The sequence below is a fragment of the Paroedura picta genome, chromosome 1 (assembly GCF_049243985.1).
Source record: "Paroedura picta isolate Pp20150507F chromosome 1, Ppicta_v3.0, whole genome shotgun sequence".
Classification (NCBI taxonomy): domain Eukaryota; kingdom Metazoa; phylum Chordata; class Lepidosauria; order Squamata; family Gekkonidae; genus Paroedura; species Paroedura picta.
The window spans coordinates 142,274,400-142,398,858 of NC_135369.1; the positions used below are offsets into that span (position 1 = coordinate 142,274,400).

Consider the following 124,459-nt stretch of genomic DNA (forward strand, 5'->3'; position numbering starts at 1 on the left):
CTGCAGAACATTAATTCCACATGTGTTCAAAATACTATTTTTCCCACTAGGATCAGAACTTTTAAATGCATTCCTCTAATAGATAAATGACTATACTCTTGCATGGTTCTTTGTGACTGATTCTGTTCTCACATCTGGTAAGTCACAAGGGTCTCTTCTAAACACACTTGAAATACAGAAGTATGAAACCACTTGTGTAAGATATTAAAGCCAGGTTATTTTTTCCAAAATATTATTTCCTCAAAACCTAAGTAACCCACTATACACTCTGACATCTTTCAATACCACAGTGATCTGTCTGGGATATTCATTTATTCTGTCAATAAGGCACCCGTTTCTAAGGTTATATTCATCTATATTTGTTATTGCGAATATCCTGAAAGTTTGGTAGTAATACTAATACTATGCCTGTTTTGTGGAATAGTAACATTTGCTTTCCTCCCTTCAGTGCTGTTTGCTTTCCAGTCACTGTTTCCTTGTGTTTTCTGAGAGTGGTTTTGTGATTATTTTTCCCTTGCTGCTCTTCTGAGACAAAGATAACTCAAAAACATACAAATTCAAGTTCACTTGAATCCCCCCCTCCCACTGCCTCTTTGCTGCTCCTTGAAGGTCACTCCCGACCCACATCGAGATCATTCCATCCACTTTGTACCTTCTACCACCTATCGTATTGCTCAGTTTGCTTTCCAGTCGCTGACTCCCTGGGTTTTCTGAGAGTGGTTTTGTGCTGATTTTTCCATTGTTGCCCTTCTGAGCCAAAGGTAATTCAAAAGCATAGAAGTTCACTTGGGTTCTCCCCTCCTACTGCCCCTTTGCGGCCCCTTGAAGGTCACTCCCTCCCTACATTGAGATCGTTCCATTCACTTTGTAGCTTCCACCATCCATTGGTGTGCAAGCTCTGCTCCCCAACCTTTTTATCACCGGGGACCGGTCAATGCTTGACAATTTTACTGAGGCCCGGGAGGGGGGGAAGTCTTCTGCCGAGGGACGCCGCCGCATGAGCCCCTGCTCCACTTACTTCTCTGACTTCCCACCACCTGATGGGGGGCACTGCCAGCAGCAGCTGTGCAGTGCCACACCGAGGGGGAGCCCCAGCCATGGCAGCTGCTGGAGAGCACCAAAGGTGAGCCGGTGGCAGAGTGGTAGGGCAGCCTCTGAGGCTGCAGCCAGAGAGGTGAATGAGGAGGAGCAGCGGCCCGGTACCGACTGATCCATGGTCCGGTACTGGTCTCCGGACCGGGGGTTGGGGACCACTGCACTAGAGCTCAGCAATAAGAAAAGGAAGTTTCACAGCTGTTGTAAATCAGTTTCAAAAATAGTCTGGTCAACTTCAGGACTTAAAAAAAACTCTGTTTGCATCACTTTTTGATCCCTTTCATTCTAGGAACTGAACCATGAGGATTGACACTATTGTACTGCTATAAAACCTTTTAGGTTTAAAAACCTTTGGGTACCCCATACACATACGTACACATCACAAGTAATGTTCCCACCCCAATTTTTAAAAAATGCCTGGGGAGGGGGGGTATAGCCACAGAATAAATACATTGGAGAAAAAATAATGGTGCATACAGCAGGCTCAGAAATCTGAAGTCAAGTTTAAAGGCTTGACTACTTGGATTCTTTGCCGTAAGCTATGTATGCATAACAGGTCAAAGTCAGAGTTCCTTTTACCGTGCTCAGACTGCCCTGTGCCTCTAGTGGCTGCAGCCAGAACTGCAACAAAAGGAATGCTATTGGAAAGGCAAATTAAAGTGGAGAAACGGTAGGAGGAGGAGTTAGGTCTTCCCCAACTGCTACTTTCCATCTATTAATATACAATGGATCTGATTTGGGATGCATCGACAGAATCCAGTCTGGTTTCAGACCTTTGACATCCCATTGATTTCAAAAAAATTCACAACACAAAATACCTACTCACTTGTAATAACTTCGATAGAAATACAGTTTTCCACGCAAGGCTGGGAGGGTGGATTTGACTTCTTTTGAATTATATGATTTGTTATGGAAGCTTCTGAGATGTGCTGCCTCTGGGCTAAGTTGTAATACAGATTGTGTAGATTAGTTTTCAGGATGATGGGGTAGCCTTTTAACCTTTAACTCTTGGGGTTCATATAATATTTATGTAGTCTAATATGTGGTATGGCACAGCTTCTGAAGGGGTTACTTGTCAAAGAAAGGTCTGGGAAGGCTACAAGAAGAACTCATTTTGGTTACAAACATTTACCTCCATGAGTGGTTCTGTGTGTCCTGTCACACTCTAAAAGCACAATGCCAGGAAAAATAATAACTGAAACCAGGAAAAATATTTGTGGTCAGTAATTTGGTAGGCCACACACACTGAAAGCTGTCCTTTTTGAAATCCACACTGATGGAGCTCTTGACCATTATCCCACAAAGCACAGCTAGTTGTCCTGCCTTGACTTTGCTTCTAGCCTAGTTCTCAAAACCATTTAAGTTGCTACAAGAGTTCTTGCTGAATATTGCCACTGTTTCATCGGAGTGAGGGTTAAAACCATTTATATTGTTTATATTTTTAGGTTACTAAGTATCTGTTTTTTAATGGAGCATTCTTTTGGCATTGTCAAACAAGAAATGCACAAGGTTGAACACTGATGTTTTATTTCAAGCATATTGTTTGCAATAGTTTGGAATTCTGGAATACTAAAGACATGCTGGGCAAAGACATTAGACAACTGAGTTTGCCATCTTTTAAAAATTAAGTACAATATTAGTTCTTCGGTGACTCTCCATAAGAAACAACCATTTCCCAACGGTTTTCAGATATGTCCAGTACACTTCTTTAGGATCTCTGTTATCAGCTATTCTGTTTATTTCACTGCAGAGCCATGTACTTGGAAGAACCCCAGGATCATGCATGTCTTGGCAGAGAAATAGCCACACAGTCTTACATGACATTTGTACTCCTTTTAAGACACAGATCTTAAGATGCGTGTCTGTCAACAGTAAAAAGTTCCAGGGAAAAAAGAAAAACACTGGCACTCCAGCATGCCTGCCTGAAACACCATTGAAGCAGTGTGTATTGTGATATTGTGTGGCTGCTGCGGGTGAACCACAGCCTAAGCACGTATTTGTTAGCCAAGGAAGTCTTGGGGTGTTATTTTAAAAGGCTTGTTTACATTTTAGAATGATCAATGAAAATGACAGCTGTCGAGAATCAAATAGTGTTCTGGTTTTATGCTTAATTCCATGAGCAGATGTAAAATCTAGTGATCACCAAGGTTCAAGAATCATTTTTGGAATTTCTCCAGCTGTTCAGCATTACAAAGTGTTTCCACACTTGATTTATTGAAATGCGGGGGGGGGATCCTTATTTGTCATGGTAGATGACACCCTGCTCTGTATCTCTTTATCCAAATATGATGGTACAGATCTTGAATCACTGTCTTACTACAGTGGCTAAATAGGTACAGAAATTGAAACGGAATCTATTCAAGCCATTCTGCAGATCAACAGCAGATTGGGCCTTACGCTCTGCGGGGGCTAACCTACTGGTCATTCCCAGTCCCAAGGAAGCTCGCGTGGCCTCGACCAGGGCCAGGGCCTTTTCGGTCCTGGCCCCGACCTGCTGTAATGAGCTCCCGGAAGAGCTGCGGGCCCTGCAGGAACTGTCATCATTCCGCAGGGCCTGCAAGATGGAGCTCTTCCGCCAGGCTTTCAGTTGAGGCTGGGCAGCAAGAAGATCTAGCTCCCCTCACAAATGTGACAGTTGCGTCTGTCATCTGTCCCCTCCCTTTCCCTTCTTAGTGGGTGGTGGAATTGGGTTAGTTATATTGAATTTTGCCGCTATTCTTGTTTTAACTTTTGTAATTAATTGTATTGTTTTATTGTGCTTCTTTTATTGTTTTAGGGGATTGGCTTTATATGACCTGCCTCGAGCCTCCGGGGGGAGGCGGGATATAAATTAAATAATAAACATAAACATAAACATAAACATAAACATAAACATAAACATAAACATAAACATAAACATAAACATAAACATAAACATAAACATAAACATCATAATAATAATAATAATAATAATAATAATAATAATAATAATAATAATAATAATAATAATAATAGGTAGATGAAACAGTTTTGAAACCCTGTGGGGTTTTCAAGGCAAGAGACATTCAGAGGTGGTTTTCCATTGCCTGCCTCCATATGACAACCCTGGTTTTCCTTGGCGGTCTCCCTTCCAAACATTAATTTGGTCCAACCGTGCTTAGCTACCGAGATCTGATGAAATTTGGCTAACCTGGGCTAGCCAGGTTAGGGCTATACTGTGTTTATTAGAGGCTAGAAAATGTAGTGAAAGGCTTACCTTTTGCTGATGCCATTTTTTTGCTGTTTTACATGATCCAGCATCCCAGCAGCAAACCGGCAGCTACATCCTCCATTTTAAAGCGCTAGTTTGGGAATCACATAAAGTGGATTCCCCCAGCTATGTAGCATGAGCAAACACATGCTAAAGAAATGTGTGGAACCTAAGTAGCACTATCTCCACCTCCAGAGCCCCCTCCCTGCACCCACTTCCCTCTCCCTTCTCCCAGGGACAGTTTTTTTTTTAAGCAAACTGCCTGGAGCAATGAATACATGTTAAATCATCCAGGCACAAAATATGTCTCTCTAACCCCCCCCAAAAAAAAATCAGGAACAAGGTTACTTTTTTTAAGCTTCAAGGCCCCGAGCCCTCGGGGAGGGTGGTATATAAATCTAAACAAATACATAAATAAATAATTCCAAAAAGGATAGCAGTAAAATGAACACTATGCATCTATGACTAGATGCATAGGCATAGCAACAGAGAAGAAAAGTGATTGGCTGCCTGGCTTGATTGACAGGCGGAGGACAGTCACATATATTGAACATTCCTCTCCTCCGCCAATTCAAGCAGGCATGCGAAGCATGAGAAGGTGGCAGAGGAGAGTGAGAGAGCCAGGAGGCGAGGAGTGGCCAGAAGTATGATTTTTTATAGTGTTATACGATTGCACTGGTGTAACGCTATTTTTTTTTATGTGCGGAATGGCTTTAGATGTATCTGTGTATAGACCATTTTCAGTTTACACTGTTTTAATCTGCTTTCCGTGTCAATGAAAAAGGTAGGCTATAAATACAGTAAATAAATATGTTATGCAATCAAGCATGATCTACACAACAAGTATAAGAAGATAGAACAGTTTGTACCTCTTGAGATGACAGGTAAATGTTCTTCTGTATTGAAATAGATAAGTGGGAAAGTAAAATAGATAAACTGGAATCTAAGAAACTAGCATAAAAATGAGCCAATTAGGCTAGAGCCTTTCCCCCTATTTATTTTTTACATTTATATGTTGCTATTCCCAGCACAGCTCACTCATATCAAGTTTTTTTTCTAACACCAAAGAACATTTTTAAAATGGCACTATGATGAGTTATTATATTACTTCAGGATGTTGCCACCATTTTCCTGCAACTGTAGTCTAGGCATGAATCAGTTCTTCTAATCAATGCAAGCAAAAATATGATTATTTTATTTATTTATTATTCAATTTATAGCCCACCTTATTCCACAGCTCATGGTGGGTTACAGAAAAGTCGTACCCCCAATATCAAACTCCTCCCCTAAAACCAGCATTCCCATAAAAGGTCAAGATAGAGAAGTTCCCTCCTCCCCCACACAGCCAACCAACATTGTTACATTTCTATACGGGATAAAATAAAAGTTGTTTGTAAGATTCAGAAACAGTCCAATTAATGAATGTCAAAGTTTATTATTACAGTCGTTCACACCAAGTTATATCAACAAAATCATAAGAGGCCAAAACAATATGGTCATTAAGTCAATTCAATTAAAACAAATCCTAAAATAGAACTTAAAACATAAAATTATCTTCTAAATGTTGTATTTCTATGGCAGGGGCAAAAAACTTGGCAAGTGGAATTGTTACCTGTTAAATTTACTTTATTTATGCTTTGGAGTATTTAGTCATTCCCTTATGTATGACTATATGCTTCAGTCTCTCCCTCTGAAGTTTATCCTGAAAAGTGTAGCATAGAAATATTGAAAAACAGCAGAGTCCACAAATCTCAACAATATTTGGAATCCAGTTCTATTAGAATACACATGTGTTTGATCTCTACTTCCACAGCTTCCCCACACCTCGTTGTTTAAATTTTAACTCCAGTCTGCAGAACACTTGCACTGGCATAAGATCAATGTAATTGATCTGTTCCTTATTTACAATTTGGTTTTGTGTTGTTATAGTACTGTTTCTTGAGAATATGTCTGGATTGGACTGTAAATTTTTGAATACTTGAAACCACACATGCTTACTGATTATTTTATTTAAATTGCTTCTCTCTCATCCTTTTCAGAAACCAGAGCTAAAGTGGCTTATAATGAAAAACAATGGAAAGGAACCATACTATAGGCTAAAAAGCTGAAACGAAAACAATAATCAATGAAAGTCTAGCTCCTCCCACTCTCCAGCCTGATCCTTTACGAAGTCTTCATAAAAGTAGTAAACAAATTGAGCCAATTTTCAGTCACATCCCTAAGAATGCTTTTACTATACTACCAGTCTTGATCAAGTAACCATCCTGAATGGTGCCTGGGGCAGCCATGAAGAATGTCCGTGCTCTGAGTGTGGCACATGTCACAATCCTACCAGAGAGAACAAGCCTGACCTGATGAAAGGCATTCTTCAGTGCTTCCAGTTTAATACACATGCACACTATATCAAGGAATCTGTACCTTAGTTGGCCATGAAAAGTACTGAAGGGACCTAAACATTAATCATGAATCTAATTAATATCACTGATAATTTTCCAAATTATTAATAACATGAAATTAATAATCAAACAATGGTTACATTCTAAAATATATGCCGTGGCACCAAAATACTATCATGCTATATATTTTGGAATGTAACTTTACCTTCCAATATGTTAAATTGTAGCAGATGGCAAATGTTGGTATTCACAATATAAGATATTAATATACAGTGAAATGTTCTTACAGTTTTGAAAGATTTCAAGCCTAATTCTCAACATAGCTCCATCTACGACTACTTCAATCCAGAGACTGGAGTCACAAATGGATTTTCTACAGGTCTACAAAATGCCCCATGCTAACACACACACACCATAATAGAAACAACACCAGTACCTTTAAAAAACATATGCCCTTTGAAATCTCAGTGGCTATTGTGGGTGGGAACAGCACCTACCTTACAGACTTGTCAATAAAAGGCAAGGCAATGCTTTCCAGGTCTATTTTGACCTCACAGCCCACCCCCGCTCCTCAGCCTTGGAGGAAGCATTCATTGGGGCTAAGCCCAGCAGCAACCACCAGACAACCTGCTACCATGACATTCTGCGTAACTCACCCAGGTGGGGTGGGGGTTAAGATTTGATACCACGCAGCTTTCCTGGACCCAGCAGCAGTCTCTACTCAACCTATGTGACTTGGCTAGGCCCTGCAGTGGCATCATACAACACAAGCTTTCTCAACCAGGTTTTCATGAACCCCTGTGGTTTCTTGATGTTCCTGGAAAGGTTTCCAGAATGGGTGGGAGTTACTTAATTTTAATATATTGTTTTAATTTGTTAAGCATTTATTAGGTAGTATGACCATTTATGATTATGTCAACCTCTCTCCCATGGCCAATGATGGGCCTGGATAGGCCTGGAAGGGTGGGAAGGGAAGGGCTCCCAGGTGGGTGTGTACACAGACATGCCTCCTAACCATATTCTGCACAATTACACCTCTTCTGGGGTTTCTTGAAGAACTGAAGAATGTTTCAGGGGTTTCTCAATGGTAATAAAGTTGGAAAAGGCTGAACTAACTTGTATGACTTGCTAGCATACAACTTTTGCACCTTGGCCAGAGTTCTCCCAGGGATAGGCTGCAATGGGGAAGAAAGGAGGGAGAGCTGAGAACCTGCGTGATGTAGTGATTCAAATGTAGGATTCAGGAGACCAAAATTCAAATTTCCCAGTATTCTGTGCAAGCTTGCTGTCTAAATTTGGACTAGTTACTCTCTCAGACTAATTTACCTCAAATGGCTGTTGTGAGAATAAAATTCAGCTGAAAATTATGTAAATTGCTGTAGATAAGTTAAGAATTGAATTAAATAAAACTGAAGAATGCAGGTTAAAGAAAGGTTGGTGAGTAGGAAAGAAAGAAGGAAGCAGGGGAAGGATATATGGGGACTGCCCATTGGCGAGACAGAAGAATTAATATGGAGAATGGGATCTGGGGAATATAATATGACCTCCCGACTTACAAGTCCTTGCACTTTCCTACATGTGTGTGTATTCACATACACAGGCCATGAACATTTCTTATTGCACATTTTTGCCTTTATGACAGCAACATACATGGCATACTATTAAACAGGATAATACCAACATTTTTCAGTGTTAATATCACCTTTACTTTCCAGCCGGAATGTTAAACAGGATGTCACTTGATGTTTCAATCACTTGTTGCCATCTAGTGGAAAGGAAAAAATACTTAAGAAAATGCATGTTAAAATTGTATGGCTATATAGGTTTCAATCCCCCTTCAAGGATCACTGCCTTGCCGTGGCAAGGGGGCTTGCATAGTTCAGTGGTGAGCTATGCCGTGCAGGGCGACCCAAGATGGACAGGTCATAGCTGAGAGCTCTGACAAAAGGCGATCCACTGGAGAAGGAAATGGCAAACCACTCCAGTATCTTTGCCATGAAAGCTCTATGGACAGTTCCAAAAGGCAAAACGATATGACACTGGAAGATGAGCCCCTCAGGTTGGAAGGTGTCCAATATGCTACTGAGGATGAGCAGACGGCTAGTACAAGTAGCGCCAGAATGAATGAAGTGACTGGGCCAAAGCCGAAAGGACGCTCAGTTGTGGAAGTAACTGGTGGCGAAAAGACAGTCCGATGCTGTAAAGATTTTTATTCCATAGGAACCTGGAATGTCAGATCCATGAATCAAGGCAAGCTGGACGTGGTTAAACAAGAAATTACAAGACTGAACATCGACATTTTAGGAATCAGTGAACTAAAATGGACAGGAATGGGTGAATTTAATTCAGATGACCATCAGGTATACTACTGTGGACAAGAATCTCGCAGAAGAAATGGAGTGCCTTCATAATCAATAAGAGAGTAGGAAAAGCAGTCTTGGGATACAATCCCCAAAATGACAGCATGATCTCAGTTCGAATCCAAGGCAAACCATTCAACATCACGGTAATCCAGGTCTATGACCCGACCACTGCTGCTGAAGAGGATGAAGTTGGTCAGTTCTATGAAGCCTACAACACCTTCTAGAAGCAACGCCAAAAAATGATGTGCTTATCATCATGGGGGATTGGAATGCTAAAGTAGGAAGCCAAAAGATAACCGGGATAACAGGCAAGTTTGGCCTTGGAGTACAAAATGAAGCAGGCCACAGGCTGGTAGAATTTTGTCAAGAGAATACAATGGTCATAGCAAACACTCTTTTCCAACAACCCAAGAGACAACTCTACACATGGACATCACCAGATGGTCAACACAGAAATCAGATTGACTATGTGCTCTGCAGCCAAAGATGGAGAAGTTCTATACAGTCAATAAAAACAAGACCAGGAGCTGATTGTGGTTCAGATCATCAGCTTCTTGTTGCAAAACTTAGGCTTAAATTGAAGAAAGTAGGGAAAAGGACTAGGCCACTCAGGTATGAACTAAATCATATCCCCGACGAATATACAGTAGAGGTGACAAATAGATTTAAGGAATTAGATCTGAGAGACAGAGTGCCTGAAGAACTATGGATGGAGGTTCGCAACATTGTACAAGAGGTAGCAACTAAAACCATCCCAAAGAAAAAGAAATGCAAGAAATCAAAATGCTGTCTGGGGAAGCTTTACAAATAGCTAAGGAGAGAAAGGAAGTGAAAGGCAAGGGAGAAAGAGAAAGATACACCCAATTGAATGCAGAATTCCAGAGAAAAGCTAGAAGAAATAAGAATGCCTTCTTAAATGAACAGTGCAAACAAATAGAAGAAAACAATAGAATGGGGAGGACCAGAGATCTTTTCAAGAAAATTGGAGATATGAAGAGAACATTTCATGCAAAGATGGGTATGATAAGGGGCCAAAATGGTAGGGACCTCACAGAAGCAGAAGAGATTAAACAAAGGTGGCAAAATTATACAGAAGAACTATACAAGAGCGAGCTTAACATCCCTGATGACCACAATGGGGTAGTTACTGACCTGGAGCCAGACATCCTGGAATGTGAAGTCAAATGGGCCTTAGGAAGTCTGAGCAACAATAAAGCTAGTGGTGGTGACAGCATTCCAGTTGAACTATTCAAAATCTTAAACGACGATGCAGTAAAAGTGCTACACTCAATATGCCAGCAAATTTGGAAAACTCAACAAGGGCCACAGGATTGGAAAAGGTCAGTTTACATTCCAATCCCAAAGAAGGGCTATGCCAAAGAATGTTCAAACTACCGCACCATTGCACTCATTTCTCATGCTAGCAAAGTTATGCTCAAAATCCTACAAGCTAGGCTCCAGCAATATGTGGACCGAGAACTTCCAGAAGTACAGGCAGGATTCCAAAGAGGCAGAGGAACTAGAGATCAAATTGCCAACATACGCTGGATCATGAAGAAAGCTAGGGAGTTCCAGAAGAACATCTACTTCTGCTTCATTGACTATGCTAAAGCCTTTGATTGTGTGGAGCACAACAAATTGTGGCAAGTTCTTAAAAAGATGGGATTACCAGAGCATCTTATTTGTCTCTTGAGAAATTTATATGCAGGTCAAGAGGCAACAGTGAGAACTGAACATGGAATCACTGACTGGTTCAAAATTGAGAAAGGAGTTCGGCAAAGCTGTATACTGTCGCCTTGCCTATTTAACTTGTATGCGGAGCACATCATGAGAAAGGCGGGATTAGAGGAGTCACAAATTGGGATCAAGATTGCAGGGAGAAATATCAACAACCTCAGATCTGCAGATGATACCACTCTAATGGCAGAAAGTGAAGAGGAACTAAAGAGCCTGTTGATGCGGGTGAAGGAGGAGGAGTGCAAAAGTTGGCTTGAAACTCAACATCAAAAAAACAAAGATCATGGCATCTGGCCCTCTCAATTCCTGGCAAATAGATGGGGAAGAAATGGAGATAGTGACAGATTTTATTTTCCTGGGCTCCAAGATCACTGCAGATGGGGACTGCAGCAAAGAAATTAAAAGATGCTTGCTCCTGGGGAGGAAAGCTATGGCAAATCTAGACAGCATCCTAAAAAGCAGAGACATCACCCTGCCAACAAAAGTGCATTTAGTCAAGGCTATGGTATTCCCAGTTGCAATGTATGGCTGCGAAAGTTGGACCATAAGGAAGGCTGAGTGTCAAAGAATTGAGGCTTTTGAACTCTGGTGCTGGAGAAGACTCTTGCGAGTCCCTTGGACTGCAAGGTGAACAAACCGGTCAGTCCTAGAGGAGATCAGCCCTGACTGCTCTTTAGAAGGCCAGATCCTGAAGATGAAACTCAAATACTTTGGCCACCTCATGAGAAGGAAGGACTCCTTGGAGAAGAGCCTAATGCTGGGAGCGATCGAGGGCAAAAGAAGGGGATGACAGAGAATGAGGTGGCTGGATGGAGTCACTGAAGCAGTAGGTGCGGACTCTGGGGAATGGTAGAGGACAGGAAGGCCTGGAGGATCATTGTCCATGGGGTCGCGATGGGTTGGACACGACTTCGCACCTAACAACAACAACAATAGGTTTCAAATCGGGTGTAATATTTGTTCTGCTACAATCCGTATGTCATATACAGAATTACTTACAGGACCATAGCCTTTCCTGGTAAAAGTTTTCTTTCATGTCACAGAAATACAATTGAGGATTTATTAAACTGTATTGTAATTTATTTCCAATTAAGTTGCTGTGCTTATTGTTGTTTTCCTCTGCTTTCCACATTCGTCTCCATAGCAAGTCTACTGCGCACTGTCCATTTGCCGTGTACCCATTCTAGTACAGATGTGTGTTTCTTAAGAGCTCTTAGCATATTTCCAACTCCTGCAATCTAGCTTTTAATGCCGATTTCAGCCCCTTCCGAATGTCCATAACACAAGGCATGTGTGCAAGTCTTTGTCTCTTGTGTCTCTTGCATTCCCAGGGAATTGCTGATCACAACTGTGGGATGGTAGGTAAACTTTCTCCAGGCTAAGCTGGACTCTATAGATCACTTGAGCATGAAATTGTGGTCACTGTGGGTAGACAAGTAGTTGTGAGTTCCTGCATTGTGGAGGAGGTTGGACTAGATTACCTTGGAGGTACCTTCCAACTTCAAGATTCTATGAGTTCTGCAGGATACATGGGTAGCTTTGGATGCTTTGTGGGCCAGTTGATTGCTCTGGCAGTCTTTTGATTTTGTACAGCAGTGATTCGTTCACAAATGTTCAGTTCAGCTTTAGTACCTAATAGAATCATAGAGTCCAACCCCCTGCTCAACGCAGGATCAGCCCAAAGCATCCTAAAGCAGTGCAGGACAGGGCAGCTCTGTGTAATCTACTTTGTATACAGTCTAAAAGTATGCTAGGGAAAAAAACTGAACATTGCCCCCAAAGAGATGCTAACTATACAGTCACAAAATTAAAATGGAAATTCATGCACGGAACATGTTTTGTAGACCTTTAAGATTTGTGTACATATTATTCCTCCATCTCATCCTAGTAATGGCCTCTTGGAGCTTTCTTGGAAAGTTTTACATTAATTTTAATGAGTTGGATCCAAATTGGCAATTTCTACTGATTCCCTGCTGCAGACTCCCCTTATGTCATTTCTGAGTCCCCATATTTCATTTATTTTTATTTATAATCATATTTATATACCACCACTCCCAGGGTTAATGGCTCATGGAGGTTTACATACAAGATAAAAAACCTACATATAAAGCCCAATAAAACATTCTAATAATAAAATTCTAATCTAATATCAACAAGATCAGCCAAATTTCCAAGATGGCGGTGCAATACTACCTAGAGATATCCACTGAGCCTAGATCGCATAAGCAAACTGCATAACAACGCTGCTGACATCAATCTTGTTGTAGAGGGATATCAAACATTGTCAAGAACAGGAGGGGAACTGCAATTAGAGGGGAGGAGTAGCCTGATCTTATCACCCCGGTTCTTTCCAACTGGCCTCAACCAAACACCTGGCAGAAGAGCTCTGTTCTGCAGGCCTGCAGAACCCAGAGAGTTCTGACAGGGCCCATTCCGGGAGCTCATTCCACCAGGTAGGGGCCAGGACCAAAAAGGCCCTGGCCCTGGTCAGGTGTACTTCCCAGGTGCCCAGGACCGTCAGCAAATTCATACCCACCTAGTGGAGTGCCTGGTGGGGGGCATAAGGAGACAAGCAGTCCCACAAGTAGGTAGGACCTAAGCCATGTATAGCCTTAAAGGTCAAAACCAATACCTTGAACTTGATCCAAAAGCAGACGGGCAACCAATGCAGCTGTCTCAGCGATGGCTGGACATGGGTCCTCCAAGATGATCCAGTGAGGACCCGTGCAGCCCCCAGGAGCAACATTTTGTGGAGGGGGAATGGGAAAATTCCTTTGGTAGAAAACCTAGTCTGATCCAGCTCAAAAGCTAGGCTTGCTCAGCACACACCTTTTCTTTGCACATCTGAAGTGAATGTGTGTATTTTATGCGTAGGAAATCTCTGTGTACATTAATCAGAATGGACTTTCCATAACGGATCAGGAATAATTCTAGCCATCTTTATATGTGTGTGGTCATGTTTGTGATCATGTTTTGCTTGAATCAGGCTGTTCTCACACTTCGAATTTTGTCACATTTTGACTTCAACAAGATCTTCCATAGCAAGGAAAAGAAGTCAAGAACTGGTGCACACCCTGGTGAGCATGATCTTTTATCTACTTGGCACATTTCATGAATGTCACATCTATGCACTTCAGCAGCAGATTTTATCTAGGTGTTCCTGGAAAAGAGGAAGAAGGCCTGCTTCATCCTCTGACTGGGGAAGGATGCCCGCTTAATTAATGTGGATCCTACTTTGCTATTTACAGTACTGATACTGATGTCTCATCTTTTAAATTAAAATAGCATAATAAAATACATAAAACCAATTTTAAAAAGCTAAAAATAACCTATAAAATTAAATATAGTACACTTATTCATTCATTTGATTTCTATACTGCCCCTCTAAGTCTCCCATCTCAGGGCAGTAAATAACAAGCATTCATTGTATACCATAAAACAGCTGGACAGTAAAATCTATAGACTTTAAAATCACAATTAAAAATATTAATAATTATCAGAATTATTAGCATCAACAGTTTGTTCCAGGGGTGAAATTTGATTGAAGAAGGCGTCAGAAGGCAGGAGGAGTAAGACATACGGGACAGGAGGAAGGCCTGGTAGTGATTTCCTGGCTGGCCTTAACTATAAGCCCAGCAGAAGAGCTCCATCTTGCAGGCACTGCAGAGCTTAGTAAGGTGGTGAGGCCAGGCGTATTTCTTTAGGGCCAGGGATCCGTAGCTTGTTGGTGTTACTGGATTCTTGGGGGCTTCTATTCAGATGGAAAGTCCTGCAGATACGCAGGGCCAAGATCATATTAAGTCTTAAAGGTTAAAACCAAAAGCAACAAGACTCATAGTCCTAAACCTGTAGCTAGTGGACTGTATTCGAAGAACCACAAGTAGAAAGGACTGTTTCACCTTCCATGTCCAGCTGCAGCTCCCTGAAAATCCATTCCTTGGGGTCAGGCACTAGGAGCACCATGGAGGCCACAGCTTGAAGGGGAAAGATGCAGATGCAGAAGTATGCCCACCCCAAGAGAAAGTACATCCTGCTCATGCAGGGGGGCGGGGGAGAGATATATGGAAACAATTTAAAAAGCACCACCCCGCCCAAGTAACCAATCAAGTAGTATGTATTTTAAATTATAAACTGTTCAACATAATTTTCATACACCATCAAGAAATGACAATCAAAAGCTTTAATGTTTGTAAGAATGCTTTTATATTTGTATGAATGGCCAACATTTTTCATCCACATTATTTTAAAATTACATGTGCAAACATCACATACATTCAATAACAATTCAGTGCCCTCAAGTTGCAACTGATTCATGGCAATCCCAATCATTGAGTGTTCAAGGCAAGAGACTTGGCCATTGTCCTCTTAAGAATAGCAACCCTGGTCTTCCTGGGTGGTCTGCCATCCGAGTACTGACCATTGCTGACCTGCTTAGCTTCCAAACTCTGCTGAGCTCAGGCTAGTCTGGACTATTCAGGGCACTCCATATATTCAACATAGCCTTTAAAAGGGGCCCACTTTATCACTGATCAGTTCTAGCCTCTGTCTAGGACAAAGTGTACATTAGCATAAATCTTGAGTTAACAAAGTATCTTGGTAAAAACAAGCAAGCAGATGAATTTTAAATGTGGTATGGTGTTCACTAGGACAAAACTACTTGAAAGCTTTTCCATAGGCTTTTTTGAGTGAGGTCTGGTGTTAGAAGATAATGCACAGGTCGGCAGGAGCTCCTTTGGTCAAGGATAGATAACGAAGTTTGAAGTATGTCAGTCTGGATTCTATGCATATGTTTTGTACAGTACTTTTCACTAAAAACAAACATTTTCCATTGATCTACAAATATAGTATTCCTGCATTTATATATTTACTTTTGAACTTGGAGTGCTATGGGTCTGAAACCCATATCTGCAGACAACACATTTAACTCTGCGTGTGCACCATATATACAGAGATCCTCAACCAGGGGTAGTCAAACTGCGGCCCTTCAGATGTCCATGGACTGCAATTCCCATGAGCCCCTGCCAGCATTTGCTGGCAGGGGCTCATGGGAATTGTAGTCCATGGCCATCTGGAGGGCCGCAGTTTGACTACCCCTGCTCTAAACCCTTTTGTGCATGTTGGCTTTACTGGATTGTTCCTCTCCTACAGGAACAACCTGATACAATCAGAACATCTTGTTATTTTTAACAGCAATCACAATTACATATTAAATCAATAAAAAGATCTAGGTTGGCTATAAGAGAAAGTCTGTTTATGGAAACGAGCCCCAACTTTAACAAAACGGGGTAGTTTTGTTTTGTTTTTACTATAAAAACCAGCACGGTGATTGCAGAGAAGCTGCTAAAGAAAGCTGTTGTATTACAGAGACCTAATTCTCTCTGAAAATATATTATCAAGCCAGAGCAACACTTGCTGAAAATTATCTAAAGGACTACCAAACACATATATGTAACAAGATAGATTTACCTATATGAAACAGAATTGACACCATTCATAGTTAATAAGACAAACAAAGTTAAAGCACTTGAAGATCCCATGATTTAAATTTGTGCTTAACTCTCTCATGAAAGCATTTATGAGTCCTCACTATATGGAAAATGGCCCTATATTTCTTTCCTTGCCACTCAAGGGTCCATTAGGAAGATCCAACCCATTAAATCTCACTTCATTTGAGATTGTAATTGAACAAAAATTTAAAACTCACCTATTAAACCAGTGATGGGTAAACTTGAACAACCAAGAGAGGCTGGCATTAAATAAATTATCTAGCAACCCTAATATTATTATTATTTTAAAAAGCAGATAACAGTAGCTGTATTGTTATTCAAAATAGGTCAGATTATGAATTGGAAGTCATGAGGCAACTTAATAACCCAGTGTATTATAGCTCATGTCAAATAAATCCAGCTCTATCAATTCAATGTATGATTACAACTATATTAGAGAAAGGTTTTATTATGGGAGATATAAAGTATATCAAGGAGATTTCCTTGATAATACTAACCCCAGAATCCCAGTATCTTACACTTTACCAAAAATATATTTAAAAGCTATATATTTGTCAGGGGGATCTATAATTCTTACCACTTTGTGGGAAAAGCACTCCTAGACGGAGCCTATTTGGCCTGTCCAACCTCTGCTTCCTGTCCACGGGCCAATCAGGATGCACACAGCACAGCTGTGCACGTCCTGATTGGCCCAGCCCCGCCTGCCCACAACAAACCCAGCCAGGAGAACTGTAGTGAACTTGCCACCATTGTGCTCTTGACCATTGCTGGAAAGGAGGTGGCCATGCCCTGGAATGGAGGGGGAGGGATTCTGCACCTCCCCCCGCCACCCCAAGAAGTCTCGCCGAGCCCTCTGTGGGCATCTGGGTCTTTTTGGCGCCCTGCCACTGCCAGCAATAACCCGCCTTCCCCCAAACCCCGCCCCAAAACAATCCCTGAAGGCTCTGCAGGTCTCGCCCAAATGCCCTGGCAGTTCTTCGCCATCCTCCCAAAGCCTTCTCTGCCTAGCGGTGGCCCCAGAGTCCATACCATGCTCCCCCCCAAATCGAGGACACTTTTCAGTCCTGCCCTGGGCACGGTGGCCTCTCACCCACTCCTGAGAAGGCTCACCGAGGCCTGTGGGGCCATCAGCGACCCTTCTCATGGTGGTGCAACGAGCCTCAGAGTCCTGGCACCACCCCACAGCTCTACCAGGCTTTTTCGGCCCAGCCATCTCAACGCCTGTGGGGGCTGCTGCAGAGTCCCCAGTGGTGCTCTGCTGCCCTGCAGGAGCCTTTTTGCCATGCCGTGGGGAATGAGCCTCCCCCTGCGGTGGCCCGAGAATGCTCCTGGAGGACAGGGTGGCACCCCAGAGGAGTCTATGTTGGCCCCCACGCCCATTCCCATGCTCGGCCCAATAATGCCTTGCCAGAGCCATGGGGCACCGCCAGGACCTCTAAAGCTTTACCACGCTGCCCGGACCAGGAGGCACTGACTGCCCGCCAGCACTCCCCAGCCCTCCATCCAACAGGCTTTTCACCCCACCAGGGAAGCCCACAGTATCACATCATGCAACGGGCACTGGCCCCTTCTCCACCCCAGACAGGCCTCACCAGTTGCTGCCCGGCAGCCCGCCCAAGGAGGAGCTGGCCGCCACATCCTTCCCCCCTACCCTGCAAAATGCCTCCTCAGCCCTGTCTTGGGGCAGAGAGGTGGCTAGTACCCATTGCATTCTCTGATACAACGGGCTTCCCTACTAGAACATAATATAATAATAATATATTATAGCCTGTGACCTATCACTGAACTTGTCAAATGAGCTCACCAGCTCCATAGGAATTTCTGAAAACTTCTCTAAATATGTATCCCCTTGAAATCTATCACATACATTGTTTTATTTTCATTACTATAACATCTCTTTCCCCAAAATAATAAAATGTCCCAATGTCAAAAGCAGATTAGTCACCACTCAGGTTAACTGCTCTAGAACCCTTTTCAAACAAAATAAAACCAATTAAAATAGAGATCAGTATCAGGTACAAATACTGTACATATTAATAACCTGTATATATTACAGCACAAAGAACTGATACTGAAGAAAAATGGACAAAATTTTCTCATAAAAATTATAAAAAAGTAGGGAGAGAGTCTAATGTTCTCTGTTATCTATATATTCTCAGAATATATGATACTTGGCTTGACATTTTGTAGTATTTGATGGCCATATATGCATGTTTTTTGCCAGGTGATATCACATAGTGTTTGGCAGATTTCGTGGCCAACATGCTATGATGCTGATGATATTTTACAATTATTAGATTATGCATTAGAAGCCCACCACAATTAAAGCAAAAGAAATGCCAATAAGCTTAAAGGATTTACATTTTTAGGTAAGGTTGCACATTGAAAATGCACATTTAAATTTCAGGGTCAATATAATATTTGAAAATGAGCAATCTTTGATTATTTGGAGAAATTCAATTCTGCTTTAGTACTATCAGCAAGGATAAAGTTGTTAGAAAAACACCACCTCCTCTACCACTGATGGGAGTAGAAAGAGGATTCTGTCTATGCCTAAAGAAAAAAGGAACTTGTTTGAATGCCATCTTAGCCTGTTTCCCAGCAACTATGGAATGAGACCCTTTTTTGTTGTGCTTTCATTTCAAGGGTGCTCTATGGCTTGGGAAGGCACTCTTTTCTATATAACCAAAGCAATATATCTACCAAAAAACCCCAAAAGACAAAACTCCTGCACAATTCTAGATCAGAATCCCTTAAAACGCCTCGAGATCCAAGTTCATATTCAGTCATTTCAAAAGCAGTGCGTGAACCAGCTTTGCAATTGGTCAGCTAATGTTTTTTCCTTGCAGATCTGTGTAGACAAGTTGACATCACATGGTTGACATATTACCCAGTGAAAAGTGAACACTGAAATACAAGAAGCCTTGAACTCGCTTTCAGACAGTTCCATCATTTTAAAAAATAACCCAAACCATACATTTGTCTCCTCAGCTGAGACACAATTGTTTTCACCACATGCCTATACAATTGCAAACAATGAATAATGGTCCTCCATCAATCCCACTTTGTTTTGCTAATTAACACTATTCCTGTTTTGCACATTGTAAAAGCACGTACCAGTGCAATTAATTTGCCAAGACTGGTTTCTAGAACACAACTAAGGAGGCGTTATAGTCATGCTGAGTGCTAATCGGAATAAACAAAACTGATTTTTTTAACCTGGGACTATCTTGTGCTATTGAAGTCCGAAAAACTTTAATTTCCATTGTAATGGGCAAATGAATTAGAAACCAAACTGGATGAATGGCTTATGGGCTTTTTATAAATATATTTTCTTCAAATTTAAAAAGCTTCCAGAAAATATATACATCTGAGTCATTGGGGGGGGGGGGGGGGAGAACAAATCTGACCATGAATAGATATAAAAAGAATAAACTGATAGGGTTGGGCACTTTGGCGTCCGAAGCAGCCATTCACGCCCAAAGAAGCTAGCGCCACAGTGCGGGGGGAGGGGAGGCATGGGCGTCGGCGCACCGGTGGGCGCACACATGCAGGTGCAGTGTGTGTGTGCTGGCCAATGCACCTGCCCCTTAGCTGAAGCACCCAACCCTATTTGGGAATGTTCTCATTTTAACACAGCAGCCACCACTTGGCTTGATCTAGCTGTCACTATTGGGAGATCAGATTCTGGCCTGAGTGTGTATAGGAGAGAACCACGTGGCTGGATATTTTTTTTACTGTGGATTTTCTTTTTGGGGAGACCATCTAGAGAGGAACATGCCCTTTCCTGTTAGATATATATGCTGCTTTTGTTCAAGATGCAAATTCCTACAGGGGGTTCTAGACCTACAGGTTTTACTAATTTTTTATCTAATTCAGAACTCTCACTTCATTGTTACCAGTGGCTGACTGCTTTAAACTGAATCTCTGCCTCCACTGAGTGGACTTGAGAAGCCTCCTTTGTCCAGAAGGGCTAACAAGAACAGTTTTTGAGAGAGACAGAGAGAGAGTGCCCTGCTACTCTCAGAAGTGTATTATGGGATGCATGACTTCTTAGACCAGCCACATGTACAAAAGACTTATGTGTACTACAAACAGTTCATAGGAGAAGGCAACTGAAGAGCCAGCCGAATTCAATCTGCAAAAATCACAGCCATTTTCACAGAGGGCACAAGATGATACATGCTTCATCACTTCAGAGTTATAGCTTCTCATTGCTCTTCTCCCTGTTATGAAAGAACAGTCAACAATGTTGCTAGATTATGACAATCCTATCAAAGGAAATGTAACTGTTGTATTTTCAAAGGCGCATATATTAATTCACCAGTGAAGCAGATAACTCAAACAGCTGATACAGTTGTTCACACCAAGGACACTCCTGCTCTACTGTCAAACTTACTCTACAGTGATCTGTATGCCCAGATAAATGATATATAACATGCCATACAGTAATGACAGGTAGTAGTTACTGTGAGGTTTTCAGTTATCTGTTAGGATAGTTATATGATCCACGAGTGTTTGGAATATTTTATTTATACTATATACATATTTGGATGTCTACAAATATTGTATAAGATAATAAAGTATAAAAAGGGCCAAAAATTCAATTATGGTTAGGCATAAATTATATGTTCTTTTGCAGTAGGCTTCATACGGTTTTTGCTCCAGCACTGATCCAAGCATTTAGAACACAGCAATAGGAAAACGATTATTTTAGGCCAACTGCAATATGAGATATTGGCTGTGGTTTCAGAAAACCAGAATAAATTTCATATATGCCCTTCAGCAAATTTCTGAGTATTTCAGGGGAAATAACTTTTTAAAAATTCAACCAAGTCTTATTTTACAGCTGGAAAAATTCTAGGAAAAATAATCCACCAGCATTTCCTTCTTTCTAAAAGTAAATCTTCTTCACCAATAATGTCTTGGTTTTAGAGTCCTGGAAAAATTCAGTCAACTAAGTTCTATTACAAATGATGACTTTCAACTGCTGGTTTTAATTCAAACAAACCATTGTATAAAAGATGCTTTAAGATGAGAGCAGTCCTTTAAGAAACGTTTTAATAAATTCTTGACGAAAGTTCTAGTATAAAAACAATTAAGCAAAGCCAACCAAGCTGTATTCATGTCTTCACCACGAAAAAAAAGGGATGGTTCAAAATTATTGCAACAGAAAACAGAACCTATCCCGGGCTATTTTAAACAATTTCACAATGAATACAAATAAACAATTCTTATCTCTTCTTTTTTATATATGTATATGTATATAAGCACAACCAGAACGGCCTCCAGATTTAACCGTTTTCAATTGAGTTTTCCTCAGTGGTTGTTTTTCAAGTTTTCCTTTTAAATTATATATATGTGGCCTTTGGCTCCTAGGTTTGGGGAGGTCCAGTCAAAAGACTCTTCCCACTGGGTTGTAAACTGCCTCATGTCTTCTGCAAGTCTATTCTATAAATTGTATTTTGCAGTCATAAAAACTAGAAATGCCAAGAAATGCATTCATATAATATAACACATATACTCTGAACAGTGCCTTGGAATGGATAAAAAAAATCTGCTCAATTGGGCCATGTATTGAGGTTGAGAGGTTCTATGAATGGCCTTCATGTTTACAGAAAAACCTGAAAAGGGGGGGGGGGATGAAGGGACTGAACCCAAATTTACAGGGCAAATGATAAAATCTCACTAAGTGATGTCATGTGATCAAAGCCACCATTCTGAAGCTTGTTTAACAACTTCATGAACAGTCAATATCAGGAGCAGTGGGGGAAAGGAGGAGGTACAGGGGAAATGAGGTAAGCAAATATGTGAAGCAGCAAGGAAGGGAGAAGACAGTGACTGAGTAAACTAAACAGATAAAATGGGGAAGGAAGGAGATGCAGGCACGAGTAAGTGAACAAGGCAACAGTGACAGGGAAGGCAGAGGGAAGAGGCAGGGGAAAGGCATCAGTGGGATTAAGAAAAAGGAACAGGAGGAAGTGGAAAGCAGCAGTGGGTGGCTTTTCATGGCAAAATGGGTTCCTACTCGAACTAATTATCCTGCTAAAAGAAGGCAGGATTCATAAAGGCCCAGATTATACTAATTTTTCATTAAACTCTATGTGTCACCCACAAAGCATGACTGTCTTGCCAAGCTGGACATCTGCATATTAATGAAACATTTACATAGAACCTGCAAATGAACATTATGGGCATATCCACAAACTGCACAACCATGATCTTCTATACAATCTAGGAAGTAACCATTTATCTTGGAAGGCTGCATGTTGGTTTTATGAACTTGAGACCTATGAATACACCCATTCATGTGCACCTGGTCTCCGAGAGTTAGAACAGATGTGCCAGACGGTAAGGCAGATAAGCACAATTCCACTCTTCCACCACATATAACATTTACCCAATGAGAAGTTCATCAAAAGAAGATTCTAGATTATCATTATTTCACCTGTCAACATTCAATACTAGCCACAACACAATGCAATCTTATTGGATACAAGGTTGCTCCATATGTATCTGCCAATATTTTCCATTTCTTGTACCCCTGTATCTACACCAAAAAAGGGCTTCATATTCCACACCTAGGCAATGCACAAACTGCTCTCATGTTGGGAACTTGTGTATCTGCTGTGATTGGGAATTAGAAGGCAGATGAGAATGTGACACAATTGTCTCCCAGCTTCCTACAATGCTGTGACTCAACATGTTCTCGGAAGGTAACATGGGAAAGCTAAACTCATGACTTCACTCCAGGAAAACACAAAAGGTGCACACAGCTACTTCCAGAACTTCAACCTGCCTAAGTCTTCCTCAAGTCTCTCACCCTCTCCAGTTTTATAGCTTAGAAGACTCTTACCCATAATGACACAAATAAGCATTCCCCTGTCAAATGATTCCAAGTTATTCTGCGGGCCATTCCGCACTCAAGTTATAATGTAAAATCCTAACCTTATGCAGACGCTATTTTTTAAACCTTTCACACAACGTCATCTGCACCCTGCATCCCAGCAGCAAACCGGCAGCTACATCCTCCATATTAAAGCAAAGTGGGGGAATCCCAAAAAGTGGATTCAGCCAACCATCTAGCACTAGCGGGAGGAGAGGAAGCAGCAAGCCACAAGCCAAGGACATGTGCAAAGCAGCACAATCTCCATTTCCAATGCCCGATCTCGAGCCTGTCTCCCTCTCCCTTCTTCCCAAACAGGGACTTTCTGCTGCCTTCATTACACCACAGCAGTTGTTCCCTTCCCCAGTTAGGAAACACAGAAAACACACCCAGAACTGCAAATTTAAGCTTTTTTCCAGGCTGGTTGGAGAGGCAGCCTTTGTGGGTTCGCCTTGGGGATATTTCTACATAGGCAGGAAGCTGTGCCTGAAAGCCCAGGGTGGCTGCCCAATAAAACCCCTCTTCCTCCAAGGAGCACCCTTGAAGTCCCCCCTGGCATGTGCGTTTGACAGCTACAGAGAGGCAATGCATCCTCCCAGAGCCATGCCCCCTTGCCCCGTCTCTCGCCTCCCTCTCTGCCACACAGGCAAACACAAAATGACAGCTCCTGAGCAGCAGAAAGACTAAAGCCCCTCACCTCACTCCCTGCCTTAATGGCCTGCCTTTGATTCTCTCCGTTAAGCCGCCCTTCCTTGTGCAATCCCCCCCCACACACACACACACACCAAGAACAAAAGAAAAAAGCCCCTTCAGGACAAAGGACACAGGAAACGCATCCCAAGGAAAATCGCTTTCCCTTTAAAACTGGGAAAAAGTTGATTGACTGGCTGCCATGATTGACAGCTAGGGGGAGACTCGCTGGCATTGCAAGTCCCTCTTTGCAGCCATTTTATTCAGCTGTGCGGAGTGCCAGGAAGCGTGAGAAAGTGGGAGGAGAGCGAGAAATGGCAAGGGGTGCATTTTTAATAGTGTTAAGCAATTTCAGTTGCTTAACGCTAAATTTTTAGAAGTGCAGAATGGCCCTGACTATTCCTGTTTTTTGTCTTTTCCTCATCACTTATATTTTAATATAGATTATTGTGTGCACTCCTATTTAAAAACTAGAGTGTACAGAGGTTTCTGTACACACACAACTTGATTTATACCTCACCCTTCTCCCCAATGTATATGCAAAGAACCTTACATTCTTTTCCATTTTATCCCCACAATAACACAGAGTATGTGACAGGCACAAGTTCACCCAAATGCCTCCATGGCTGTGTGCCCTTTTTCCTTCTGTATTTCTTCTACACAGCTCTGAACATCACAATACTATCACACTAGTAGTCATATACAAAACAATTGTGCACTTGGTAACTGCACAGGTTCACCATTATAGATTCAGGTGGGTAGCCATGTTGGTTTGAAGCAGGAGAACAAAGTTTGAGTCCAATGGCACCTTTAAGTCCAATAAAATTTTATTCAAGGCATGAACTTTTGTGTGCATGCCCACTTCCTCAGATACAATGAAATGGGAATTACAGGTCCACACATACAGGCAGAAAGTGGGCCATGAATTAGTACAAAACATATTAAATAAAATGTTGTTGGTCTTAAAGCTGCCCCTGAACTCAAACTAGGTTTACCTTTAATTCTTTATTTGGAATAAAAGGTAAAGGCATCCCCTGTGCAAGCACTGGGTCATGTCTGACCCTTGGGGTGACGCCCTCCAGCGTTTTCATGGCAGACTCAATACGGGGTGGTTTGCCAGTGCCTTCCCCAGTCATTACTGTTTACCCCCCCCCCCCCCAGCAATCTGGGTACTCATTTTACCGACCTCGGAAGGATGGAAGGCTCAGTCAACCTTGAGCCGGCTACTGGGATCGAACTCCCAGCCTCATGGGCAGAGCTTTCAGACTGCATGTCTGCTGCCTTACCACTCTGTGCCACAAGAGGCTGTATTTGGAATAGAAGGGGTCAAATCCTTCAACTGGTATAGATCAAAAATATTCTACTGCTTTATGCCAGTTAAGACAGAGAAAAATATTGCAGCTGCTACTGTTAATGGAATTAACATTATTTATGTTTCTGTTAGTGCTAATACATCACACACAATTTTCCATTTTATGTCATTCCTTAAATTAGGGAGTTCATTCCTCACTCTACTGGACACAACTATACACTACAGCATGGTCAAAAATTATTGGTACTTACTGGGTTCATAGTAATCTACTACATTTACAGAAGCATCTTGAGTATTTGCAACTTTGAAGTATCTCACAGTTGGAACATCCACACAAAACACTGTTTTATTCAACTGGAAAATAAAAAGAGAATAGATTCAAAGAACAATATATGTTTCTGAAAAGAAAGGTTTAATAAGATGAGTTGTTGATGCCTAAGCTTCTCGCTGCTAAAGAATATGATGCTTGCATTTCATTGAATGATTGAACATTTTTGTATTAACCAACATCACAACCTGTGTGAGCAGTTACAACTGCAGGGATGGGCAGGTGGCATTATCAGAATATGCCCGACACAGGCTCACACACATATGCACACACAAATAAAAGGTTTCTAGGGCAAACTCCTACTTTCCTTTAGCATAGAGCACACACTGAGAACACACTGTCAATTCTCTTCTGGTATGCTAAACTCAGTTCTTCTGCCTCCCAGCAGTTTTAAATTGTTGATTGTAAATTGGTAGTGTTAATATATTTTATTGAGTTCCACTGTTGTTGGCATTGTAAGTTGCCTTGAGTTTCCGTAAGGTAGAAGGGCAGCTAATAAGCAATTGAAATAAATAAATTAATTAAAAAGCATATTCAGCAAGCTGGCTCCACATAACCTGTATTCAAAACATGTTGCATTTACCCCTTAAAGAATCTCTATTTTGCCTACAGGAAAAGGACAACTGATTATGAGAAAACTTTTGTTTCACCAGTTCAAAAAAAGATTATCAGGACTCTTTTTTTAATGTGATGCTTATATTAATAATTTTAATCTAACAGAATTATGACAAAGGATATTTTTCTTGTATGTTGACTTACATGGACCAAATACAAATGAACTTTGCCTTCTTCTTTCTCCACTTTCCTAACTATATAATCTGGAGGCACAAAGCCAGGTGACAGAGAGAAACCACTCAACAATCCAACTTCCATAAGAACCATTCCAGTCTTTGAAGATGTATCAGTTCCCAAATACCTAAGAAGGGGGAAAGAAGGGACATTTCATGTGGAAATAAAACAATCAAACATTCTAGTATTAAAATCCTTACATAATAATAATCAAACAGAACCCTGACTGGGCTCCTCTTTTTGGCATGAATGAAACATAAAGACGAGCATGAATGCCCACATGCAAAGATAACTACAATATAGTGGTGTTCCTGTATGAGCATGCAACATACACATTCTTCCCTCCTTTGAGTGGGAAGCCTCATGCAAACTGTATGAACACAGATCCACAGGATCAATGTGCTGTGTATAAGCATAGTTGGGGGGGGGGGGTTGCTCATTTCTCCACTACAGAGAATGGAGGACACAGGATCCAGAAAGTGGATTGGATTCCATGGTCAGAAAGATTTCCATTTACAGAGTATGATTTTCTTTCCTCCATCCACCTGCTGCAGTTCAAAATGGCCTTCAAAATGTTACTCTTGGTAAAAGGTAGGATTGCCAACTTCCAGGTGCGGCCTGGAGATAACTCAGTATTATAACTCATCGCCAGACTACATAGATCAACTCCGCTGAATCAAATGGCTTGTTTGGATGGCGGACTTATGGCATTATATCCTGCTGAACAACTTCTCTCAATCCCTTCCCAAACCCCAACCTTATTTGTTTGTTTGTTTGTTTACCACCCTCCCTGTAGGCTCCATCCCCCAAATCTCCAGGAATTCCCCAATGTGGAGGTGGCAATCCTAGGGGACAGGCAAGTGGATCAGTGAGGTTTGCAGCAGGAGGGGGAAGCAAGTAAAAAATCACCCTTCACACATGCACACACAGACATATCCTTATACAGTCTTTGTCAACTTTTTTACTTTTGAGAAATCCCTGAAACATTCTTAAGGCTCTGAGAAACCTCAGAATATGCAGAATGTGCAGAATATGGTTGGGAAGCATAGCTGTGTACATTCCCTCCTGGGGCTCTACTCCTTCCTACCCCCTCCAGGGCCATCATTGGCCACTGGGGGGAGCAGGTTAACATGACCATATATGGTCATAAAGGTAAAGGTATCCCCTGTGCAAGCACCGAGTCATGTCTGACCCTTGGGGTGACGCCCTCTACGTTTTCATGGCAGACTCAGTGAAGGGTGGTTTGCCAGTGCCTTCCGCAGTCATTACCGTTTACCCACCAGCAATCTGGGTACTCATTTTACTGACCTCGGAAGGATAGAAGGCTGAGTCAACCTTGAGCCGGCTGCTGGGATTGAACTCCCAGCTTCATGGGCAGAGCTTTCAGACTGCATGCCTGCTGCATTACCACTCTGCGCCACAAGAGGCTCTATATGGTCATATCACCTGACAAATGGTTAACAAATTTTAAAAATATATTAAAATTAATTAACTCCCAGCCATTTGGAAAACCCTTCTTGGGGCATCAAGAAACCTCAGGGTTTCACAAAACCCTGTTTGAGACAGCCACATCTACAGCAATCTAGTCCAAACCTTTTTTTAAACCAGTTCCCAGTGACTTGGGAAGAAGAAAGACAAAACTGTGACCAAGGACCCAAAGATATATGATGATGTTCTTGTGGATGCAAGAGGGACACCATTGCCACATTAAAGAGGGGCAGGTTGAAGGCCTCTTATTCTTCCTGTATTAAGTGCCAAAAAGGCTGTTCACCCCACCCACCTCGGTGGCTGTTTCAGCACTTGAAAAGGTATGAGAGGTGGAAAGAAGAGCTCTGCACCACAAGCCTGATTAGGACTGGCCTTCATAGCATTTTAAATATCAGATCCTCCTTCACACATCCCAAGGCTAGAAATGCACTCCAGCTAGCTTAACCTGTAATCTTGCGCTTACCTATGGAGAAACACAACACTGCAGCCACTTGCAGTATACAAATATTTGGCAAATATTTGTGTACAACATTTATTTCCCTGCCTTTGGAAAATATTAGACATATTAATCAACTAATTAATTTGACCCAAGTTTTTCTGCTGTCACAACTTGCAAGCAAGTATTTCTTCTACTGTCTGCTTCTTCCTCTTGCAGGGAAGAAGCCAAGCCTTGGGGCAGAATAAGAAAGGGGAGGTGTGAATGCCCACTAGGGGAGGTATGGTGACAGCAAAAGACATTGTGGCAGGGCAAGAACTTCCTGTACTGAAGTTCCCCCCCCCCCCCCAAAAAAAATGAGCATTGATGATTGAGCAAAACTAGTTACTAGCTACACCAACGAAATTAACAATAGTTAAGACACTCTAGACCAAATCCAATTGTTACTTTATATATACTGACTACTAATTTTTGGTGAGATTGACCCACATGGTTATAAAAATCCAGAGGAAGGAACCACATCATTCAAAGGTACCCAGTAAACAACTCCTATAAAACCATATACCACTATAAATAAGTTATAAAACTTTTCTAGCAAGTGGTACCTATAGAGTTCAATGCTTGAAGGGGCCCTTCAGACAACATAGTTCCATTTTGTTTGCCAACTGAGTGATGGCAACATTCAATACTTATTGGAGCAATGGGAGCTTTCGGAATATGTCATGCTCCTTATATATAAATGGAGGCCTCATCAAAAAAATTTGTTGTGAATTTCTATTTCTTATGGCTGATTTTTTGTCTATAGTTCTTAAATCAAAAATTACTGGCATATTATGAGTATTTTATATCTGTTTGCTTTGTTCTTAACCTGTTTTGTATGCCAATAAAGGCATTGTGTGTGTGTATTTGATCTGCTGTTTTGTATTCTTTCAATTGATGGAACTGAAAATCAAGCAGAAGTAAATCCACTGGAAACTTAATTTGCTGACTGTTCTGATAAGTGACCCCTGTGATAATTTGCATAATTGGATTACATTAATTTAATAGAGCCTCTGGGATTTTCCCCCTCTCTCAGCCTCCAATGACTGCTCATGAAAGAATCTTCCCTAATGCACAATGGTAATCTCCAAACACTTTAGATACCTGAAAAACACATAATCATGTCAACACAAATTAGACTGTGCAAATATATCTGTGCATTTTCATATGAGGTGACGAAGTGCTTTTTGATGAGGGGAGGTCTTCAAATAGGTGGCAGAAGTATACTGTTTGGCAAGGACAGAAAGCTACCCCTGTGCCTCCAATCTCTGAATGCCTGACAGTGGTTAGAAGTAACTGAATAAAACGATTGCTTTTTCGTATGAGGACAGTTTGCAAGCGAGGAAGACTCACTTTTCAAAGCAAGGCTCACAAACTTGGCAACATGGCTGATTAAATACAGATATAGCTTTGAAAGGCGTTCAGTACAACTGCTGACTGCGGTTGGCTCATAAGATTAGACACAAATAAAACCATCTGTAGGATGAAATGCCAGGCCAAAGTAGCTGCTATTGAAAACAAATAACTGAGCTGGAACAGCATGTAATTATGTCTGCATCATAACTGTAGAAGGGAGAAGAACGGACTGCCACCGAAGTACAATTATTTTCTACAAAAAAATTGGCATTTCGATCCCATTGCCTCCAAGCCAGGCCCTCCAGCCTGTCTATTCTGTGCTTATTTTTCTTGCTGGTTCCTGACCTCTCCCTTTTGGACCTCATACCTCACCTCTGCACTTATCTGCCTGGTAAGTTCTGACACCAATCTTGATCTCAGCCACCCTCCACGGACTTCTCCTTTGGGCCCAACTCAGAGATTGTTTTGGCAATCTGGTCCCTTGGCTACCTATCTTTGGCTTCATTTCAGACTGCTATCCTACATGGCATGAACATCAGTGCCTGATACACTGCTCCTTTAAGGAACAAGAGATTAAACCTCAGGCATCTCTGACTAAGCAGAGGACTGGATGGTGGCATGGGAGGCAAGGGAGGTCAGTCTATAGCGAAGGAAAGGGAGACCAAAGCTCTGTATTCCTGTACACATGCAAACTGCACCTCTCATGAGTTGGATTAAACCCTTAACTCATGCATTATAGTATTTATTTAGATTCAGTTGGGTAGCTGTCCTGGCCTGAAGCAACAGAACAAAGTTTTAGTCCATTGCCACCTTTAAGATGAACAAAGTTTAATTCTGGGTATAAGCTTTCATGTGTGTCTAAATGTCATCACGTACACATCATGGTTGAGGCCAGAGCAAAGAAGATCCGGGACCCCACTGAAGTCATCACACTCCTCCTAGGAAGATCTCCCCAGAGGCTTAGTATAAGAAAGTCTGTTGAGCTGGAGGGGGGGTAGAGGGAGTTTTTCATCATCAGGAGGTTATTGTAACTGGGGAATTTTAATGATTGTCTTAGGGGAGTTTTATTGTTGAGAGCTGTTAACTACCACGAGCCTCTTTGGGAGGCGCAGTATAGAAATCTAAATATCTGTCCCTCTTCATAATTTGTTAAGGGTAAAGTGGGCGGAGAAAGGGGCAGTCCGGGTGAGAGGCAAATCGGAAGGCGCAAAGCGCCTTCCAATTGGCCCCTCACCTGGACTGACAAGAATTCCAGCACCTTCTGACTGGCCCATTACTTGACTGGCTGGAGTTCAGTGGGGAGCAGCCCAGGTGGCGGAGGCTTTCCTGCGGGCCTGCTCCAAGACTTGCAGGGAAGCCGGGACTTGGCAGGGATGCCAGTGTCCGGGGGAGGCAGGGAGGGGGGCAGGTGGGGGAGGGTTCCCTGCAGGCCTCGGAGCAGGCCTGCTGCATAAGGGACACAGCAGGCCTGCTCCGAGGCCCACAAGGAAGCCGGGGACTCAGCGGGGAGGGGGGCAGATGGGGAAGGCTTCCCTGCCGGCCTCGGAGCAAGCCCGCCACGTCGGGGATGCAGTGGGCCTGCTCCAAGGCCCGCAGGGAAGCTGGGGACTCGGCGGGGAGAGGGGCAAGCAGGCAGGGGGGTCCCCGTACGGGGTTTTTATTTAATTCACCCTTACTAAAGCTAAATGAAGAAGGACATAAATGGACCTATGGTATAGCTGGGAAACTGAGCTTTAGTAGGGGACATTTCCCCAGAGATTCTTGGGCTACAATTCTATGGACACTTTTCCTATGGAATAACATAAGACTAATTTCTCAGTAGTCGCTCAAATCCAAGTCCAACATTTTAACTACGTGCACTGATTTTTAACTGTGTGCATTCATCATGTATTTTTAACTTGCTGTGAGATGCTTATGATGTTTTATACTCTTGGAGCTATGATTGTTTTGTTAGCTGGCGTCAGTTTGAGAAGATAAGGCAGAGTATAAATATTCTAAAGAAAATAAATATCAGATCATAGTGGTTTTGAAGGGATATAAAACCACACAGCTAGCTGCACCTTAGTTGCAATATTTATTGTATGTGACTGAGTATGAAGTCAAACAGCCTGGCCAGGGTGGGGGTTACAAGTTACTGTAGGGTTCAAAGAAAATCCAGGAAAGCCAAGTATGTGCAGAATCCTATACAAGCAAAGCAAGATACAATATTGTAAACTAAAAAAGGTTGAACAGCATGGCAGAAACTTACAAGTTTATCTTAAATGTACTGATGTACCCTTGAATTCAGTGTGATAATAGCCCTGGTCGGATAAACTTTAATTCCATTATTAGAAAGTAAAGGTAAATTAGCAGAGTACTGCATTTAATTAGTAATATTTTGTTTCTAAATGTATCTAGTACATACTTGATCAAATTATCACTTCTGGTGTATCACTGTATATGCAGTATCTGATCCCTTTCAAATTAATTCAAGGAAAAGTTCTACATAAAGATGCAAAAATGCTTGCCAGTTTCATATGTTATAAACATTCTATTTTTTAAAAGATGACTGGTGATTTCATATACATTTCTCACCTAGTACAGACATTCAAGGTTACATGGTTTATATCATTTTTGTCATCCTTCACAACGACATCCAAGTCAAAGGCTTCTAGACTCTGAATCGATCTGCTCCTCTTCTCATTACGTACATTGTATACAATATTGAGCTACAAGAAAACAAACATCAAAAATTGGCAATATGAGTGTAGCATGTATAATGTACTAATATAAGATCTTACAGAGAGATAATGACAAAATTCTAACAAAAGGCAAGGACAGACATAAGGTAATCTAGATGGTAGATTCTGGTTTTTTTCCTAGTATGATATCTGATTACTACAACATTCAATGCTACAACATACCCAGGACTCAATAGGGACAAAGGTTTTTTATCTCACTCTTCATGCTAACCTTGTTCAACTTGTGTATCAATATTCCTCACAACTTATTTTATTTGTGATATGGTGATAATGTGACTGTAAAGTAATGGTAATGTTATGGTATGTTGAGTTTACTCCCTGGCCTTGGGATAAGATAGTTACCGGCAATTACCTTGTAAGAATGTTTCACACTGGTATGGGAACAGATGGGGCAAGCAACAAATAGTGATGTGACAGCCTTTGATCGCTTTCACAGACAGTTTTATTTCTCCCATGTTTGTGTGAACAACAACTGAATTAGAAGGGGACTGATTGGCTGTTTTGGCAAACAATTATCATTGGCTGTATTTGGATGTGTGACACAATTTACTAATGTAACAGAATTAATTTTTGCTGTATATTCCCACGGTCATGTAAGGAGTTCTCAGTCTGACGAAGAGTGCTTGCACTCGAAAGCTCACGACCTAAATAAATCTTTGTTGGTCTTAAAGGTGCTACTGGACTCTGATTCTACTATTCGTTACAGAATATTTTGTAATCAAACAGTATGTTGTAAACACTGAGTCCCCAATGGAAAGCAGGGAATGAATGAATGATGCCAGAGAAATAGAATTAAACACACTATACTGTATCCCTTACCAAGTACACTGTCAGCAAGTTCATATGTGGTCTGGGTCCAGCATACTTACAGGACCATCTCTCCAAATACATCCCCAGAAGAGCCTTGCGCTTAGCCAATGCCAACAGGCTAGTGGCCCTTGGCCCCAAAGAAATCTGGCTGGTCTCGACCAGAGCCAAGGCCTCCCCTGCCTGGTGGAATGAGCTCCCAGAAAACATCAGGGCCCTATCATAACTCACTGAGCTATGCAGGACCTGCAAAACACAGTTCTTCCACCAGGCCTATGGTTGAGGCCAGTAAAGCAACTACCAACTGGCCTACCTCCTGTACCCCCACTCTGATTTTGGGTATTGGATCTCTGGGCAGGGTTTTTTAAATGTTGAAATTCAAATGAATAAATAATTTCACATTATTTTCAATAATGGCCACATCTGTAATTTCTGGGTATTCTAAGAAATGACAGCCCTGGACTCAGCTGGGGCTACTGTGGCAACCAGGGAGGCTTGGGTATGAGGGAAGGTAGGAGGCTTGTACCTGGCTCATGTAGCAGCTTATGAGACATAGCAAGCAAGTCCAGGCTCCAAGGCAGAAGCCAGTCAACAGCAGGCCAGTCAGATGAGGAGCATGGCTCTCCAGGCAAACTAGGCAGCCCAAGGCATCACTGGAGTCCACTCCCAGAAGATTTTAAAAGCCACTGCCAGAGACTAAGCTCCTCAGTCTGTACTGGCCTCTGTAATTTCTGTGAAATCAAAATAGTGTTTTGCCATTTCATGGAGGCTTGCATTTATTATACCATCATTCTGTTGACTTTTGAAAGTCAACATAATAAAATAAATCTTCTACACACAGGAAAATTATAGTATCAATTCATCTAATAATGGAGAAACCATTTTGCCCCCACAAAAAGGTAGAAGAGTTAGTCCTTATATGCCAATTCTTTTCATTTAACACATATGCATCCCACAGGCTAGCCCAGGAGCACAGCAATTTCTCTGCTGGTGTTTCATATTAGAACTTTTGGAGAAGTTCATTCTCTCATTACTTAATTTTTCCTGTGCTTCACTTTCCTTCACAACACATGTGCTAGTAATAAGAGAAAGACAGCAATCATAAGCATGTCTTCTTAGCAGTAAACCCAATTTTATTCAGTTGAGCTTACTCCCCGGAATGTGTTAAGATGAGACTGAAAAGACACAATGGAACAACTGAGTGAGCCACACAAACACACACACACAATTATCATTATAATTATAATTGTGGCTGCTTTATCTTGCTTAATCTTGGGGCTTGAGACATTGGTCCAGATGATCCTGTCTTAGAGACCCACTGAGGAAGAACTAGCATCATTTTAGGGAGGTCATGACTTCCCAGCAACAGAACTCAGAAGTGGAACCCTGATGAGGAAAGAAGACCACCCAGAAGGAAGTACAGACTGAACCAGCTGTTTAAGGTGTATTCCAGGACCTGTTTCAGAAAAACAGTTGGCTTACACTGAAGCATGTTTTGATCAAACAATCTAATAAGATAGTGCCACATTCTGCCAAGCAGAGGGCGGTGACAAGCTATTAAAACATGCCAGTCTGCCAGATCCTGGAGGCTCTTTTGCTACCAAAAACAAATTCGCTCTTATATAGCAAAACAATGTAACTGCCAACAAAACAAAGAAATGGCCAACAAGCAAACACTGCTTCCACAGAATTGCTTTCCTTCAACATTATCTCCTGAAGTTAAACGCTATAGATCTTAACAATCATAGATAGGATCTCACTGTTCAGTTTCTAAGACAGAAGGGAACTGATGTTTTCAGAAAAGAGTGTCGTGATTTCCACCAATTCCCTCTCATGCACACAGGCATAGTGCAGTATCCTTCTTTGATCCCTGTTGTGTTCCCAAGGGTTCACTGTTCCCCAGAACAAAACTGGAGAAGGCATTCAGTAGGCTGCAACAGGATCAAGAAGTAGGAAAGTCTTGCTCTGTATGGGCATCTCATTGGATCCAGCATCACACGTTAAAAGACTCCAAAGTCTAATCTAGAGGGGTCCATCTGATCTCCCACACCCTGACCTCAACCAAAGACCTGGTGGAAGAGCTCTGTCTTACAGGCCCTGCGGAACATAGAAAGTTCTTACAGTTCCCTCAGCTCTACAGGGAGCTCATTCCACCAGGTTGGGGTCAGGACAGAAAAAGCTCTGGCTCTGGCTGAGGCCAGGCTAACACCCCAGGGGGCTGGGAATGACAGGTAAGTTGGAACCTGCAGAATGTAACACACTGTGCGGGGCATAAGACAGCAGGCGGTCCATCAGATATGTGGGTCCCAGACCTCGTAAGGCCTTAAAGGTCAAAACTTTGAACTTGATCCACAGCTAGCAACAAGTGCAGCTGCCTCAGCACCGGCTGGATATGAGCCCAAAATGTTCCCGTGAGGACTCTAGCAGCTGCATTTTGCATCAGCTGCTATTTCCGGGTAAGGGACAAGAGTAGGCCAGTATAGAGAGAGTTACAGAAGTCTATTCTAGAGATGACTGAAACATGGGTCATTATGGTCATGTGCTCTGGGGACAGGTAGGGTGCTAGTAGCCTTGCCTGGCATAGCTGGTAAAATGCCCGGCAGGATACACTCATGATCTGTGCCTCTATAGAAAGGGAGGTATCAAGAGTCACCCCCAAATTCCTGGCAAGGGGCACAATGTTACATTGTGTCCCAACCAGGTTCGGTAAACGCACTTCCAAGCCTGATCCCTTTCCCCCAAGACATAGGACCTCCGTCTTGGAGGGGCTGAGTTTCAGACAATTCTGCTCAGGCCACCCAACTACGACTTCCAAACATCTGGCAAATGGTTCCAGTGGGGAGTCTGGACGGCCATCCTTCAGGAGATAAAGCTGGGTGTCATCTGCATATTGATGACAACCCAGCCCCAAATTCCGCACCAGCTAAGCTAGAGGGTGCATAAAGAGGAACTCCACAAGTGAGTCGAAAGGAGCAAGATAGCTACTCTCCTACTGCAACCCTCTGTACCCAGTTCTGCAGGAATGAGAGGGCTGTCTCCCATATTCCTGTCCCAATGAGGCACTGGGCCAAAAGCCTGTGGTCGACCATGTCAAACACAGCCAATAGATCTAACATCACAAGAATGACTGTACCGCCTCTATCAAGCTGGCATCAAAAATCATCCATCAGGGCGACCAGCACTGTCTCTACCCCATGGCCAGCATAGAAACCTGACTGGTATGGCTCAAGCACCAAAGTTTCCTCCAAGAATGCTAGGAGCTGGTCCACAGCGGCCCTTTGAACCAACTTACCTAGAAACGCAAGATATGAGACTGGGCAGTAGCTCGTGGTGTCCTATGGATCCAATGGTGGTTTCTTAAGTAGGGGGTGGACCACTGTCTCCTTCAACAATGAAGGGAACTCCCCAGTAGACAGGGAGAGATTGATAACATCCCTGATTGGGCCCACTATCTGCTCACTGCCCCCCTTGAACAGCCATGACGGACAGGGATCTAGGGGGCACATGGTCAACCTCACTGACCCTAGCAACTTGTCCACTTCAGTTAGTGAGAGCCATCTGAAGCCATCAAGCATTCCCTCCAAAGATGGCTGTACTAACCACGGTGGGAAAGTCCCAGCAGAGTGGCAAGACTTTATCAGCGAAAAATGTCGCTAATGCCTCACAGTTAAGATACAATTTACTAAACTTTTGGTACCCCTTCTCGAGGGCAGTAAGAGATCAAACTACCTTAAACAATTGTGCCAGCTCACGGACGCAATTTCTGTGGCAAAGATTTCACGCTTTGCCACTTTCACTGCCATCTCATATGCCTTCATAAGCATGTGATAAGATGTTCTTGCCACTTCATTGAGAGTTTTCTGCCACACTTGCTCTAGTCGTCTCACTTCCCTCTTCCTCTCCCAAAGCTCCCTGGTATACCACGGTATACCTGGTCTACCACGGGGCCTGTTTGAGGCAAAGGTGGAGAGGACATCTAGGGTCGATCTTATCTATGGCTGCCGAGAGGCAAGACTGCCAGTTCCCTACCAGCACTGTCAACGAGTCATCAGGAAGCATTGGGGACCGTAGAGCATTCCGGTTTCCAATAGGATTCATAAGTCTCCACGGGTGGGCTAAAATACACCCGTCACCCAAACAGGGGAGGAGTGGAACCTTGAGCCGGGCCCACAGGGCGTAGTGGTCTGACCATAGGACGACAGGCAGAAAAGGCATATATGATGTTCATCTGTCTGAGACATTTTCACCTTCCATTGGGTGCACTTCTTAAGGAAGGCTTTTTGAGCTAGAGTAGCAGCCTAAATCTTACCAAGTGAAGCTCAACAAAGTAAACATTCAAGTGACCAATTCCTTTAGCGACAAAGGAGATGCTGAGGGTTGAGGGTGCTGCAGGAGCATGTGCTCACTGGGGCAAGGCAAAGAACTCTGCTTCAGGTACACAGTGCCTTCTAGAGGTTTTTAGCTACAAGAAAACCTTACCAAGGGCTGTTCATATACAGTCCCAATGTGTGAACTTCACAGAAGCTCGATGACGAACTGAAATTACATTTGGGGGTTTATTTTATTAATCTCAGTACCGTTTAGAGTGTGTCTATGTTTCTGACGCCACCCAAATGTGTTTTTCTAGGATGGAGTGCAATAAGAGATCTTGCCTTTGGCCAGGAATTTGGGGGTGATTTTCGATGCCTGCCTAACAATGGAGGTGCAAGTCACCAGAGTAGCCCCACTGGCATTTTTCCATCGATGACAAACATGCGACAGTCACCTCCAGGTTAGACTTCTGTAACTCGCTCTATGTGGGCCTGCCCTTGAGCCTGACCCAGAAGCTGATACAGAATGCAGCTGCTAGTGTCCTCATAGGAACATCTTGGAGGGCCCATATCCAGCCAGTGCTGAGACAGCTGCATTGGTTGTGTTCCAGATCAAGTTCAAGGTTTTGGTACTGACCTTCAAAGCCTCCTGTGATCCAGGCCCTACATATCTGAAGAACCGCTTATCCCCTTATGCCCCCCACAAAGCACTCCACTCTGCAGGTACCAATAAGCTGGTGATCCCTGGACCTTGTTAAGTATGCCTGGCCTCGACAAGGGCCACGGCTTTTTTGGTCCTGGTCCCTACCCGGTGGAATGAGCTCTTGAACAAGCTGAGGGCCCCAAGAATCAGCTTGGTATAGTGGTTAGTGCACCAACTTCTAACCTGGTGAGCCGGGTTTGAGTCTCCGCTCCCCCACATGCAGCCAGCTGGATGACCCTGGGCTCGCCACAGCACCGATAAAGCTGTTCTGACTGAGCGGTAATATCAGAGCTCTCTCAGAGACAGGAAAGGGAAGGTGATTGTAAGCTGCTTTGAAACACCTTCTGGTAGAGAAAAATGGTATGTAAGAGTGGCATATAAAAGTGGCATATAAGAAGAAGAGTTGGTTCTTATATGCCGCTTTTTCTCTAACCGATAGAGGCTCAAAGCGCCTTACAGTCACTTTCCCTTTCCTCTCCCCAGAATAGACACCCTGTGAGGTAGGTGAGGCTGAGAGAGCCCTGATATCACTGCTCGGTCAGAACATTTTTTATCAAGGTCACCCATCTGGCTGCATGTGGAAGAGCGCAGAATCGAACCCAGCTCACCAGATTAGAAGTCCACACTCCTAACCACTATACCAAACTGGCTCTCTTTCTCCAGTTACTTTTACTTATACCAAACTGGCTCTCTTTCTCCAGTAACTTTTACTTATACCAAAATGGCTCTCTTTTCTCCAGTTACCATCTGTAAAGCTGCTACCTGGTCAACAATCTCCATGTTTGTCAAACACTATAAATTGGGTGCATATAGCCCAACTGATGCATTCTTTGGGCAAACGGTCTTACAACAGATCTTGGAGGTGGATGCAGACGCCCCACCTGGCATGTGATAATTCCTCATCCTCCTCCCCCTCCCCCCCCTCCTCCTCCTCCTCCTGGAGCTTCCAAGACATATCTGTTCCTTCAGGTATGTTGTTGGATCTAGGACTTGAAGATTCTCTCCCCCCCCCCATTTAGAGGATGCTCCATCATTCAGTTACAGCACAGGGTTTTTGAGATCCACCAAGGGAAGAATTTGTGTAGGCAATTTCATTGCTGTCTTGTATTGTTATTACTGCTCAGGATTTTAAACTGGAGTTTTATTTATTTTAGAGTACTGCATTTATTACAATGTAAGCCGCCAAGAGCCAGCTCAGCTGAGAGTGGTGGCCAATAAATCACAAAATGATCTGACCTCAAGCTCAGTCCTCAGCAGATCTACAGACCCAACAGATCTTATGGTACTTCAAGGTTTAGCGAACTCAGTACATAAATTCATTAATAAAACAGGAGAATAAGAGCATGGCATTCCTTCTGAGCGGAGAATACATCCAAAATTACCAGTCCAACTCAAAACAAGTGCCTCAAAATCCCAAAAGAATCAAGTAAAATATGCTTGTCCTTATTAGAGGCATGCTGTGATTATGGACATATCAAGTTGGAAACAAATCAGTAATTTGTCATCACACACATACTGTTGTTTTATTACTGACCAAGAAAAACAGAAGGGTAAGAATTTACCAGTAACACAAGGACATCTGAAGCAACAAACTGAATGACCCCTTACTGGAAGGCCTGATGTTTACTTTCCATTCCTTCTTAATCCTGGACAAAGAGTGCAAAACAAAAAATAAAGTTGCTGAGAAAGATGCCTTTCTCAGTCACATGACCTGGCCAAGGGTAGAAACAAACCAAAGTAGAATTTGCTATCATTAGCAGAGGTGGGATATCACCTGAGTTCTTAGGAGACATTTGTTTGGTAGTTTCAAAACAGGGATGGGTATGCAGTCAATACAGCACTATCCCTTCCCAGCTCATATTTAATGATTATATGTATCCATGCTGGTATCTGTGCCTGTCAACATCATGGGGATTGCCAGGATCAAAAATCAACTAAGGTCACATGGAGTCCAGTTCTTACACATTAGCTGTACACAGTCCACACATTTTTCTCACAACTGTGCTTATCATGCACAATGTACATCATTCAGGCTTTCAGATGAGGGGTTTCAGCTGTTTAGTTCTTTTTACGGTCTACTTGTACCCTGAGGATTATTTCATGAAATTTAACTTCAGACTGTTGGTTATTGTTTTATGCTATTTTTAATGCCTGACTGGATTTTATGTTGGTTCTACAACTCATTATTTATTTTAATGCTGTTGCTTTTCTTATTTTATTATTAGTTTTACATTGTGAGTCACCTCAAGTACGTCTCTGAAGAGGCACCAGTGGTGTGTGTGTCTGTGTGTTTAAATTCCTACTGCCTAATTTCAACTCTAGAGAGTCCATCAACAACATACAAAAAAAACTGACAACATCCAGTAAAGGGCTCCCTTGACCCAAACATATTATAATCATTATAATGGATATTACAGTATTTGCATTGTTATACACATTCTCTGTGTTCATTTTTTCTTTTTTCTTCTTAGATACTGTATATTTTCAATTGTGTTGTTACTTTTGAAAAATCAATAAAAATAATTTTTAAGACTCCTGACTGTTCAGAAACCCCTTTGTCTCCCATGCTTGTTCTTAAACTAGAAATGTAGCAACCAGATCTTTGGATGCTGGAATATGTTGAAGGGGTCATCTTAGCAGACATTTTCTCCTAATGTTTTCTTTGATAGTTAAAATAGTCTTTGAGGAAGAAAATGAAACTAGCAGCAAGGTAGCATCCATTGAAAAGACCAAATTGATTCACTCATGCAAATGAATGAATGTTTACAGTTTGATAAAGCCAATTGAGTATCATCTCAAATAACTGTTTCAGTTTACTTCAGCTAAAAATTTATATTCCCCATGTGCTGAAAAACCTAAGGTGTTTAACTTGACTAAATAAAATCCTAATTTCTAAACTGCAGGTCTTTGGAGAGTCAGTATATAAATTCCATAAACAATAATAATAAAAGAAACATGCCCTCCTTGATCAAAATAGCAAAATGTACCTGAATTCATTATTTTGTTGCACGTTTCTCATTCTGGCACAGAACAAATACGAGTATCAAAAGCAAAGGACAATAAGGGCTATTGCAGGTCATGAACACTGCTACCAAACTTTACCAATCTGTTTCACAATGAAGCAGTGACTTAAAGATGCTTCCCCTTCAGCCAGGAGCACAGTTCACTGTGCAAATTTATCAACAACACAAAAAACTATTCTGCCTTTCTATTTGTGTCATCCAATGAAAACAGATGATTCATGTAGGCTGAAGAGGTGCAGTCAAGAAACTCAAGAACTGCTAAGACAAGATTTGTAGAATAGATACAAGACAGGAGATGGTGTGTATGGTTACTCAAAGGTAACCAATATCCAGCACTTATCCACAAAGTTAATACATAGAGTCATAGAATAATAGAGTTGGAAGGGACCTCATGGGTCATCTAGTCCAACATCCTACCAACAAAATATTTTGGCCCACCAGGTGATGGTCAATCCCCTGGGGAAACAGAAAATTCACAGAGGTTATCTAGCCATTGTTAGGTTGCTAGAGAAGGCTGGTGGGCAGTTTGATGGTCACCAGTGGTGAGGCCTGCAAATATTTAATCCATGGCTGTGACTGAGTGTGGTATATCAGATGCTTTTTTCAGCGAGCCCCTGTTTGCCCTGGATATTAGTCATTTAATAATGCCCTATTTGTTCAACAGTGTTAGCTACTCACTATACAGAAAACAGTTGGATTATCTATAAAACTCTTACACGGGATAGAGATGCTGTATTTCTTGAATAGTGGGTTCAATAGGGCACAGAGATGCTGATGTCCAAAACATCAACTCTCTTATTGATCGCCAAATACTGAACAACCGAACAACTCACCGCCCAAATTTATATACAGTTGAGGGCAGTGGTCCCCAACCCCCAGTCCAGGGACCAGTACCGGTCCGTAGATCAGTCAGTAACGGGCCGCGGCTCCTCCTCATCCTCCTCCCTGGCTGCTGCCTCAGGGGCTGCCCTGCCACTCTGCCGCTGGCTCACCTTTAGTGTTCTCTAGCGGCCACCATGGCTGGGACTCCCCCTCGGTGTGGCACTGCACAGCTGCTGCTGGCAGCGCCCCCAGTGGGTGACGGGAATTCATGGGCGCCGGCGGGAAAGGAAGTGAAGCAGGGGCTTCGGAGGTGTCGACGTTCCTTGGCAAAAGACTCCCCCCCCGGGGCCTCAGTAAAATTGTCAAGCGTTGACCCGGTCCCCGATGATAAAAAGCTTGGGGACCACTGGTTGAGGGGTTCCCACCAAAGTCTATGATTGGCCTTTAGCGGAGCCCCGACTGGACAAAACGGACAACAAATAGCAGGCTGGATCCTATGTCTTAGCAAATGGAATTCATAAATCCCTGATGCCCAACCTGGATTCCCCACTCCTGGTCTCTGCAGACCCACATATGCAACAGTACTTTTACCCTCCAAAGTATGCCAATTTTCAGATCCGGAGCTAGCAAGAAAACTGTATGATGATGCTGATTCTCACCAGTCCTCCCCCACACACACACACATACACACACCTTCTTAAAAAGCTCTCTGTACAACATAATCATGCATGGGAATCATGCATGGGAATATCCCTTGCACTGAGGTTGAGATGGCTCTACTGGTACTTGGCCTGAATTTAGCATCCCTGCATCAGAAAGTGGAGTGTGACATTTGTCACAGCAATGTTGGGATGGATATACCACATTCTATGAACTACTGCTTTGCCAGATTGGCTGCCAGGGTTAGGAGTCTTTATCCCAAGGAAATCTCAGACAAACACTAATCACAATCACATGCTATTCCATTTAGCAGATATGAAGCAGATTCCATTATGGTCTGAAAGTGTGTGTGGGCGGGTTCAAAGTCTCTCTCTTTTTCATTCAGTGGGAATCTTGCCAAATAACAGAAAAGACAGGAGTTGGTTCTAGTAAACCAAACATGTACTGGATGAAATTCCTCCCAAAGCCTTTATTTTGCTTTGCCAAGCTACACAGGACAAAGTGCAGATTTCTGGAACTATACCAAGATAGCTCCGTGCTAGATATCTGGTTTTGCAGGGGTGGTGCAAGGGATGGATTTCCAGCCATAGGCCTAGAGCCATGCTTTGCCAGAGAAACCTTCTTCCTCCTGTCAGATTTTCTGAGACTCTGTTGCTGAGCTCTCCGAGGGCTCCCTCTCCTCATATACAGTAACAATGGGTTTGAGAGACAGGGCCCAACACCATCATTTGGCTCCAGACCCCACACACAGTTGTGCTAATGGCTCACAACAGTACAATAGCAAACCAGATTAACAGTACAATCCTTACTGAAGACTAAATGCCCAAATCCAGTGGGGCATACTTCTGAGTAACCATGCACAGGATCAGAGTGTTAGGGAAAATGTTCAGCATGCACTGCTAACTAAAGTTAATTTATCTTGGTAACGGATTGAAACTGCATAATGCCAAATGTATGCTTGACCAATCTATGGATTTCAAATCAGCTCTGCGTTCATAAATAGTTTCCAACAGTTTTACCGGTATTGGAAACAGTCACTGTTATATTCATAGTCTTCAGATATGATGGATGAATAAATAATTCCCTAATGTGACTCAGAATCCAAGCTTGGCCTTCACTACTGAATCTCACATTATTCTCTGGCACATTTGAACTTGGCTGTAATCAGAAACAGCATTTTTGAAAATGCACAAATCAAAGTGGTGATTTATGATACTCCTACATCACAATTAATTTTATATTAAAATATAAAGGTTAACATGCAGCTCCTATGAGTTCATTGACAGCTGTTTTGTTACTGTCACACAGTCTACTGTCTATGTGAAGTGTGCTGGACTGGGCATTTTGCCAAGTGGGGCAATATTCTCTGTATGAATGTAAAGATTTGTACAGCAGCCGTGGTGTTCCTAAGCTAAATCAGACCCCAGGGTCTCTTAACACCTGGGGTCTCTTAACTTTGATCCATGAACTACCCAACCTCCTCCGGCAGCATCCTCAAGTAGATGCCGACTTCAAATACAAATACACGCTAGTACCTTCAAGAGCAATCCTCATTCCCATACTAGGAATACAAATCCAACATCATTAAGTCACACCACATGTCAAAATTAGAATTGGTCTTTGGTCAGTGGCCCACAGTGTTGAATCCAACCCTAATAATGCAAAAGTTATCCACTTATAAGAATGGCTACATACCTGAAAAATTCCAAAGCCATGGCCCCTGGTTGAAACTGAAACCTCCACGGGCTGTGTAGCCACAATCTAAAAGAAATAGAAAATTTTAGCTTGGTTGGAAACGGTAGTGAAGAGGAGACACTAACTTGAACAAAGTGTTGCAAATTTACTATATCACCTCTTTGCTTTTGAGAACAAAACGGTTTTCCTTATCAAGCCTGTAAACAAATGGATTCTCTTCACCCACTGAGTGGACAGTTACATCCATTTCTAAGTCACTGCCAGCAGTGTGCACAGCCCAGGCACTCAAAGCCTGCAGAGCCACAATGGTGTCCTGTTCATGGAAACAAGAACAAATGGTATTTGATATGAGTGCTTGCATAGCAAGTTTGTCTCTTATAATATCTGACATCAAGAATCACAAATCTGAGAAATCTGTAGAAGAACATTTCAGCCTTCTAGGATATTCAATGAGGGACCTCAAAGTAACTGTTTTATTACAAAGAAAGTTCAAGAATAGTCTGAAAAGGGAAATTGCTGAATTGCAAGTTATTACAACACTCAAAACAATGGAATCCACAGAACTCAACAGGGACATTGGTTTCTTATCTCATTACATATGCTAACCTCATTTGGGACCTATATCTACATTACTTGCAATTATCTCTTCATTTTATTTCATTTATGATAACAGAATTGCATAGTGAATTGTAATGTAAGGTAATAAATTAGGATCTAATCCTCTGGTTTTAGGACAGGAGACATCAATATGGCCTGTCAATTGTGAAATGCCTCCATGCTTGGGTAGAGATGGATGGGGCTAATAACAGGTCTGTTCTAATTATTCTGCTCTACAACTGGGAATGCATCTGCCATTATTCACTAATCTTAACATTTTTATTCCCTCTACTATGTTTTTGAACTGGACCCAAAGAACCTTACAAAATCAGCTTGTTATTCTAGCAAGGCTCTTGAATCAGCTAAACATCTTCATTATACTGCACATTTCTTGGATATTTTAATGATGCTGTTTAATAATTTACTGCTAATTTATTCTCTCCTTAGATAGGGAGTCTAGTGATTTCCATTTCATTGTCTGAAAAGTTGTGCATGCACACAAAAGTTCACACCTTGAATGAAACTTTGTTGGTCTTAAAGGTGCCATTGGACTCAAACTTTGTTCTTAGAATATCTGCATACACAGGAGCCTCTGTCCCATCAGCACCCTGTCCTGATCCATGCTAAAGCCCACTAACCAGTCCCAGCCCCTCTCAGCAGCACTAACATTCCCTTATTCACCCCTTCTTGGCAGTGCTTACCATCTCCTGGCAGCAAAAGGGAGGAACAAGGAAAATACACCACAAGAGTAGGGAAGTGGTAATGGCAACAACAGCAGCAGCCAAAAGAGCTGAAATGGAGCTTTCCATCTGGCTATGGCAGCCAACATGGCTGAGAAGTTGCTACACTCAAATAGAGTCTTCTGTATACGCAGGGGACTGACTTTCCGCGGGCCAAGGAAGAGCTGTCTTGTCAGGCCTACGGTGGACATCGAGTTAATGTCAAGAAGATGCTGGCCTCCCTGCCTGAAAATTTGCCTGTAGGTAACATCTAAGCACTCCATATGCCCCCATAGGCAGAAATTTCTAAGAAGAGACTTTTTTTTTTTAATTTGGAATAGCTGGGTGTAAACTGCACGGAGCTTTTATTCCATCCCCAGATCGATTCAGTCCCTGCCCTCTACACAGAATGCAATTTCCGTTTGGATTTGGGGCAATTTAAATTTTCCTTCTGCAGCAAGAAGGATTGATCCGGAGTGACCCTACCTTTATTGTGCGATATCTCAGCGCGCTGTTAATCCTCAATATCCAGACTGGGAAAGAAAGCTCCGTGGTAGAGAACCTCTGATAGACTACACCTGGTCATGTGACATGCTTGCCTTAAAGGAGAAGCCCCTAATTTCTCTCAACTTCTGTTGGTCCTGGATTTTTCCTCCCTCCTCTGCCTTTTTTGATCCTCTCCCCCACCCTTCAAGAAAAGAAAGAAAGAGGCTTGGCTTCCTCCCCCCTTCTGAACTATCCTAACCACGTGCAGAAGACTTTCCTGTTTCAATGGGGAGGGTGGGGGGAGAGGAAGAATCGAGTTCAAAGCGATCTGAATTCAACAGGATTGACAATGGAATAAAGAAAGTAAGTGCAGACTCTGCCCTGGATGGATTTTAAATCCAGATTTTAAATTTTAAACCTATATTGTATTACTTTCTTTGTATCCAATTTTATTGTAAGTCACCCTGAGCCCTTCTGGGGGATGGTGGAGTAAGAATCAAATAATAAATAAATAAACACATTTTTAGATTTCTCCACAAATCCTGGAATTGGTAGCAGGAGCACCAGAGCGAAACCAAGCACTCTGTCATTCTAACTGGATTAAAATAGCAGCTGGTCTGGGCCAGACTAGCCTAAGCCTGAGCTCACTAGACCTTAGAAGCTAAGCAGGGTTGACCTTTGTTAGTATTCGGAGGGGAGACTAACAAGGAAGACCAAAGTTGCTATGCATAGCAACAGCAAGTTACCTCTGGTGATCTCTTACCTTGACAACCCTACAAGGGGTCACCATAAATCGGCTGAGATTTAACTAGCCTAATCTCGTCAGATCTTGAAAACCAAGCTGGATCAGCCCTGGACACACAACTACCAAGGAAGAGGCAGGCAATGGCAAGCCACCTCTGAACCTCTCTTGCTTTGGAGACCTTAAGGGATCACCATAATTAAGCTGTGACTATGGGAGTGGGGGAAGGTAGTAGTAGCATCACAAATACTTAAGAATCACCATCATAAAAAGTTAAAGGGTTGGCAATGATGGGTGAGAAGCAGCACACCACCTAAGAGAGGAGACTATTTATACATGAAGAAAAACAGTAATGGATCACAGAATGTGGAATAGACAGCAGCAATTTATTGTGTTTTTAATCTGTAGCAGATTAAAAAAACAACCACAAATCCAGACACAGTCTTAATAAAATGAATAATGGACCAAACAAGTAAGACTGAGCTTAGTCTCCAAAAATCAAGTTAAGATAGACAAAAAGAAGTACTTCTTTACTCAGAAAGCGATTCACTTGTGGAATCTGGTGAGAGCCACGGGATCTAGTGATAGCTACCAATTTAGCTGGATTTAAAGGAAGGTCCATCAATGTTCATTAGGTACTAAGACTAAATGGAAACTCCAAGTTCAGAAGTAGTAATCTGAATAATAACAGTGGGGGAGAGGCAAGAAACTTTGTTCTCTGTGCCCTGCTTTTGGGGGACTAATTGTGTGAAACATGGTGCTGGACTAGACAGAGAATGGGTCTGATACAGCATGCCTAAGTGAATGTTCTTATTTTAGCTCCCCTTCCACTGACCAGAAACCACAGGAAAAAATCAGCTTCACCTATTTTTTTTTTATGGTGCTGCCTTGAATGTATCAAAGCCAAAGAAAACTAACTGATGGGAGTTTCTTACACACATTAAGCCATTTCATGCCTATTCCACACACTTACTGAAACTTTATGATTTTAAAAGGCAGAGCCTTTTCAAGAAGAAATAAGATCCAGCATGTTATGACTAATAATATTCTTCTTCAGCATTATGACATTATCCAGCATAATCTTGTGAGATAAGACAGGCAACAGATTGTCACTATGGAGTAAGAAGGACTTGAACCCAGGTCTTTCCACTCTCTCTATACTGTCCTTCATACTGGCCCTGAAGGTTCTCCTGGGATGGCTCCTAGTGAATGTTTCATTTAAAGAAGCCCTGTGTTCCTCAATGAACAGTTTGGTAAATATTTTCTTAAGTTTGGAATGATTTGAGGAATGCTTTCCCATACAGAAAGTTACAATTAGAAGCAGTACTATGATCCTGCTACAAACATGATAGCATGTGCTGACTGATTGTTTTCAAAAATCAAAGATCTCTTCCTTGAAAATATGTGTATTGTACTTCATAAATTCCTGGAATTTCAGAAACCCTGATTGTTCATTTACCAAAATGCATACAAAAGTTTGTAAATTTCCAGTAAGACAATCTGCATGAATTACAGCATGACAGGAACAACGTACAAAATTAATACAGTTAAATGTATGAAGATCATTCTGTAACCTGTGTAGAAGTATAACCTCCAAGGCTGTTCCTTTGCTTGAGGAGCCACTTCATAATAGGCACCCCTTCTGATAATCGCTGTTGTTTGACATGAGACAATAGAGCATAGCCTGCAAGCTCGACATCTGTAGAATGTGGCTGCCAGGAATCAGCCAGTTTAGCAGTTGGGGATCCCCAGAATCTGAGTTCTCCTGAAAATAAGAAAGCACAACAAGTATACCTATGGCATCTGCATCCTATGCATACGAAACAACTTCAAAAACAACTTTCAACCATTTCTTTGCTCTAATTCTTATGTGCCCATTCCTATGACTACTCGTTAGTAAGCATCACTGGCCACCACCTAGACATTAACAACATCCAGGGACAACAAAATGGGATTTGTCACTGAGCGCACACTCAAGGAGTAGTCAGTGTCAATCCCTTATGTCTGATATAGCTGTTTGCCGTGGTCACACCATTTTCATGTCATGGTTGCCCATCACCACTTGCCTTACTGCCTGCAGCTGTAAAGCTTACTTTCATGTGCTTATGCAGAAAATAAATGGTAAACTGTAAGGAGCTGGAAGTTCATTTTTATGCAATTTGGATCCTATAATTAATTAACCTATGTATTATTATTATTATTATTATTATTATTATTATTATTATTATTATTATTATTATTATTATATTTACATTTATACCCCGCCTCCCCCCGAAGGCTCGAGGCGGCTTACATAACCCCGTCCCCTAAAACCATAAAATGACAATAAAAACCGATAATTTACAGTAATGGCAACAGCGATGGCGTAATCATTTGCTCTCCGCATCCTCAACTACAGAGGGGGGTGACGCTCTCTACCGCCAGTTTGTATGTTCGCTGACTGGCTAATGAAGAGGTATTGTATGTCAACAGCTTTTATGAAGTTAGCTATATGGGTGTTACAGATTTACTATTTAAAAATAAAAGAGTTTTTTAAATAATTAAATACCAAATATCTTTTAAATTTTTCATCCTGTTTCAAACACTTTTATAAATATTTCCCTATGTAAAAAAAAATCTTACCTTGCCGTTCTGATTTGCCATTCAGGATGCTCAGAACAGTCCTTGCTTGTGAGCTTTTAGCAAGTGATAAGGCATATGTCACAAGGGCCAGCGTATAATTATCTGATATCCCTTCATTCAATTTCATTTCTAGGAAGTTCAAAGCCTTTCTGATGGAGCTGTCATACTGGGTATATAAAAATGACCTTGTAAAAATACAATTCAACAGCCAACATTTAACCCAACAAACAGTAGTAACGACAGTGAATTAAGCTGTAAGTAAAAACATTACTTCATTAGAACAGAAAATCCACATAATGTATGGATTGCAGAATTTCCACAAGATGTCTGTCCTGCTGTTGGGAAGTGAGTTTTTCCCCTGCTTCACCATGGCATTGTGGCACATTCATGCACCATCTGGGATTTCCCCAGCTCTTCTCCAGTCACTCTCAAACGTGTTTTGCTGTGAAGTTCAGAGAAAGACTGCAGCAAGCATGGATGTTTGAAAAGTGGGTGTAAAAGTTTGGATTGTCCCAATCCCATGGCATCAGCTATTTCTCCTAACAATGCACTCATAGTCATACCTAGAGGCTTGGATCCAGGTTAACTGGTGGAGCCAAATGGGGTTACTGGTTGGGTTAGTGGGTGGTTGGGTTTTTACTGTTGTATTTTTATTCTGTTTTAACTATCTTGTTGTGAACTGCCGCAAGAGCAGTCAATTGATGAATCGGTCAATTGATGAATCCAGCAATTCAAGCTAGCTAAGTAAGGAACAGGGTTTAGCAGCATACAAACACTTTTCTGATCCCAGCTCTTAGAAAAAAATGGAAATTCAAAGGAAGAAGGACTAGAAGAGAATGGGGAGGGAGTAAAACAAGAAAAAACTGAAAATAAATTGTTCTTTGGACTATCAAAAAGCAAAGAGTTGTGTTTGCAGCTGGTAAGACAAGAGCACTGTGGCTCTTGTTTAAAGGGTTATGGATTGGACTTGATCCAAATATCATTTTCTGTCAGCAGACCCAGGAGACTTCTTGTTTGTTTGTTTTGTTTTTGTCAGTTTTCCCTCTTTCATTACAGACTACCATCATGCTGTCTGCAGAGGTCTTCTGTCTCAAAGGAACAGCACTTTGAAGGTTCGTGGGCTGTGAAGGGAGTGTGAGATCTGACAATTCTGTTCTGTTAAATCTGCTGTATTGTTGCACATTGTGTAGACAGAAACTGATGCTTGAATCCAACCCATTACCAAGCTTCTAGAACTGGAGTAGTTGAGATGGGATTCATTGTTATAATCCAAGGTAACTTCGGAAATGTTTAATAGATTTTACAACAAAGGACACAGACATAAAACTCTGCCAGGTTAAGCAAAAAACTAATTATTTTGTATGAAGGTTGTGTTAAAATTCTGTATGTACTGTGATGCACAGAAAGGTTGGCATGGTGCTGCAAATCAGCCCTCCTACCTAGCCGTTATTAATATAATAATGCTGATAGAAGAATTTTTCTGTTTGTATATGCAGGACCGACATTGAATTTTCAGCCTCTGCATGTACACATGCAATTAAAGAATCAAAGCCACCAAATAGCCCATTACTGCAAGACCTAGAAAGACCTAGCCTTTACCTAGACAGCTCAGATCTCAGAAACTAAGCAGGGTCAGCCTGAGCTAGTATTTAGATGGAAGACCTCCAAGAAACAACATAGTCTTGATGCAGAGGCAGGAAACAACAAAGCAGGTCTAAGGCCCATTCCGCACAAGGATCAATGTGGCAAATTGCTTGCAGAAACAAATAACGGAATTTAAAATGGTGGAATTTGGCGTAACGCATGCCTGCCTTTGTAGTGGAATCCAGTAGCGTTTCAATCGTTTCCCACAGGTTTCCAGTCTCGCCAAAAATCGCTAGAAAGGAAGCGATTTTTTCCGTGCTTTGTCCCGCCCCTGGCCGTCAATCAAACTAACAGCCAATGGGTGGTTGTTATCATGCTCCGGAAAAGCCCCTTTCCCTTTAAGAACAGGTTTTTTTTAAAAAGAAAAACACACGTTGCAACTAATATGCCTTGATTCCTTGCTTCCTCCTAACGTAGAGACCCATCTAGCTGGCAGCTGGCGTGTGAGCTGCCGGTTCATCGTTGCCACACTCCCCCGAGTAAAAAAAAAATCCCCCCCCCTGTGCACGGGCACGAATTTTGGCTGAAAATAAAGGGAACTTGCAAAGGGGGCTGTGTTGTGCTTGGTGACTTGAGGGGAGCTTTAAAGCAGCTCTGTGGAGGGACTGCAGCCGGAGAAGCCTCGCTGGGTGAATGAAGGCTCGCCGGCTCGTTGCTCTCCACTCGGTCCGAGAAAAGAAAATGGCGATCGCTTCAGAGGAAGTTCAGAAGAGAGAGCCAGGGGGAGGGACTTTGCTGAAACCGCAACAATGGGAACGCAAAGAACTTTTTTGCTAGTGTTGCAGATTGTTTGCAAGAGTGTAGCGCTTTTTGGAGGGTGAATCCACCTTTTCTGGATTCCCCTTTAAGCGCTACAATGAATCGCTTTTTGCAGATCGGTTTCAGGAGTGTGGCAGATTGTGTGGGACATCGTGCATAACTGCAAATTAGTAGTGTTTGCAATTTGCCACACTCCTGCTACATTTAACTTGTGCGGAATGGGCCTAAATGTCTCTTGCTCTGAAAACCCCACTATTTGCTGTAAGAACTGGGATCTGACAGCATTTTCCACACCATCAGAAATACCTGGACACCTTTTCAGACTGTATATTAGAACAGTACAGCTGTAACATTTTTCATAAAGGTTGGAATATAATTCTTGGAAATAAATCAAATATTTAAATTTGAGAAGTCTCAGAACTAAGTTCCAACACAATTCCTATTGTATCATTATTTCAAACCATAAAGTGGCTGGCACCCTTATTTTTTTCCATAATACCAAAAGAAAACAGTGAAGCTATTTATATATCAGTATTCCTTAATTTAAAATACTATTAAATACTATTCAATTGTAGCCAGTTTTTTGCACACGTCAGTGATAATACTACCTGATTTGTTTGATACTCTAACAGTGCTGCCGTAATGTAAGCCGTAAGTGAGACAGGGCTATTAGCGCCTCCTTGCAGTTCACTGTGTAACACTGTTCCAGGTTCCAGGAATTCTCCACTCTGTGCCTGATGCCTAACTAGCCATGCAGCAGTTCTCTCCAGTATATACGGATCAATATCTATGTATGGCTTAGCTTGAAAGAAACTTTTCAGGACAAAAGCTGATAACCTAGGGAGAAAAAGATTATCAAATATAACCCAAAGCTATTGTTTAGGTTGCATCAGCATGTAGCAAATATATGCGCTGAAGGGGGAAGCCAAATTTACACACAATCATTTCATGTGGTTGCACATGGCAGACATAGTACATTATTTTTTGTGAACAAGGGGCTTCTGGCTGACCCTGTAAGCCCTCCAGGTGGGAAACTCTGGGCTCTTTAGAAGATAAAACTGGGCATAAGTATGAATAAATGACTCAACTATATTTGGAAAATATATCAGGCTGGTTCTACAGCATTCTACAGTGTTCTATTGTAATCATAAAGGGTGAAAAGTGTGATGTGCCAGCCTTTACAAAGCAATGCTGAGGTGTGACAGGTAATTTTGCCTTCAGCTAAGAGAGGTCCTGAGTCAACTACAGCGCAAAGCCAAAAAAGTACAGAAGTTTCATCCTCCATTATTTTCAACATTCACTGGCACAGTGCTGACTTTCCACACCTCACCCTGCTCCACCTTGATACTCAAGCACTAGTTATTTTTGTGCAGAATAGCAGCAGCACTTGCATTATATGAGTGCATGCCTAGCAATTTTCCAAAGTGATATGCTGGAGGACACATGAACTGAAAGCTGAGATTGTAATATGACAGTATACTTGACCCTGACACAATATGGAGAGCGAAGGGGGAGAGATCAACATTATAGTAATGCAGCTCAAAAGTCCACATTCCATGCCAAGATAGAGACGACAGTAAACTAGGTATTAAAAAAAGTAGAATGGCTTCTGTATAATTCATTTATTTGGAAATCTTGTCCGAAAGGGAAACCTATTAAAGCCTTCCTAAAAAGAAAGTGTCATACTTAAATGATTTGTGTGAATCTGAATTCCTGGAAGAAGTATTTCTCTAAATGAACAAATAAGCTTCTTTTTAATATGTATTTAATTCTGTCCAGTTATAGTTTCCCATCATATGTTCACAGATATCTTTAATATCTGAGACTTACTGGTATAGTTTTCTCAATGAAAGTTGAGATTATCATGGAATTCTAAATAAGAATACTAAATAAGAATTCTAAATAAGAATATTATTTCAAATGCTCAGTATAGTCATGATCTAAGCTAAAGGCTACAGCTTATTAATTATTTAAAACATGACTCCAAGACTCAAGGCACCTATCAAAACCAAGAAAACCATTAAAACAAAAAAAAATAGCACATTAATACACCCTGGACAGTCATGTCTGTGATTCCAGAATCAGCAACTATAACCTTTCTGAAATAAGGACATCTTCCAACATCTACAGAAAGGCTTGATGAAGAGTGGATCTTGGATAGGGCATTCTGGAGCCCAAGGTCTGGTCCTTGTAAGTAATATTTTACCTACCTGAGCGAAGGCACTTTGGAGAAAGGCCAGATTCATGGAGCATAGCTCCCATGGGTGCTCAAAGAGAAGAAACCTTGAAGAGATGTGCACTGCAGGCCATGAAGGGCATTAAAGGTAAAGAACAGCAATTTTTGTTCAGCCCAAAAGCAAATTGGTAACTAATGCAACAGCTGAATAAATAAACTTGTTTCCCAATATTTTGTAGTAGCCTAATTTTCAAAGTGGGAAATAATCCTATTTTTCCAACAGCTGTAGGTTTTGGGTTGTCTTCAAAGGCTGCTCTACATCAGTCCTAGAAGTTAAAAAAAAACCCTGAGGAAACTTCTGGTGTAAAATGTAACCAATCTGTTGCCATCCAGTGTGGGGTGATTTAAATATATTACACCAGTTTTGAAAGCACTGCACTGTTTGTCTATTTGTTTCCAGGTCCAATTCAGAATGCTGGTTATTATCATCCAGCTGGGTGGAGAGATGGGCAGCTGCTTGTTCCCATGCTTTTTCTGTGGCAGCACAGAATTTGTGAGGAAGGTACTGACACTGCTGAAGGTTATAAACTCATTACTGAAAATTATAAACTTATGAAAGGCTGAGTTTAGCTAATGTTTTTAATATGGTTTTAGAATTTATTAGTTTTAATGTTGAATGGGTGTCTCTCTCACCAAGAGAGAGATCTTACACAACTAATGCAGCTGACAGAAGATACACCTAGCTGCCACTGCAATGTGCTTAGAAGCATAGAATAATCTAGCGGCATCCTCTCCAACTCCTCCCATCAATCACAGGCAAACCAAAATCCTCTAGAGCCCTGAAATTAAGCACCAGTAACATCTCCTCTTGTCTGGATTCAATTTAAGTTTATTTAAGCTTCACCGAACTACAGCCTCCAGAAATGGGGTTAGAACCCTGACGGTGATTCTTGGCTACTTAATGTAACCAACAATAAAGCCAGACATTTAGTGTTTTGATGGCACCTAACCCCAAAGTTCCAGATGATCTCTCTAAGTAGTTTTATGTAGGTGATGAATAATATCAAATATTGAAGAACGGCAAAGGACAGAACGGAGCTGCACATTACATTTAGTTCTGTGGTTATTTTTCTTCTGGCCTTTAAAAAAGAAAACAAACCAAAAGCTACACTGGGAGCTGCTCTTTCCCCATGTGCCACATCCAAGCTTCTTCTAAACCCATTTGAAAAAATGTACTGCACGAGAGATCCTAACACAGCACATATGTAAGGTGCCACCTCCAATACACAAATTGACACAATTTAAGACTTGAATGTGTATTTGACTTTGCCATGCCAAGCATTACTATGCCAAGCTCTACCACGGTCGCTATACCAAGCAGTAACTGACGCACCTTGTTGATTATTACACTTTTCAAAGACATCTACACGTTGATTGGTCTGGAAAAATAAATACCTACCACGTGCTTCCAGAGGGATCACTGTTTCCAAAAGCACTGAAAGAGCCGTCAGTCCTTTGGAAGAGGAGCTCTCTTTGGTAGCCTGAAGGGGAAAAAAATATGAGAATTTAGGACGAAGTAGGTTGAAGTCACATGCTCAGTTAAGCAAAAGGATGATCAAGTCTCAGCTTGACACCCATAACTTAAGGTGGAAAGAAGCAAGTTCCATGATGGGTTCACTTACCGAAGTAGTTTTACAGGTCCACATTACTGAACAGAGCAAACCAGGGGAGCAACACAACAGAAGAATGAACTGGCATATGATACACAGCAAAGACTGGTTTGCAATCATATCAAAGGCTCACATAAGGATATGGAAACATGCAAACTCCTTCTCTTAGAATCATAGAATCATAGAGTTGGAAGGTACCTCCTGGGTCATCTAGTCCAACTCCCTGCACTATGCAGGACATTCACAACCCTATCACTCTTCCACTGTAAACTGCCACCCCCTTGAATCTTCACATAATCTGCCTCTCCGTCAGATGGCTATCCAGCCTCTGCTTAAAAATTTCCGAAGATGGAGAACCCACCACCTCCCGAGGAAGCCTGTTCCACCGAGAAACCGCTCTGACTGTCAGGAACTTCTTCGGGATGTTTAGATGGAATTTATTTTGCATTAATTTCATCCCATTGGATCTGGTCCGTCCCTCTGGGGCACTGATATACCACTGTTTGTTTTGAGTTTTTAACTGACTCTTAAGGTCTATAAAGGCAGTTTCTAACCACACCAGGGATCTTTGTACTTGTCAGAGCTAACTCCCTGTTTGACTGGGTTTGACTCCTCTCTCTACAAGATCTATCCCCTTTCTTTGGCCCGAATGGGAATCTCTGCCTACTCCCAAACCTCCTTGCCAAATTTTCTCCCAGTTCTCCTGTCTGTGTTAAACTGCCCCCAGCTAAGGCTGAAATTACACTCTCTTCAGTCAAGGCAGAAATCTGTCAATACTTAACTCTGTCAAAGCACAAATCTAACTGGCTGTCTCCTCAGCATTCAGCTCAAGTCTTTCTCTGCTCAGATGATACTAATCCATCAGACTGCCTCAAGCAGCATGTCACTAAAGGCACTCTTTCTGTGAAGAATTAACCGTTCACAGTCCTTCAAATGTTTATACAGTACTTCTAAGCTTTTAAAAGTGCAGTCACAGCATGCTACATAAAAATAATAATATGGAACAGATCAGATGAATTAGCCTCTAGAACATTTAACTGGTTGAATCAATAACAATTTAGGTCCACATTCAGATGTTACAAAACAACCAACAAATCAAGGTTTGTTTGTGACAGGAATGTGTCCAAAAGTCCTTGAGCTCCTCCCAATTGTCTTTGTGCTTTGGAAGATCTCACAAGTGCAACCCATATGAGACTTGCCCAAACGGAGAACACAGGGGAGATGATCATCTGAGGTGGGCATTTTTACAAAGCACTTAGAGTACTTTTCAAACAAATCCTTGGTCGCCATTACAGATGCACAGGCTTGAGTAAACACAGGCATAAAGTTGAAACACAAGCACCAGTTCAAATAGTAGAAATTAGTCATTCTTTTCCAAATAATAGCAATTCCAAAAAATAGACTTTCCAAAGGCCTAATTTCAAATACAACTGGTGTGAAGCGAGAACACATCTTGTTTACGCAGCAGCAGAAAAGGAACTGAAGGAGGAGGTAGGGCTGCCCACAGGACATGAGGTGTATGACGTGAAAACTTGCACAAGTACAGTCATATAGAGGCAGGATGCTACCATTACAGGAACAATCTTTGAAGCTAGAAAAGACAATGTCGATGGCAAGCCTGCACAAGTACTAGAAAATGGATGATGAAGGATGATATAAAGGCATTTAAGAAAAAAGAGAGACAAATATCTCTTAGGCATATTAACAAGCACAGTATTCTGATTCAGAAGGCTTCCCATTTTTAAAATGTGAACATGAGCCACTAGAAAAATTGGTGGATAGTTCTGTTAATTTTGTTTCAAAAGATTTAGGATCACATTTGTAACAACATTTTGGGAGCCTGTTCCCTTTTAAGAACTCAGGCATAAAGTTTATTTTAAGTCATCTTGTACTTCTGTTATTATTTATAAAAGGATAAGTAATGTGCAATTAAATGCCAGTTAAGATCAGACCAGATACAAGACTAGAAGAGCAATTTAAAAAGCAGAATGCTTTTGTTTTGTTTCTTAATTAAAACTTCCACAATCACTCTTGTTTCGGTCACAAAAGAATGTTAAGAACATTGCTTTAAATCCCAATGCCAAGCATGATTTAAGCAAAACAGAGTATCACCAAATGTCAAATTTAACAATGTAGTTATGACTCATTTAAAAATAACTTGAATAAAACTAATGTTTGGAGACCATTTAAAAACATTTTGGTTATATAAATCAACCTACAGAGAGTGACAGATTACTTGCAAACATCAAAGAAGTACCCTTAGAAAACAGATGTTCATTATTTTTTGAAACTAACTGTGTAACTTTAGAGTGGCCAACATCCAGTTATCAGGCCAAATATAACCCATGGAGTTCAACAAAGCAAACTAAACTGTTTCTGTTCTCAGTGGATTTTGTTTTCTCTTTGTGGGAGACTTTTCTGGGATGTCAGTACAAGTCAACTTACAGCAGAAATTAAACTTGGCCAACTGTGTTTTAAAAGGATGCAATCTCTGTGATGCAAACACAACTCAGTAGCCAGGATTGTATATATGCTGTGATTTCTCCCAAGAAGCAAAAAGACAAACAGTGATTCACTGCAGAAACAACAAAAACCATGGTTCATTTTAACTATGGCTGTTTTCACTCAGAGATTCCCCACCACCTATATGGAAAGCATGATGCCCTTGCATTAAAGGGAAACATCCATGCCATGGGTGTTAGTTCTGAGCATGCTTTGCTGCATTACATGATCTTTCTCCAGTAAAGCATATTAAAAATAATGGCTTTCCCCTCAAAATTGAATTAATTTGGCTCAAAGGGCCATTTGGGAATGGCTGCAGAGGAATGAACATGTGGAACCCCCTCCCCAACATCACTGTGGGGCGGTATGCGGAACTAATGACTGTTATTAAAATGATGCCACCAGTGCATTGCCATGTGTCATTCTTCAGGTTGCAGTGAAGACACACAACAGCAAAATTATAGTATTCAAAGAACCATGGAAAGTAAGAAATAATTTCCATATTACTGTTAGATTCCCATTTGGATTTGATGTCAGATTGCATGCCAGATTAAATTTGAGAATAAAATATCAGAACTTGGCAAGATATGTCACAGGAAAGGCCAGGTAGTTCTGTCTGAGATGTATCTGACGTATCTGAGACACACTGTCTGTTGTTTTCAGTACATTCTGTTTGCCTCTCACACATTTGTACTTAGGATAAGACACCAAAGGGAGTAAACCATATATTCAATCATAAGGGGGTAGATTACATACAACAAGAAAACAGCATCTGTTCATGCCACTGGGACTGAAAGATTTGCAGAGTATACTTCCCCCTCCCCTATAGCCAAAACCAAACACTTCATAAACAATCTTACCTTCCCTCATATATGACACAGCTTTCCATTTTGTACTATGCTTCAGCTCTCCTGATTTAGTCAGGTAATCCAGAACATAAATATTAGGTGCAAAATTAATCATGTTCTGTTCTCCACAACCATAAGGCATCTTTATTAGTGATGCCAAACCACTTATAGAAGGTCCAAGTATGTCACCTGAAACATACAGTTAACAAGAGAAACATATGAAAGTGTTTTCATCAGCAGTGTGCAAACTTGGCTATTTCCAAAAATATTTCCTGCTCTGCCTTGGCTTCTTTACAGTAGCCTTGTTTTCAGTGACACCAATGCAACATTCGCCATTTGTCCTGCTTCTGTGTTTTCCCTTGCTGTGCTATTTTCCAAACATGATTTGGTATGATCTTTTGGTGGAAATCGCCATCAAGAGGATTTGGATGTCACATGGATAGGGAGCTGTGAATTACTGCATTGGTGCCATTTTCTGTACCTTAACCCCCACCCATACATCAGAGATTTTTCAGGCCTTTGAAAAAATTGTTAATCACACTACAAGGACATATTGCAACAATGTATTAGATACAAGTTTTCATTTTTAAAGAACAGTTAATAGACCTGTAGCTTCTAGGCTGTGTTTCCCCTTATAACTTTGGAACAAAAAAGATGTCAAGATTTTAATGTTCTAAAACTTTTTTAAAATCAGATTTATATTGCACTATAGCATTGTCAACTATTGGTTTGTTTTAAATAATGCCTTGAAAAGCCTCCAGTAACAGTAACAGGCAGGAGTAGAATTGTGCCAAGTAAATGTGTGGGTAATTCTTAGCAAGGAGGGATACACAGCAAAACCTCTGTGGCCGATAACACACAGGGATTAAAGGCAAGGCTGGCAGTGGCATGGCAGCGGGGCTAATCCTTGTTTACGCATGACATTGCCACCAGCCTGGCCCCATCCTGGCCCTGGCCTGCTTTAAGGCCTCCAATGGCCCACAGCAAGGGAACACTGATTTTTCAGCCTTCCCTTTTTTTGCCATGGTCCATAACCAAAATAAGAGCCTCTTGTGGCGCAGAGTGGTAAGGCAGCGATATGCTGTCTGAATCTGTCTGCCCATGAGGTTGGGAGTTCAATCCCAGCAGCCGGCTCAAGGTTGACTCAGCCTTCCATCCTTCCGAGGTCGGTAAAATGAGTACCCAGCTTGCTGGGGGGTAAACGGTGATGACTGGGGAAGGCACTGGCAAACCACCCCGTATTGAGTCTGCCAAGAAAACGCTAGAGGGCGTCACCCCAAGGGTCAGACATGACTTGGTGCTTGCACAGGGGATACCTTTACCTTTACCTATAACCAAAATGTGTCCCCCGCAGGGATGCAGAAAGTGGTGCACCAGCTTGCCCGGTTGAACTGCATTCCCCGAGGGGACACAATAAATGTCAGAGCGTGCTGCTCTGCCACAATGCTCCAACAGTGACCTGGCACGGCCAAAGCCGTGAATAAGAGGCCTGTGTGAAATATTCCTCACAATGAAAACCACAGAAAATATTTGGTTTCCCTTTAAGCATTAGAGCTAACTATTCTTGCTTGTCCTTTCAAACCCAACCACTGCAATTATCATAAATACCACAGGTAATGGTAAATAATGGTAAATAATAAAAAGATGCACAAAAAATCTCCAATATGCATACAATAAACATACAAAATAGACAATTATATGAAACCATGTAGCAGGACTAAAATTAACTATTAACGTGAGAGGGGTGAATGGAAAAATCTCAAGGAAACACCTTTACCAATTACAGATATCTACTCAAGAACAGTCACAGTTTCATCATTTAATAAATATCCTGCATGCCAGTTTATTCAATATACATCCAAAGCATAATCACCTTTATTTGTTCTTTGGTAAGTTATCAGGTAATTTGGCTCTATACAAGAAAATGCTTACCAACAATAATGAATTCTATTCTTTCACTGCCAGGTACAACCTCAGATGGAAAAGTGAAATGCAAAGTTTCTGTTGCAGGGGTTGGTAAATTTCCAAGTCTAATTATTTTGGTCAAATCCAAAAGAAGCGTCTCTGAATGAAACTGTTCTAATCCCTCAGCCTATAAAATGAAATTTAGATTAGTTTATTATTATTATTATTACAGCAAGATTTTCAATTGAAATGACAGGTCTCTTCAACGCAATATGCAGTGTAAAATATTCAAGGAACCAGATTTAATTCTTTTTTCTTAGAAAACTAGGACAGAATTGTTTTGTCTTGTCAGCCCTGCTTTTTGTGGAGTCTAAACAGACCCTATGTTTCACACTAATAATGTGCCATGTAATACAGGCACCCATGGGAACTGCACATGAGGAGGCCTGCCATTCGATAGGTTTTTTCAATTTAAAATCTCTAGGGGGCGCTGAACATTGGAGCCAGAAGCTTTTTCTCACCCAGGGACCACATACTCCTGTGCAGAAGCACTTCTTACCCTCAGTGCCTCTACTGCTGCTGAACTCAGGGCATGTAGCAGGGCAAGAGGGAGGGTATGAGTGCCTGCACAGAAGATACTAAATGAACAATAGTTACAGGTAAGTGCAACTTTGTTTTCATCAGCAATCTTTGTGCATGGGGATTCTATAAAGCTTCTCATGAGGTGGCAGGGCATGCACTCTTCACTTGAACCGTGAATAAAGAAATGCCTTGGCCACTTGAGCTGCTTGTCTTGCCTATAGATCCAAAATGTAGTGACGTATGAACATGTCTGTCAACAAGCATGTGGCAGCTCTGCAGGTCTCTGTCAAAGGCACTCCATCCAGAAAAGCTGCAGAAGAAACCATTGCCTTTGTGGAATGGGCATAAATATTCAGTGGGTATGACATGATGCTCTCCATCCTCTCTTAGAGCCACTAAACAAATAGGGCTCTACCCCATGAAACTCCACAGTTGTCTTGAGGTAAAATAATAATGCCCTCCTAACATCTAAATAATGTGCATCTAAATAACATCTAAATAATGAGCAGACATTCTCAGTGTTTGGTGCAGGAAAAAATACAGGCAAAACAATAACTTAAGATAAATGGAGCCTAAAAACTAGGGGCATAACAAACTGCTTGCGATGTACAGCAGCTTCTAATCTTCTAACCAATCACCCCTAGCTGACATTCCCTCACAGTGAGCACCCCAATCCAAGAGCAAAGCATTTGTAGTGAGGATTACTTCAGGTTCGGCTCTGAAGGAAATTATCCAGGATAAATTAGCTTGAGGTAGACCATCACAATAAAGAATGAATGACAGGAATAGTGAATCTGTGTCATAAGGCATGAACCCCAGCTCTATAACATGATAGAAACCAGAGCTACAGGAGTTGTATATATAAACTAGCCATAAGCAGGACTGCAGTAGTAGAAGCCATATATCCCAAAATGCACAGAATTTTCCAAACCAATTGGAACCGGTGAGATCTGAGCTTTCTCACCAAGCCAAGACAGCCTGTACCCTTTTGGATCTCTGCTTAAATTGTGATAGGGATGAATGTGAGAAACTTAGGGAATTAGCTGTCTGTTCTTCCCTCTGTAACCAAGGAGGATGAGTTGTCAAAGAGTTAAATGGTTCCTTCTTGATCTTATAAAAATCCTTCTGGAGGCAGGCTGAAGAGATGCAGGTTTCTGCTACATTTCGTGCATACGACCCTCAAGGCCCTCCAACACCGGGAAAGTAATAATCCCAGGAGATGCTGAACAGAGGCAACTCAGAATTTTACCTTTGGGTTCGTATTCCAAGGCACATTGAACCCAAGGGAACCGCGACTGAAATCGCATCTGCTGAGATATGGATTCAAGAGACACAGTCAAGATTCTGAAGACACAGAATTGGAACTTTCTCCAGGGCTGACTTAGACACAGGCTTAGACAAGGCTTTAAGGGCTTTTTCCCACAATGCTGCCTTAAGTTTCAATGCCCTAGCCCCCCGAGCTTTAGGGGTGAAGCACTGGCAGACTTTACATGTGGAGACAATATACCCTTTAATCAAACAAAACAGACAACGGTCATGTTAGACAGTTTGGGTCTTGTTCACTCCACATCAGAAGCACTTCTTGAAAAAGGCTTTCTGAGCCATAGAAGGGACTCAGAAGCTGACGCACCTTCGATGAATCTGGGTGAAATCCTCTCAACTGTAGCTGGAGATTCCAAAATCTCCTTTGGTGGCAAAAGAGGAACTAAGGGTAAGGGGTAACTGCTACACAGGAGCACATAGTCCTTGAGCAGGAACAAGTGGTTCTGTTGCACAGCACCCCCTGGAGACTTTTAGCTGTAAGCACCTATCTGATGGCAGGCCTGTTCATGCGCAGTTCCCATATGGGTGTGCACAAAAGATTGGTGATTAACCTATATAAGCAAACATAAGGCAATTTAAGTTGCAATGCTAAGAAGCAAACAATCTATTTGAAGCAATGATGTTAGTTAATATTAATCATGTTACCTCATAAAATACCACAGTTTTGGTACCATCTTCTCTCTGCCCCTGAACTTTCTCCTGCCATCTAATACTACATCTCAAATAGTTTGATTTTTTTCCAGTGAATATCTCATTACCACCTCAAATTCAATTATGTCCAACACTAAACTTCTCATATGTCCTCTCAAGTCTTCCTCTACTCATAAAAGGCATCTTCATTCCCACTGTAGAAAAGGCAGATGAGTTGTGCCTAAAATGTTGATTATGTAAACTTTTTGGGGGTGCACAAATTCTTAAAGTCACTTATCCTCTTGTAGTTAAAGCACAAGTGTAAAACAGATGCTACAAAAGAATCTTCCCCAGTGCTGCTACTATGTATTAAACTCTTTCCTCCACACACACACACACACACACATTGGGTCTATCTTCATGGAGATTGTTCTGCATAGGATTCAATATTAAATAGATCAGGACTAACTGTGGATTCTATATTAAAGTTCAGATATCTTCTATTATTTGAAAGTCAGCTGGGGGAAGGAATTTGAAATTGAGAAGAAGTGGGATAGGGTGATTAACACTTCTTATTCCTAATCTATCCACTCCAATCATACTCCATGGGGTTCGAAATGTGTCCAATGCATGTCTTAAAATCTGTGGAGAGAGATCATGGCAGACAAGGAGATGCCATTTGGTTTGGGAAACGGTGCATGACAAATGGGTTAAGCACACACCCACTGCTGATTACATACTCCAATAAATGCCTGCTCACTGAAACCAAACAAACAAACAAAAATAGAGCTTTCATGCATGCATCTGTGCATAACCACTCAACTGCAATGGTAGACATCAAATTGTATCAGACACCATACAAATAGGCTGAGTCCATGTCACTATGCTGTTCATCTAGTACAATCCCACTGTAATACATCTGGCAGCAATGGCTGCTTTTGATGCAGCACGGTCCTTTAAAGAATTGGCAACACTGGCTCTATTCTACAAGTCACGATGAAGTGCCAAAGCATATTGCTCCCATTCTGTATATTGGGCTTTATGGCAGCCTTTATATTATAGAATTCAGAAACTTCCCAATAAATGTCTGAACTAGGTAACAATAGGAGATATGAATACTATTTCCCCCAACTGCTTCAGTTGCCTTGTATATATATTCCTTGAATATTAGTAGCTTTATATTATCTTCACTAACACCTGAATTACCTTCACTAACACTTTCTGGATGATGGCATCAGATGCAAAGGATGATCTTGCTGTCACTCGGATGGGAATCTCTCCAATCTGTGTTGGTTTGATTTGGAAAATGACAGTCCTCCCATCTTCACTCGGCACCCATACTGACCGTTCATTGTCGGTAGCATTTATCGCATTGGAAAAAGGAATTTCAAACGCGTCACTTCTATCAAGGGTCACTATAACCTACAAAACAGAAAAAGGGATGTTTCTTAATTTCCTGCTAACATCAAAGTTACTGCTACAGTATTATTGTTGTTCTTGTTGCTGCTGTTGTTGAATTTGTATACCACCCTCCCACATGGCTCAGGGCAGTGAACATCATATATGTCATACAAAGATATATTCTAAAATTATTCTCACTAAATATATCCACAACATTATAACAATCACTAAAAGATTTAAACCATAATTCACAGTTGTCCAGTCCTTAATTCTGGCTCTCTGTCATAAGACAACCAAGTTGGATCAGGCCAATGGCGAATGTCCCATCCAGTCCAGCACTTGATTTCACATAGTGTCCCAAACCCAGGTGACCTCAGGAGGTCCACCAGCAGGGCCAGAACTCCAGAAGCCCTACCACTCCTGTGCCCCAACCATTGATGATACACACAACACTGCCACAGAAACTTCCACTGGTTTCTATTTCACTGCCTACCATGCTGCACAGAAAATATATCACAAAGATGCAAGCTTTACAGATTGCTGGACAGTATTCATCAACCTTAGAAAATCTAGCAAACATCCATGAAAGGTTCAAACAGGATGCAAAGGGAGAGGAAATGGGCAACTGGGAAATAGGAGAATGGAGAACAGGACAGATAAAGATGTCATGAGGTGGGAAAGAAACAACAGACAGCATAAGTACAAAACATGAAGGGAGAAATAAATACAAGAACATCACGGTGGCATCAAAGAATATTGAGCCACAGGCTGCATTCAGACATCACAAGGATTCAGACATTAAATTGCAATCAGGAATAAATACAATTTTAATACCAGGCTCTCCTTATTATAACCTTCCCACCTATCTCTTCTCCCTACATGTACAGAATTTGATGGAAAGCTTTTCAGGTTTCCACCCAAACTCCAATACAGCATGACATTGCCTTGGCATACTGGAAATTACACAACTCCACCACCAACCCCCACACACACATATACCTTAATTCTAAATCTTAGAATCATAGAATTATAGAGTTGGAAGGGGCCATACAGGCCATCTTGTCCAACCCCCTGCTCAACGCAGGATCAGCCCAAATCTTGGCCTAATCCCATTTTAAAATCCCCATCTGTCATGCATAACAAACTGTGATCTGGTGATATATCTACCTTTGGCTGTCAAAGAAAATGGGAGATAGATCAAACTGCAAAAGATTTCAGTAAAGTCACAGCTATCTCTTAACTTTAATGCTTTTAAAATATCATATATCTATGCAGTATGGAAAATCGGAATAATTATTTGGTCTTTAAAGCTTCTTTAAGCAAAGCCAAAACAAAAACACTTTTTTGCAATGATGTACATTTTTTTTAGATTCCTCTCCCCCCCCCCCCCATCCTCTGTGGCCATTATCCAATACAAACTGGTTGTCTGTGAATCTGTATCCCAGCTGGGTAATGATCTACCCAGCAAAGCAACCAAAAGTGGTAATAAAAGAGTAACAACAAAACAGAAACTAAATAAATATAGATTTAAGCATTTTTACCTCACTATTCTCTTTCATATAATTGAAGAGATGTACTTCCAATAAAAACTGCTCTCCTCGTATAATACTTGGCGGAAGGTTCAAGGAAATAAAAAAGGGCTGGAAAACTTCTAACTGGAAAACAAAAGTTATACAACAGTGAACCCTTGTGGTATACAGTTTTGCTATTAATACAATATAAGTCATTCAAAACAGACCACTTCTGATTAGAACAGAATAATTTAATGCATGCTTCAGGCTGATCCTGCATTGAGAAGGGGGATTGGACTAGATCAGGGGTAGTCAAACTGCGGCCCTACAGATGTCCATGGACTACAATTCCCAGGAGCCCCCTGCCAGCATTCGCTGGCATTCGCTGGCAGGGGGCTCCTGGGAATTGTAGTCCATGGACATCTGGAGGGCCGCAGTTTGACTACCCCTGGACTAGATGGACTATATGCCCCCCTCCAGCTCTATAATTCTTTGAAACCCTGACACAAGAATACACATCTTTTTCACAGTGATCCCAAAGGACCTAACATATTCTGTCAGGTTCTATCCCTGACCTGCTGATTACTCCAGCACAGGTTGTACCTTTTATTTGTTTATTTACTTCATTTATTCCCTGCCTTTGTCTCAAATGGAGATGCAAAGACATTGTTGTCCTTTCATCCATTTTATCCTCAAAATTACGCAGTGAGGAAAGGTTCGGTGAGTGTGTATGACAGGCCCAAGATCACCCAGTCAACATTCATGGCAGAGTCGGGATTAATTCCTGGGTCTCTAAGATCCTAGTCTGGCAATCTAGCCCCTATGCCATGCTGATTCTACCAGGCCTCATCCATATCCTCCACATCATAAATCAGAAATTAGCAAACCTCCAATCCCCTGTGCCTCTTTACGTGAAACTGTGTTAATAAAGAAAGCTGTCTGCCATATTTTTGAAAAGCAGCCCCATCAGCCAAAGTATTAAAGTGTTTAATTGATACAAATAAGGTTAATTCAATAATGCTAATAAATACTATGCATTATAAAATCTAAATTCGATTTAATGTTCTCTATGTTAGTGTTACTGAACAACATGTTTTCACATGTACACAGCAAACAGTGACTGGATAACGGTGAAAACAGTTACTGTAAAAAACAGAATTAGAAGCTCTGTATTTTTTTATGAAGCACTTGACTCGCTGCAGCCAAATATGTACTCTCATATGTGACCTCTCCAAAATCAAATTCTAGCAAGTCATATTCATTTTTAAAAATTGACCATAATTTCATATGAGTCTGAAATTAAATTTAGGATTCAAATCTAATTTCCTGAATGAGGTGATGCTACCAGCCAAATGTGTCCTTTCATGCATAACTGTCTGGTAGAAGCCCTGAATTGAGATCTGGGCAGTTATAAATATAGGGTTGATCCAGTGGAAGAGTTCACAGAAGGAGCTGCTGGAGAAACTCTTTCCCCATCTTCTCCAAGCAGCTTGAATAGCTTACCTGGGGAAAACAAAAGTGCAATAGGAATGGCCACTGCAATGATGAGTGGGGAAAATGGCTTCTTTCTCTTCCATCTGAGGTTTGCATTAGCAGAAACGAAAGGATGGCAATTTTACCTTAATCCCCCATGTTGCTGTGGCACATTTTTCTTGTCAGGCTCTCCCAGTTGTCTCCCAGAGGAGTCTGGGGACAAATGGAAAGCAGGGAAAGGTACACTCTACCAACTTCTTCTAGAACTTGGTCACTTGATCCAACCCATTATTTCTTATTATTATAGTATCGGGGCTTGGCAACGATATGCTATTAAACTCACTATTTTTACTTACTAATGTCTAACTAACTCTAGATTCAAATGGGTAGCCGTGTTGGTCTGAAGTAGCACAATAAAATCAGAGTCCAGTAGCACCTTTAAGACCAACAAAGATTTATTCAGGGCGTGAGCTTTCAAGTGCAAGCACTCTTCGTCAGACTATGATCTTCGAAAGAAGACCTTGTTGTAAGAAGATCATAGTCTGACGAAGGGTGCTTGCACTCGAAAGCTCATGCCCTGAATAAATCTTTGTTGGTTTTAAAGGTGCTACTGGATTCTGATTTTTATTGTGTAACTTTAACTCTGTTTGATCTTAACAAACCTCAGTACTACCAAGAAGCAAGCTAATTAAAACGACAAAAGATCTACAGTAAATCACCAATAAACACAGTAAATTCATCAACAAACACTTTTCCAGTTAAATCAGTTCATCCATAAAACACGTTTCCAGCTAAATCAATTCACAACAAAGTTCATCCAATGCTAACAAAACAACTTTGTTTCAATTAACTCAAGACCCATTGCTAGCAGTAAGACTTCATAAGATACTTCATCTGGGCTAGCATCACTTAAGTGACTGTTAGAAACCACTATACAAAACAAAGGCTCAATTCATACACATTGTGAATCCTACACAAGAACTTCTAGAGAGGGTTATAGGGTTGGGCGCTTCGGTGTCCAAAACAGTCGTTCCCGCCCGAAGCAGCCAGCGCTGGCTGCTTCGGGCGGGAATGGCTGCTTTGGAAACGGAAGCGTCCAACCCTAGTTCCGAATCCTTTCCTCACCTGCCATCTTTCTGTTGTAACTTGCTCTCCCCAAGACATTTTCCCTAAAACCTGGTGTCAAGGCTGGTGACTTTTCTTCCATACAATTGGTTAATTCTGGACAAATATGGGACATTTTTCACTCACACAATCTATTTTGCCCAAAAGAAAACTTAACGGCCTAGTGGACCAAAATTAGAGGACTGCTCATGCTTATGTCAGAAGTCACAATTAAACTAAAATGGACAAATTATTTGTTACCTCAACAGGTATTTTTGTTACACCAAGTCCAAGATTTTCAGATATTATAAAAGCACTGGCTATCCATGAAGTGATAGTATCAGGAACTGTGACATCCACTATTGCTACCGTAGAACTGAAGATGGAAAGAAAACAGAAAAACTTATAATTTTATAAGCACATAATGGGGCATTTAATAAACAATGCATTAAGATTACAGAGACCTTAACCTACAGAAAACTAGAAGACAGAACTGAAGCATAGTATAAGTATTAAAGGTAAAGGTAAAGGTAAAGGTATCCCCTGTGCAAGCACCAAGTCGTGTACTAACTGAATATAAGTATTAATAACATGACACAAGATATCCCAAGGCCCTAATCTTTTATCCAAGTAAATTTGTGAGCCCTTTATTTTTACTGTCCTGATAACCTGTGCTGAAAAGCCTTCTTAAATAAGTTAGAAGAAGAGAAGGAGGAGTTGGTTTTTATATGCCACTTTTCTCTACCCGAAGGAGACTGAAAGTAGCTTAAAATCTCCTTCCCTTTCCTCTACCCACAACAAATATCCTGTGAGGTAGGTGAGGCTGAGAGAGCCCTGATATTACTGCTCAGTCAGAACAGCTCTATCAATGCTGTAAGGAACCCAAGGTCACCCAACTGGCTGCATGTAGGGGAGTGGGGAATCAAACCCAGATCGCCAGATTACTGATAAATCTTTTTACCCAGATGGCATTTAAACTCATTGAGTGGCAGTAGGTTGGTGCCCACTGTCTCTGCTTCCTTTTTCCAGGAACTCCATACCAGGACACACAGTAATGGGTTTAAACTTCAAGTACAACGATATAGGCTAGATATCAGGAAAAAATTTTTCACAGTCAGAGTAGTTCAGCAGTGGAATAGGCTGCCTAAGGAGGTGGTGAGCTCCCCCTCACTGGCAGTCTTCAAGCAAAGGCTGGATACACACTTTTCCTGGATGCTTTTTGATGCTTAGGGCTGATCCTGCGTTGAGCAGGGGGTTGGACTAGATGGCCTTTATGGCCCCTTCCAACTCTATGATTCTATGATTGTACACATGTAGACTCTCTGACAGGTGAAGCACCTCTGTTCCCCAGAGGTTTATGGCAGGTAACTACATATATAATAACAATAAATTAACAGGATACTCATAAGAATCATAAACCACCCTGAGCCTTTGAGGAAGGCTGCCTGGTCGCTGAGGACAGAGTTCCTTCAGTGCCCCACCTTGCCTGCCAGCAGCCTTCCTGGACCAGTAAGAAGTGTGGTGGGGCAGAGAGGGCTGGGAAGGCCCTTTGCAGCCTCGCAGAGGCCACGGAGGGTATTCCTGGCCCAGTAATTAGTGTGGGGAGGAGGGATACTGAGCTCCCCCAGGGGCCTGGAAGGCCCTTTGTCATGGCCCCGTCTCCAGAGGGTGCTTCTGCACCACTGCCTGAGCTCATTCTGCCAGCTCCCTTGGAGGAAAAAGTGGAGGAGCCGGAGCAAAGCAGCAGGGTGCTGCTTAGAGAAGCAAGTCCCGATAGGGAGCCACAACCAGGTCCCAGCCAGACAAGCACCATGCCCTCTGCACCAGCATTACCTCAGCCTGCAGCAACACCCCTGAACAGCCCAGACTCATCTCCGGAGCGCAGGAGGGAATGCAGGAGGACAACGTTGGCAACACGCAGGCAAAGTGCTCGGCTTAGACTACAGCAACAGGCTAGGTTGGGCTCAGGTGGGGCTCATTCATCAGAGGAAGGCTGAGTGCCAGGTGCAGCCACTTGGTGTGACAGCTCAGCTTGTTCTTAAGCACAGCAGAAGTGCTTCCCAGTGTGGCTGCAACTTTGTGCACATGTCCACCCGTTGCTTTGACTGGTTTCCTGCTCCCCGATGCTTTGGCAAAACTCTGTTTGACTGATTCCCGGCTTGACCTTGGTAGGGATAAACGACAACTCTTTTGGTTCTCCTTTGGACTTCATCAGCTAACAATTCCTGATAAGACCCAGACTGGACTTTTGACTACTCTCTGGTACGTGCTTTGAACTTGCTGGACTCGGTAACTGTGCTTGCCCTTGCACTAACCCTGCATGTGCCTGGCTAGGGCAGCGCACCCTTTGTGGCCTCTGCGAGGCCGCAGAGGACCTTCCCTGCCCAGTTAGAGGTGTGAGGAGTTGGAGGTTGTTCTCTCCCCGGGGCCAGGAAGGCCCTTCACACCCTTGCAGAGACCGAGGAGAGTCTTCCTGGCCCACTATGAGTTGCAGGGGCTGGGGGGAGGAGGCTGCGCTCCTCCCCGGGCTATAAGAGGGCTTCCCGGCCCTCGGGCAAGTGTGGGGTGGTGGTGGCTGTGCTCCCCCCTGGCCCGGTTTTCTCACTTTCTCTCTATATACTCTCTTTCCTTTCTACTTATTCCTACATCTCTCCTGTTTCTCTGTCTTTCTCTCTTCCTCTTTCTATTCCTTTCTCACTCTTCCTTCCTTCCTTCCTTCCTTCCTTCCTTCCTTCCTTCCTATCACTCTTTCACTTTTCCTTTCTCTCTCTCTCGCTCTGTATTTCTCTTCCTCTTTCTTCCCCTCTCTTCCTGTACTTCTGTCCCTCTCTTAATATCATCAATTCTCTCTCTTTTCTGTTATTCTCTGTTGATCTTCTTCTCCCTCTCTTTCTCATACATTTCTCTCTCTCTCTTACTGAGTTTCTTTACTTCAACCTATAATCCTGGCTGACACTCTTTCCCCTCTCTCTTTTCTTTTCCTTTTTTCTCTTTTTCTTTCCTCTTTCTCTTTCTATCTCTTCCTTAATCACTCTCTTCCTTTCTACCTCCCTCTTCTTGCCATTTCCCCCCTCCCCCCATACTAGCACTCGTTGAATCAGCTACAATGAGCTTTAATTCTAGAATTGTATAATACTGTAGAATTTTTAAACCGCCCGTGGCGCCACGGGCGCCACGGACTAAATAATTCGTTAAGGGCTCTTGAGGTGGGATTTGTCCGTGATGAGGAAGGGTCCGGGTTGGACCCTTCCTCAGAACAGACAATCGGAGGGACCAATTGGCAGGCGCGAAGCGCCTGCCAATTGGTCCCTCCGATTCCCAGCCCCAGCAACTGCGAGCCGCGCACAGCGCGGCTCGCAGTTGCTCCTGGCCTGACGCGGCGAGAGGCGCGAAGCGCCTCTCGCCGTGTCAGCCGGCTACCTGAGGGAGCCCCCGGCAGCCGTGCGGAGCACGGCTGCTGGGGGCCCCCTGCTCGGCGGCCTGACGCCCGGCGGCCCAGCGGCCTTCCGGAGCCTCCCTGCCCTCCTGGCTGCAGAAGAAAACAAAGAAGAACAAAAGAAAACTTGGAGGAGCAACTGAAAGAAAAAAAAAAGCAGCTGAAAAGCCCCCAAGAACTGCATGAGAAGCCGCCGAGGAGCGCCCCTCCTCCGACGCGTGCACACAACGCAGCTGCCGGGGCCTCCCTGCCCTCCTGGCTGCAGAAGAAAACAAACCTCTGAGTAGCCACGGAGAAAGAAAAAAAAAACAGCCGAAAAACCCCGACGAGCCGCCCTCCTGGCTGAAGAACAAAACTTGGAGGAGGAACTGAAAGAAAAAAACAAAGCAGCTGGAAAGCCCCCAAGAACCGCATGAGAAGCCGCCGAGGAGCGCCCCTCCTCCGACGCGTCCACACGGCGCGCCTTCCAGGGCCTCCCTGCCCTCCTGGCTGCAGAAGAAAAAAACCCTCTGAGTAGCCACGGAGAGAGGGAAAAAAAAACAGCCGAAAAACCCCAACGAGCCGCATCAGAAGCCGCCAAGGAGCGCCCCTCCTCCAACGCGTGCGCACAGCGTGCCTTCCGGGGCCTCCCTGCCCTCCTGGCTGAAGAACAAAAGAAAACTTGGAGGAGGAACTGAAAGAAAAAAACAAAGCAGCCGAAAAGCCCCCAAGAACCTCATGAGAAGCCGCCGAGGAGCGCCCCTCCTCCGACGCGTGCGCACAGCGCACCTTCCGGGACCTCCCTGCCCTCCTGGCTGCAGAAGAAAAAAAACCTTTGAGGAGCCACCGAAAGAAAGAAAAAAAAAAAACGCCGACAAGCGCCACCGAGCCGCGTCAGCAGCCGCCGAGGAGCACCCGTGAAGAGCTGCGGAGGCGCCGCCAGCCTCCTCTTACAGGTAGCTTCAGCCCCTCGCCTGCGCCTCGCTCTGTCCCTGCTTGCTAGAGCCCATTGTCTTCTTTATACAATGGGCTTTTTTTACTAGTCTTGTATAATACTCTATGATACTGTCTAATTCTTGATTTCATGTTTCAAATTCTGTTTTGAATTTTGTCTTTATAAGTTGTTGTTGTTGTTATGTGCGAAGTCGTGTCTGACCCATCGCGACCCCATGGACAATGATCCTCCAGGCCTTCCTGTCCTTTACCATTCCCCGGAGTCCATTTAAGTTTGCAGTCTTTATAAGTAGAATATTCTATTTAATTTACTTAAGCATTAATGTGTATAGATGTGATAGAAGATGTTTATAGAAAGATCCACGTTATCAGTTCCATTAGGGAAAACCCAAAGGGAACCTCTTCAGTTTATACAATTAACTCAGGAGTTCAAGGGAGGACTGATGGAGTGACTACCAGGGTTTCTCCTCTTGCCATTAGAAATAGAGAGTGAATTTTGTACAGACTAAGATACCTTGGCAACTTGCCTGAGGGACGGGGGGGGGGAGTCCCTAGAAGCTGGCCAGGACAGGGAAGACACCCCCTCAGGTACTTAAGATAAGCTAGCCTGCGTTGATTGGATAAATATTTATCTGTTTAGAGGGGTTAATTAGATAATGACATAATTTGGTCATGTTATTCAGACTGTATAAAAATCTGTACCCATTGTGACTCCGTGTGGACGCTGGATTTTAGACATGACATAGTGCCACCCCTTTTAATGCTGCAGCTATTAAAATGGTATTTGGAAAGAATTCTCTGGCATTGTGGATAATTTGGATCTTAAAATGAAGCTGAACTTTTAAAAACGATGGATATGTCACTTGGGTTGGTGCAGGATCAGTTGGTTACAAGACATGGACTGGTTACAAGACATGGACTAAGCTAAAGGACAATGCCCTGGTCTTGGCTCTCTCAGCCAAGGGCGTAGTTATTCGGACTCTCTCACCCCCGCCCTCTGGATGCAGCCAAGCAAGGCAGCACACAGGCCCTGTGGAAGTGTGCTAGCTCTGGCAGGGCCCTCAGCAACTCCAGGAGCTCATTCCACCAGGTAGGGACCAGGACCGAAAACCTGTTTAGACTTGCAGAGTCAGTGTCTATTAATCAGTGCACAAATGTTAATGCAGAAAATGGAGAACTGCTCTATGATATGTTCAATATCTCCCTGCAAAGAAACGTAAAGTAAACCCTCCTGTTCTTACGTTACCTTGGTGTGATTTCATGCCAAATCCAAGTCTCTGGGAAATCTGTTCTTACATGAGGATTACCAAAATCAGCAGATACTGGAGACTCCAGATGGATCTCATCTTGTGCAAACTGTAAATCGTACTCCGCACTAAGATATGCAAAATCTAGGAAAATAAGCATATTTCCAGCAATTTCTTGATGTTTTTATAACCAAAATAAATCAAACAGTAACAATCAACAACACATGAATCATTAACAGCATATTAGATAATCTGTCATTACTCACCGAGAAGCATGGGGTCCTGGTGTTGTGGAAGGTTGGCATCAGTCAGTACCCAAAGGTTACATTTCTGAATATAACATATAAAAAAGATGTTTCAATTAAAATATATACTGTACAAATATATTAAAGTATATAATGTACATATACATTTTATCCTAACAATAGTTTATTAATCTTACATTCTAACAGTGAAGTTGGCCACATCTCTGGATACTTAAATCTAAGGACTGAGTGATGAACAGGCAAAACAAAAAGGGGCCCAGGTTTGTAGAAAAATGTGACATCTCAAAAATAAATATATTGGGTGGTTCAAAAAATTAAAAAATGATAAAAAGAAGCACCCACAGCTTTAAGCAGTATATTCCCTTTGTGGATGTTGTTAGGCAACCACAGTATTCCAATCCTCAGTTTTTGAAAGTAAAAGGGGGCCAATGTTGGTCTTTGAACAAGGATTAATTGCGGCCAGACCTGACTAGTGTTGCCAAGTCAGGCTGGGAACATCATGGGACATTTTGTGAGGGCTTGGGTATAATGCAACAGAGTCCACGCTCTAAATCAGCATTTATTTCCTACAGGTGTGTATGTGTGTGTATGTATATATATATGTGTATATATATATATATGTGTGTTTGTGTATATATAAAGTTGTTATTATTATTATCATCATCATCTTCTCCAGTTCCCCCAGTGGCTGGTAACCACTGGCCTGGAAGCAACCTCTGAGTGACTTGACACTTGCATGACTCAAGCAGGCCTGCAGACCTGGCTGCATGATACTCTTCAAATGCAGCCACCCTATCCCAGCGAGGGTGGTATAGCAGTTAGAGCTTCAGAATAGGGGCTGTTTGATTCAGGTTCAGATTCCCATCTTGCTGTGGAAGCTGACTGGGTGATTTTGGACCAGTCACATACTGTCAGCCTAAACTACCTCACTGAATTGTTGTGCAAATAAAAGGGAGGAGACTCATGTAAGCTGCTTTGGTTGTCACCATGGAGAAAGACCATAGTTTTCATGGGTAGAGGCTGTCAAGGAGGGGGGAGGCAACAGAAAGTTGAAAACAGATAAACTTAGGATAACTATCATGTGGGAAGGAAATAGGATTGCCAATTCCAGGCTGAGCAATTTCTGAACTTTTGGGGAATGGAGCCTGGGGAGGGTGAGATTTGGGGAGGGGAGAATCCTCAGTCTGGTTTAATACTACAGACTACAGACTCCAAAGCAGCTATTTCTTAACCCAGTGGTCCCCAACCTTTTTATCACCAGGGACCAGTCAACGCTTGACAATTTTACTGAAGCCCGGGGGAGGGTAGTCTTTTGCCAAGGGACGTCGCCGCCACCTGAGCCCCTGTTCCACTTGCTTTCCCGCTGGCTCCCCTGACTTCCCGCTGCCTGCTGGGGGGTGCTACCAGGAGCAGCTATGCAGTACCATGCCGAAGGGGAGCCCCAGCCATGGCGGCCGCTGGAGAGCACCAAAGGTGAGCTGGTGGCAGAGTGGCAGGGCAGCCCCCGAGGCAGCAGCCAGGGAGGAGGACGAGGAGGAGCTGCGGCCTGGTACTGATCCACGGACCGGTCTTAAGCAGCAATGAGAGTTGCCATCTATAAGATGAGGCTCGAGATCATCTAGAATTAAAGCTGTTATTAGAAGACACTTCCCCTGGAGAAAATGTGTGGCATTATACCCTGCTGGGGTTCCTTCCCTCCCCAAACCTCATCCTCCTAAGGCTCTACCCCCCAAGCCTCCCAGAATTTCCCAACCTGGAGCTAGTGACCCAAAGGTTGAACTGATCTCTGTAGTTGGCATGTCCAATATGATTCCTGGAGGGCCACTGCCACTACTGCTACTGCGGGGAGGGGAAGCAGGTGGGTGGCTGGGAGAGTGATGGGGGCAGAAAGAGAGGAATTGAAAGGAATCAAAGAGAGGGAGAGTAAGACTGATTCCACAGTTATGACTTCCTGGCATGTTTTTGCCATATCAGATTATAAATGTAGACTCCAAATTTGTGACTAGCATTCCACATCTGGGATTTTCTTCTGTCACTGGTTAGGAGTCCAATCATAGCACATGTTTTGCATTTATGTCTCAAGAGTGGATGGTCCCACCTCCTGTCATGCTCTGAATGAGGGATTAAAGGGGGTACTTATTAAATTTGCAGAAGATACTAAATTGGGAAGGGTAGCAAACACAACAGAAGACAGGATGATCTTGATAGGACTGAGAAGTGGGCTAAACCAAATAATTAAATTCAATAGGGACAAATGTAGAGTTTTGTATATAGGTAGGAACAACCATGTACACCAATATAGATTGGGGGAGACTTGCCTTGGCAGTAGTATGTGTGAAAAGGATCTAGTAGTCTTAGTACACCGTACATTGAATGAGTCAGCAGTGTGACTCAGTGGCTAAAAAGGCAAATGGGCTTTGAGGCTGTATCAAAGGGAATATCGTGTCCAGATCATGGGAGGTGATGGTATTGTTTTATTTTGCTCTGGCTCGGCCTCACTTGGAATACTATGTTCAGTTTTGGGCACCCCAGTTAAAGAGGGATGTAGACAAACTGGAGCATGTCCAGAGGAGGGCAACAAAGATGGTGAGGGGTTTGGAGACCAAGACGTATGAGGAAAGCTGAGGGAGCTTGGTCTGTTCAGCATGGAGAGGAGACAACTGAGAGGGGATTGATAACCATCTTCAAGTATCAAAAAGGCTGCTATGTAGAGGATGGAGCAGAATCCTTGGCAAGATTGGGGATAGCCTAGCAAACTTCGAAATGACCACTGAGATGTCACAACACAGCCTCACAAAATCTTGGTGGCATTCTTCTTCATTTTTAGACCTCTTTAACTACACAATGTACTTTTATATTACATATTGGAATGGATGCAAACCTGGGATTTCTCCTAGGCTTAAAGAACATCCCCTCCCCATTTCTACATGGCCCAATTTTGCAGATTTTTAAAAATGCATTATGAGGCCATGTTTAGAATCAAGATATACTGAGATCTTAATAATTTTTTATTTCCATTTGAGCACAAAAACAACTTGAAGTGGGAGGTCTGGGTGAAAATAATGTATACCTTTTAGAACTGTACCTGAAAGACACTGTAGGGACTCATGGCTTCACTATCATATTGTGCTGTATTATACAGACTTAGTTCATGAGATATCTAAAAGGAGGGAAATACACTGTAAATATTTCAAAAATCTCAAAGATGTAATAATCACTTGTTAATAATTTAATATGCAAAAACCCCTATAAAGTGAGAAAGCATGAAATACATGCTAGTTAGTAGCTGAGTTTATCGAAGAAGCAAAAATGTGGTAAAATATTATGTATCTTTTTTATAACAAAGAAAAGGGTATTCCAATAATACTTTAAACATTTCCAGTTTATTCTTTGATAAATGCCTTTCTTTAACTCTTACATAACTCATTATTTTGTTTATAATACTTAGATCCCATAATTTTGTCTGCCACTTTTTCACTGATGGAGCCTAAATACTCTTCCGGTATTTAACAAACGATATTTAGTATTTAACATATGAAACAAAATTTGCTTACTGGTAAGGTTTAAAAAACGCCTGTTAGGATTTTTTTCCAGCTTGGTTTAGCCAAATGCTCATTCCCAATAGGTATGCGGCAGACCACTACTGTGCATTCTGGTCTTGCACACACAGAGTTCTTCACTCCACTCAGATGCATTCATGCCAAGGACGATAGCAAACCAACTGGCAGTGATTGAGGGCTTGCTTGTGCTGTGACTATAATATAGGCCAGGGGTAGTCAAACTGCGGCCCTCCAGATGTCCATGGACTACAATTCCCAGAAGCCCCTGCCAGCAAATGCTGGCAGGGGCTCCTGGGAATTGTAGTCCATGGACATCTGGAGGGCCGCAGTTTGACTACCCCTGATATAGGCTGCCACATCTTGCCTGTCCTACCCTCATAGCCACTGGGTGCTGGACTCTGGAATCTTCCACAGAGGTTGTCTTTGCCATTACAGCCTTGGGCCACAGTGTGCAGCCACAAATCCCTCTCCTTCCTGTCTGTGTCACAACCTCTGCTTAGGTTTGCAGCACCTGTGCCTTTAATGGGGCTTGTCAGCAGAATCCAGAAGTGTTTTGGTGCTGCAGTGGCCAGGCATGCCCCCACACTCGCAGGACCCTGGTGAATGGTTACTCTTTCGGTCTACTTCAGCTGTAGCACTGGACCCTTGCATCAGCTTTCCTCGGTTGCCAGGAAATTTGTGAGTAGGCCTCAGGGTTGGGCAGTCTACCATTCATTTTTACTATTCATAATATCTGGAGAAATTAATTCAATTAATACTTTATGTATTTTAGAAAATAAGCCTTCCCCTGAATTGTTACCAAAGCTTCTTATTCCATTTAACCCTTTCAATAAATTTTATTCCAAAACCAAAGGCATCAAAGTTCATTGCGCTGCTCTTTAGAATAGGAAAAGGATTAATAATTATTCTCTGTCTGCTAACTTCCAATATGATCTTCTTGCATATTTGTAAATATCAACAAATCAGTTATTTCTCTATTTCTCTTGTTCATCACTAAAAACTACTTATTTAAAAGGGGCTCCTTAGAAATCTCTGTGATTATGGTAAGTGGGAAGGATCCCCTTTTTAACAATATGCTATGTACATATCTTTTAAAAAATTCCCCAAAATGTTTCTATTAAACTTACAGCATCCTCTGAGATATCACTTTTTTTCCCAATCAGCTTTGTACTTTTGTCCACAACCAAAAGGCCAATGGTTGTTTCAAGTTCAGTTACATTGATATTAAGGGTAACATTTTCAGAAGGTTTGGCTCTATTTTTACTCCAATACATGTTTATCTGCAAGTAAAAAGACTGTATTAGTTTGTATGCTGCATCAGATGATTTGAAATGGCCAATTATTTCCAATTAAGTTGTTAGCCAGGAAACAAACAAGGGATACGCATGTATAGCCTTCATAGATACTAATCTTGACTCAGGTTATAGGGCCTTTAGGATAATATAGGAGACTTGTTTGGAACCAGGAACAAATAAGCTAGCAACTAGATTTCTGCTGGAGATGAAATTTGTAAAATGTACATGCAGAGGGAAGCACTGCACACTTACCTGGTTTTTAAAGACAGGATGTACTGGAATTTTCAGAGCATCTGTTATTACTTCCCCGCTGTCACTCACATAGTAGGCAATTATGCAAGCCACTGGGGTCCAAGAATTTTCTGGGGTTAAAGTGAAGATTGAGGACTGCAATTCAGCTTTGCCTGCAACTACAATTTGTTCTTTAGAAACGACCTGAGTGAAAAAGTATCAAGTCAGTTAAGCTATCCATAATCTAAGTGGCAGTTAAAATTATACAGCAATTACTTTTTAAAATGAAAAAGCTTTCCCCCTCCCCAAATAATAAGTTCAAAACTCTGCTTGGCTTTTTGTATAGAAGGAAACTTGTTTTGTAGAAATTAACAGCTCTAGTAAAATACAGGTCCCAAGTGGATAATGTTCCATCAACTGAAGAAAAAGGGAATAGGAAAAAAATGAAATTAAAAAGATAATGATAAATTCTAATCTGACTATTAATAGATTATAATTAGCGACTGGAGTTTCATATTTTTTCACGACAGAATTGAGAATTTGATTTTTTAAATTATCTTGGTTTTGGTTTTTTAGTATAAAAGGAAATCCAAAAATATTAAAAGCAGTGTTTGCTTTTAATCACTCCTATCTTTTTTTGGGGGGGGGGACTCTCTTTGTTTGTTTGTTTCAACATCAGCAGTTTCCTCATAGGACACAACGTGTATGGTCTTCTTATTGCTGGTATGACTCCTAATAAAGTGCACGGGAAATGGAGTTCCCACTAGGGTTGTGCATGGCGGTGTCCAAATAGGCCTGGAATGGCCGATTTGGACACTGCCACACACAACCCTAGTTCCCACATGACATGATTCCCCTTTTCTGGGGTCGCAGACAGAGGGTAACAATAGGAGAGAGATTATCAAGCCACTGCAAGCTCACATGCAGTGTCCTGCAGGGAGTGGTCCTCGCTCCAATCTTATTCAACATCTTCATTAAATCTTATTCAACATTTCTTGGCCAACTGGTGCAGAATTTGGAACTGGGATGTCATCAACATGCAGATGATGCCCAGCTGTTCCTCCTGATGGATGGCTGCCCGAGAAACATTAGCCAGATGCCTGGAAGCCGTGACAAGATGGCTCAAGCAGAGTCATCTGAATCTCAACCCTCCAAAGATGGAGGTCCTATGGCTGGGCAGGAAGGATCCAATTGAGGAAGTGCACTTGCCCAGCCTGGATGGTGTTCAGCTATCAGTGGCTCGCTCTGCCAGGAAACTGGGTGTGATCCTTGATTCCTCCCTCTCTATGGAGGCCCAGGTTACAAGAGTAATGCAGCTGGCTTTCTACCACCTATGCCAAGCCAAGCTATTAGTGCCCTACTTGGCCCTGGAACACCTGGCCACAGTGATCCACACAACAGTCAACTCTAGACTGGACTTCTACCACTCACTGTATGCAGGCCTACCATAAAACTTAATCCATAAACTACAGCTGGTTCAGAATGCAGCAGCTAGAGTCCTCACAGCAGCATCATGGAGGTCCCACATTCGGCCTATTCTCCAACAATTGCACTGGCTGCCAGCCCAATTCTAGATCAGACTTAAGATTTTTGGTATTCACCTTTAAAGCCATACATGGTCTGGGCCCAGTGTACTTGAGAGAATGTCTGTCTGCCTATAACCCTCAAAGAGCGTTACGTTCCACCACCTCCAACTGGCTGGTGATTCCTGGCCCCAAGGAAGCTTGTCTGACCTCAGCTAGGACCTGAGCCTTTTTTGTCCTGGCCCCCACATGGTGGAATGAACTCCCAGAGATCAGGGCTCTGCAAGAGCTTGATCAATTCCACAGGGCCTGCAAAAGGGAGCTCCTCCGCCAGATTGTTGTTGATGTTCAAACTGTTACAATGCTGATGTTCTCGTTATCGTTATCACTGTTCTCGTTATCACTGTTACTACTGAATTCCACTGTATTGTTCTTGTTGTTCCATGTTAACCACCCTGAGCCACAGGGAAGGGAAGGGAGGGGAGGGAGGGAGGGAGGGAGGGAGGGAGGGAGGGAGGGAGGAAGGAAGGAAGGAAGGAAGGAAGAAGGAAAGGAAAGGAAAGGAAAGGAAAGGAAAGGAAAGGAAAGGAAAGGAAAGGAAAGGAAAGGAAAGGAAAGGAAAGGAAAGGAAAGGAAAGGAAAGGAAAAATTTCCAATCCATTTCAGTAGGCTCTTCTAACAGCGCTTAATTTGTTGACCTAATGATGGTGATGCTTTAGTATGGTGACTAGTCATCTGAAGTACTGAGACTGCTACCACCTCACCATACATTCAATCCATACATTTTTCCAGGAATGAGGCAGAACTTCACCAAGTTTTTTGACATGTGACTAATCAAGCATTTCTAATGATAACCTCACATTGCTTTGAGAAATGAAATGATGGAGGGGGAAAGATGCAACATAAAGGAAAAAGCTTTTACCTATCACTGCATACTATATATGAACTGTGTTTATGCATCTCTTTTAAACCCATCTGCTCTTGAACTCTTGGATGGAGGGTAAGTACAGGCAAAAAAATTAAATATACTATTTTCTCTCAAAATCACATAATACATATTTTCCCCTCTAGAATTACATTTCTTTCTTACCACCAATTTTTTTTAGTATTTTAGTATTTAGTTTTTCTTTTGTTGATACTGAATTTTTGTTTAAGATGCAAAATATTTCAGGTATTATTTACCACGTAGCTGATTTCTGTCACGGGTCTGTTGCTTCTAACACTCAGTTCCAATGGTGTCCCAACCTATTTGAACAAACATGGCAATGATGGCGCAAGTGTTTGCTATTGAATTTAAGAAACTGGTGAATGACTTATGAAAATAAGTTACCTTTACTTCTTGACTCATTCTTTTAATGAGAAGGTAAGTTGAACTAGGAGAGTAAAATACATCTTTTATGACTACAGAAGTCTGAACACCAAGAAAATGGGCCTGCAATAAAAAGCACCCAAGATGTCTGTGAATGAAGTGATATCAATTCATGAATCTATATATATTTATAGTACTTTAATGGGAAGCAGCTCTGTATATTCATTACCTACTTCCTTTAAAAAATGCATGATAAGAAGCATGCTGTCTTCTGGTGCCAGATCATAAATTCTTCTAGATTAATATCATCTTATCTGATGACAGAAGCTGTCTGGGACCTCAGTGAAGAGTCTTTGCCAGCACAGCTATACCATTTGAGCGTAGCAGAGCTACTTTTTGGTGAAGAGGCCAAGGACTAATTTGAGACTTTCTGGTTATCAGCAAGTTCTCTATGACAAATCTATGACTCTATCACTTGAAGAACACAACCAATAAAAGAAATACAGAGCACTCAAGGGCACAATCCACAAGGACCGTTTATGCACTGGAGGTTTCATGCCAGGCTGGAATTAGTTCTGGCAGTTTGTCCGACCTCTTCCTGCACCCACATGGGGGAGCATTTGGCCCAGTGGGCCTCATTCGCCCCCGATTTGTACTCCTGCACAAAAGCTGGGGCAGTGAAGTTCCCAGTGCATAAACAGTCAAGGTGCTATTTCAGAAACTCCTAAATGGGATTATTCTTATATAGTTAGCTGTTTCAAAAGATACACTGTTAGGCCTCTTATGCACAGTGGCAGCTACTGCGCGCTACCGCCGTCCTGTTACGGCGGGCCAGGATGCCCCGCTGTTCCCCGTGTATACACGGGGGCGGGACCTGCTGTGTTGTCCTGGCATAGCGCATGCGCACGCTGAACGCCGGGGCCAGAAGGTAAGCCGGTGTGGTGGGGGGGAGGTTTGGACGACCCAGGGAGGGAGTGGGGGTGGCTCAGGCCCTCTCCGCAAGCCCAGGTGGGGGCAGGGGATCGCCCCTGCCAGCTCCAGAGCTCCGCAGAGCCCACAGGGGCACGCAGTGTCCCTACAGGGACACCGTAGGGTCAGGACTGGGCGGGCCAACAAGCCTGGCGCTGCCGATTATGCACAGCGCCAGCCCGCCGCAGCCCTGGCTTACCCACGAAGCTACGGAAGATCCTGCGGTCGCTTACTGCGGGCCTTCCATAGCCCTGGGCCGGGAGGCGCTTGCGCTGGCGGCGGCAGCGAGCGTTATCAGTGATTTTAACCAAAGCACTCCTATTGCCAGCGTGGGCATTATGGCCCATGCATAATGGGCCTTAGTGGGTTTGCAGAGTTACTCCAGCCTAAGTCCAATAAACTCCACAAAAAACGGATTCTTTGACTCTACCACTTTGAGAAAAAATAACAGAAAATACATACCTTAACTTTCAATAATGTTGCATTTACTGGAACTGGTAATTCAATGTGAATGATCCCATTTTCTGGGACAGAATAGTTAAGGTTCTGTTCTGTTTGAAGATTATGTCTGATAGAAATCATAACATTATTCTTTCGGTCATCTGAGCTCAAATAATTGTTGTCAGCTCTTTTTACTTTCAGCTGAAACCATAGAAAAAGCACAGCCAAAAATTAACCCAAACCTGCATTCAACAAATGAACCCAAACCTGCATTCAAATATTAAAACATTAATTTGCTTTTTGATAATGCAATACCAATCAATATGTAGAATGTATTTTCATTTTTGAAAAGCCAATAGGATATTCAATATCTACAGCTTATAATAGTGTACGTCCAATGGTCTGAAAAACCCTTCTGTTGCCTCATGACCCATAATGTCCAATTTATTCATTTCAGTCACCTGACATACAGCTGAAACAGTTACAGTGCAATCCTAAATATAGTGACGCTCGTATAAATCCACGTAGAATTTCCACTTTATATGGAAAGAGAAGATCACCGTAATTATTTTAAAAACCTATCTATGTCTCTATGCTCTGTTCTTCATTCACCCGACATTTTTTACCCTACAATGATACTGATAAGGCAATTAGTAACAGAGAAAGAGAGAAACAACTCACCATGGCTGTGAAAGTCAGAGAAGGCTTCAGGACTTTTGGATACTCAGAAAATTCTAATATGTAGTCATATAACTTTGGAAATATAGTAGTACTTGCATTTTGGGAGATTCCTGTTTATTAAAACATTAAGACATGTTTAAAAACAAGTGTATAATTTGAAGGATTCTTCTACAAAACCTTACAGCATCAACATCTTTTAAAATTCTGTCATTGGTACTCGAACAGAGGAGACAGTAGATTCAGGTCGGCAGCCATGCTGGCAGCAAAACAAAGTTTGATCCCAGTAACATCTTTAAGACCAAAAAGTTTTACTCAAAGTATAAGAAAGGTGTCACTGGACTTTGTAGAGAAATCAGTAGCCAGGTACAAATTTTATATGTGGTGGGACTGCACGTCAATAAAAGTGTACTGAAACAACTGACTCTATCTCTGAGATAAGCCATATGTTTCCCCAAAACAATTTTTTTGATGAATGATATGTTGTATTTTTGTGACAAGTGTAATCCTGTGCCCAGTTAGGGTAAATGGGATTTAAATAGTGTAACTGCTTGACAGTTTGCAGCCAAGTCTGCAAGCATTAATAAGCAGATAAAACCTAAAACACAAGAAGGCTTCTGCAGGGTGATGCTTTGCAAATGCGGGTTCTTTCACATGGACCATTTCCTATAGTTTGTGTGCTAACCTGCAGTGGTTTTTCTCTTAACGTCCTCATCTCCACATTTAATTAATTTCTCCGTAATGAGGCCGTAAAGTAGCTCCCTTCCATTTTATCCTCACAACAAACCCTGTGAGGTAGGGCAGGCTGAAAGTGGGTGACTGGCCCAAGGTCACCCAGCATGCTTCCACTGCAGAGCCTGCATTTGAACTGGGGTTTCCCAGATCATAGTCCAATCCTGTAACCCATGGATCTCCAACGTGGTGCCCATGGCATCCACAGACACCTTTTCTAGTGCCCATCGAGCATTTTTAGGAAGTGGGTGGGGGCAGGTAAACTTTGCCCAGCAAGGCTGCAGACAGATTACTGGAGACTTGATTAGCTATGCCGCTTTTTTTTTTTTAAGTTGCTATGGCAGCAGCTGCCACCACATCACAACAACCAGCACTGTGTTACTGAAGTTAAGCTGTGGCAATCTTTTTGTGGCTGGCTCCACCTTCTGTGGCAGTCGTTCTGATGCTGCACCCACCAAGCTGTGTCAGAATTCCAAATTTGTCCATAGGCTCAAAAAGGTTGGGGATCCCTGCTTTAACCACATTCTGTTGTTTCTTCATCGTTTCTCCATGCTGTCCCAAAGTACATCAGAAGTGGTTTGAGAATGCATGGAAAAATGGCAAGAAAAACTAAGAAGCCCAAAAAAAGGAAAATGGAGACATGAAGAAGCTGGTAGAAACGCCATTGCAAGTTGGCACCCAAACCATGTGATTTTAATAATGCAAAAAAAAAAAAAAAAAAAGAGTCCACTGCAAATGAAAATCTTCGTTCTTTATACAAGCAGCTTACATTGTTTCATGCCGATTAAACAGTCACTATTGTTCCTAAAAGGAAAGCCCATATTAAAGAACGTGCCTGTAGGTGATTCCGTAACCGCAGCAAAAATTTCTATAGGCGGTGTAAACTGCATTTCTTGACTGTCAAGTGTGAAGTTCACAGTTCCATTAATCTGAAATAAGGGAACAGTCAATGATTAGTTCCTTTGTCTTTTGCATAGAATTCTTCAAGAACAAAAATCAAGACAGACAATATTTGCTGTTATTGCACTTCAAGGAAGGGTTGTAGCAACATTAATAGTGCATGCTATCAGGATACAAGCCCACAATGGGTCTTTGTGACAAATAGGGGTACACGGTCAACTTAAAAGGCTGACAAAATTTATTTTAGCAAACTTCTGTGAGAGGTAACGTCACTGAAAGCTTATGCCCCATCTACTGGACTGAATTTCATCCTTTTCAAATGCATTAATTGTCGTTATTTTTTAAAACCTCATCTTTAACCGCTCCTAGCGGAGCGGATAAAATATTTAGTTAAGGGCACCAAAGGTGGGCCCTGTCCGTGACGAGGAAGAGTGCCCATAGGATTGGGCCCTCCGATTTTCAGTCCGGCAGCAAGGGACCAATTGGTCCCTTGCCACTGTACAGACTAATTGGGAGGCGCTTTGCGCCTCCCGATCCGCCCTCCCTTCCTCCTCGCCCGCAGCCGCCCGCTGCCATAACTTCACTCACCTCCACCAGGCCAGGACGCCGCCTCCCCGCACCACCGCGCCCTCGCATCCTCGGCGCTGCACAACGAGACTCTTCACGGACCCAGGGAGCTGCCGACGCAGGCAGGGGGCCTCGACGAGCCACCCCACGCCGCACCGCGCCAAGCCCGCATCCTCACCGCCGACTTCCGAGACCCGCCGAAGCCGCCCCGCGCTGCCCCGCCCCATGCCCACACCGGCCCCACCGACTCCCAGGCCCCACTCGAGCCCCTAGCCACGGCCGCGCCGGCCCCGCAGCCCCTGCCAACTCTGAAGACCCGCTAGCGCCCGCTGCATTAACACTGCAGCGGGCTTATTTACTAGTAATAAATATATTACTCCGTGGACCAAGCACTTGGCAAGTATTTCCACTGTTCAGAAACTGAAATTCTTATCTTCCTACAAACAAACAAAAACTGCTTGGTGGACATTATTTTATTTTGTTACATCATTTCTGTAATCTGGAAAATTGAGTTTATATTAAGGAAGCATGGCCCTTAGACTGTCAAATCCAGGTAAAGGAAAACTTATGCTGAAAAAAGTCTAAGATGTGGCCCTAGACTCCTGTTTTATTATGGAGAATAATGTAACTTCTTTCCCGTCACCACCGAAATAAGGAAGGCAACAAAGAAACAAGGACTGGGCAAAGTGGCAATTTGCAAATCACTAGTGGGGTTTGGTGCTTTAGATCTATAGAGCTGTGCAGAGGGATAGGATTGTTGTTAGGTGCAAACTCGTGTCCAATCCTCCAGGCCTTCCGGTCCTCTACCATTCCCCGGAGTCCATTTAAGTTTGCACCTACTGCTTCAGTGACTCCATCCAGCCACCTCATTCTCTGTCATCCCCTTCTTCTTTTGCCCTCAATCACTCCCAGCATTAGGCTCTTCTCCAGGGAGTCCTTCCCTGGAGAAGAGATAGGATAAGGAAGGGAGGGATACGATAAGGCGGCAGAAATAAATAAAAATTAAGTATCTAGTAATCACAGGAAGTGTAACTGATGAGGACTAGCAATGAGTAGACGGAATGGGTTAGAGGAAGCCTGGCACAACTTACAGCACGCCAAATGAATATCGTCCATCTGCTAGATATTTTGACAGCCCAATGGATTTTACAGTACCACGCAAGTAGAATTTTATAGTTTGTGAGCTGCATTCAATAGATAATAAGCTGTGGACCCCAGGTGGCAATAGAGGACAAAAAGCTAAGGAGAGACTAGTATAGCCCATGAGAAAAAAATTTAAACCAAAACGGATTTTCTTTTTAATGGATATTTTGGACCATGTTTGAATGAGAAAAAAGAAGTAGTCCTGTGATGAGTAGGGCTGCCAGCCTCCAGGTGGTGGTTGGAGATCAGTTTTCCTGGAGAAAATGGACACTTGGGAAGTCAAAGTCTACTTCGTATTACACCTCACTAAAGTCCCTCCCATCCCCAAACACCACCCTCCTCAGGCTCCACCCCCAAACTCCAGGTATTTCCCAACCTAGAGCTGACAATTCTAGCAATGAGGACGTAGATATATCATGTTACCAAGAAAATCTCATGGTGACTGCATCTTTGACTACATAAGTACAGGCACTGAAAAGAACTCACCGGCAATACTTTAGTGATATTGTTGTTCCAGTCCCAATAAGATAAAGAAGAACAAGTGATAGTTACTGTCCCTTTCACCGGCTTTCCGTAAGTGTACCTGAAAGTCAGATAAATTGCTTGTTTGGGGACATTTCATTTGTAAAGGCCGGTTAAATCCATATCTTAAACCAGCAGGAATCCATTTGCCTTAAACATAATTACTGAACAAGTTAACCTTGGAGAATAAACATTGTATTTCTGGTGCTAGGAGTACTGGAAACTACACAGAAGCAATGTAGCTGCTAGCTGTCTACTTCAGCAAAAATTTAATAATCTTTCCTTTTTTAGTACAAAGAACTAGCACAGAATCCATAATACACAAAAAGAAGACACTAGCAAAATTAGTTATTGGGTTAATGAACTGTTACTGAACTGTTAGTGCATGATGTACCTCTATTGATGACGATTTTGAGCAAAGAAATGTAATAAATAAATTAATTAATAAATAAAGCTAGTACACCTATCCCATTCACCACTGGATCTATCTACCATACTGTCCTTTCCTACCTTCTTTGGAGGCAAACTTTGGGACTATCCAAACAAGAATAATTTTGCACAGCGATCCATGCAATGGTCACCTCTAGGCTGAAGTTCTGCAACTGACTCCTTTCCCCCACCAGGAAGCTCCAGGAGGTCTCAGAATGGGCTTGGCTTGGCTGTTGCCGATGTCTGCGCCCCCACATTGAGGTTGTTCCTGTCACTATCACACTGCCCACTTCTTCCCTGACCTCCTTTCAGGAGCTTCCTTTTATTTGCTTCTCCCATCTCAGTTCCATCCCAACTGAGGCTTTATTGCTTCCTGCCAGCTCCAGCTCCATGCTCTGCATCCTGGCTGCCTGGGTGCCCTTGAGCATGCCCAACCCCTTTGGGTGGTTGCCTCCCCTAGTTCCACTCCCCTCAGCATGCTCCCCCAGTTCAGCTGGCCCTGTGCCCCATCAACAGGACTCACACCAGGGATTCCTGCCTCAGCTAGCCCTGGCCCTGGCCCCTTCCATGTCACTGACCCACTAGGACACGACTGCCTCTGAGTTGTCGGTGGCTGCAAGGGCACTTTCTGTATTGCCTCTCCCTGCCTCTGCAGATCTCTGGCATTCTTTGGCTCCTTCACGGTGGCTGGAGGGTGAGATCTCCTGGGCAGGACCACAAGACTCTTGGCCACTCCACAAGGTCAGGATTGAAGAAGAAGTGTTGTTTTTATATGCCCAACAGACCCAATATACACCATTCTAAATCCAGTGATGTTAATACGCTTAAAAGGGTGCAGCTCTGTTCAGGATGGCTCTGTGAGAGTTGCTGGCCATGCCAGATAGAAGGAGGGAACATATCTTCCACATTCCTGACACTTCTTTTGTTGTTGTTATGTGCGAAGTCGTGTCCGACCCATCGCGACCCCATGGACAATGATCCTCCAGGCCTTCCTGTCCTCTACCATTCCCCGGAGTCCATTTAAGTTTGCACCTACTGCTTCAGTGACTCCATCCATCCACCTCATTCTCTGTCGTCCCCTTCTTCTTTTGCCCTCGATCTCTCCCAGCATTAGGCTCTTCTCCAGGGAGTCCTTCCTTCTCATGAGGTGGCCAAAATATTTGAGTTTCATCTTCAGGATCTGGCCTTCTAAAGAGCAGTCAGGGCTGATCTCCTCGAGGACTGACCGGTTTGTTCGCCTTGCAGTCCATGGGACTCGCAAGAGTCTTCTCCAGCACCAGAGTTCAAAAGCCTCAATTCTTTGACGCTCGGCCTTCCTTATGGTCCAACTTTCGCAGCCATACATTGCAACTGGGAAGACCATAGCCTTGACTAAACGCACTTTTGTTGGCAGGGTGATATCTCTGCTTTTTAGGATGCTGTCTAGATTTGCCATAGCTTTCCTCCCCAGGAGCAAGCGTCTTTTAATTTCTTTTAATTTCTTTGCTGCAGTCCCCATCTGCAGTGATCTTGGAGCCCAGGAAAATAAAATCTGTCACTATCTCCATTTCTTCCCCTTCTATTTGCCAGGAATTGAGAGGGCCGGATGCCATGATCTTTGTTTTCTTGATGTTGAGTTTCAAGCCAACTTTTGCACTCTCCTCCTTCACCCGCATCAACAGGCTCTTTAGTTCCTCTTCACTTTCTGCCATTAGAGTGGTATCATCTGCATATCTGAGGTTGTTGATATTTCTCCCTGCAATCTTGATCCCAATTTGTGACTCCTCTAATCCCGCATTTCTCATGATGTGCTCTGCATACAAGTTAAATAGGCAAGGCGACAGTATACAGCCTTGCCGAACTCCTTTCTCAATTTTGAACCAGTCAGTGATTCCATGTTCAGTTCTCACTGTTGCTTCTTGACCTGCATATAAATTTCTCAAGAGACAAATAAGATGCTCTGGTATTCCCATCTCTTTAAGAACTTGCCACAATTTGTTGTGCTCCACACAATCAAAGGCTTTAGCATAGTCAATGAAGCAGAAGTAGACGTTCTTCTGGTACTCCCTAGCTTTCTCCATGATCCAGCGTATGTTGGCTATTTGATCTCTAGTTCCTCTGCCTCTTCGAAATCCTGCCTGTACTTCTGGGAGTTCTCGGTCCACATATTGCTGGAGCCTAACTTGTAGGATTTTGAGCATAACTTTGCTAGCATGAGAAATTAGTGCAATGGTGCGGTAGTTTGAACATTCTTTGGCATTGCCCTTCTTTGGGATTGGAATGTAAACTGACCTTTTCCAATCCTGTGGCCATTGCTGAGTTTTCCAAATTTGCTGGCATATTGAGTGTAGCACTTTTACTGCATCGTCCTTTAAGATTTTGAATAGTTCAACTGGAATGCTGTCACTACCACTAGCTTTATTGTTGCTCAGACTTCCTAAGGCCCATTTGACTTCACATTCCAGGATGTCTGGCTCCAGGTCAGTAACTACCCCATTTTGGTCATCAGGGATGTTAAGCTCGCTCTTGTATAGTTCTTCTGTATAATTTTGCCACCTTTGTTTGATCTCTTCTGCTTCTGTGAGGTCCCTACCATTTTGATCCCTTATCATACCCATCTTTGCATGAAACGTTCTCTTCATATCTCCAATTTTCTTGAAAAGATCTCTGGTCCTCCCCATTCTATTGTTTTCTTCTATTTGCTTGCACTGTTCATTTAAGAAGGCATTCTTATCTCTTCTAGCTTTTCTCTGGAATTCTGCATTCAATTGGGTGTATCTTTCTCTTTCTCCCTTGCCTTTCACTTCCCTTCTCTCCTTAGCTATTTGTAAAGCTTCCTCAGACAGCCATTTTGATTTCTTGCATTTCTTTTTCTCTGGGATGGTTTTAGTTGCTACCTCTTGTACAATGTTACGAACCTCCGTCCATAGTTCTTCAGGCACTCTGTCTATCAGATCTAATTCCTTAAATCTATTTGTCACCTCCACTGTGTATTCGTCGGGGATATGATTTAGTTCATACCTGAGTGGCCTAGTGCTTTGCCCTACTTTCTTCAATTTAAGCTTAAATTTTGCAACAAGTAGCTCATGATCTGAACCACAATCAGCTCCTGGTCTTGTTTTTATTGACTGGATAGAACTTTTCCATCTTTGGCTGCAGAGCACATAGTCAATCTGATTTCTGTGTTGACCGTCTGGTGATGTCCATGTGTAGAGTCGTCTCTTGGGTTGCTGGAAAAGAGTGTTTGCTATGACCATTGTATTCTCTTGACAAAATTCTACCAGCCTGTGCCCTGCTTCATTTTGTACTCCAAGGCCAAACTTGCCTGTTATCCCGGTTATCTTTTGGCTTCCTACTTTAGCATTCCAATCCCCCATGATGATAAGCACATCATTTTGGGGCGTTGCTTCTAGAAGGTGTTGTAGGGCTTCATAGAACTGATCAACTTCATCCTCTTCAGCAGCAGTGGTTGGGGGGTAGACCTGGATCACTGTGATGTTGAATGGTTTGCCTTGGATTCGAACTGAGATCATTCTGTCATTTTGGGGATTGTATCCCAAGACTGCTTTTCCTACTCTCTTATTGATTATGAAGGCTACTCCATTTCTTCTGCGAGATTCTTGTCCACAGTAGTATACCTGATGGTCATCTGAATTAAATTCACCCATTCCTGTCCATTTTAGTTCACTGATTCCTAAAATGTCGATGTTCAGTCTTCTCATTTCTTGTTTAACCACGTCCAGCTTGCCTTGATTAACACTTCTTTACATATTTTAATTGTGACAATATTGTTAGCAATAATATGGAAGGGGGGCTAGATCTGTGTAAAAAAAATACACACAGATGTACACGTTTTGAAATTTCAAGCCCAAACTTAATGGTGCGTGTAGGATATGATTGCTATGGATATACGCAACCAGACAGCAGCTGTGAGTTTCCCTTGGGAACTCAATTCTGAAACACTGCAGGGGACTGATTTAGACTGAGAGCACCATGCAGAGGAAGGAGGGGATTCAACCACCTTCCCTGTACTATTCCCAACCTGAAATGACCTCAGAGGGTACCTGCCCCATCAGTGGGCACTTGCCCCATCAGGCGGCTGCTTATGTACTAGACTCTTGAACATGCAGCCCTCCTCCATGAGATGTGCAACAGGATTGCATATTATAACTGTTCCCAATATTATTGATCTTGTAGGATTTATCATCCTTTGACACACTTGAGACTCTCGTTGGTTTGTTTGCTCAAAGAAAACTAGTAATAGTACCTTGCCATTGGCAGCCAGAATTTTATTATCAGATATTCAGATAACTGGTAAGCAGAGAAATAAGAGCCTAACCATGCAATCCTGAACAGATTTACACCCTTCTAAATTCACCCATGTCAAAGGGCGTAACTCCAGTTAGTGGCACACCGTTATGTTATATTACTTTAATAATAATAGCTAACTGATGATCTTCCAGATTTAAAAGATACCTAAACTCAATCTTATTTTCAAATCTTTTAAAATCTTTTCATCCATCTATTGCATGGAGATGCCCTTGTGAAAAACTGTTACATTTTATATGTACTAAATGGGCATGTTCCATCCTAAATCGCAAGGAATTCCTACTCACAAAACGTGACATGCACTTTTTACTTACTTTGCCGTGACAGCAGCACTGAAGTTCTCTTTTGAAGAGTAAAACAGAGGTGTTGCAAGAATGACTTCAAATTTTGGTAACACTAAAAAAATCAAAAGTTATGGCTGTTTTATAAAAGAAAATGGGTCATAATGACTGGTGTTATAGGTTGCTTTCACTGTTTTGCTTACATACTATTGCATGTATGGTCAGGGAGAGTCCTTTTGATAAAGTAGGCTCAAAGAGAGTAGGCTCAAAACTAACGTCTAAAATTGTAGGCAGCACTCATTGCTTTGTTCACTGTATCCACCATACTACCACATCATTTCTCCAGTTTTGTAATCCAGTTTTCTTCACGGTTGTGCATATTATACTATTTTAATGCTGCTCGAATACTGTAATCCCATTTAATTGCACTATTGATCGTATGCATACTACTTAAAAAAAATATGTCCACCTTGTGTTTTAATGAAGTAAATAAATAAAAGTATATGCTTTAAACAAATAATATACAGACAAACAGAGTCATAACACTTTAGTAATAAGGCTTTTCAATTCAATACAAATAATTTGTGCTTATATGCCTGCTAAAGTCGGCAGCAAACCTGGAGAAAAAGATCTTGCCTCCTTAAAAGAAGCTTCATATGTAAAATTGGGCAGTTAAAGCTTTTCACTGAATGGAGGTAAAAAACATTAAATGGCAAATAACACCCCATTAGACTCCAACAAAGGAACGGGACATTTTTTCTGCAGGCAGCTGGCAACTCTCACGCTACCTGCAATGCAAATGATACTAACTGTCATGGCCTCTCCTTTCCTCCTCCTCCTCCTCCCCCCCCCAATAAAAATCCTGGGAATTACAGTTTGAAATGAGTACTGAAAATTCTGTTAGAGATTATTCCCTCTGTCTCCACCATCACTATCCAGAAGTAGTATCCCCAGGGTTCTCTGGGAAAACAGAATTTCAGTTAAACTAAACTGGTAGCCTGGGCATGCTTTCAGACCCATGTATAGATCAACAGTCCACAGGGACAGGCAATACAATTCCCTTGAGAAATGTCACGGCACAAAACACAGGCACCACTCAGAAGAAGAAAAACCTCCCTCCCTTTTATCACCTGAAATGACTGGTCGGCAGGTAGGTTATCAAGTGGCAGCAGCACACAGTCAGGGAGACCTTTGGCAGTGTGGACACTGCCTACCTCATAATACTTATGTCCAAAAATCCCTGTACTTTCACACTCTTCCAAGAAAGGATATTGGTTATCAGACAGGCAATACTCACCATATTCCATCACAGTAAATGTTTGATAATGAGTTTGATCCTATGGGAAAACAAACAAACAAAAACACTATAATATATAAGTGCCAATTCATAGTTTATTGGACTGGGGCATGGGAGAAATTCTAGCAACTACTTTTTTGTAAAATAGACATACATTGAGCAGCATTGTTCCAAACATGACAATTTTTGGTTTTATCCACATGGATGGGAAAGGTCAGGTGGGCGCTCACGTGGCAGCAGGGCTAATCCCCACTTCCACATGATGAGATGCTGGCCCCCTCCCAGGCCTGGGGTGCTTCAGGGCATCGTTTCCCTGTGTTAAGGCCTTCCAGGTTCACCTTATTCCTGTCTATGGCAGACTGGCAGAGCCAAAATATGCCCCAGTTGGCTCCACACTGCTTCACGGTGCTGTGGGGCTGAATGGCGCATTTATTTTATTTGCAGGAAGGTAGTATTGCAATCCTCACTGTCGCCACCACCCCGTCAGGCAGATCCTTTCTGTGTTGGCTGTATCCGCTAGGATGCACAAATCTGGGGCGGACTGGGTCCACTGTTGAAATGTGTCCCCTATAAGGCCACAGTAAGCAACAGCGCATGCAGCTCTGCTGCAACATACCACCAGTATCTCGGAGTGGCGCCGCTGGTAAGGAATCGACCATAGTCACTAACATATGTCCCAAAATCCTTTTAAAACTTAAAGTATTATATATTATGGCTTAAATTTCTGTAAGCCACAGTCCGTGTTCCCAGATACACAAAACAGATACACATATCCTGCCTGTGCTGAGGCAGCTGCATTGGTTACCGGTTGCTGCCCGGATCTGGTTTAAGGAGCTGGTTCTTACCTTTAAGGCCCTCCACGGTCTGGGACCCACATACCTGAGGGACCACCTTTTGCCCTATGCCCCCCACAGAGCTTTGCACTCTACAGGTACAAATCTGTTGGTCGTTCCCAGCTTCCTGGAAGCGTGCCTGGCCTCGACCAGGGCCAGGGCCTTTTCGGTCCTAGCCCCTCCATCTGGTGGAATGAGCTCCTAGAAGAGCTATGGGCCCTGTAGGAGCTTTCGGTGTTCCACAGGGCCTGCAAGACAGAGCTCTTCCGCCAGGTTTATGGTTGAGGCCAGCGCACAAAAAAAGATCTGGACTCCCCTGCCATCAAGCCCTATTGGGCTATTAGGGCCGGATTAAAGAGGAAAGATCAGCCCCTCTGTCCACCCTAAGGCCTATTAGTGATTAGTTGGATTGTTTGCTGCTGCATATTGGAGGGTTTTTTTTCTAGGGTTGATCAGTTGTTTGATGGTTTAAATCAGGGTTAGTCAACCTGTGGTCCTCCAGATGTCCATGGACTGCAATTCCCATGAGCCCCTGCCAGCAAACGGCTGCCAGGTTGACTACCCCTGGTTTAAATTGTTTTATGGGTTTTATTGGGGATTTTATGCTGTGCGAGGGTTTTATGCTTATTGTTAGCCACCACAAGCCTTTGTGGGAGTGGCAGGATAATATGAATATGAATATGAATATGAATATGAATATGAATATGGATATGGATATGGATATGGATATGGATATGGATATGGATATGGATATGGACATGAATATGAATATGAATAAATAGGTGTCTAAGTATCCATATAGCCATACATGCACACACAGAGAGATACATATAAACAAACATAGAGACATGTGTACAAGAAAAAACTTTACAAAGTCATAACCTAATTATTATCTTTTCCCATATGTATGTATACCAAAAGATATCACTGGACTTTTTGCTATTTTTATTACTACAGACTGTCATTTATCCTCTAGAATTTACAATATAAGTACAATTACAACACATTCAAAATTACAAAACATTCAGAATTAGTTTTATCATTTTATTTTAAAGCACATTTAGGAGTACAAAAAGCAAGCTGTCTTTATCCCATGTTTGAGAACTCTTACAGAATGAGTTATCATCAAATAATTGTACAAAAACACTTTCATGTTTTTACATTCATATATTTAGAATGCAGAATGAAGTCAGTCGTCCTACAGCACAAGTACTGATAACCTAAAGACAGTCTGTTCTAAAACTGATCTCGTTATCCCTTGGTTATAAATCTATTAAATAGTGGTGTGTTATATTTTTAATGCCATTCACCAGGAACCATTAAGACAACAGCTGCAGGCATCCACCTGCTAAGCTTTTATCTCTAGGGGGCAGTTTACCCTGTGGCCACCATGGTCTGAAGGGATAACACCACCCAGTGCAGAGGAAGGCCTCGTAGGACTGGGAAGAGGACACTGAAACAACACCTTCCTGCCCATTTATGCCTGTCATGGGTTGTTTTAATGGATTTTGCAAGCTGCCTTGAAAAGCATTTATTGGAAGCAGGGTAAAAATCTTCTCAATCATTAAAGTAACAAGTTAGCCTATGTTAAATGCACCCAGCAGATAAGTATTATTTTAGTTCAAGCCATCATTATGAGAAATTTGGCTTAGATGAACAAAAGTACACCAAATAATTTATTAATACCAACCTGTCATAGCAAAGGTTCACTTTCAAATCCAAACCGTATGCTAATAGGTTGGATTTAATGTCCCAAGGGGCCCCCCTCTGGGAGATAATCACCCTCTCCCTTTCAACTGGAGAATTCCAAGAAGGGCTAAAGGCAGCAGTGGTCTGGCCTCTGCTGAAGAATCCATCCCTAGATCTGCAGGAGCCCATCAACTACCGCCCTGTCTCGTACTTAGCGTTTCTAGGGAGGTGCTAGAAAGAGCTGCCGCAGACCAACTGGCAGCATTCCTGGAAGAAGCTTCAGTCCTAGACCCAGCTCAGTCAGGCTTCTGGCCAGGCCGTGCGGTTGAGACAGCAGCCAGAGTTCTTATGGGAACACCATGGAGGCCCCATATTTGGCCGTCACTCCAACAGCTGCACTGACTAACAGTTGACTACCAAATCAGGCTTAAAGTTCTGGTAATCACCTTCAAGGCCAAATGTGACCTGGGCCCTGAGTATCTGAGAAACTGCCTTTCTTCCTATGCCCCACAAAGAGCTTGATGCTCCTCCAACACCAGCAAACTGGCAATTCCCTGGCCCCAGGGAAGCTTGTCTGTCAATGACTAGAGTCAGGGCTTTCTCTGTCTTGGCCCCCACCTGGCGGAACAAGCTCCCAGAAGACATCAGAGCCCTACCAGAGCTAAAAATTCCATAGGGCCTGCAAAAAGGAGCTCTTCTACCAGACATTTGGTCAAGAAAAATCTACTGACAGTCTGAATGTGGGACACATACCTGCTCTGGGGCTACTTGGTCAGGGCCCCCTCCCTCCATGGCCAACACACATACAGAGAGAGAGAGAGAGAGACATACAGAGGCATGCTTCTCCCCCCCCCTCCATTTCCCCCTTACCTGTTGGTTTCCCAACCTCCTCCTTGGTTCCTCCTCCCTCCCAAGCAAACACACACAAAGAACAACAGAGACTCCCTTCCCCCCTCCCATTTCCCCCTTAACCTGCTGGTTTCCCAACCTACCTATCTCCCAAGCAAACACATACACACACATACTCCCTTCTCCCCTCCCCCTTCTCTTTCTGCTTACCTTTCCTCCGCTGTCTTGGCCCCTGCTGGTAATGCAGCGGCTGCCTAAGTCCCCAGCACAACTGCTGCCAAGGCCTCGGGGGCAGGACAGATGCTAAGGTCCCCACTGGTGATGCAGCAGCAGCCTCAGCCTCTGCTGGGCGCATAGCAGCTGGCTAGGCCCCTGGGGCCAGCGGAACTACTGGCTGGGCTCTCTTCATCTTCTGGCACACTTCATGGGCATGACTACAGACATCGTGTATGTATTCATTTCTGTTTGATGAGGCGTGCCAGACCATTTGTTCCACATCACTAAGTGAAAAGGCCAGCAGTCGAGACCCCCATAAACTGCACTAATAGAAAATGGAACCATAGTGCAGATAGACCAAACTGTTGTTTATTGTCATTGAGCACATGAAAACACTGTTTGATACAAGTTCTCACTGTTAATTAAGTTTTTTATATTTTAATGTTCATTGTACTGTATCACATATGAGAGTTACAATGTAAACCGCCCTGAGCCAAAAGGGAAGGCTGTATATAAATATAATAAATACATAAAATCTTTATGTGTTCAAATAAGTGTAGTACAAGTGGGGGACCTAGAAGGACTTGGTACAGAGCTTATCCCCCCAATTCCTCTTTCTCTCCCTTGAAATCCCCTATGATGAATTCTAGATGCTCAAATTATTTCACAAAAATGGTTTTATTTATTCAGAATCTTTATCCCACCTTCCCACAGGTGAGTTTTTAAAGAACAATCACCATAAGATAAATACCTGCCCATTCAAGTTAAAATCACATTTATTACAAATTCTCCATCTGCTAATTAATTATATTTTTCTTTGAAGATCTGAATTCATCAAAACTTTCACTTTTAAAAGTTTTGCTTTCTCTTGTGGAAAAGTTTGGATAGGTGTTTAAACAAATAAGTCTATTTTTTAAAAAAATTTAAACGGTGATCGCTGGAAGTTCATCTGTCAATCAGTCATGCCCAGATGGGATTGGCTGGCCAAAGTGATTGACACTGGTAGGCAGGCCAAAGCGCAACAAGACTAAAGCAGGAAAAGCTGCCAGAAACATGCGAGAGAGCTCGAGAAGTGCAGAGTGCTGGTGAGTTGCGATTATTTCTCGCGCTTTGCAGGCTTCATGCTACAATGCCCAATGTGCGGAAGCAAAACTTTTTTTGGTTGAATCTGTTTCTCGTTGTATGCCAATAAAGATATCATTATCATCATTTTAGATTCCAAAACAGTTGCTGCAGCAATCAAGGTTGCCATAACTATGATGACTGGAGCAACTATCAGAAAAAGCACAAGGGACACCTGGGCCTTTGGGGTACAAGTAAATCAGCCTGTGGCTCGATAAATGCTATGCCTGGTTTAGAGATGCTAAGGAAGAATGTACAAAAGTGGTTTTGAGATCTTCAGACAGATCATTAAGCTGCTAAAGAGCTGCTATTCCTTTCTCAGGACAATGCTGCTGTGGTACACATAAAGTCAGCAAGGGCAATGTGCCTCCTGCCTCTCTTTATAGACAACTTGATACAAACAGCATGACAACAAAACAAGGTTATTTATTGATGGAGAAGATTATTTTTGAGAGCAGTCAGGATGAGAGAACCTTTCCTCTTCTCTCCTCCCCTACCCAGCCGAGCTGACCTGGCCACACTCCAGCCAGTCCTTTAATGTACCAAGCGTGCTTACAGCAAGAGCCCTCTGCTCTCCACTAAGGCCCTAACTTCTTCTTTATGGCACTTGACTATAATTGTACATGACTTCTTTTCACATGCTTGCAGCTCACTATTTACGGGCTTCTTTCCAGTAATATATGTCCATTTATTTTCTTCCATAACTTTATTCCTTTCCTGAAATTACAGGCCCTTCTTTTAACTTCACGGAGGGCAGGATAAGTTCTACATATTGGCTTGAGAGTACTTTTCTTTGTGTTTGTGTTTGTGTGTTTTGTTTTGCTTGTGCAGAAGACAAATGCATTAGAAAATCTTTGCTTGAAACCTCTGACTGTACCATCACAGCAAATGTTTCCTAAAAGCTTAAGATGGAGGCAAAGCATTTACTGCTTTTCTTCTGTGCAACATATCAATCTGTACTTTCAAGCACAATTTACTTTTATTTCTTGTATTCTATTTCCTTGGCTATACTGACCCCTAAAGGACATTTTAAAATGTTTTCATTTGTACCATAGCAATGGATCATAAAGTGTCTTCCACAAGATCATATTTGCACTACTGTTACCCTTTGCTCTGTATATATATGCCTTTCCTCCAAGTGAACTTTCTAATGTAAGGGTATCACATTTTTCCATCGTTGGATTTCCCATTGCTTCCATCTGGGAATTCACAACTCTTCTTCTCAAATAACTCATGCAGTGCTACAATGATCTCTAAACATACAAATCTCAACCACCTACTGGCTTGGAAAATCAGTAGAAATACACATATCCAAGCAACAGAGGCATCTCTATTTACTAATCCTCAATAGCTGGGTACTTTGAGTGTTCATCCTCATAGTCATAACCATATTTCTCTAGCCACAACTCAGGAGGTTAGAACTGCTTGGAATAATGCATCATATAATTAAGGGACTAATTTATATGATTTCCAGAGGAAGAACATAGCAACAGAAATGTCTTTAAAGTCATCCAGCTGCCTTCTGTAAAGTAAAAAGTGATTCATCAACCAGTATCAAAATACGTGGGCGGCCTTGGAAGACAAGTGGTAGCAGCAAACTGGGCTCGGCTCTGGGCCTGGCCGCCATTTGTCCTCCGAGGCCACCCATGCCCTCAGGAGAGCGTGGGCAGCCCAAAAGAGGAAGTGGTGGCAGCTGATGAGCCCCAGAGCCCCGTTAGCCATGCCACTGCTGCCTGCCCTCTGAGCCTACCCCCACGCTCAGGAGAGCACAGATGGGTGAGGGAGGCAGCACAGCAGGTGGGTCATGACGCCTGGATTCGCCAGCCATCACTCTGGCCATTATGTGGGATGTTTCCACATAATGGCCATGAATCCAGTTGCCGGCTCTTTTATTTTCTAGTATTTTCCCAGGTAGATGTATTCTTTTTGGCACCTGGGTTAAAAACACTGCCTACCCTGGCTATAATTAGGAGTTCAATAACAATATTCAAATAATGAGATTTTATCACAGACTTCACTGAATATTACCGCATTTTAGTGCTCATGTTATTAATACGCACATTTATTTCAACTTGTATGGACCAATCACCCAGCACAGGATATCTGGATATTTTAAACTCCTTGGAAATCTTCCCCAGTTTTCCTTTTTCTGCCAGCCACTGCTGAATTAAATTGCGCCGAGGATCCTAAAAATAAATCCATACCATATGTCAAACCGTGGATTTAGTAACATCACAAATGTGAATATCCAAACTGAAGAATTACAACAACATAGCTTATTGAGTTCTAAAGAGGATTTTGACAGGTTTCATATAACATAGAGCAAATGTGCAGTTGCAACAGCTTCAAAAGTACGGAATTTGTTCCAACAGAAGTCATCTGCATGGAAATTTCATCAGCTCTGCTGCCATTGATGCAGGATGACCTAAAATGTATCCCCCTCCTTATTCATGTTCAAATCTCATTTTATCAGAAAGACCAATGCAGTTTTTTAATCAACCTGTCTTGATTCTCTCTACCACAACATCTAAATATTCATTTTTATCATACACTTTTTTTGAGGAACTACAAGTCGTACATATGTCCTCCAAACTATTTTGCCTTCACAACAACCCAGTAAATTGGTTATGCTGAGAGAAAGAATGACTGGCTGAAAGTCATCCAGGGAGCTTCATGGTACAAACTGGGGATTTGACCCCAGGACCTAGTCTGGCACTCCACACCACACTGACTTATCACTTTGCAGCCAACTACACATTATGTGACAAAGTGTACAACAGAGCCCCAGTGATGTTTCTTTAAAGAAAAGAAAAAGAATTTTTCAGCAAGGAATCATCATTTGTACTTAACCTCTGCCCACCAGTTTCTTATTCAGTTCCCTTCAGAAACTGGAAAGGCACTGGAATGTCTACTTTTAATAAATAACTTCATGTGTCTCCTTACCCGGATATATAAGTTGACTAAAGCATCAAGTGGTTTGAGGTCTGGGTGCAAAGATACAATTCGTATTTTCACAGCTTGCCCTGGTTTGTACATAGACTTGTCTGTCTGGATGAACACTGAGAAGCTCTTCTGTTCAAATGCAAGGGCTGTATGTTTAGAAAACAGCAGTTCACGCTCTGCATATCCTTTGACTAGCAAATTATAATCACCAGCAGGACTGCCCAACGGGAGCTGAAGAGGAAAAAATAAAAAGAAAGAATGTTGTGATTACCCAAAAGGTTCTGAACACATGGAGAGAATTGAAACAAGGTCAGAGACAGAGAGTGATACCAGGGGAGAGAACCTCTCAGTGGCAACCCTTAGTATGCAGAGCTCCACAGGGAACTATTCCCTCACCAATGTTATTTAACATCTATATACACCCCTTCACTCAGATGGTCCGGGGTTATGAGCTCAGTTGCCACCGGTACGCTGATGACACCCAACTCTTTCTGTTGATGAGCAGCTGGTCATCTACATCAGGGGTAGTCAACCTGTGGTCCTCTAGATGTCCATGGACTACAATTCCCATGATCCCCTGCCAGAATTCAGCAAATGCTGGCAGGGGCTCATGGGAATTGAAATCCATGAACATCTGGAGGACCACAGGTTGACTACCCCTGATCTACATCCCAGATTCTCTGGCCAATGGTCTGGAGGCCATCATGGATTGGCTCAAACCAAATTGGATGAAGCTAAATCCAGCTGACAGAGGTCCACTGGCTGTGTCAACATGCAGGGGGGGGGTGCAACTCCCGGCTCTTGATGGGATCCATTTAACACTTTCAACTACCCTCAGGAGCCTGGGTGTGACCCAGGATGCCTCCTTATCTATGAAGGCCCAAACATCACTGGCCAGGCATTTTTCCACCTATGCCATCCGTGACAAGTTGCACCCTTCTCTTGACACCCAATCTAGCCACTATGATCCATACAATGGTCACCTCCAGGCTAGACTATTGTAACATGCTGTATGCAGGGCTGCCCTTGAGGCTGATCCAGAAGCTCCAACTGGTCCAGAAGTCAGCAGCTCGGGTCCTTACTGTAACCCCACAGACAGCACATATTATACCAGTGCTCTCCCAGCCGTTCTGACTCCCAATTGGAGACCAAATCAGGTGCAAAGCACTAAATGGTCTGGGACCCCTGTATCTACAGGACTGCCTCTTCCACTATATCCCCCAGAGAGAACTAAAATGATACAACCAAAATTTGCTCAGGGTCCCCAGCCCCAAGGAAGTAAAGTTAGCCTTGATCAGGGTTTTTTCAGTCTTGGCCCACCCTGGTGAAACCCTCTGTCTAATGAGATCAGGACCCTCCGGGATTTTAAAGAAGTCTAGAGGTGGTTGAGGACAAGAAATTAACACCAACAAAATGCTGGCCTCCTTGTGTGAAAGTGCATACAATCTTAAAGAAATCTGGCCAATATTGACCAAGCCAAGACTTTTGACTATAATGAAGAGATGGCTTTTTAACCTAAATTAATTTTAAAATATAATTTAAATGTATTTAATGAATTTTATTGTTATAATTCATTTGAATGTATGGTCTAATTTTTGTTACCCACTCTAATCTTACAGGGAAGGATGGTCTAAAAGATTAAAGTTGTTATTATTGTTGTTGTTATTACTTGAAGCTAAATTAAGGGAGAATTCTATTTTAAACACGGAGATAGCAACACTGCACATTTTGACTCAGCATTCCTGAGTCTTATTTTGGTAAGGTGACTCCCCTTCCAACAGCCAGTGAGCAGAACTACTTTAACCTTTCAAGCCTTTTTAAATAGTCTCTACCCAGAGATCTCCTTATGTTGCAGGCACACATTCATGCACTGTTTAAAGGATGATTCTTCTAGGCCTTTAAGCACTGAACTTTGTAAAAACGCAATTATTTATTTACTAATCTTATCTGTGGCTTTATCCAGCATTAGCAGTACAATATAGTCTGCGCTGGTTTAATAAAAATAGTGCTGTGATCTTATCTGCTATTAACTACAGGCCTTACCCCTGGTACAGCTGTTGCATTCTACAGTAATATTTTGAGTAGCTCAGCTCATATAAAGATAAGATTGTATCACAGTATGAGAGAAAGATAAAAGATACTTGTTTTGCTTCTCAGTTACTTTCAGGACCTTTCTAAGGCTGTATCCACACGTAAGTTTTCCTCCACCTAATCAGAGCAGTGTTTTCCAGAAAGTCCACATGATGTTGTCATGCAGCAATTTGACTCTAATGGCTGAATCAGACATTATCTAATTATCTAAGAGCCGGACCCCCCCCCCCTTGGGTTACACTTATGGCAGATTATGGTCAGCAACCCTTTTTTCTGCCCCTATGGCTGATAGTTGGCCAGGTCTAGTTATATGTAGTCTCCGCCGCTACTGAACATCTTGTGTATTGATTTTGTTTGTTTACTGAGTAGTTTGTGTTTTAAGGGTATTTTATTGGGGTTTTTATATATGTTGTAACCCACCACGAGCCATTTTGGGAGTGGCGGGCTAGAAATTGAATAAATAATAATAAATAATAATAATCATCTGGATAAATTCTTGTTCCCAAAGCCAATGTAAGAAAATGTTTATATAGAGGATCGGTGGGCAGTGGAACAGATGTGAATTTCTAGTCTCTTCTATGCCTGCCAATACACTAGGCAAATACCCAGCAATGCCCTAGATTTTCTGACATACATATGTGTTCAGTCTTCCAAGAAAAGCTTGAAAAAATAATAACAGTTGGGGAACATCTGTAAAGTGGAACTCACATGGGAAAAAGATTTAGTACTTCCTATTCATTCAAGTATGTCCCTTTTCTTCTCTTCATATTAATGTTGTGATGAAAACACAGGATGTCGGAAACCTTTGTGTTGTAACATCTCTACATGATTATCTCTGACACAAAAATGTATGCCAATTTTCTTACAGGAGTTTGGGTTCAGGATAACATGCAACGGATCCACTATGAGGCACTGTGCTACCACATCAAAAAACAGAATCCATTCCAAGAACACTGGTTGAGCACAGCATCTCATAAGATCACAGTCCCATATGATTCAGCCCCATCACCAGCAGTGGCAGACATGCCCTTATCAAGCAGCAAGATCAAACCCTTCCCTCAGGACATGGATTCATTGTAACAAACTGTGGTGAATCTTGCAAACATTTTACATATCTATTACAAAGAAAGGAAAGAAGTGGCTTGTGCAATTTCCATTTTTTCAGAAAGATTAGTCCTTTGTTAGAAGAACACGTGACTTGCAACAGAAAAAAGGTGAAGTCAAATTCTTCAACTCCAGGAGGGTGCCAGACAACTCCTGCATGATCAGATGGCAGATTCTGTGGCAGATGCTTCCTCAGTTGGCTACCTGCCCTACACCAATCCTCCTCCTCCTGATGGAGGAAGGTAGGAGAAAACACCTTACAAAAATATTCCATTTCACAGATGGTGATGCAGAAAACAGAATTCCCGCCCTTTCCAGGAGCTATCTGTCATGGGATCAGGACAACAACTGAAACCTTTCTCTTTGCACAGGACTGCAAAGAAGACAAGAATTATTTGTATTTCAGTTTATGTGACTCACATAGCTGAAGGAATGCCATTTCACAGGTAACAAAATTACTTTGTTCTATTCACAAAACTAAAATGTCTTGAACATAAGAAAAAGATACAGCCTCAATTCAAGAAATATTTTCTACAGTTTTTTACTATTTCATAAAGGGAATACTTACAGCCGGAAGGACAAGTGTTCCAAATGAATCTGTATTTAAAAAGAAAAGAACAAAAATTATCCCTGTTTCTTATTCCAAATTACTTTCTAGCCCCGTACCTTTATTTATTAAGGTGACTTTTGTGCAGCCTCTCCAGGATCCTGCTCCACAGGGCAATCATTAATATCAAAACAAACAAACCGTTAGAACAAATCCAGGGACATAAAATATCATAAAATTCTCCACAAAACAAACCTCAGGCCAGAAGGAGACCATAAATATAGGAAGATAAACTGCCATATTGAAAGCCTAGGTAAGAAATGTTTTGGCCTACCACCTAAAAGACACTAGGATCTCCAAAGGCAAGGTACTACCACTGAAGCCTTCTCTCTAGTTGCTACTCACCTGGGATAAGAGAGAGCAGGTCTTGAGAAGCAGAACTTGTGGTGAGCTGGACAGTATGAAAAGAGATGGCCATTTAGGTTATCAATAATCCATACAGAAAAGCTACAGCCATGTCTATTTTTGTTTTAAAGCCACTCAGATCCCATAACTCAGAAAAGAGGAAAGCATGAAAAGTGGCGGGAGAGTCTGTTGCATTGGGGGAATCTACCTTGCACCACAGAAAAGGGGAAAAAGTCTCACTTTTGTTTACAGCTATCCATTGCCATTTAAACATAGATGGCAAACTAATGGATTTATAACAAAAAATTTCATAGAAGGACAGATTACAAATAGGCCTTAAGGAGAAATTTGAAAAAGCTTTTCCCTCCCTGATTTGTCTTTGCTAGAGCAAATGTGTAAACATGGACCTAATAATCACCTTGTCCTATCCCTGGGGACTATTTGATACTTCTAAAACATTTTAGAACTTTTGAGCCACTGGGGTTTCTTTTCATGTCTTCTACATAAAATACCTGCATATTGAGCATCCTGTAAAAGTAGGCTTTAGTCAATGGACGTATACACTAGAATAAACCTCGGTTAGACTTTATGGTGCCTCAAGACTTTAGTTAAGCACAAGAATAATATACTGTAGCAGGTTTCATTTCTAGTCTGCAACAGAGCTAATACAAGTTGCATCACAAGGTACTCCTATAAGAAGTGAGTCAGCTTTGTATAATGTGTATTGCATCTTACACTTTCTTACTAATTAAATGTTCATGAATCAAACCAGACATGGCTGTATCTCCCACAGCTTTCTCTCATCCTTGAAAAGCTGCTGGAGACAGGTGGTGCAGATTCAAAATGGAGCCATAATATGAAGGATTTAAATCCATATTAGGTATTTATCATGAGAGCCAGCCTGATGTAGTGGTTAAGAGTGGCAGACTCTAAGGAGAACTGGGTTTGATTCCCCTCTTTTCCACATTAAGCCATCTTGGGCTATACACAGTTCTCTCAGAGCTCTCTCAGCCTCACCTACTTCGCAGGGTGTCTATTGTGGAGAGAAGAAAGGAAGGCGATTGTAATCCACTTTGAGACTCCTTCAGGTAGCAAAAAGAGGAGTATAAAAATCAGCTCTTCTTCTCCCCCACCCCCACCCCCACCCCAACTGCTATTTACCCTGTGGAGAAAACATGCAGATATCCTGTGAAGAAAATATATCCATACAGAAAGTTTAGCTTGCCCCTTCATTTTGCAAAAACAAAAACAAAAACAAAAAACCCCACAATACCAAGAACCTTTCTACAGCTGCTTCAGCACAAATGTTTTGCTCTACCTTGCCTCCTAGGGAGGCAATACACCATCACTGGTCAGTGGCCCACTTTTCTAGTTTCCTGCTGCTTTGTGACAATATTTCTCAAATTTCCTTTCCAGAAAGACCATACTGAAAGCGTGTTTGAACAGTTTTTGGACCTCCCTTCCCACATCAACAACATTTTCACTGTGCTGTGTTTTAAAAATTGTGCACCAAACTCCACCTACAGAAAAACTGTGCTTAATTCCATCATGGCTACTTCCTCTCCGATTTTGTCAAGAAATCTCTTTTATTTTTACCAATGCAATGATAATCCCAGGACTTTTTCTACAGTTCAGGTTTCTTTTTTTTAATCTTTAGATCAGTGGTCCCCAACCTTTCTGAGGCTGGGGACAGGCAGGGCATCGGGCCGCACCCGCACATCGGGCCGTGCCCGCACGGGCCGCGCATGCGCGATGCGCAGCCCGGCCCTGATTCCCTCTCCCCGCCCTCCCGCAGTAAGAAGCTTCCCGGGCCACAAGCTTGCAGCCTGGGAAGTTTTTTACTGCGGGGGGGGGCGGGGAGAGGGAGCCGCGGCCCGGCCCACAGGTTGGGGACCACTGCTTTAGATGATACCTTACGTGTAAAAAGCTGCTGAAGGGGGGGGTCACCTATAACCTAACCAAAGTTTTGGCAGTGGCTTAAAAAGAATAATAGAGGGCACCTATCTATCGCAGTAGGTATACTGTCTGCAGCATAGTTGGATTAAGGCAAATATTGGTGCCAGAACAGTCTAATTTTTATACCGAGAAAAACATACTCAGCAATGTGGCCTACAGTCTGTCTTTGTCACTTGTAAGAACAGATTCCAAACTTTCAAGCAGAAAAGATAAGCTTTGATCTTATTGAAAACTTGGGACTTTTTGTGAACCTGGCTAAGCCTAAGACTTCACATTAAAGTAATGTCAACGGCAAAGTAGGAAAATGATAATGTAATCCAATGACTTTTCTCATGTCCTTGGGGTAATACTTAAGACTATCAAACAAACAAAATTTAATTAACAATGATCTGAAGATATTCTTAGTAAAGAATACAATTTAACCTGCAACTGCTAATGTGCTGCAGACATATGTTTCACCCGGCAACTATAGCTGGTCCAAAATGCAGCAGCCAGGATCCTCACAACAACACCATGGAGGGCCCACATCTAGCCCATTCTCCATTAACTACAGTGGTTGCCAGTTGAATTCCGGATCAGGCTAAAGGTTCTGGTAATTACCTTTAAGGACATATTCGGTCAGGGCCCAGTGTATCTGACGGACCACCTCCCTGCTAACAAACTTCCTTGTATTGTTTTCTACGTTTTAAGTAAACCGCCCTGAGCCTCCAGGGAGGGTGGTGTATATATGTATGTACGTACATACGTACATACATACATATAAATGTGTAGAACACCAGTCCCAATGATGTGTACATGGAAGTAATTCTCTTTGATACTTCCCTAGCATGTACACTTAATACTTCAGACAAAGCACTGCATCCTTAATCTACTGAGAAAAAAACCTGTTGTACTGAGCAATGACATTTAATCAGAAGTCTACAACTATTGACAACAGGCAACCATATAATTAATCCTCAAGTACACTCTACCACAAAGAAAAGGGAGTTGCATGAGTATAAAATCATTTAGCTGCATTTTCCAAAATTAGACTGGGAATCCAGCAACATCTGAGACACCTGGCAGAGCAGCGGTATAAGGTAGACACTGGCATGTTTAGATTATAATATGAAACTCACTGTTATTAAATTCTATCCCTGTTGCATTGCTCATCAATGTTTTAGGATTCATAGGTGTTTCCTTGGCTGCTTTACTGTTATGAAGTAAGCAGGCCTCTGCAGCTGGCACAGACAGTGTTCCCAGTGTTTTACATGATCATTGCTTGTCTGATCTTGTAAGCCATTTTCATAGTTACTGTCTCTTTTCTGGGATTTTTCTTTCTGCCTTCTTAACTCAGTCAAGATTTTGCCTTTCGCCTAAGTAATTACCTTTAAACCAGTTCCCAAGCTTCTTATGTTTAAAATAAGAGTGTGAAAAGTCACTGTCCTAATGTCACACAGTTCCTGGTTGCATGATTCACTGAGGCTGATTCCGCACAGGTAGAAAAGGCCAAGAGAGCACTCATATGGAAAGGGGCTAATCCTCACTTCCATATGATGTCGCCGCAAGGCCAGCTCCCTCCAGGGGTTGGTGCACATTAGGCCACCGTTGCCCCACTTTAAGGGAATGTGGATATTTTCCGCATTCCCTTAAGCTTTCCAGGGGCCAATAGGGTCAAGCCCAGTGGAGGGCCATGTGGAGAGGAAGAGCCTGGCTCCTCCCTGTCCTACAGAGTCCTAGATGAGTCAAAACATGGCTCATGGTGCTGCAGGGCCAAATGGGGCATTTGTGTGTGTGTGTGTGTGTGCAGGAAGGTGGGATGACTCACCAGCTCACACGCCAGCTAGATGGGTCTCTACGTTAGGAAGAATCAAGGCATATTTGTTGCAACGTGTGTGTGTTTTTTTTAAACCTGTGCTTAAAGGGAAAGGGGCTTTTCCGCAGCATTATAACAACCGCCCCTTGGCTGTTCATTTGATTGACGGCCAGGAGCAGGACCAAGCACAGAAAAAATTGCTTCCTTTTGAGCGATTCCTACGAGACCGGAAACCTGTGCGAAACGAATGAAACGCTACTGGATTCCACTACAAATGCAGGTATGCGTAACGCCGAGATTCCACTTTTTAAAATAGCATTTCCGCTTAGTGGAATCAATTGGCAACATTGATACTTGTGCGGAAACACCCTGAGGCCTTTGTTTCTCCTCCTAGTTCTTCAATTAAAATTAAGTCCTTTTAGAAAGGAAAAGGCATGGTACCAATCCACACATACATAAACAGATGCGAAATGAATATGAAATACATGAATAGACAGATAAACATGATCAAAATGTATTAAGTTTTGATGGGGAAAAGGGCATGCAACACATGCTTGTTGAATATGGACTTCAGGGAATCTTCTTTTTACAGTCATCTGAAGACTGGCCTTACCCCTGAGAAGAGAGAGAATCCATGTTCTTTTTGAGTCTACAGTCTGAGATCTAAATTTCTTTGTAATGAATCAGAATGGGCATTCAGAGTAGTAGTAGAAGCCAGGATGACTCTTAACTAATTTTGACCTCTGAGATCATCTGCTCTTTGTTTCTGGTATCCCATATAGTGAGTTATCCTGCTTTACAGTATATTGCTCAAAACAGTATTAATATTTGCCTTTCATTTATTGCTTCAGAGAATTCAAAAGGCTTCCCTTACATTAGCTCAATAACACTGTAAATGGCTTCATGGAGCCACTTCATAGGTGGAGCAAGACATATGGTTGCTTGGAAGTGGAGGAAAGAAGACACAATCTAGTTTACTTCATACAAGGGATCTTCCAGGGCAAATATACTGTTACTTCCTTTCCATTCTCTGCCCATCCATAAAGCAAGTGAGAACCTACCTATCACATACAAACCCTGAATTATGCCTGTTTATATACAAACCTTCTGTCAAACCAACCTAATAGTGTAAATCTGTGGATGCTGACTCAAAAATAAATTCCACTGATTTACCTGGGACTTCATCCCTAACAAGAGTGCAAAGGATTCATGCCTTAGTCTCCTCCTGGGGAATTTCCTTCATATTATGAAAACTCCCTATTGGGATAGACAAGTCTTCCCTGATTCCTACTGAAGGCACACTGGCTTTACAAAGAGTTATTACAGATTCTGATATTCTGGCTGCATAGATGCCCACAGTCTACACATTTTCCCTCAGAGTTGTATTTCTGTGGTCCGGATGTCATATTTCAACAACACATAACCCTTGTTCAGTAGTTACATCCCTAGTGGTGCGACCAGACACATGCAACTGCCATTTATTCTGCAAGGGGAAAAGCATGGATTTTCTTTTCAGACATCAGATTAATCCAGGGTCTGCTACATGTATTCTGAAGCTGCCCCTTCAGAAAAAAGGTGACCTCATGTTTATCCCGTGCACTCATTCAAATGTAACAAATTTAAATGGCTACAAATGACAGCATTATGTACTTTCCCTAACATGGTACATAACCGCAGTGTGGACTGTAATGATATGAGAGGTACTTAGATAATATTTTTCTATGTTTTCTTAATGGTTGTTAGCATAATGTACTCTCCTTCTACCTGACATACATGTTTTTCATATCTGTGGCTTAGTGATCTTTTGCTATACTATCTAGCCTTTAACATTGGCCACCTCATGAGAAGGAAAGACTCCCTGGAGAAGAGCCTAATGCTGGGAGCGATTGAGGGCAAAAGAAGAAGGGGACAACAGAGAATGAGGTGGCTGGATGGAGTCCCTGAAGCAGTCGGTGCAAACTTAAATGGACTTCGAGGAATGGTAAAGGACAGGAAGGCCTGGAGGATCATTGTCCATGGGGTCGTGATGGGTCGGACATGACTTCACAACTAACAACAGCTAAAACCATTTTCCTTAGTCAGAATGTCCAATGTTTTGGAAATGTTTTCTTTTCTTTATTTTACTGGTTCTTTGTCATTCAAGATATATAAAACCCTATATAAAGCTCTAGAAGATGCACACCTAGAAACATTTCATTATACTAGTAAACACTGAAATAACTTTTTCTCTTTTTATATTCTCAAGACTATGTGCTGCCCTTCTCCTGCACTGACACCCATTTATCAAGACTTCTTTAAAAAGAAGATGAGAACAAGAGGACAACTGTCTTCATACAGAACTGTCTACATAACAAGTGGCAGTCCTGTAAACAATTATATATTACTGACAAATAGCATAGGGTAGCAGATAATACGCTGAACCTGGGTTTGTGAGACCCATGTTCAAATCACTGCTCACTAGGCTTGGTAGGTCACTGTGGCTCAGAGTTGTTGTGAGGATAAGCTCAGGCCTGCTGCGAGGGTAAATTGGGATGACTTTAGCTACAGTAACTTGAGCTTCCTGCAGAAATAGCGAAACACAAATATAAGGAACAAATAGCATGCTATGGTGAACAGTCTGTACTTTTGCCTTTTCATAAGATTTCTGCAAGTTCAGGAACACTTTGGCTCAGCTCCAAATGATTTGCATCGGTAAGGTGGACCTTAAATGCCTCAGGCAGATACACATTCTGGTCCTATTTCTGGAGATCTCAGCTAAGTTACCAGTCCCGTTATATTGTTGTTTAAGACCACTGAAATTGTGTTATTCAGAACCACTGTTGGGTTATTGTTGATGTATTGTTGGGTTATTGTTGATGTATTGACTATGTTATATGTTAGGTCGATCCATGCATCCCCTCATGATGTTATATGTAAACCGACCCTGAGCCATATGGAAGGGTGGTATAAAATAAAAATCTAATAAATAAATAAGAAATTTAGCCTCAGAAAGGCAAAATGCAGGCACTTGCAATCTTGAAAAGCACTGTCTCAGAATAAATACAGCACTCAATTGACTTCTCTGAAGCAATTCTTCTCACCCAGTTCTTCAACTTTTTCCCCTGCTCCCTTGCTAGGGTTACAAAAGTTCTTTCCAGGCACATTATGCCAAGCTTAAATTGTGGGGAAATGATCTCATCATGGATTACAGCCTGGTAGAGAACAAGTTGATGGGCTGGGTCAATATGGGAGGAGTGAGGAGAGCAGGCATCTTATTTTTCCACTGGCTATACAGGCAAGCTATGAATAAATCAGCAAATAATTTCACTCTCAAACAATAAACTGCCAAGCACATTGCTCTTTTCCCCATTAGCAATTCCCATATATTGAAATTTTAGAAGTCAGATAACAAAAGAAGACTCCTCTGGCACTTTCAAGTCTACCAAATGTATAACAACATTCTTTAACTTCACGGTCTTTACATTTATTATTAGTCTTTAAAGTGCCCATAGGACTTCTGCTTTTGGTGCAGCAGACTAACATGCGATTCCAATGGAATTCATATTAACGGCAGACGAGGCTCGAATCCCAACTTTGATAGCAGAGGCCAATTAATGAAGGAAAGACTTTACTTCACATGCAGTCATCTCACCTCTTTGAAATACAGCTTCCCCCTGCAGTACAGTGTTGTTTTCAATGACGACCTCAGCTTTTACTGTAATCTCTGGTGGGCTGTGCTTCAGAAGGGCTACCCCAATACTCGTATTTGTTCCAGGCCGGATGGTCAAAGGAGCGGTCAACAAGTATCTGGGCCTAAAAAACCAAAAGGAGCCTAACTTAAAGACATGGCCTGGCAGGCATTACTGAAGCTGTTGCCTTAGAGAAGATAACCACAGAATTAATAGCTGTTTTCTATATTTGCTGATCTGGAAACCGGTGAGGGGATTATTGGCAACTGAATTCTGGAAGCCTCGCAAGTATCTAAGGAGAAGAGAAATTGAGTCCAAAAAGAAGGTAGTGCTGCTAACACCATCAAGTAAAGACTTCAAGTGAAGAACTACAGTGAAGAATTTGCCCACCTCGTGATGAAACTAATCCCAGAAATAGTTCATTAGGCCCCTGTCCCTACATATGCAACACATTTTGGGGGGAGCCTGCCATAATGAACCCGATCAGGTCCCGTCTCCCATTCCCCCCCATCCCCCGGGGGTGTAATAGCAAACACTGGGGTGGATTAGAATTCCGCAAGCGTGCACGAAAGAGCTCGGCCACCCAAACTCTTGAGAACAACGGGATCGCTTATGAGCTGCGTCTCACTGGCCTGTGGTCTGCAGTTCGGGACTGGATCCTGGATCCCAACACTAACTGCAGCCAAATCGGGCCTTCTGCAGACTGGCCAGCTCCTGGGGACGAAGCCGAGACTGAGCCCCACTTTTCTCACGCTCCATTCTCCCGCCCACTCGCTTTCAATTCATACCCGGCGGCGGCGGCGACCCATGAAACTGTCAAGAGGCATAAGACGAGCTGGGCGGTGGAGGGCGGCGGGGGGCCCCTCCGAGCGGCATGCGGAGAGTCTGGCAACGGCAGCATCCTGAGCCGGGAGTGTGAAAGCCGCTCCGCGCCCCTCCTCCCGCAAGCCTTTCCTCGCTTCGAAGCAGGGAGGGGCGCGCCACCAGTATGGGCAGGGAGGGAGGGAGGGAGCGGCAGCTTCTCCCAAAAAGGCTCCACCCCGACTCTCCTACATTGCACCGCCGGGGGAGAGAATATCCCCGGCCGCGGGCCTTCTTCACGCGCTCGCAATTCTCTCCCCCCCCCCTTCCGACCTGCGGACAAGAAGCCGCCTGTCATAGCATGTCCTCCAACTACCACCACCCTCCCCCGCAGTCTAGCCTTCTCAGAATGTGCTCGGATAAATCGGGGGGGGGGGGGGGGGGATCCACAGGTCGTTGTCTCAGAGTCAGCAGCCTTCCTCAGAAGGGTGTTGCCTCTTGAGTGGTTTAGGACCTAAATGAGAGGGCTCTAAGGACAGCGTGTGCCACAAGGGCATAGCAGAAGGGTGTGTTATAAAGCCACCACTAAGTTACATAAATTATGCTATCTCTCCCACACCGTTTGCACATTAGCCTGCAGCACATCACAGCCTATTCTGCCAGCCCAAAATCCCACCTGACCCATGACCAGGTTCCTTAGGTGGCACTATGATGGCACCAAAATACTAGATATTACTTGCCTCCGCCATGGTGACTACACAGATCACTTTGGCAGTTGACACATACAGATTGCCTCCTTAGATTGTGAAAGGGCCTGTGCTAGATCAATCTGGCAATCTTGACCTTATGTCCTAGGTGCCACAAAGATTCAGGAAAGGCCTACAACCAAGACACATTCCAACTTGCATCTGACAAAGGGAGCTTTGACTGATAATCTTGTTGGTCTGTAATGTGCTACTAGGCTCACATTAAGCAAGACGCAGAGGTTTATTTATTTAAAACATTTATTAGCTGCCTTCATTACCGAGCTCAAGGTAAAGCTCATAAAATACATTAAAAGCATAAGCCAACTTTTAAAATTACAACTCAGAACTGCTAAAAAATGTTACCAAATGAAGTCCTAAATAAAACCATCCTCAATAGTCTCCTAAAGATTAAGGGATCAGATGCATATCTGCCTTTCTCCTAGTCCAGAGAATTTCTGTCTTCTCAGGATTAAGTTTCAGTTTGTTCACCCTCATCCTATTGACTGATTACAAATTCAGTACATTAACAGTATCCTTGGAATTAGATGGGAAAGGCACAGTTGAGTATTGTCCACATATTGGTGACTTAGCCTTTACTAAACAGTAATACTCTAGACCTGTTTGTATTGTTGCATTGTTGTATTGTTTATTGGTTATACTATACTGTTATATGTTTACAATGATCAGTTTTTATTGCACGGTTATTCAAATGTTTTATAGACTGTTCCATGTATTGTTCTCATGTTATTATGTAAACTGCCCTGAGCCCCCGGGGAGGGCAGTATATAAATATAATAAATAAATAAATAGGAAACTGCTAAAACCTCTTTCGTATTCTGGTTCCCATTTGTACTTGTACAGCTCTACAGTATTATCAATAGGACCATTCTCAATTTATTGAGTTGATTTACTGTATTAATAGTCCTATTTTCTCACTGAGAGTCAAAGCAATTTACACAGTGTAAATCAATCCAATCACTATAATGAGACATCTAATAAAGTTCCTATTTCAAAGAGACTAGGTATTTGCACACTAAAGGAGGCGGAGTCGATGGAGCATATCCTCTTCTGTTGTTCACTGTATGACACAGCTCAGACAAAGTTCATTTGCCTAGTATTGGACATGATGCCTTGGCAATCAAATGCAGATCAGATTAAAGAACTTCTATCGGACCAAAAGCCTCATGTTCCTCTGCAGATCACGAGATTCTGCACTGGATGTGATCCAAGTTCGCCAAAAGGATACAACATACCTTTAAACTTCAAATGTTTATCATGAGATATTTTATAACGTTTTATCAGTTTTATTTTTGAGTTCTTATATTCTGGTACAACACTGCGTAAGTAAACTAATGAGACATCTGATTAAAATAATTAAAATGTTGCTATGTTAGCTATATGATGTTATGTGATGTTATGTCAGGATTCAATAATGATACTTTTTCTGCGTATGACCTTGGCAAGGACTTGGAGCAGAGGCAGGCTATGAAAGATCACCTCTGAATGTCTTGCATTGAAAACCCTACAGTGTTGCTGTAAGTCAGCTGCTACTTGATGGCATTCTCCACCATAAGATATTTAGATCTTTTATTTATGACATTCAATTTAGGCAGAATAGGAATATTATGTATGCTCTTTATGTTTAAGTAGCTTTGACAGTGCTATTTCTGTAGCTATAATATTTCCATATCTTATATTCTCACATTTAGTTACTTTTAAATAAAGTTGTTAACTAAAACACAGAGTGGTTATTGCCAAGGAAAACAAAGTTTTTACATTGGACCTGAAATAAACAAACAAAATAATGGAGGAGATAGATGGAGCATAAAAAGTTAAAGGTATCCCCTGTGCAAGCACCGAGTCATGTCTGACCCTTGGGGTGACGCCCTCTAGCGTTTTCATGGCAGACTCAATACGGGGTGGTTTGCCAGTGCCTTCCCCAGTCATTACCGTTTACCCCCCAGGAAGCTGGGCACTCATTTTACTGACCTCGGAAGGATGGAAGGCTGAGTCAGCCTTGAGCCGGCTGCTGGGATCGAACTCCCAGTCTCATGGGCAAAGCTTTCAGACTGCATGTCTGCTGCCTTGTCACTCTGTGCCACAAGAGGCTCTAAATCGGTGGTCTCCAACCACCGGGCCGTGGCCCGGTGCTGGGCCGTGAAGGCCCTGGCACCAGGCCACGGCTCCCTCTCCCCGCCCCCCCCCCCGCAGTAAGAAACTTCCCAGGCCGCAAGCAAATCGGCTGCAAAAACCCCTGCTCAACGCAGGATGTGCCATGTGCGGCTGCAAACGCGCATGTGCGGCACTTCCGCACATCTGCGCATGCGTGGAAGTGCCGCACGTGCACACTTGCAGCCGCGCATGGCGCAAGTGCGTATGCGCGGCCCGGCAGCCGCATGATCGCCCTCCCCACCACCGCCGGTCCGCAGCCCTAGAAAGGTTGCGGACCACTGCTCTAGATGGAGCATAATGGCAGTTAATTAGTCTCAGCATTCCTCAATTAAGGATACATCTGCCATCAATCTTCAGTTTTGTCATATATTTCCTTCACTATGTTCTTCCCTGGAATTAAACCCAAACAAATGGTAACTGTGTAAACTAAGCTAGTTATTCCTGTTTGGTCCTTGAATTTGTTAAACATCATTACAGATCTAAATGAGAAATATACATGTGTAGTGCCTAAAAAAAAACAGATTGGCTGGTTTGGCAAGGAATTATCATGTGGCTGTGTCTGAATGCTGTGACACAGTTTACTAATGTAACAGGATTAACTTTTGCTTATATATTCCTACTGTTATGATGGTCTGTTCTTAGTCTGAGGAAGAGTGCTTGCACTCGAAAGCTCACGCCTTGAATACATCTTTGTTGGTCTTAAAGGTGCTACTGGACTCTGATTTTATTACATATCAACAGTCACATAATCCCAATTAAAATAGATTGTGAGGAATGTGGATACACAAGTTACATAAGGTTAGCATGCATAGTGAGATAAAAACCTTTGTCCTTGTTGAGTCCAGGGCATGTTATTGTTTTAAGTGTTGTAATAACTTGCATTTCTGCAGTCTCCCTTTCTAGCCTGTTCTTGAAGTTTCTTTGTAATAAAACAGCTACTTTCAGGTCCCTTATAGAATGTCCTGAAAGATAGCTGCCAGCTTAGCTTCTGCTTGTAAGAAAGTTTCACACTGGTATCGAGATAGATGGGGCCCGGCAGTAAATAGTAGGGTGTGAACCGTGGCTTTGACAGTTTTATTTCTGACTAGTTTCAAAGCCCCTTTATAAAAAGGGGTTTTGAAAGGGGAGAAGGCGTCAGACCGGCAGGGAGGGAACCCCCAGCAGGCGCGCGAAGCGCGACTGCTGGGGGTTGCCTTGGGCGGCGGTCTGACGCTGCGCGAGGCGCTTCGCGCCTCCCGCAGCGTCAGACCGGCAAGGAGGGAACCCCCAGCAGCCGCGCTTCGCGCGACTGCTGGGGGTTCCCTCGGGTGGCGGTCTGACGCTGCGCGAGGCGCTTCGCGCCTCCCGCAGCGTCAGACCGGGAGCAACTTGCTCAGCCTGGGAATCGGAGGGACCAATCGGCAGGCGCTTCGCGCCTGCCGATTGGTCCCTCCGATTGTCTGTCGTGAGGAAGGGTCCAACCCAGACCCTTCCTCATCACGGACAAAGCCCACCTCTAGGGGGCTTAACGAATTATATAGTCCGTGGCACCCGTGGCGCCACGGGCTGTTTAAAGATATGTCTTTGTGAACTACAAATGGGTTTGAGGGGTCTGATTGGCTGGTTTGGCAGAGAGTTATCATATGGCTGTGTTTGGATACTGTGACAAAGTTTACTAATGTAACAGGATTAACTTTTGCTTATATATTCCTACTGTTATGATGGTCAGTTCTTAGTCTGACGAAGAGTGCTTGCACTTGAAAGCTCATGCCTTGAATACATCTTTGTTGGTCTTAAAGGTGCTACTGGACTCTGATTTTATTGTGCTGCTTCAGACCAACATGGCTACTCATTTGAATCAATCGTTAATGGTGACCTTTAGGTTCTTATGAAGTAGAATAGCAACACATTTATGTCTTTTAGACTTTCCACCAGAATAAACTTTTCATACCCAATTTTCCTGTATATATTTAGAATCTTCTGTGAGATCGTGTGTATCTTATAGGAAGGTGGTATCAGCTTCCAATGTTTTAACTTCCTCTGGGAGTTCATTCTACTAGGCGGGTGCCAGAGCCAAAAAGGCCTTGGTCAAGGCCAGCTGGACCTAAGAAGGACTCTGGCCTGGCTTTGATTACGCTCCCTGCCCCCACCCTCCTTGGTGAACTGTCTCCCTTGCCTCTAGCCTCTTGAACTGGACTTTGACTCTGAACTTGTCTACTGATTTGGTCTGGACTTTCCGGCCAACGGTGTAATTATGTGTTAGCCAGCAAGGCAGCAAACCCACCCTCTTCAGGCTCCATTCCCCAAATCTCCAGATATTTCCCTGTCTGGAGCTGACAACCCTAGATGGCTTATATCCTCTGAAGAGGCTACAGACGGTATGCAGATTTTTCTCACATTTTCTCCCCACTACCACACACACTGGCAATCCCTTTTGACCTTCTGAGTTGAGAGGGGACTGGGATGGCTTCACTAACAGAAGGGAGAGGAAGTGGACCCCATCCTCACAGAATCATAGAGTTGGAAGGGGCCATACAGGCCATCTAGTCCAACCCCCCGCTCAACGCAGGATCAGCCCAAAGCATCCTAATGCATCCTGCTATATTTGCATTTTGTAGGCTGAAATGTCAGCTTTCTAGTACTTCACACATTTGCACCTTTAATTTTGTCTTAATGTTGGATACATTTGTGTTGTACCAGGTCATTCTTCCAGAATGCTCTGTGTGTGGCTCCCAACTTCTTGTTCCTGTAATCAGTTGCCAGCCACACACTTGCTTTGCTTCTCACCAGTCCAAAAAAGACCGGCTTAATCTACATTACTGTTACTTTCTCATTTTAGATTCCTGGGCAGCAAAATACCCTGAGGTTATCTGAAGTGGACCAAATAAATCCAGACAACTGGAAACACATCATAAGCCGCTTTTGCCTTAGTCAGTTTTCATCATGTGCATGATTTAGCAATATGTGCTCAGTGAGTGGGTATGCTCGCAAAGACTTTTGTCCACTCCCTGTCATCACTGTCAAATTCTGAGTATATATTTTATTGAACATGCCTAACAACACTACCTTCTCTAAATCCTGTAGCCTATTTTTGTGTATCAGATATGATAGCAGGGAGCCATCAACATAGATTCAGCTGTGTTTGTCTGCAGCAACAGAACAAAGTTTGAGTTCAGTAGTACCTTTAAGACCAGCAAAGTTTAATTGATCTATAGATCGTTTCACTCTATTCAATATTATATATGACCTACTAGGACTATTGCTTTTCATGAAACCCTCTGATAGCATGCAATGCAAATATAATTTTCTTGTTTCCATTAAAGCATTTTCCCTTCATAAAACTACATACATACTCTCCCTTCCTCCTTGGCACCTGTTTTGTGGATTTCTACTCATGAGTTACATTTCTACTCATAGAGCCTCTTGTGGCGCAGAGTGGTAAGGCAGCTGTCTGAAAGCTTTGCCCATGAGGCTGGGAGTTCAATCCCAGCAGCCGGCTCAAGGTTGACTCAGCCTTCCATCCTTCCAAGGTTGGTAAAATGAGTACCCAGCTTGCTGGGGGGTAAACGGTAATGACTGGGGAAGGGAATGGCAAACCACCCCGTATTGAGTCTGCCAAGAAAACGCTAGAGGGCGTCACCCCAAGGGTCAGACATGACTCGGTGCTTGCACAGGGGATACCTTTACCTTTACCCATGAGTTTGGCACGAAATGGCTAGCTTGTCCCAATGGATTCAGTGATTCATTTAAAATTCTTTAAAGCTTTCATCTTTAAATTATGTCCAGATTAACGTGGAATATTATTTTTGAGTTTAGTTGAGTATGTGTGGCAATCCATTTGAAATTAATACTAATTTCTATCCCTGAATTAATTTTTGTATGTGTATGTGCTTCAGCACTTCTTGAAAGGATATAAGCATAATACTGTTTTTCCCCACAATTCATTACAAGTGTAATAAAACCAAGCCAATACATATTCAGCTGATATGACCTTTAAAAATATATGATTAAAGAAAAATTTCCTTAAATGAACATATGGATATATTTTCTTCTTAGTTGAAAAAGCAGGTACAGTCTAAACCTTTCCAGAGGAATCTATTAATCTTATACTTTAGAGATGCATATTTGAACTGCTGCTGTGAAGCAAACAGGGTAAAAATGGGTGGGAATTATCTACTTACAATTAGATTTATTTGGGGCAGTTTACAATAATAAAAACATAGTTAAAACCAGTATCCTCCCCCAACCCTCTTAAATACCCTACACTAGGCTAACCATACCGGGGATGGTCTAAAATAAAGGGGGGGGCACCAAGGAGAAGGAGGGAGACTCACATAATTTTCAGATAAAAATGGCCTCAAACCTAAGCCTGACAGAAGAGTGCCATTTGGCAAGCCCTGTAGAACTTTGACACCAGACCGGAGGCCCTGGCTCTGGTTGAGACCAGGCAAACTCATCTCCAAACTACTGAGATCAGCTTCCCTGGGGAGCTCCTCCCACACACTCCTTGATTCAGCAATACTCCAGCCTTCCAAAGGAAAATGGGTGGAAAACCTGCAGAATCACTGTTTTCCTTTTGGAGCCAGATGCTTCCTCTCTCATGATTGATAGAAAAAGAATTTCTTGGGGAGGGGAGGGGGGAAAGGGTGCATCATGCCATTTTAGGAAGTTTCCTTATTTGATCAACCATGATAGTTGATGCTACCAGCTATAGAATCCTCCTTAGCCAATAGCACCTAGGACAAGATGGGGGGGGGGGGCAGTATGCTTTTGAGAGTTAATGCATCATTTGTTTGATATGTGACGAAGGGAGGTTTGACTTTCAAAATCTTAGCCCCCAAAATCTGGATTATAATCTAGCTGTTCAGACCAGCACAGCTCCTCTCTGAAACTATCCTCACAATAGGGCTTGGGGTTTCCTATTGATTTGCCCATGAACAGGCTTTTAGCATACATACTCATATTATTATAGCCTAGTGTAGAGTATTTAAGAGGGTCGGGGGATGATATTGGTTTTAACTATGTTTTTATTATTGTAAACTGCCCCAAACAAATCTAATTGTAAGTAGATAATTCCAACCCCTTTTCACCCTGTTCAAACTACCGCACCATTGCACTCATTTCTCATGCTAGCAAAGTTATGCTCAAAATCCTACAAGCTAGGCTACAGCAATATGTGGACCGAGAACTTCCAGAAGTACAGGCAGGATTTCGAAGAGGCAGAGGAACTAAAGATCAAATTGCCAACATATGCTGGATCATGGAGAAAGCTAGGGAGTTCCAGAAGAACATCTACTTCTGCTTCATTGACTATGCTAAAGCCTTTGATTGCGTGGAGCACAACAAATTGTAGCAAGTTCTTAAAGAGATGGGAATACCAGAGCATCTTATTTGTCTCTTGAGAAACTTATATGCAGGTCAAGAAGCAACAGTGAGAATTGAACATGGAATCACTTCCATGTTCAAAATTGAGAAATGAGTTCGGCAAGGCTATATATATACTGTCGCCTTGCGTATTTAACTTGTATGCGGAGCACATCATGAGAAAAGCGGGATTAGAGGAGTCACAAATTGGGATCAAGATTGCAGGGAGAAATATCAACAACCTCAGATATGCAGATGATACCACTCTAATGGCAGAAAGTGAAGAGGAACTGAAGAGCCTGTTGATGCGGGTGAAGGAGGAGAGTGCAAAAGTTGGCTTGAAACTCAGCATCAAGAAAACAAAGATCATGGCATCCGGCCCTCTCAATTCCTGGCAAATAGATGGAGAAGAAATGGAGATAGTGACAGATTTTATTTTCCTGGGCTCCAAGATCACTGCAGATGGGGACTGCAGCAAAGAAATTAAAAGACACTTGCTCCTCGGGAGGAAAGCTATGGAAAATCTAGACAGCATCCTAAAAAGCAGAGACATCACCCTGCCAACAAAAGTGCGTTTAGTCAAGGTTACGGTATTCCCCAGTTGCAATGTATAGCTGCGAAAGTTGGACCATAAGGAAGGCCGAGCGTCAAAGAATTGAGGCTTTTGAACTCTGGTGCTGGAGAAGACTCTTGCAAGTCCCTTGGACTGCAAGGCGAGCAAACTGGTCAGTCCTAGAGGAAATCAGCCCTGCCTGCTCCTTAGAAGGCCAGATCCTGAAGATGAAACTCAAATACTTTGGCCACCTCATGAGAAGGAAGGACTCCCTGGAGAAGAGCCTAATGCTGGGAGCGATCGAGGGCAAAAGAAGAAGGGGACGATAGAGAATGAGGTGGCTGGATGGAATCACTGAAGCAGTAGGTGCAAACTTAAATGGACTCCGGGGAATGGTAGAGGACAGGAAGGCCTGGAGGATCATTGTCCATGGGGTTGCGATGGGTCAGACAC

General features: G+C 42.5%; 1 protein-coding gene across 1 annotated transcript; it reads right to left on the minus strand.

Moving 5' to 3' along the window:
- Positions 1–14,999: 14,999 nt before the first annotated feature.
- Positions 15,000–115,455, minus strand: CD109 (CD109 molecule). The gene is made up of 33 exons (XM_077306636.1): positions 115,180–115,455; positions 114,355–114,515; positions 106,589–106,617; positions 102,826–103,056; positions 101,943–102,068; positions 95,174–95,213; positions 93,910–93,991; positions 88,823–88,919; positions 86,562–86,655; positions 84,998–85,107; positions 84,338–84,517; positions 82,928–83,029; positions 82,780–82,842; positions 80,096–80,278; positions 79,676–79,828; positions 78,074–78,148; positions 74,989–75,052; positions 74,722–74,866; positions 69,368–69,482; positions 66,560–66,673; positions 64,824–65,039; positions 61,110–61,269; positions 59,190–59,366; positions 55,617–55,698; positions 52,590–52,818; positions 49,579–49,744; positions 48,531–48,721; positions 44,570–44,725; positions 44,413–44,478; positions 32,226–32,359; positions 26,303–26,459; positions 25,467–25,569; positions 15,000–20,553 (listed from the first exon to the last, which is right to left on the minus strand). The coding sequence occupies exons 1-33, from the start codon at positions 115,290–115,292 to the stop codon at positions 20,381–20,383; spliced, it is 4,287 nt and encodes a 1,428-aa protein (XP_077162751.1). The 5' UTR covers positions 115,293–115,455; the 3' UTR covers positions 15,000–20,380.
- Between the last annotated feature and the right edge of the window lie 9,004 nt (positions 115,456–124,459).

Excerpts from the sequence above, each read along its gene's own strand:
- CD109 (XM_077306636.1), bottom strand. The coding sequence starts at position 115,292 with ATGCTGCCGTTGCCAGACTCTCCGCATGCCGCTCGGAGGGGCCCCCCG. Across the intron at positions 78,149-79,675 it reads GTGATATCTCAGAGGATGCT|ATATCTCATGAACTAAGTCT; the intron begins GTAAGTTTAATA and ends CCCTCCTTTTAG. Across the intron at positions 52,819-55,616 it reads GATCCCTCTGGAAGCACGTG|GTTATCAGCTTTTGTCCTGA; the intron begins GTAGGTATTTAT and ends TTTTCTCCCTAG.